Raw genomic sequence first — 143746 nt, 5'->3', positions numbered from 1 at the left:
AAGGTAGCCTGTATCTCTGATTGCAGTGCCCCATTGCTCAGACCTCCCTTTGTCTTTTAGGATGTTGGGATATGGTGCCTCTTCCACTGGGTCCACCCGGGCACTCTGAGGAAGACACCCAGAGGGACAGGCTGAACACACCCCCCGGGAGTGTTTTACAACAGAGTCCCCTCCAATTTCAAGGCACGTGATGGTTTTTATGTTTCTGTCAATATAATAGCATGACATTGATTGTGTGTGCTGCCCTGTGATGCTTGTGGGTGTCTCACATTTTGAGAAAGGTCTTTTTAACGCTGTATCAAGACAGAATTAACTTTTGGGGGCCCTGTTTGTTCTAAATATTAAAGAGGGAGCTGAGGGGAGTAGAGGTCCCATTCCAGGAGCTTCAGCTGGGTGGCTGTGTTAGAGGGAAAGTGCCCAGGCTATGAGTGCACCTACTCTAAGTGAGATTTAAGGAGAGACAGGCAGAACTCTCAGCACTGCTGTTGACCACAGTGATGCCAGGATGTAAGGGGAGGAGGGAAAGTAATTTGTGCCAACGACTGCTCATCACCTCTGGAAAATAAGACCAAAAATTCAAGGGTAGTTCCAAGAAAAACGCTCTCCCCCAAATATACTGTTGACATGAAAACATTACCTGTAAGACATAAAAAGCATTTTAAACTTATTTCTCAATATTCTAGATAGAAATTGGATTTGTTCACTGTGTTTTGTATATTTTACATCTTGGTCCATGGCAGCTGCTGCTCTAGCCCAAAGCCTGTAAGTTGGCTGCAGCAGCTCATGTTCTCTTTTGACTGTCGGGGGACTCGTCACTTGTTATTTAAAGCCTTAATTCTTAACAACACTCTTTTTCCAAAAAGTTATCAAGAGCTTGGCAGGGTCCCTTATTGCTTTCTGCGAGGGAGGGCGAGTGGGAGTTCAGAGCCTTGCTTTGGGTCAGAAGAGAGCCCCAGATGCTGATGCATAACATATGGCAGGGCAGGCTCTGTCCTGACTTCAGCGTGCTACATCCTGTGCTAATGTCATGCTGAGCAGCGCCAGGAGACGCCGAAAGGGAAGGGAGAGCCCTGGCTGCTGGTGCTCCTGTGCCTGCACGCACTGGCTGCCCACGTTCATTGATAAAATCTGCGATCTTTGGTCCTTGTTGAGCGATCTGTTAAAGTAATTGGGGGCGTGTGCATTTCCAGGCTGGTTTGTTTATTGGAAAAGGAGTAAAGACAACGAGAGCCTGAAGATCCCAGGGAGTATCTCACTGTCGATAATGCCAGGTAAGCACATGAGTTGTACTGCATCTTGGCTTCTGCATTGCATTTAGCAGATCATTAATGCCTCATTATGGCTGGAGCATCTGAAAAAAACACAAACTTTCTCTGATGTGCAGAGGCAACTATTCCATAGCTATGCACGGGATTGTTTGTGTTATTGCTGGCCAAAAAGGACACCCATGCACTTGGGGTTGTGAGGACTAAGCAGTGAAGCATGTGGAAGGGGATCCAGATCCCATTAGTGCATTAGTGGGTTTGTAAACTCTAATATTTATCACTAATTGCTCAGAAGAACTTACATCTGAAAGGTGATGTAAGGGGCTGCTGAGATCGGTCTGGGATTAATGAGGAAAATAAGTAGCCTCAAAAGTTTTTGTCATCTGCTTTGAAATGTCTGAGCTTCCTTTTGCAGAGTGTCAGCAGGTAAATTAAGGCCATTTTCTGCCTCGCTGCAGTCCTATGGGTCTATGTGAGGAAGCTGAGAGAAATCAGCTGCTGCTCCTGGTCAAGCCTTGGCTTCTTCTCTCCTCCATCACACCCTATCAATATGATGTTCCCATAAGTCTGAAAGGAGAGAATTGTGACATTTCCCTGCCAGGGTCACCCCCTCGGGCACCAAGGAGACACATGCCTTCGTACCTCAGCTGGAAGAAGTAGGAGGTGGGGGTAGACTCAGAAAGAGTAATGGTCATTTTTTTCCCAAACATAGCACAAATCTACCATTAACAGCCACTGTGGCAAGAAATAGCCTGTGAGCAATTTAGATGCATCCAGTTCCCAGGGAGAATATTTTTGCTTTTGACAGCTCCTCTTTCAGCAACCACAGATGCATATGGGGGTTTGGTCTGTATATGCAAGGAGAGCAGCTCCAATTACTCTGTTAGCTTTGCTGAATGAGATTCCTGAAAGTGTCTAATTGATTTTCCAGCATCAACAGAGGGATTCTCAATGGGCCCTGTAGGGACATCTACAAAAGGATCTGAATGACTTGGGAAAAATGTTTTCTATGCCTCTAAATCACATTGAATCAAATTAAGGAGTAGCTGTGGGCTCACTGGTGTCTAGTGAGAAATCACCTGCTCAGAATTCAGAGAAATCACCTGGGCCAGAATTTCATCCTTATGAATGTTTCCTGTTCTCTGCTTTACACCAGAGCTCAAAAGTGAAATCAGGCTAATATCCTGACTCTGATTCAGGGCATATCACCTCTTTAGACCTACTATGCCAATAAATGGAAGACAAAAAAGATCTACTGGGCATTACTGCCTCTGTCTGAAGTTGATTCCTGCATCCCCTGTGCTGCATTAACTAAGATTCTTTCTTCAGGTTTTGCGCACATCAAGATGCTGATCCTGAAAAGACATGAGTTCCTGCCATGATTGATGGTCTTATTGCTCTTAAAAATAATGACCACAGGGCCTGGGCCAGGGATGGTGACATTATTTTCTGCAGCTCAGGGTAGGTTACTGTTATATCATTCCCCCCACAACAGGCATAAATAGGTCTGTAGGCCAAATTCACTGCAGACATTCCTCATCATTTACACCATTGTGTTTCCTTTGTCCCAGGTTTTCAGACAATGGAATTGGACTCACTCTGGCAAGGTAATCTCTTAAAATGGGTCTTCTTTCCATTTTCCCCCCATTGTAACATGCTCAAGAATGGAAACTGAGACACTCCCCTGCTAATACAGGAGAAAAGCTTACATTTCCTCTCTCGACCACATCAAGGCTTCCCTGGGCAGCCATAAATACAAGAGGCAATTCAGCCTTTCATTCTCTTTGCCTCAGCACGCCTGGGGAATTAATCATAATTGCTGAATATTTCCTGCTGAACAGGAGGTCCTGGACAGGAGGTCCTGATGCTCAAGCATAAAGCTACCTTGTCACTAACTTCCTTGTTTCTAAACATACTTTAGAGCAGGCTCTTATAGAGGTGCACGCACCTTTTCCCAAATTAAGGACACAAATTCTACTGTGTCTCTGGTGTAATTAAAAGTGTTAATTAATTGGGGTGCCATGCTGCATATTTACGTGGTGCTTCTTTGCTTGCAGTGATGGGACTTTCCCGACAGACAACGGCTCCAGCCTGGAGGTTACATGTTCCATTTTTGTTGGAGAAAGCAGCAACTTTGGCTCCCAGGGAGGCCAAAACAGCTACTGGGGAAAAGGGGCAAATGGAGAACACGGAACACTGCCCAGAAACAAGTGAGTTATTCTCCTGCCATTTCTTCTTGGAGTTAGCTTAAGGTAGAAGAAAAGCCCCAGGAATTAATGTGGCTACCAATGAGTAATTTATACCAGGTGCTTAAATTATTGTTCAGGCCAGAAATAATAAGCATCCAAGTAAACTTACTCTTCAGGCCAACAGCTTGAGAGCATTCTTGACTGAATGTGTTTGATTTAGTTTTCTCCTTGGCTTATTAGTCAGTGGAGAATGGATTAGAGAATCTGACTTATGCCAAATGGCTCTTGTGTGGTGCTTCAGTGGTGCAGCATCAAGGTGTTTGTGTTTAAATCTCCTAGGACATTCCCTGTCCATGGATTCCAGATTTATGATGGGTCTGTCAGGATGGCAAGATGCACTTTCAAGAAGTTCACCCTGACTGTTGACAGATACTCAAGTGCCATCAGGTTTTTCATTATAAACTCCTGGCAAATCAGCCCTCAGAACAAAGTGTCACAGATCCTGATGGAGAAAAGTGTAAGTGAGAGAAGCAGAAATGTTTGCTGTTAGATGTGATAGGTTTTGAAGTTTTTAGCAGTGGTGAGAGATCTACCCTAGAGCAGGATTTCCAAGCAGAGGTGTGTGTTACATTGGGGCATGCCATCAACTAATTCTGAAACCCTCTTCTTCTTAGTAATGAAGGTTATTTATAAGCAAGTAAAATTTGATATCTTCTGCCTGGGCAGACATACACAAAGAAATCTGCATTGGAGAAGGGTTTCACCTTGTAATCAGAACATCCAGAACACAGGTCTTAGGTGGTGCAACATTGCCAGTTGCTGAGGACCTGGTAAGGAGCTGGCCTCAGAGGTTGAGAGGGTCACACAGGAGATACCAGGAGCCACTAAGCTGAAAAACAATTCCACAGAAATAGCAAATGCACTGAGAAGCAAAGCCATGACCCAGTTTCTGAGATCAGCTGTGAAATTCCTGTTCACAACAGGGACTTCCCTTGAGCTGTGACAACAGAATGGGGCTCTGTATCTCTGCCTTGGCACAAGCTGAAGGATGCTGAGCAATTCCAGTCCTTGCCTTGGATTCCTGTAGGGATCATGACCCTGGACACTTGGCTTTGGAAATGATGGATTGCACCTGGCTCTCTCCAGGAATCATGACTTCTCCTTAGCTTTTTTCAAACAAGGTCCATAGTTGTTAGGATGTCCATGAACTGTAGTAACTTTGGCTTGAGGTTTGGCTTTACCTTGAGGAAAATTTCCATTGCTCTGAGATTGACCAGTATCACTCCCTCTGGCAAGCAGAGAGTTTATCTGTCCCCTCTCTGGTACACTTTAGACCAACAAGCAGGGGGTATTTAATGAAAGGATGATGTTGATTGCAGTCACTTGACTTTTCCTCTAAGTAAAAAACATGTTCTCTGTGCATTTCCATGAGAAGATCTTAATTGCCTTGGATGCTTTATGGACCTTTGGAACAAGAATAAGGTGTAATTTTCTGTTCCTTCTTCATGTGTTCCCTTGGTGAAATGGTTATAAGATGGTCATGAGGAACATTAACAAGAAAATCAACATGGAACAAGGGAGGGGATCTTAGAGAAAAAAATGTTTGATCAGTGAAGTGGAAGAGAGTGGAAAATTTCCTCCAGTAATGGCTGTAGGACTGTCCACCAGAATGGTTTCAGACAGGTGATATTTATGCACATTGGCAAAGCGTTGGTTATGCCTTGAATGGCTGAAAATGCAACTCTATAATACAGTCACAACATCTGAGGCCAATGAGCCTGCTAAATGTGCAGCATTGTCTGTTTGAGAGACAGTTTAGTACTGCAACACCTTTTAGGATCTAGGGTTTTCAAAGTAAAAATGATCAGAAGAGTTCCTAAATAGTTGTGCAAACAAATTAAACCAGTGCAGTGTAACCCTATTAACAAAAAAACCCAAAACAAAACAAACAAACAAACAAAAAACCTAAAAACAAAAAACAAAACAAACCCTAATGACATGATCTCAATAATTGTTTATTATTTGTATATTTCCAAGAAAAGATCAACTTCTGAAACTGCTCCTTTGCCAGCTTAAAAACCATGTATTTTTGTAAGCATCTGCATCCCAGCAATTTTCACTTTGATTCTATTTTATCTGGATTGAACCCAGATGTGCTACATCTGATTTTATACTTGTAGGATCACAGACAGTTTATTTTTTTGTTGTTGTTGTTCATTGCTATATGGGGTAATATATCTTTGCCTAGTTAAGATAGAGCCTGTCAACCATTTTAATTAATTTTCCATCTCCAGACTTAGTTTTATTAGCCATCTTATTAGTTTTTAAAGGATGGCTAAGTACTAATTCCCTAAAGTACAACCATTTTGCTGTTGTTCTTTAAGAAGAAATTAAACATTACTGCAAGTTGTACAGTGATGACAAAACTATTAGTCATGCTGAAGGATAATTGTATAATTAATCAGACTAATCAGCAGATTGGTTAGACAATAAAATAATAGAGCCAGTCAGATCTTGTTTAATTCCAACATAAAAATAACAGTGAAGCAGAACAGAAGACCTAAACATTGCACTCCACACAAAGCATTCTAGTTGTCTATCCATTGACAAAGCTGAATCTCACATATTATCTATGCATTATCCATTGCAATATTATTGCTGGGCTGGCTTGTTTGTTTTGAGAAGAGTGTTTTAAAAGGTTATTTCAAAGCAGTGGAAGCAGCAGTTGGCTGTAACCCAGCTGAGGGATGACTGATGGCTGTGGTCTCCAGTATCTCTGTCTGTCAGTAGGACCTGGAGAGCTCAAGGAAGATGCCCAGCCCAGAACAAGCCACATCCACACACTGGTGCATCACTGCTTCAGAAGACCTGACATATCTCTTTTTAGTCACAAAACAGCCACCCATTCACCCCTCTGTCCCTCTGAGGCACAGAGTGAGGTGAGGAGCAGCAGCAAGGCCACCTTCAACAGGTGCAGGACTCCCAGATTGTCCCAGCTCACATCCCTGCTAAAAGTCCCTCTGGTCATTTTGTCCCTGCAGCCAGGAGTTTAGGGTGGATTCCATCCTATCCCACTCCTACCTGTGCCAACCCTACCACACCTCAGGAATTGCTTCTGCCAAAGAAATCCCTGTGGTCTGTGTTGGGTGGGTTTGTGGTCCCCAGGAGAGCTCCCAGGGGCCAGTACTGACCCCTGGCTATGGACTAGCAACTGCCATGGGATTGCAGTCCAGCCTAACTAAAACATGGGCTAGGCTGGACTTCCTAATGTTGACTTTGCTATGTTTAGCCTGTGCTGTTTTAGTGCTGGGCTTCTGTGTCAAAGCACACACTTGCAAACAGCTCATGGTGGGGAAAAGAAAAGCAGACAGTTAGTTGAAGTCTGTTATTTCCTGCAATAGAGAGCAGAAAAAAACTAGTCCCAACCCTAAAGAGACTCCTGACCAAAGGGAACTTGGCAGAGAGAGGGTTTGCATCACTCCAGCAGAGGAAAAGCCATGGGGACAGAGACCTTGGGTGGTAAACGAGATGAAAATGGTTTTATTAAAATGATAGCAGTGAGATGTCTTTTGTTGGCAGCTTGTGCAAACACTTGAACGTTACAAGAAATTGCTAATTATTACAATGATTTCCAGCACCTTATTATTTTTTAATATAGAAAGTGCAGTCGTCAGGGTTCCCTGCAGGTGTGTTAGGTGTGCTGCCTTTGGACAGGTTGAGTTAGCACATTCTTAAGAGATTACAAACAGAGCACTGTCAGGCTTCAGACAGGTAACCCAAGTATCCTTTATACCATGTCACTCAGAGGTAGCCACACCTAGTGAGAATTAGGTGTCTGAATAGCGTGGTATCCAGACATGATCTGCCTCTGCGCCTTCTTCTAGTTTGTTCCCAGCTCCATGTGAACAAACCTGAGGAGCAGAGCCTTTGTTCCTGTGTGCTCACTTAGGAAAAATTATACACTGCCATAGCTGTAATTGCAAACTCAGTTGCACTCCTCTCCCACAGTGTACCAAAGTAAGGTAACCTTGAGGCTTATGCAAAAAGTGACACTGCTCATTAAAATTTCCACTCTAATTCTGACTTTCAGACTTTTTAGAGGAGAATGTTAGAGATAAGAATAAAATTAGCACCTAAACTGTCTGCTGCTGGGTGGAAATACTGAGAGTGTTGATCAAATGCAAGATCTACTGGCTGTGCCTTCGTTTGGCTTGAAGTGCAGTTGACTTTGTTCTCCTCCCCAATGAAGTGTCTGTTTTCATATGCAACTCCAGAAGTGCCATCACAAAGTATTTGTAATAGAGTTTTGAGCTGCTGCACAGTGTTTACATTTTTAAATATCTCATCTTTTTAAATTAAAATGAGAGTTAAAAAAAAAAAAAGAAAATAACAAGAAGTTTTGCGATCCTCCTAGGCCAAGTAGCCTTTTGGGGAAAAACTTCCTGTGGTGCAGCAAAAAAAGATTTTTAAAGCCTCAGAAATGCACCTTAAATTTTCAAGTGTTTGAGCCTCCTTTAAAGGAGACTGCCTCAAGTATTTATGAGATTCATACTTAGACAAGAAGGTGGCAGAAAAGGATTCTAGGCTTTGATTTCATTTTAAAGGAATAAAGACTTTTATTCTGCAAGTAGTTGTTGCTGCAGGGTTTGGGTTTTTTTTAAGGCAATGGACTTCCCATCCAACTCAGAGTCACAATAAACCTCCTATTCTCCTAAGCCCTTCTGTTTATTATTGTTAAAATAAAGCCTTTAAAGCCCTTAAAAAACTTTCAGCCTAATCCTGCTGACCCCAATTCTTACTCATGTGCACAGTCCAATTAAAATTAGTTGGGTTAAATGGAACAAATGACAGTCCTTTGGGTGGGCATGATCCCCTTGTTATTTATGCTGTCTGCTTTTATGTGCATTGCTGCCAGATTCATCCAGAGTGCTTGACCTGGAGTAATTATTTTCTTGATTACTTCGGAGCTTAATCTTCACACCCTGTAATAATTTCATCTGCAGACATTAAAATATTCCATGCTTTTTTTTGCTGAACATCTGCAGTTTCCTTGTTTTGATGTATTTTCATATCAGGACAGATATTTTTACTTAGCTACTGAAAAATCTTGAGAGCAGAGCTATGCACAATGAGGATAATGTTGCTTCCTGTTATTTCTCTTTCCTAAAAAAAAAAAAAAAAACCAAAAAACAAAACCATGGGCTATATTAGAATGTGCATGAGAGCCAATTCTGAGAATTTAAAACTTTTATAAGTTTTATGGGAGTTTAGGAAGAACAATTAGAAAAAAAAATGGCACTGACAGAACCACTTAAAAGGGACATTGAAAAGATATGAGAAAATTCCATAAATAGCTAGGTTTTTTTTCTTTATTAACAGCTGTGATATTCCTCAGTAAATTTCATAATCATCCAGTATTTTCCTACACTTTCAGTAATCCTCTTCTTTTGCCACTGTTCAGTTTATTGCTGTGTGATTTCAAGCAACACATGGTGGTGTGGGTGCACTTCAAAGAACCAAAAGTCAAATTTTTGTGGAAATATCTCCTGGGATTAAGAAATAAGAGGCAGAACCAGCACGGCTGCCATATTTTCTAAACAGAAGAGGCAAAACAAAACTCTGCTCACACAATGGAGCTTCCTAGTTCCAGCTCTATCACTGTCAAAACACTGCAAAGCCAAGTCCTTACTTTGAGCTAAGCAGTGATTTTTCACCTTATTTTCTCCTCTAGGTTGGACTGAAAGTGGTTTTTTTGGCAGACCAGGCCAGTGGTTTGGAAACCACGACAATGAAAATGTCCATCTTCCATGGTGTGGATGGTTGGCTGACAGGGTATCCAGACACCTTCAGAGGCAGAGCAGACAAGTCCCTGCTGCCTCATCCCAGCTCCCTCAGTGTCCCCTGCTGGAATGGGCTGATCTGTCCTGGGAAACTCACAGGTAACGGGGCAGCCCAGCCAGCACCAGATATTCTGGTGAGGGGAGAGGCAGTGGAGCTGCTCAGCACTACTCACACAAAGGGTGAACAATAAATTTGGTATGATTTTGCTGCATGTTGAAATCCAGCTGGAGGAAAGTTTGGTGTTTTCTTTTCCAGGCATTTGTCCACACTATCATGGGGCTCTAGTGGATTGTTCTGGTGAATCAGGTTTCAGTAATGGAAGAGGTTACTTCTGTGGTACATCCTAGTTGTGTTCAGGGTGGTGAAATGGGTGGTTGAGATGCAAACTCACACCTGTTTCTTATTTCCCATGCAAAAATCACAGGCTGAGAGATGGCCTTAAACTTTGCCAGCAGTGAATGCCACAGTCAAACATAGAGTATGCATGTCTCCTTAAGCTAAAAGAGTTGGATGCATTTGCTTTAGTTGCACAGCAGAGAGCAGGAGTTGCTATTTAAGTATCTAAACTCTGGAATTAAAAACCCTGGTGTGTTTTGGCTGGGCAGAAACAGGATTGGGCTCCTATGAAACAGTCCCTTTGAAATAGGGTTTTGTCCTTGGCACTTAGTTTGGCTCTGTGTCGCTAGAGAAATAATCGTCCTTGCTCTGGCAACCTAACAGTTAAATTCAGAGTTGCAAACAAGTAGGCATTTATATTTTTATTTCTATTAATATCCTCCTGGTTATGGCACTCTACATGGTGAGACAGTTTTTCCACCATAGAAAATTTCCTTGGCTAGGTTTAGGCAAGCATAAACATTTACTTGTCTGGGATCCATTACTTACCAGCATTTTTCAACTAATAAGCATCCAGCAGGATGAGTAAAGGTCATATTAAATGCTTCACTTTATGGGTTTTGGGGAGGGAAATATATGTATGTGCAGGGTAGAAGAAATTGCTCTCGTGCCGTAGGGTTTGATTAATTTGAAGAGGATAACTGTTAGAATATTTCAGCCTCACTCTGACTCTCAGCACCCTTTCTAACTGGTGCCTTGTTTGTTTGCTAAATTCCGAGTGTCATACTTCAGAGCAAAAGCCCAAAAGAGTGAATCCAATTATGGAGAAAGATGGTTTGCTTTGATCTTAACAACTTTATTACAAAATCTGTTTTTCTGTTCCTTTTCATGTAGCTCTGGTAGACAAGAACTTGTATTCTCCCCTAGTGCAAGCAGGTGAAAATATCCTTTGAGCTGAAGGAAATAGTGACTCCTGTGTTACTGCTGAATGGAGCCCAAGATAGTCAGTCTAGGGATGGGCTACTTGGCATGGAAAACTGAGATCCAAGTCCTTCAACTAACATTGCAGGCAAATCCTTTCTGAGCTAAGTGCCTAGAGTACAGTTAATTCCTTTCTGCTTGGTTTCTTTCATTCCCATTTCATGCTCCTCTTCTCCTGGATGTAATTTGCCCAAGAAAGGAAACGCCTGGGGAAAAACAATTCCTCTGGCAGTGTTTCTAGATCAAAAAATCTTGGGGATGGGCTTTCCTGAGGGTGTTTTAATCTGGCAGCTCAGGCTGACATTCCCACCCTCTGTGGTTGGTTTGTGGTCCTTCCTCCTCAGTGACTCCAAGGAGCATCAAATCCCATTCCCACTGTGGTGTCCGAGGGCTTCCTTCAGCAAGGAGCACTCAGTAATGCCTCATGGTTTGGGGACCACCTTAAAATCATGAAATCCACTAAGCAAGAACTACCAGGTCTTTTAGTCCTCCCTTTTTGATTCTGGAGTTGTTGTTGTCCAAATGGGACCAGCTCCTTTGCTCTTTAATGACAGCTGAAATTCTCATGTTGTAATGTAAATAAAGCAAGGCTTATTTAAAGGAGGAACACTAAATAGAGGGAAAGTCACAGGGAAAACACAAGAGCTGTCAGCACCACATCTTCTGACAGTCTCTGAGTCACTCAGACTTCACCATCGGGGCACCAAGGTCCTTGGTGTCCCATCAACCTGATTTTCAGCTGTTGCAAAGGCCAATAAAGAAGGAAAAATGTAGGGAGAGGCTTCATAGTTCTCTCCATATAGGTGTGTGAGATTTCCAGTGGCACAGAACTGGAGACTCCTTGACACCTTCAGTACTTGTTACAATGTAAATGAGATTCCTAAACCTTTTCTGATTTATATATAAATTGTAAGACAAATGCCTTGGTTCAACTAGGCAGTTGAAGCTGTGCATTTACTGTTTGCCTGCAGATTTCACAGCAGCACATCAGGGGAGGCTGTGAAACTTCTCTTGGTATTAGTCTTTATTAAAATAAGCAGAGTTTTTGGCAGTATGTGCTGTTTTCTTTTATAAGCTTAAAAAGGTGTTAGACAGTCATAAGAGACTGCCACAAAGCCAAATTAGTGTCAGTTTTGAATTAAAAAAATGGATGCCTTGCAATTCTAAAATACTCTAGGAAATGCTGTTGATTTTACACCTGTTCACTTAGTCACTCCTTCACTGCCTTTGGCTGAAATAGGAATTATTCCATTTTTGTTAACTCTGTTCTTGCAGTGAATGTTTGCACTTGTGCTGATCCTTCATCTCTGGGTTTCACATCTTCAGCTGCGTCTGTGGCCTCGGTGCCTCTGTGGCTGGCTTTGGTTCTGATGCTCTTAAATGTAAAGCAAGCAAGAGATGCAGGAGGTAGCGAGCAGTGGTTTTCCAGCCACAGGAAACTGTACAGCCTAAGGATATCTGTGGTGCTTGAGGATTATCAGCACCTCACACACTGGGAAGAAGGAAAAGCCTGCGAGATGTTTTTCAGTTCATGGTTCATGTATTTGGATAAAGATATTTGGATATTTCAGTTCATGTATTTGGATGCACATCAGTTCAAAATCAAAGTAGTTTTCCTGATGCCAGTGACATCCCAGCATGTCTTAGAGAAAGAAAGCTGCACTTTTTTCTTTCTGCAAGAATTTTAAAGCCTTCACTTGGAGATTTCATTGAGAAAATGTTTTCCCCTAAGATATTAACATTTTTTTGAACAGTCAGTCAATCAGAAAGGGAGAAGGTATGTTTTGATCTTCTCATTTTTAAGGTTTTTTTGCACCAACAGGACAGCTGACAGCATGACAGGACAAAAGCAAGAGTAACAGAACAAGAAAGCAAGAAAACCTTTCTCAGAAATCAAGATTGTAATTTCCAATACTTGGCATGTTGCTTATCTTCATACTCGCTCTCCAGTTGAATAGCAGATCCCTCTGAATTGTAAAGACCTTATCTTCTCAGTTTCACAATCTACTTGGGAAAATTGCCACATAAGCATGGGGGAATCTGACACATCTCTTCAGCATGAAGTGTCAAGCAGCTAAAATGATAACTATGTCCATTAAACCACCCAAGCAATTAGAAGCCTCACGTTTTATAATGTTTTAACCAGTAGGAGAACTCCTACCACATTAATCTGTCACCACTTCTCTTATTTTAAAGTCTCTCTGTGACCCATTTTCTTTTAAAGATTTTGGTAGAAGCAACCAAAAATTAGGGAGGTGGTTCTAAGGAAGATGGATTTCTCATTCTAGAAAGTGGATGAATTTTTCATTCCTGTTGACTTAGTGATGTTCCACAGTCTCTTCACATAGAATCTGGATTTCTTCATCAGGGTTGTAACCTCCTTTAGTAAGAAACATTTCAAAGATCTGCCAGATATACTGTTGTATTTCTATGGGACTGAAAATCACACTCTTGCAGTTTTGCTGTTCTGGAGAGCATTCACTCAGTGGCCACTGTCACTGCAGGAGACCAAATGACACTCCAGAAGTAACTTACAAGTAAATTTACAACGTTTCTATAATGCATGTGTGGCATTTTTCCTTGTTCTAGTTATCATCATTTCATTCTCCAAACAGTCGTGATCATTATTCTTAATGTCAGACCTGTAACTTGCTACCTACACACCATTTAGGAGGAAAATGCTACCAACAAATCTCTGACCTCCTTTCCTCATCACCTTATTGAAGCATTCTGGAAACTATTCCAGCACTTCTTTGGGTTCATTCATAATAGCAAGCAGCTTAAGCCATGCAAAGCTCTCTCACTCCCTTTTTTTTTTTTTTTTTTTTTTAATCTTTACACAAATAGCTTAAAGCACATAGGAATCTTTTGTTCTTGGGAACCTGTAATCTAGGAATCTTTGGGACTCATTGAATGCATCTCCTTCCTTTCTTGGCCTTTCATTGGTGCATTTAATTTTGTAGTAAGTGCAACACAAGTGTTCATTCCAACTGGCTTTCATTAGAAAATGCTGTTTGGATTGAGAACAATTAATACACTGATGGGATTTCAGGTCTGAATGTACCTGATGGATCCCCTGCTCTGACCTCAGCACTACCCCATCCTGATGGGGCCAAGTGAGATTGAAATGAGGGTTATTGTGTTGTGCGTTATTGGCTTTCCAACCGTGGTTTGAATGTGAATGAAAAATAGGTTTTTCTTCTTGGTTTCATACATGAAAAAGGCTTTTTTTATCAGACTGTAAAATAATTCAGTCTTTCTTGATCCATCAAGAATGAGCAAATTGGTGACTGCCCAGAGATGTTGTTTGGAGTGAATTACTTGATCAATAGTTTCAGCCATCAGGAAAAATTGGTGTTAATGTCATTCTGGGATCCACTTTAATCTTCCAGTATCTACAGATACCACTCAGAATAGCTTCTCATCATTGAAGTCTAATGGTGTGAAAGGCAGAGTGGACTGAATATCTGAGAAACTTTCACAACCACTTTTGGACTGCTCCTTTTGCATGAGACCCAAATGTTTAATTTAAGCATTCAGCATGAGGCTGCTGGATCCAGGGTGAGACGAAGGGTAGGCAAATGTGGTCCATCACCATTGGAGATCCTTAGGAGCTCAAAATCAACACCAGGAGCAGGATCAACTGCAAGATCCCTTTGAGCATGAAACTGGAACTAGGGCTGAACTCACTCGAATCCCTAACGAAAATAAGCCCACATACAAACCAATGAGAGAGAGCTGGTTTTGCAGAGCTTTCAGTTTCTGTAGACAAGAGGAGGATAAGCAGATCTGGAGATGTGAGTGCCCTGCATTAGCAGGCAGATATCCTAATAGATGGAGTTTTAACCTCTGTGCTAGTCTTGGCTGCACTCGTATCCTCACGAAATTAAAATCTGATAAGAAACTACTGCTTCCATTCAGATCTACATCAAAGACACAAATTGAGTTTAAAAATAATTTTGATGGATGGATGCTCATGTGGAAGCTTAGATATTTGTGAGCTACCAGGGATTTCTATGTTGGATGTTTCAAGTTCTTGATGCACAGAGTGTTATTCTACACTGTAAGAGAGTGAAGGCAGCAGGATTATAGATGTCCTCATTTGTCCTTTGTGCATCTGAAACCCTCAGGGAACATGACAAGCTGCCTGAAACAGCCCTGCATGCAGAGACAGATTTGTATGACTAGCTGTGCATCCTCCTTTTGCACTGGAATTTCACATGGTGGAAAGCAGGGCAGTGTCATACATTCAGCCTTAAAACTAATGTTTGCCACACGAATTTGCCTTTGAGTGATGGCAGGGCAGAAAAAGCACAGAGCTGGAGTGTGGTTTTGTAATTGGTCTGTAGAGCTATAGGTAAGAGGCATCTCTTGGTCCCTGCAAGAAGAGCTTTGCTGAAGCCTTGGACTTTGGTATTTAGTCTATAAGGTCATATAGTCAGGACATCAAGTTTTAGCCCCCAGAATTTCAGCCTAGTCTGCTACTTGAGAGCAAAGATGTGGATTCTATTAGATAACTGGGCCTAGTCCAAAGGCCATTGAAATAACTTCAGTTTTCTGTATTTTCAATGGAATAAGCCTGTTTTTAAAGTGCAGTTATTTGAATTAATAAAAAAAGAGTTACTTTGTGATGCTTCCTTGATTACCCTTCTCCCTAAAGACTTTGAATAGTGAACATTTTTATGGCACTGTACGTCTCATATCTCACTTCATGGTGTCCCCATGGATGGCTGCAGATGCTATTTCTGGTTTACCTTTTTATTTGAACTGGAAACATTTCAGTGACTTTCCAAATGTTCTGAACTCTTCATTGGCAGAAACCGTTTACAGGCAATGATGATCAAATGCACATGTTACGGCTGCGCCTGGCTGGTTTAATGGATATGTTTGTCATTTTCCTTTCACCCTCAGCTTTACATCCAGGCCAGATGCCCCAAGAACCTGACCTTGCCCACTGCCAAAGCAGCATTCCCTTCTCATCCCGAGGCATGAGCGGGCGAGCCGTGTGCCAGCAGTGCCAGCCTGTTGTCATGCTCCAGCAGGATTAAATCCTCCAGTGGAATGGCAGAGCACCTGGAAACGTCATCCTGGGCCCCAGCAACTTCAACAGGTACTGCCCTATGCTGCTGGAAAACATTCTTCTTTTCCAAAGGTCTCGAGCTTTATAATTTTCCCAAAATATTCATGATAGGTATCAGCAATTTCTGAGAGTGTGGAAGCAAGGTTTTAAAGCTTGACACTAACTGATGCAAAGACATGCTTCTGCTTTCACTCTATTCCAGCTTTTTTGATGTGCAGAGAGGTTTCTCTTTCCAGAAAGTTTTGAAATAGAATCCAAATAAGTCCTGGCCTGCTGTCCCTGAAATCCCTCCAGAAGAGCTCTGGCTCTGGTTCATTTATTTGTACTAGTCACTGCTCACATAATTTATCTCCCATACATATAAAGTGCAGAAATGCATCAGAATGTGCACAAAACTTTGCATCTTCTGTAATCCAAACAGCACTGGAATTATTGTGTCATTCTAACTAAGGGTTTAAAATGTTAGGTCTCAGCACAGCAAGATTGCAGGCTGTATTTATTTCCATGTTTTCTTAGCCCTGTATAAAGACAGGGCATATCCATTTCAGATGCTGCTTTTTCCTTTGCAATCTTCTTCATTTTGCTTGATTTCATTATGGTTTTTTGTGCTGTTCTTACTTGAGTGAAATTACTTGTGCTTTTCACTGGTTCCACTGTTAGGAGAGAGTCCTGCAATCCAGTCAGCTCTGCAGGGGTGGGCATTGCCATGGTGCACAGAGGAGATGCTGCAAGGGATGAGAACCACAAGAAAGCTTGGCCATCACCTTAGCTTCTGCACTTTGTCTGAGTCCTCAGTGATTGTTAAAAACACACTGTGGTAAAAAACCAGAGGTTTGCAAGTGAAACCTGACCTGATTACACACAATAGAGGCTCAGGTTGCCAAAGCAGGTTTGAGATAGTTGGCATGAAAGAAGGCAAAGTCACTGGGAACCTGAAGCAGCATGTTCTGCTGGTAAACTTGGAGGGCTCCCAAGTCCCTCCAGTATTACCCAAACCCCACACCCATCCGCTGCTCCTCTGGCAGGGTGCCCCTGCTGTGGCTTTGGGTAGGATAGTTTTGGCCAACGCTTGAGCTCTATTGAGTTCCCCTGAACTTTGGAGCTGAAAAAAATTTAAAGATCTTGTCCTTTGATGCCATTACGAAGGCCCATGGGAATGCACCTGAGAAGGGCAGAGTTTCCTCTTTATACATGCCCATTCCATAGTGACACACACCTGGGCCTCTTGATATAAACATGCAGTAGCTGTAGGGCTGTCACTGAGTTGCTGCATGATCAGTGTCGGGGCACTCCTGTCACAGGGGAACTATCAGAATGAAATCACTTTTTTCTGTATTAATACATCTTTGTGCACTTTAAGGAAGAGGAAAACCTACTAGTTGCTCATGGACAACCTGAGTTTTCCAATTATTATCTGTCTTAAATGGTGAGCTCTCTCCTTGCTATTGCAGAGCTAAATCTTCTGCCAAGTCACTGGTGGCCAGCTCACACTTGCCAAAGCTTTGGCCCACAATCTTCAAGCATGAATTTAAATTTGAAGGCAGCACCAGGGCTTTGGTAAAGTTGAGCTTTAACTTTAGCTCTTGTTCAAGCATCCATTTAACTACATTTTACTATTGGAAACCACAATGTGGTTGTGGTTCCTTTTGTCTTGTATGAAACCAGTTATCTGAACTGGGAAAAGGTTTGTAGAGTTTTCTGATCCAGAAATTGTTGGCAAGGTAGCTGTTTTGAAGAATCATAAGCAAGAAATAAACTGTAACAAAGGAAAACCACAATTCTACTTCATTTCATTTAGAGCATCTTGCTAAGAAATGATTGGGAATGAATTGTGTGGCTGCTCTGTCTACACCTCAAGTATGCTGGATGCTCGCTGGTGTGAGACTTAAGGCTGATGCAATAGTGAAATCTCCAGACTGCATGGAAAAACATGGAGAAATGAGATTCCCATGGAAGGATGAAAGAATTAAGGAGAAAAAGTGATTTTAGGAGTCTGAAGGAAGATATGTGCCTGCCTAAGCAATTTCAAATATGACCTCTACTAGGCATTGTATTCCAATGATTTCTGGAATGAAAGAAATCTCAGATTGTGGAGCCCAGAGTAACCACAGATAGAAAACCAGACTTTTACCTGTCTCAAGTGGCTTTATGTTTTATCTGTTCTTTTAAAATTCAAAATACTGCATAATCTCCAAAAAATGTTCTCTTAATATAGTAGCATCTGTGCCAAACATGAGATGCAAATGAAATCACATTTGGATGAACTTTAACAGCAATCTTCTAGGGTTAATAATCTCAGAAAACAGTTAAAGTGTTTGCAGTCCTGTCACTGTAAGCTGATGGATGGCTGTATCCGGGATGCTGCCTTTGCAGGCTGCCCTCACGCTTCCAGAGTGCCCTGCACGAGGCTGGCTAAAGGAAGGTCAGAGGGGAAATAAAGAATTTGACAGGGAGATGTGGACCAGGATTTGGATAGCATTAATGTTGGATACCTGCTTGATTAACACTTTCCCTGCCTCTGAGGCATGGTAGAAAGACCCAGTAGATCTTGTGCCAGTCCAGACATCTGTTAGAAGGCTGGAACGCCCAGATTCCTGGGGTGGGCAGGAGCTGGTTGGGATGAATTCACATGACTCAGCTGAAATTGGCAGCGCTGTGAGCTGTGAATCTTGTCCAGTGAGCTCAGAGTCACCGCTCGGGTGGGTTTGCTCAAGGAGGACACCAGTTACAGCACAGCCAGCAGATCTTTATCTTTCTGATGTGTCCTTCCTTCCTTCCTTCCTTCCTTCCTTCCTTCCTTCCTTCCTTCCTTCCTTCCTTCCTTCCTTCCTTCCTTCCTTCCTTCCTTCCTTCCTTCCTTCCTTCCTTCCTTCCTTCCTTCCTTCCTTCCTTCCTTCCTTCCTTCCTTCCTTCCTTCCTTCCTTCCTTCCTTCCTTCCTTCCTTCCTTCCTTCCTTCCTTCCTTCCTTCCTTCCTTCCTTCCTTCCTTCCTTCCTTCCTTCCTTCCTTCCTTCCTTCCTTCCTTCCTTCCTTCCTTCCTTCCTTCCTTCCTTCCTTCCTTCCTTCCTTCCTTCCTTCCTTCCTTCCTTCCTTCCTTCCTTCCTTCCTTCCTTCCTTCCTTCCTTCCTTCCTTCCTTCCTTCCTTCCTTCCTTCCTTCCTTCCTTCCTTCCTTCCTGCCTTCCTTCCTGCCTTCCTGCCTTCCTTCCTTCCTGCCTTCCTGCCTTCCTGCCTTCCTGCCTTCCTGCCTTCCTTCCTCCCTCCCTCCCTCCTTTCCCTCCCTCCTTTCCCTCCTCCCTTCCCTTCCACAGTACTTTTGCCTTCCTCCCACTGATTCAAACCAAGTTTACAGTAATCATTCCATTTCTTTGCTTCCATCAAACTAGAATTCCATGTCTCCACATGCTGCCATGTGCTCCAGCGTCGCTCCCAGGGAGAGATGGACTGGTTTGTGTCTGTCGGGGGATCTGTGTCTCTCACTGACTGATGGGCAAACATAAAGCCGTGGTGGAGAGCTGCAGGTTGTGTTTTCAGGCTGCTGGGGAACATTGCAGGCTCAGCAGAAATGCCTGATTAAGCTACAGATAAGAGTTGTCTGTCTCATGCCTGGGAGTTTCCGTGTGAGGATGAGCAGGAGGATGGGTATTGACACTTCTGGAAAGGGGTAGTGCAGGGCAAGTAACTCTGAATGTTTTGGCAGGTGAACAGGAGAGCACAGGCTGGAATTTTAATGCCTAGCAATGAAGTGTGCTCCAGAATCAGTCCAGATCTGGTGAGGGTTTCTTTCAGGGCAGAAAAAGTGTATGCAAAACCTTTATGTACCCTCTGATCCCTTCTTCATGGTTTTTGTCTTTTTACTGGAGTGGTTTCCATGACTTCACCCTCTCCAAGCTGTTTGTATTTTTCCTTTTCTTTTGTTTGTTTGGTTGATTTTTTTTTTTAATTTTTGGGGGGTTGTGTTAACTGTGAGGTTTTTGAGGTTGTTTTTTTTTTGGGGGGGGGGGGGGTGTTGGTATTTTTTCCTGCTTCACAGAAGTTTGGGAATTGTCTGTAAGATTTATTAAGGGCTTTCCTCGAAACTATTGTCCTGAAGCACAAGGGTTCATAGAGAACATCAGGCTTGTTACAAGATGGAGGAGAGGCTGGTAAGTCTGGAGGAGAGGATGGAAAATATTATTTGGTTGCAAGTAAGTGCCTTCTTTTGGGTGCTGGAGAGCAGTACAAAGATTGGCATTTCATACAGTAATCAAAGTCAGAAATTTAATCCTTCAATTTAATGACCCAGGCATTGTCCTGTGCAAATTTTCTAAGCAAAGGCAAATACTATTATCAAAGGCACAGGGCTGTTCAGTAAGTCAGCCAGGCTTCTTTGTGCTATCAGCACATCTAAAGATAAGAATTATATCTCCTCAAAGCAAATATCTGAAGTATAGTGTAATAAGTCATGTTGTTGAAGCAGCCTGAAAGCAGTGGCAGTTAGATGAAGCATTCCTTGCTTTTCATGAGAACAGGGAAATACTTTTACACGTGGTCTGCTAAGGCTCAGAGAGAAGGGTTTTCCTTGTTAGGGTTCTCTGCCGTGGTTTGACAGGGAGAATTCAGGGAAATGTGCCTGCAGGTGTACAGTGAGGTATACAGTGTTCTTTGGTGCCTTGATGAAGCAGTTGGATCCTTATGAGAGTTTCATTAAAAAAAAAAAAAAAAGGGAGTGGAGGGCCAAATTTCTTGTCAACAGCAAACAAAAGGGCAGATGCCCATGTGAGTGCTCAGGCGTGTGCTCAGCCTTTCTCCTGCTGTGGCGTTTGTGCAGGGATGGGCACGGGTTCACTGCTCAACTCCTCTCTTTCACGGGCTGAAGACCTGTGCAGAGGCTTGTTATCATGCTCACTAGTGGGCAGTCTTAATTATCTGAAAATTCAAGAGCCCAGAATGAGCTTCTATCTCATCTTTTCTTTAAAAATCCTGGACCTTTTAGATCTTGGGTGACACAAAGCCTCCAGGAGGCTGCAACCCATCCAGAGATGGAGATTTCAGTGCAGGGAAACTTACACAGCCCAAATCTGCACTCAGACTCTGGGGGACTCATTATATTTATATTTGCCAAGGCTGTAGGTAGATCTTTTCCTATGGTTATTATTCAATGCCAGTCTGATTCATACTTTCAGCTACTTGTCATTTTTGCGATTTGATTCCTTAGCGGTGATAAGGTCTGGAGAAAAACAAAGATAACAAGACAAGGCTAGAATGTGCTTGTTGCAGTCTTGCCTAGTTTAGAGATATTTCCTAAATGGTTTCATTTTCAGATTAGCTTTTCCTCTTGCTTCCCAGATTGATAAATGCTCAGGCAGGCATAATTAGTATTTCAAAGTGGAGCTCACAGTTTAAAGCTGTGAATGCTTTCTTGTTCTAGTACGTGCACGAGTTCTGACCCCTCCATCCCCTAGATCTGGATACAATACAAGGAACACCACCACCACTTCCAATAACAACAAAGTAAAGTGCTACTTGGGTTTCATAACCTGCCCCTCCTGATAGCATCTGTGATTCAGAGTTAATCATCCACACAACACAGAAGTCAGCAGATCTATTTGAATTCCCTCCTGTCTATTTAAATCCCTTAAACTACCCACAGATCAACCCATGGATGAAAGCCACAAGATTTATATACATTTGTTTTTATAATTGGAAAGAAGCTGGAGCACTTGCCAGAGCACCATGTTGCAGATTGCATCCTCAGTGCAACTGGGTGAAGCCTGTGCTGGCACTGCTGTGCCTGAGCCATCCTAAAGCCCTGAAGTTTTCCCTCCTCGCCTGCTCCCTTGCTGGTCTCTGTCCTCTGCAGCTGGGATTAACAAGGTGACTCTGAGGAGACACATCCTTCCTGAGATGATCACATTACAGCAGGAATTAGAGCAATCTGAGCACCAGACAGTCCCAGGTGGCTGTGGCAAACCAGGCTCCTTGTCACTTTGCAGCCTGGCATATGAAACCTGAGGGGTTTTCTTTTGCCTGCTTTCACCCTTCTCCTGGCCCAGGGAGTGGGGCTTGGGGGTCTTGAGGGAGCATCTCCTGACCTGATGTGCATCTAAGGCACAGAACAGGAAAATACAAAATACACACTAGTCTGTGATAGAGAATTTGGGAAGACATTAAAAAGATAGGAACTGAACTGGCATGTGATTCCTCCATGAAACATGTAGGGTGGGAAAAGAGATGATAAAATGATGTACTGTGTTTAAATGCAGGAAGTTCTTATTTTTGCTTGAATACGTTTGTCTGCAAGCCAAATGCTGTCTGAGTCAGACCTTGGTTTCATGAGGATCAGCAGATCTGTACTTCAGGGCAGGATCCCTCCTGTAATTTGTTGAGCTTCACAAAACCAAAAATCATTCTTTTTGCCTAAGGAGATGTGGATAAAAAAAATATAATTTATATTAAGATATGGTCTATGCTTTTGAATTTTTAATGGCATTTCCTAAATAGCAGTATTTAGGAAAGGCATTTAAATCCCAACACACCTGACTCTAGTTAGCTAAACACACACCTGACTTTGTTACAATCCCTGCAAAAAGCAGTTCTCCAGAAGAGGCTATCCTCAGTAACAAGGCCCTGAGAACATTGGCTGGATGTTCACCCAATAGCCACATTTGTCATTGTGGGGATTGGGTGTGTTTACTGGGCTTGAGCTGAAGGCAGAAAACTTTAAAAAAAGCTAAAATCTAAGAAAAGAGGAGTGAGTGACAGCTGCAGGGAGCTGGTGGGGAATGGGGGTTCAAGGAAAACAGCTTGAGCTGGGAGAAAGGGGCAGAGACATGGCCAGATCCCTCGCAGCCCTTTCTCTGCTCCTCTCAGCACCAGGGGGATGTGTGGGCATTTTTCACTCCTCTTTCCTTGCCAGTGCTGCTGACTGAAGATGAGGTGACCTGTCCTGAAAGCAGGTTTTGTGCCAGAGGAGATGCAGCCAAGTGCTGGGCAAGTTGTTGGGAGAATTTTTTTGGGGAGAAAAACCAGCTGTATCCTGACTGAGAGCAAGAAGCACTGACCTCCTGTGGTTTACTCTTGGGATGGGTTGGAGGCTAAACAGGGGCTGTGCGTTTTTTATGGTCCTTTGAAGTTTAAACTTCAGTCTGTAAGAGACAAACTTACCAAAGCAGCATGTGGGGATTTCTGCTTGGTTCCCATATTATGAACAAGAACGTTTTAAATTCCCAGTTCTCTCACTCCCTTTGAAAGTTCAGCTCACGTAGATGTTGACCAAAATGTCAGAGGGGTTGTTTTTAAATAGGAGTAAATAACAGTTGGGGGAGACTGACTCACTGGATGGAACTCTCTTGTTATTTCAAGCACAAGGAAAAAAATATGTAATTTTCAGTTGTACTCTATGGCATTCCCTCGTTAGTTTACCCCAGATTTTCATCAGTGAGGTCAGGATTTGGACTGTGCCCTTCCATGTTCATCTGCTATGTGACACACCATGCCAATAAACATGGTAGGGCTGTTTTCTAGAAAAACATTCATCAGCTTAGAGGTTCCCTTTACTAAAATCCAGCCAGGACTGACATCCAGGATAACCAGAAACCCCAGCACTACATGATACCCATTTGCCCAGGACTCATACTGCACCTGACATAGCCAATACTGTGTGTTGCTCACAATATTGAACAAGTGTTATTCATCCTCTCCCAGGCAGTCAGAGCCCCAGACATGCACTTTTTGTGTCTTTATTCCAGCCAAATTTCATCTCCAAGTTACGTGACTCGCTTTACATCCCACCACTCAGGGAAGTCTCCCCTCCTTTGCCTGCTTGATCACATTTCTCTGAGTGTCTTTGCTTCTGAGAGTTCAGGGTTGAACTGGAGGAGTGTTCTGAGGCTTGTAAATGAGGTATGGATGTGTGTACGTGCAGATCTCTATCTGCCACATGCTCAAGAACAGGAAACCTCTTGCCTGCTTTTTTGCCTTTCTCTTGTCCTTTTTATGCTTTTGCCTATCCCGGGAAGCCTGCTCATTGCCAAAACTTTTTTAACACTTTGTCTGATGTTTTTGCTTTACCTGAATGAGCCAGAACTGCAAATGCCAATATCTAGGTGAAAAAACCCCAAAAATTTCTTGGGTTTGTTTCATCCAACCATTTCCAAAAGAAAACAAGCAGGATAAACACAATGGTAAAAATGCATGAAGTGCACTGTGGGGATTGTTGAATGACAGTAACAGAGGGGAAGAAATGTTAGGTTTTATACAGTCTGGTGTCAGCAGATCCTCAAAAATTTTCAAAGTAATGTTTGAAACAGCTGGGACCCACTAAACATTCACTTTTTGTGAGTGTATAGTAAGCTTTCCTCCTTCAAAGACCAAATTTTTTGGTAAAAACATAAAAAAAATGTTGACCTGATTAGGAACACGAATGAAAAAAAGAAAGAATGATCCTTATCCATAAAATGAAATGAACCTTTTCACTAGAAAAGGTTGTGAACACAATTACTTAGTTTTGGGGTGCAAATACCTTAAATAGCTTAAGTTAGTTTTCTACACATATTAGTATGACTTTTATTTGAACTGGAAAGTTAGACTTTCTACCTAAAAATATTTTCATTTGTTTTTCTTGCAAGAAACTCCTAAGAATGAAAGTAAAAGACACAAAAGTGGTCCTGTGTATTGCTCCACTGGCATTTTACTTATCAAGTCTGACTTCTATCCCTTGTGCTGGTTTTTAAGCAAAAGCATCTAAAGCTACATATATTCCCCCATCCTTCAGGTAGGGCTCTAAAATCACTTTGAATTTATAGTTTGGGATCTCCCATGAATTCAGTATTTTCATTTCTTGCCAGGGCTGAGGAAGATACACACGCATCCGTTTTACTTTGAACTCCATGCCCCGGACAACCCATGCCTGATTACAGCTCCTCTCCTGAGGCTGCATCTCTCCCTCAGTTCTGGCAGTGGCTGGAGCACAGGGGTCTCACCCAGCTGCAGGGCAGAGCTGCAGGAACCCTCCCACAGCCATGCTGACATTTCTTCCTTTGCTTCTCCTGGAGGAGCTGCAGCCTAGCTCAGCCACACACACAGGTATTTTTCAGGGTTTGCAGTGGGTTTTGTACAAGCTGAAGAAACAGAACTGAAGTGCAGAACTAAACAGGAAACTGTTAAATACCACTAATTTAAAGAGAAAATAACCCCCTTAATCTTTCCAATATTTACATAGAGGATAAGTTCTAATACCTTTGCTTCTCACAACTCTTCCCAAGCCCTTTGTTGTGGGAAGGTAGTTATTTCCATCTCTTCCTCCACAACCTCCAAAGTAGGTGCTTTTCATTTGATCTTTTCAATCCTGGTGTAATTGATTTCATTGCTTCAATTCAGCCTGCTCACATGCACCCTAGACTGTAGCACTCCTATTCCCAAATGACCTGGCAACTCAAGATGGTCACAGCTGTGGTTTTTTCTTTTTTTTTTTTTTTTTTAATTCTTTCACCATCTAGTTTCCTTTTCTAATGCCTTCCTCATTCCTCAGGGAGGTGGCAGTCAGCGTCGTACAGCACCAAAGCTGGTTCCCAGCATCTGGGGGAGTGACAAGCTCTTTTTGTGATGGTGACTTCAGGGGATATGAAATGTGCTAATGCAATGCAAATCACCCTTATGAAACAGCCAAATGTCTTGGGACTCCATCCTAAAAATATTCCATGAATATGGCTCTGGTGCATTTCTTTCATTTCCTCTAGTCAGAGGCCAGATCATCTGAAAATATATCCGTTTTTGAGCTGTGCAGTGTTATGACACAGCTGGAGCTGGTTAAAATCTAGAGGGCAGTATCTGGCTTAAGCTGATGGGTCTTTCTGTGGCTTTGATTTATTATTTTAGAACAGCCTGTCCCCTCTTCCATCCTGCAGATAGCTTTGTTTTGTTTTGATGAAAAAAAACCAGAAAAAGTCCAAAATAGCTTTCCTTTATTGCTGTCTGTGTGTAAAGCAAAGGTCCAGGCATGCAGACCCCCTGATTTCACCACAATGAACTGGTTTCCCCTCATTTATTGCTCTGCAGGCAGGGATGGGTGGTGGGTCACTTCAGGGAATCCTTTGGAAAAATTTTGACTTCCTGAGCTTTGTAGAATGCAGAGAGGCAAATGATGAAGGTGGCGCTTCCTTTCTCTAAGCCAAATTTATATTTTCCATTTTTACCAGGAATTCAGGTAATTCAAAGAATACACTTAAATCCTGGAAGGTTTTGGTGACACAAGGAAAGCAAACCATGGTTCAGGCATCTTGGTGTTACATGCTGAGCCACTTAAGAGGGGAGAAAGGAGAAAAAACCCCAAAAAGCTAATTATCTTGGTGTTTAGTTTTTATTTTCAAGTGCAAACTTCATGTGGCTTTCTGCATTGCACAGCACAAGTGCCTCTCACAGACAGGAATGGGTGTTGGGGTCTTTTGTGGGAGATCCTTTCTATCAATATAAGAACTGTACTGTATCTGCAGCTTTGGGTCTGAGGCTTGTACCAAAGGTTTCTAATTTGGAGCCCTTTTTTCTCTGAAAGAGGGTGGCAATGGGAATCACAGGATGAAGGAAAGACATAGGGGCAATTCTTTTGTAAATGTGTTAGCCGAAATTTGGGGAAACAGGAGTTAAAAGATGATTTAATTTTATCCTTAGTTATTCTAAACTGACATTGAAGAAACAGCCAGGGAGAAAATGGAAACCATAATAATAAACCTTGCTGTAAAGTGGAGGAAGCAGGTCTCTTTAGACTGTGGCTCTGGTTCAAGTTGGAGATTACTTTCTAATTCCTGAATCTGTGCCCCCGGTGAAATGTCTGCTGGATGCTGGTTCCCTCTCCTGCAGCAGCCTCAGGAGACACGAGTGGGTATGTGACTGGTTGTACCTCAGCCTTACGGGGCAAGGAAGAGAAAATCCCTGGTTTTAAGCCATCCTGGCACCTGACTCAAAGTTCTCAGAGGTCAGCCGGGGTCCCTGGATCAGACCTCTGTAATAAGCAGCCGTTGTTTCCAGACAAAGCAAAAAAAAAAATCTGATTTTCTTTGGCTTTGAGAATTTGTTGTGTTTTTTTTAGAGCAGAAAGAGAACCTCAAAGGACATTTCTTTGTTTTCCCCTGAAGTCTGTACTCTTGGCTGCAGACCATCTCTCTTGTACTCAAGCCCTTGAGTGCATTTTTCCCTTTGCCCCTGCCTGCCCTTTTTGCCAACAGAGGAGACTGGCTGCGTGTCACCCTCTGCTATCCCAGGGAAGCTGTTTTCCAGGTGGTGGCAGGTGTCCTAGCAAGGGACAGGGACAGTGCCCAGCGTCCAGCACATGGAACTGGTGAGCTGTTGGATCTGTTGGATCTTCTACCCAACAGAGCCCTGGGGTGGGCCCTGCTGTGCCCTGGGTGGGCAGCAAGCCCTTGGGGTTTTTTCTTACCCCAGCACCTCCTTTCTCTTTCTCATAGTTAAAATTCAGGTCTGCCTGGCTTGCTCTCTTCCCTGATGTCAGGCCAGAAAGGTTTTCCAGGCTGGGGTAGGTCTGTGTCTGTACCTGAGCTGAGGTTTGCAGTGCTGCTCAGAAAAGGGCTGACTTCTAGGCTGGACTGGGCTCCTTGTGCATCCCTGCTGCTTAGATTGCTGCAGGTGTGGGCACAGTGTAAATATTTGTTTAAACCCATTGTACCCCAAAGGGCCATGAGAAAGACCCCTCTCGTGACCAACACTGAGACAGTTTGTGAAGCTTCAACCTCTTCATATGCCCACAAAAAGAGATGTCTGAAATAATCCCATTCTAAAAATCAGATTTTGTGAAAAAAGGTGAGCACTGAAATACATCTTTATTTTGGAGACATGAAGACTCCTAAAACTTTTGCGCTGTCTTTGTGAGACTTGAGGACACCTTTGGTTAAAAAAACATATTACGAAACTGTGTTTCTCAGTCAGCTAAAATAGTTAGGCAGGAAAAAAGTGTTTTGTGGTTTAACCATGGGTCCCATGATGCTTCACCTGACTAAGTAGCTACTTCAGGAATCAATCCACGAATGCCAGATTTGAAAAGAAGATGGGATATATTTATTCATTCAACCATAACACATGAGCAACTGAATCCCGGAATGCCTTCCCTGCTAACCAGGCTCCTTGATGATGGCCAGGTCTCTCTCATCACAGGAATTGTGAAACACCAATTTGGTAATTAATCCTCCTTTTTTTTTTAAAAAAAAAAAAAAAAGGTTGCCCAAAATCTGTAAACATGTTGTTTACTACTAAATAGCAGGAAAAAATGGTCACACGTGGGGGTCTGTGGGGGAAGAGCCATGAGCTGCCAGCAGCCATCTGGACCTGGCACATGCAGACTGATGGGTCTAACCTGACTGAATTCTGGCAGTATCAGCATTTTGGTTGTCTCTTTAGTTCAGCAGTTTTTTTTTTAGCCTTTCAGAGTCCAGAAGTTATGGGATTGGCTTTTTTCTTTTCCTGTTGTTGTTTTTTAGACTATTTCATAATGAGTGGGATGTTTCCCCTTCTTTTTTTAACCCCACATGCTGGATCCTTGGAAAGGAACCAAGCTTACTCATTCTCTCTTCCAGACAAATAGAAACAAATATTTAGTTTTAAAAGAGATAGAAGGAAGAATCCCTGTAAGGCTCATGTATCTTTTTGATCCTGGAGCTGAACTGAGCTGTTTATATAATTTCCTCAGCCTGAATTGCAGAATGGACAGGATTGAACACATACTTGGAACAGTTAGAAATAAAAATGAACTCCAAAGGCCAGAAGCCCTGGCTGCCTTAGAGCTTCTGTCATGCATGCTTTGGACTGAGCTCTGCAGAGAAATGAGCTGATGCTGGTAACTCCAAGCAAAGCTGTGTCCCTCTGCACAGAAGCCTAAGCACAGCTGCTGCTCCTTCTCTATGGGATGTCACCAAGCCTGGGGGCAGCAGGGCTGCTGGGGCCAGAGTGGGGTGTGCCCCACGTGCTGCTTGCCCCCCACATGGGCTGCAGGTGCTGCAGGTCTCATCACACCAGGAGGAGAGGGGAGCTGCACCTGTAATCTTGCAGGATTTGGCAATGGGTGTGCCATGTGGAACTGTTAGAGCTGGTTTGTGATGCTGGGAAATGCGAGGGGTACTGCAATTTAGTGAGTGCAGCTCCAGCCTGTACCCAGTTTATCCTCTAAGCACACGAGGCCCTGATCCCTCTGCTTGCTCCCGTTTGTAGGCACTTGTTTGTTCACCTGTGAGCCTGTGGAGCTTGGAGAGGACACAGCTCCAGCAAAGGCTGTGAATGGATTTTAATCATGGCACACCCCTGGAGCTGTGGCCCCAGCCCCTTCCCAGAGGGGCCAGTGGCTGCCCAGCACCCCGTGTGCATGTCCCAGCACCCATGTCCATGTCTCAGCACCCATGTCCATGTCCCAGCACCCATGTCCATGTCCCAGCACCCCGTGTGCATGTCCCAGCACCCATGTCCATGTCCCAGCACCCATGTCCATGTCCCAGCACCCCGTGTGCATGTCCCAGCACCCATGTCCATGTCCCAGCACCCATGTCCATGTCCCAGCACCCTGTGTCCATGTCCCAGCACCCATGTCCTCGTCCCAGCACTCTGTGTGCATGTTTCAGCACCCATGTCCTCATCCCAGCACCCTGTGTCCCACTGCTGGGCATGTGGGGCTCTGCAGGACTGACCCTGATGGATGCAACAGCCTCTTGTGTCACACAGTGTCCATGCAGTCATGTAAGGAGGAGCTGTAGGGGATTCCCACACGTGGATCTGCCCAGCATCACGTAACCTGTTAGAGAGAAGGGTTTTGCTCTGATTTTCTGCAGCCTTTTGTGCTGTGCTTCAAATATTGCCTGAAAGATAATGCTCAGCTAGAAGCACGTGGGTGCACATACATGGCACCTCTCCCCCTCATTTCTTTCTTTTAAACCAGAACAAAAGGACTATTGGGAGAGCTTATTTTAGATGAGCTTTGAATTCCAAAGACATTGCTGCTGTGTTTCAAACCAGGAAGTAATTCTGCTTAACAGGAATAACTGAAAAACTAGAGCCAGCTTTTCCGCTCGTTTTCTGTAAATTCACCCCACTCTAAATCCTGCAGAACTGTCTCAGGCTCGTACAGATCTGCACTTGATTTTACAGCCAGGCAAAATATGTGAAATCCATGCTCAACTTAGTACAAGCCAGAGTGTTTATTAGAGGATCCCTCAAGCTGCATTGCAACAATCTTTTTATAAATACAGATAATGAACACTTAAATGTGAATCAGGATCACAATTTGAGTAAAGGATTCTTACTTCTGGGATCATGTATATCTGGGCATTGATACCCAGTGTCATCTTGCTGATGAAAACCAGTTAGCAAGCCAATTTTTAAGGTTGTCTCTGGTGTAATTGCAGGTTGCTATCACCAGCACACCCTCAGTTGAGTACATAGGGATCCAGATCTGGTCTCTTGGCAGGGCAGACATACAAAATCACTTTACATCTGCATTCATCAAAGTGTTTTGTCTTTTACTGCATTTGAAATAGCAGTTAAATAGGGAAAACTTTATCTCCAAGGAAAGTTACTGCAAAATCTTGCTGAGCCTTGGCAGAAGGAAATGGAAGTTCCCTCGGAAGGGGCAAGTACATTGTTCTCCCTTACAATTAACTCAATTAAAGTCACTGGGAGTTCGTATTCTATTCAGATGAGGATTTGAGCTCTTAGGGGGAAGAAAAGGCCTTTTATCACCTCGGAAGAAGAATTAACACCACTGCTCTAATGTAGAGGAAGGAGAGGAAAGAGCAAACTAGAAGCCATTGTTTACAAAGGATGTGGGGAAAAAAACAAGTTTGTTTTTCTGATTTTCTCTGCTGGCATTGCAATAAAAGATAAAAATAACTATATTTCACTACTAAAGAGGTTTGAAACTGTCAGATTGTCCCTGCACATGCCTTATATATCTGTCTAGACAGAGAAGAGTGACTGAAATAATTCTTGCAAGGACACTGCCAAGGCTTACATGCCTGCGTGCTACTGAATTAAAATTAATGCTAACAAATGCCAAGCAAAGCTGGTACAGCATCCTTAAGGAATATGAGCAGCCAAAAATTCTTGCTAGTCAAAAATTTATTCAAAGCCATTAGCAAGCAGGTGTTATGGAGGCAGCATCCCCGTGGTGAAGCACAGACACCTGTGTGTGCAGCACTTGTGGGACAGGTGTGGAATCCTCAAAGCTTCTTTGTCTTTTCTAAGGCTTTAATGCAAAGTGTTGTTTTTCTAAGGAAGTTTTAATTTCAACACATGTAGCTGAGGTAAAGGCTGGTATAGGCAAATGGTAAAGGTTAGTGCCTAAAGGGGGATTCTTACCCTAAATCTTGAAAGGCACAGAAAATTTGGAAAATGAAGAAGCACGTTTTGTTCTTGTTTTGCTGAATGAAATGCAAAAGTCAGAGATGTTTTAAATTTCTGATCCAAGCTTCCCCAAAGGCTGAGTGAGCTGGCTGTAGTGTGCCCTGTCCCACAGGGCTGCGTGCTGGCTCCTCAAGGGCTCTGCAGTGGGCAGATGGGACAGGACAGGACAGGACACACATCACAGCTGCCCCTTGCAGTGGCTCACACATAGGTCTGTTTGCTGGGGTGGTTGCTCTCTGCTGTGCTTGCATCCAGACTTTCACACACTTCCCACATTTAGGATGGTCAGACAGCCAGGACAGGCAGAAGATTTTGTCTGTGTTTGTTCTTTCTCACTCCCCTTTGCCTGCCCATGGCCTGGACATTCATGTTTCCCTTACCCTTGACCCCATATTGCATTCAGCATCCTCTGACATCGTGCAGAAGTCACTTTTTAACACTTGGCTCCCACATTTAGTCTGGCTTTATATTCCCTGGAGACATACATGTTTCAGATTGATGGGATGTGAACTTCCTGGTGCCTGCAGGCTTTGGAAAACTGTGTACATTGCAGTCTTGTGTATCCTGGGTTCAGTGCTTTGACAGCCTGACCTTGCTATGCTGTTGCTCTCCTTGGTGGAGGTTTTGTTCTCTCAGCATGGGCTGTCCCCAAGATGTTGGGAGGATACACCAGTGCCAGGCTGCTCAGAGAGCTTTTGGCTTTCTAAAAGTAAACACCATGGCCCATCTTGAGATGTGTAACCTGGGGAAGGAGTTCTTGCTGTAGGAAAGGAGAAGTGCAAGAGCTATTTCTGTTATAACTTCTTTGAGGCACTGGGACAGGCCTTCCAAGAAGGAATAGTTTGGTTTGGATATTTACATTTTCAGGGAAAAACAACAACAAAAAAAAAGCACATGCAATTTCTATTCCCCTGTCTGCTGTCTCAGCACCTCTCCCTTGCTCCATGGGCAAATCTGCTTTGCCCAGTGACAGTAATTTTCCCCACATGAAAGGAAACTGTATTAAGGCTGAACTAAGCATTTTGCTCTCAGGATTCTTGGCTTCCTATATGTGTCTTACTAATCCACAGAAGATGCTGATGACCTCATTGCTCATGGTTTTGTACCCCTTTGAGAAGGGGTTTTGCTTCCTCCTTCCACTGACCAACAATCAATGATGTCACTTCATCTGTACCAATGATGCATTTAAAATTATAGGTATTTTTAAAATGTAGATATTTTCCTTGCTTGTAACTCCCTTATGGAGGAGCAGGATCATAGTCTAAGCCTCCTCAGCCTGCCACCATTAACCTACCTCTGCTTTTTTCATTGCAGGTAAATGGCACAGTGCTCCTGTTCACCAGCACTGGGATATTCTTCGTGCTGCAGGATGCATGTTCAGGAGCAGTCGTGGGTAGGCAGCACTTTGACACAGTTACCAGTGAAAACCCTGCCTGTGCAGTAACTGAATATGTTCAAACATCCATAAAAGAGAGGTAAGAAAACTGCTGAGATTCCACTTTGTGTAGCAACCTGTGGCTGATAGACAAAGAAAGGAAAATTATGTCATTTCATAACCAAACCTGGGCTCTGAAGAAATCTGACACAAATTAAAATGTACAAATCCCAAGCATCAGCCAGATAAGAGGAGCGGAATTTCTCTCCCAGGATTGTACGGATTAGAGCAGACAGAAACAGGTTTTCTAGAATACTGGCAATTTCTTCTAAATAAGCCAGTCATTTTCCAGCATGGAGGAGATAAGGTTCTTGCAATGACACTTGCAATCCTATGCACCCATCCCCATGCCCAGCCACGTCATGGCAGCCAGTGATTCAGTTTTCCATTTTGGAAACAAGTCCATTTCTGTTTATTCTTACTGATTGTTTTTGCCTCTTGTGACAGATGAAAACCATAGGTGTGCCAGATTTTCCAGTGGGACTTTTCTTGGGTGAGCCAATGACTAGTCCTGCCTGCCTGCTGGCTCTCCTGCCTTGCGTGGGTCCTGGCAATGGTCTGGACTATCTCTGTTTGTGTCTGTCCCACATTCCTTGTGGTTTTATGTGTTGCCACATAAACATGGAACAACAGAGATGGATAGATATATTCTTGGCTGCTGGTAGAAGCAGGTCAAGTAACCAGACAACAGACTTTCAGTCCAAGGCATTTCTGAGCAGTTCATGACCAAAGATTTGAACACTCCTGAGTTATTACATCTGCATTTCTGCACATGAGTGTGTACATGTATCAGATGTGCATGAAGAGACAAATATCCATGCAATGTCTGTACATTCAGATTGTTTTCCTGGTAAGATTTTGCAATGAGGCATTCAGCTCACAATGTGACCACTTGTGCCTGCAACTCACTGCAGGTACAACTCACTGGGGGCTGAAAGGACATCTGTGAGGACCAGAGGCAGATTGAAGATTGATTGAGAATCAGAGCCAGGATGTAGATGGTTTCAGAGTCTCAGCACTCCCATAAGGTAGGGATGCACTCACAGGCATTTGGGCTTGTTTTGATTCCATGTGAAGCACAGGTTTAATCTCTGACCATTTAAATGGAGTTTAAACTTGGGAGAGCTTACATGGGATTGAAATTAAGGGGGTTTAGGTGTTCTTAAAGTCAAGCATGCTCCTACATACTTTTCTGTATTGGAGCTTAAAAGATCTTGAAGATCCTTAATGAAGGATCATGCAGTAATTACTTTTCTTCTTTTCAGATCACTTGTCCTTGTGTGCTCTAGAAATATCACAGACATGCTGGGCATGTGTGAAATGTTAGTTTTTGTCAGGTCAGGTTCATCAAAGCCTATTATCTACATTTTTCTTATCAGGTAAATGTATTTATTCTATCATGTTTCTTTGGCTTTTTATTGCTTTTCATGTTTCCTTGGCTTTTAATTAGTTGGAAAGCACAGAAGAATTACTGGTGTGTATCCCATCCAAACATGTCCATGCAGTTATACAGTACTTATCAATATGGCCACAAAATGCCAATGTAACCCAGTGAAAACCTCTTGGCTTAGGGATGGTGAGAAGTTGCTGCAAATTTTCCATCCTAAAGGGAGCTTGGTTTTCTAAAAAAAAAGAAAAAGAAAAAGAAAAAGATTCCATCTCAAAAGTTCCACTGCTTTGTGAGGAAGAACAATCATAACCTGAAAAGTTGATGAAAAAGAAAACAGTCTGCAGTAAAATAAGAGCTGTGTAGTGTTTTGGATAGAAGGATGGTGAAATCAACAGTTTGGGAGAGTCCTTATTATAATTTTACCTTGCATTGCTGCAAGAAATCCACTGGTATCATCGGTCCAGAGAATCCATGCTGGATTTCCTACTGGAAAACTGGAGGCTATTGAGTCCAGGTTTGGATGAATAATGTGAGTGATAAGGAAATCAAGAAAACAGCCACCTAACTTGATGCAGATTTCAGGTCCTCATGCAGAGATCAGATGGAAAATTGACTGTATTTCCACCTTCTTATTTTTTGGGATGGAGAAGGAGAGCGGGTTGCAGGAGGCTAGGGACCTTTTTCCCACTGCTTTATTGAAATTCATATAAATTTCTGGTTGAAATTTCAAAGTTCATTGCTACGGCCGTTCCAGAGGAGGCAAGAGTCTTTACAGCACAGGCAGCGATTTCATTTCAGTGCATGTTTGATTCCTGAGAAGCTGCCTCTTCTTTCATCCTTTCAAAAGCAAAAGATCGAGGTTTTCTTTTCTGTTTTTGTCCTGAAACTTTATTGTTTCATTCTTTCATCAAAGCCCTGAATACTTTTGAAAGGAATTTTTTGATTAAAAAGGAATCTTTTTTTTTTTTGTTTGTTTGTTTTGCCAAACATTGTTCCCTGAACCACCTGTGCCATCCTCTTGGCTGTTTTGGGAGCTTGGTTCAGCCTCCTGCCCCGACTGCTCCAGGGGCACAAAAAGCAGCAGGCACGGTCAGCACCATCCTGGGGACACTCTGGCTGGGGGCTTGTCCTGGCCCTGCCACGCTGGTGGGATGCTGGTGGCTGGCAGTGGGACTGAGCTGCTGCTGGCTGATCACAAGCTGCCCCTGTTTTGCCTTTCCTAAGGGCAAGGGTGTTCACCCGTGTGCCTGCCCTGATTTCCAGTCTGGGTAATCATGTTCTGCTCCATGAGCTTCCTCCTGCTGGTTCAGGTATTTGGACTATTTGACTTCACAGCTCCAGGACTGCTCCGTGCTGGGGGGGCTGCATTTCAGGGCAGGCTGGAGCATTTCTCCCAAGCACACATTGCTTCTGCCAAGGATAATGCAAAAAACACCCCAATCCTCTTGACCCCCGTGGGATCAGGATTTAGGGTCTTGTTTCCTGGTTTTTCAAAACCTTATTTAAATTAGAAGTGTTTACAGGAATAGTCTCGACCCAGCCAGCTGCAAATAGCCTTGGGAGTCTTTGCAATGAAAAGCATAATATAAACACAAGACATTATTATTAAAATGGAAGGATACATAATGCCTTTGTACTTTGGGACAGCAGAGGACCAGAGCAGAGTTGACATGAGGCATAGTTAAGGCATAACAGGATGAAACAGATGTAAACTAATAAAAGAAGGATTCAAAGTGTTTAACCATTTTCAGGTAGTTAAATAAGTAGAAGTACCAGTTTTATTTAAAAATAAAGAGTAAAACAATATTCCTGCTAACTGACATCTGGGTACCTGGCTTAGCTTGTTGAAATACCAGCAGATCCATGAGGCAGCAAGTTTACAGTTTCAGTGAGGCTCATTCCCACTTCCATTCCCCTTTCTCTCTCCTCTGTTCTGTAGTTTTAATTCAAGAAATAAAAGAAGAGCTAAGAAATGTCCATGATGTGTGGAGGGATCCCAAGCTGTGCTGCTGGTAAGTGAACTGCCACACCCAGAGGGTCACTTCTCTCCTTGTGTCTGTTTTTCAGGGAGTTTTGCCAGGCTTGGTTATAAAGGACAAGCCAAACCATCCTGGATCAAAGTATTTCATCATGCTGGTTATCAGAAAGCTGTTTCTATTCAGCATTATGTTCCCTTGAAGATGAAAAAATATCAGTGTCCTGATAATACTGTTGAGCCACTAAAATTTGCTTTTTCTCAGACCTGCTTGGAGCACATCCCTGCAAAGGCTGGGGTGCCCTGGAGCACTGCTGGGGAGCACCAGCCAGGCAGAGCCCAGCACCACCCCCACCAAAACTTGCTGTTCTTACTAGATTGTACCAAACTGATAGTGTTTGCTTGTATATTGTATAACCAATAAATATATTCTCACCTTACCCTCTGTGGTAGAGCTTTATTTTTCCATCAGTGCCTTACAGAGAAGAACAGGAGCAGTCTGTGGGCTGCCTTTCCCCGGGGAAGTGTTTCAACATATCTGTGATCTGGTATCAAAAGGTAAGTTTTAAAGGCAAGAGCTGCTCTGTGTTAATTGTGGGACTATAAATAAAATTTGGCATGGAAATTTAGCAATTCCAGGGAGACATGAACTTAAGGGAGAATTCCCTACCTTTGCTTCATTCCTACTTTTACCCATTAATATCTGCTTTTTAAAACAGGTGTCCATCTGCTGTGGCATCTTAGGTGAACTTAGCAACCTCTGCTTGGTCAGTGTGCAGTGATCTCGTGACAATGTCTTCTACTCAAACTGAGCACAGAGCACAACGAGGAGTTATAAATGTGTTTCTGTCTGAAGCTAATGACTAGTCAAATGATGTTTATCTAACTGATGTGAACACTTAATTAAGGACCTAGAGGAATAAAACCCAGGATGAAGTATGGGCTGCTTAGGTTAAAGTCTTGTGTTCCTTTCAGGCAATGCTCATATTGACCTTCGACTCTCATTGAGGACTGAAATATTGTCAGTATTAGTGGCAAATTCTCTTTGCTTTCTGTTTATGCTGCAGCTGTTGAAATAAACACAAATATAGAGATTTATATGCAAAGTGAGAAAAAACTGATAGCCTCACTGACTGCAGCTAAGCACAAAGTGACCCTGAAATGATGAAAGAGTCACTTGGGTTTGAACATAATGTTTCTTGGTGGCAACAGTGAAGGCACAGGTGATTTCAGACCATCCCTGTCATTGAATAACATGGGCTGTTCAAACGGGTAGGTGAAGGTTGTGTAACTGATGTCCTGTTGTTTCTTTGGAATTCTCAGAAATGGCCAAACAAGTTGCTACAAGGAAAGGTTAGTGTTTTGTTGGCCAGACTTTAGCTCCCTGGTGAGTGAGTTGCTCTGGCATCCACGCGCCGGCCAGCTGACTTGTGCCTCTGAGTGGGGACTGAATGCCTTGGATGGGACACTTGCCTCCATCACTCCCATTCTGCCCCTGGTCCTTGTATGTGGGCTGAGATGACACCCAGAAGGTTTACAGGCAGAAAAGGAAACTGTGGCTCCATCCCCACACCAGGTGGGAGAGGTGAGAGTTGGGTTTGGCTGGAGAAGAGGTCCTGGCTTGCCTGAAAGTGTGAAGAAATCAGTGATGCTGCCCAGTAAAGGTAAGATAAATCATGATGCATGGGACATCATGGGGATGAGAATGGTACAATAGCCTGAGCAGCTGGAAATGACCCTCTAGGGAGATCCCTGAAGTCCTTTGGAACTCCTAATTGTTATGATTTCTGATGCTGTACAGGGGGAAAAAGCAAGATGTTTTTGGCTCATAAGCATAAGCCCAGCACTGGAACAAGTACTTACAGAGCAAACTTTTAGCTTCTTGGAGATTTATTTGATAATCTGTGACATGTCCAGACCCTGAATCCCAATAAAAATTTGCAGAGCTCTAACCCCAGGCTGAGACTAAACAATTGGCAAAGGAAGAGCTGGTGAAGGAAGGAGAGGAATGTGCCTAAACCTCTGAAAAATCTCTATTCCTGCTCCCAGAAGGAGAGCAAATGGCAAATGTCCTGGAGAGGAAGGCGTGGAGTCGTGGCGAGCCAGATGCAAACAGTGAAGTACCACAAAAGCAAAAAGAAAAATATTTACATCCTGATGCAGTTATTTGGGTAGTTAAAAGCAGCAGTTTGAAGAGGATTCAGGATGCTGTGATCCTCTTCAGCCACAGCACTCACTTTCCTTACCTTGGGAGGGAAAAGAGCCCTCTAAGCAGGGACGCTCTGCAGAGGGTACCGCTCCTCCAGGGACATTCAAGGGGATGTTTCCAAAGGCTGCTGCTAACTTGGCACGCACCAGGAGCCTGTGGGAATGAAGCTGTGGGGTAAGTGCTGCATGGGTGTTGTGTTTGAAGGCAGCTGCCCTGTTCCTCCTGGGATTTCCTGAGGATATCCACCCGTGTGCTGGAGCCCTCAGGGACTGTGTGTGTCCTCGTGGACTCGCAGCTGATCCAGGCGTGCCCAGCACATCCCGTGCATTCCGGGTGTGTGGCCATTCTGCTCATCCCCAGAGCATTTCTGCCGTGGCTCTGGCATCCCTGGAAGCACGAGCTTGGCTGGCAGCAGGCAGGGCAGAGTCAGTGCACCCTGAGCCTCAGCAAACGGGGCTCAGCTTCCCACTACTTTGGTGCTTTGAAAACTTCATGTGGTGGAGGAGGGTTTAATTCAGTGAAATGCTGAGCACTTCGAAAGCATGTGAAACTGGGAGTCAGCCTCGGATGGGTGGAGTGATGGGAATTGCAAATGATTTTGTTTAAACAGAGCCAAAAATTGCTTCCTTTCCTCTTCAAAGTCTATAAGCCTCTGAAAAAAAAAAAGTAAATTCTTAAAAAAGCATTGCTTTAAAACCCCCATTTCCCCCCTTTTATTTCTGTCTCAAAATAGTTTGCCAATATTACAACAAATTAGCAATCTCCTTCGTTTTCTTTAATTTATTAATTGTAAAAATTTCCTCTAACTCCTGCTTCTCATTCAGAATCTATTTTTATGGACATCAGGAACCAAGGAATTTGCAGCGATGTTTATACAGAATATGTGAGCAGAACCTTCTTGTGGGGAAAGTTATTAGATAAATTTATAAGAAACCAAGGCTCACTGGGAAAACAGTCAGAATGTTGCTTTTGACTCCAGTATTGATTCATTGAGAATTAAAGTCTGTTCCTGAGTTTAATCCTCCTCCTCTTGCTAGTAAAAACGAGCAGCTGATGTGTGGGTGGCAAGCACAAGAAGAAGATGTGGAGCAGAGGCAGCTATGCTGCTGCCATGCTCTGGGACTGAGCAGCATTTCCATTAGCAAGCCCCAGAAATTCGTGTGTTTATTTTCTGAAGGTTTTAGCTGTGCCTGTGGCTGGGTGTGTGAAAATCCCCTCTGTATGTCACTGTAGCAAGGGCTGGCATGTTCTCAGGTCAGAAAAGCAAACGTGCACCTCAAATCCATCTTCCCAGCTGGGGCTAAAATGCAAAATTCCATGAGCAGGGCGAGGGGACCTGCTGCCATGCAGTGTCAGCAAGAAGGGAGCAGAGGCGTTAATTAAACAGCTCCTCCCTCTCTCAGGATCAGCTTCCAAATCGATGTTGGCCTCCCTGCATATGCATGAGGAAAGATGCAGCAAGGCTTCAGACCAGAAACTGCTGCAACCTCAGTTCCAGCAGTGGCTGTGAGAGGGTCTGGGCTTGGTGCACCACAGCCCCCTGACCCACTGACCCCTCAGGGTCTTTGAGAGCATCTTCCTTGCAGAGAGGGCCCGTGGGGCACTTTAGTGTCTGCTGAGAGTTCACTCCCCATCAGGCTAAAGGGCTCCTTTTCCCTGTGAGCTTTCCCTGTTCTCTGGGGATGGTGCTGGATCCCTGCTTTGCCCCAGTGCAGGTTGGTGGTCTCTTTCACTGGGCAGTAGCAGCAACAGAAGCCACATGGTTTGCTGCCCCTATTTGACATCTTTTTCAGGAGAGATTAGGTAGCTGCTGCTTTTTTCCTGTTCTTGCCTCATTTTTAATGGTTTATGAATGATCCCATTATGCCATACTTGACATACTGAAAGGAGCTGTCTCCAGCAGATGCTGAAGGTGCATCATCCAAAGAGTGTCACAAGCCAATCTTAAAATGCACTTTTAAACACCCAGTAGTGGGAGTAACTTTAAAAAAATTTGTTGCCAGGTTTGGGTGGCTGGTCCAGAGTTGTGCAAGGGGGCGAGTCACGGTGTGTGTTTCTGAATGACCGGTGGTGCCTCCCCAGAAAGCTCCACTCTGACCCTTCAGATTCAGGGTGTCTGTGTGACCCCATCACGATACCTGTGAGGATCCAGCTTCTTCAGAGCATTTCTTCACTGTTTTGTTCTCAAAATTGTCCTCAGTGCGTTGCCTCCAGCATTAAACCCATGGGAAGGGCGGTGGAGAGGGATTCCTCTCTGCAGTGTGCTTTCTAGTACAGCATCGCTGCTGACACCTGCGGTAGCAGCCAGCTGAGGACTAATGGCTTCCTGCATCTACTTTTAGCATTGTCTGCTGCTATTGTTCACTTTTTGGAAAGGTTCAGCAGCTGGGAATCATTTCAGAGAGTCTGCCTTGCCAGATCCAAGGATATGAGTCCCACTTGCCATTGCCAGGCAGCTTTTAATGGCTAGATATAAAAGCTTTTCTCACCCAAGAGAGAAGTCCCAGATGGTATTTCAGAAAGGCTGGAGATGTGAGGCTTAGGCAGCCACTTGCACAGCCCTTGTGCTCTGAGAGCCCGAGTCTGCAGGGAGATTTGTTGACACTGGTGGTTACATCAGAGCTGGAGTCAGTGCGAGGCGCCTGTTCAAGGATGTGTGGCTGTATCCCCTGGGCTCCCAGTGCTGAGCCAGGGAAGTGCTGCCTGGCAGGAGATAACTGCTCCTGAGCCTGCTGCAGCACCACAGGGACCAGGAGACTCACTACCTTCCTCCTCTTATACTGAACAATCAAACCAGACATGCCACTGCTTGCACCCAGTATTTGGGGAAGATGCTGAATTGAGAGGTTTAGAAGGAAAATTCCGGAGATTATCCCCCGAGCAGCATTTTTCCAGCCCGGTGTTAGTCAGAGCTGAATCAGAGGAGTCAGATCCTCTTGGCCCTCTTGGCTCCCAGCCTTTCCAACCCAAGTGCCAGTTAATACTAACACTGCAATGAACTCGGGCTCGGTGTGAGACGAATCAAACACCCTACCTCAGTCACAAAATAAGCAGGATATTCTTTGGACTGGGGCAGATCAGACACAGTGAAAACATTGGAGCTCTGGCACACAGCTGATGCCTCTGAAAATGACATGTCTTCTCAGTGTCTGATTGCTTGTTTGGAGCTCTGCTGATGAAGATGGATGCAATCAGGGAAACAGTCCCTGGTGAGCAACAGGAGATATAAAATCAGAAGCCATTTTGCACAAACTGATGGTAAGTACCATGCAGTTCCTGGCTCTAGAGAAAGCAAAGGCTGATAAATTTCTTGATGTAGTTTCCTACCAGTTTGCTACAGGTCTGTGTCAGGGGTAAGGTTTCAAAAAAGTTCCTTTGAGATTTTAATGGGCTAGAACAAAAACATTTCTTTGCTACCTACACAGCAATAAGAGAGTAAATGCATGCCACTGTCAAAAAACCAGTCCCTTCTTTTTATTCCTGTGAACTCTTTTATCATCTGAGTATATTTTATGACCAAAACCTCATTGGTTGGAATCTGGCTTTATGGAGCACTAACACACAGTGGTGTCCAGACTCTGAGCAATGCTATTTATCTGCAATGACCATCCTGTGGTATTACCTCTTGTTTAGTTCTCCCTGGATCGTTACAGCACAGCCTAATGACTGTGTCTGCAGATCAGGCTGTGTAATAATCACTAATAATTCCTGGCATTTTAATGGTGACTGCTGTACTCTGGGTGTACCTCTAATAACATTTCTTTGAAAGAGCTCTGGCTTATCCAAAGTTGCTGGTTAATGCTGTTAAAATGTCAGACACGTGCAGCCTGGTTCTGGCACAAATTCCATGGCGACAGCGCTGCTCTCTGATAATGTATATCATTCAAAGTTATGGCATTGCTAAGTGCATTCCTCTCTTCCACTGCTCTGTAACAGCATTTCAGCACCTGACAGACTCCACCAAGCCCTGAGTCTATGCTGTTTCCAGAGCTCAGGGCTGTCAAATACACTACACCAAAGCAAACAAACATTTCCCTGGCAAAATATTTCCTGTAAAATCTGGTCCTAGTGCTATTTTTACTGCAATCATTGGATTACATGTGTTTTGAACCTATCATTATACTTTGAGCTGTGGCACCTTTACGAACAGTACAGATGTGCTTTACATATACACTACAAAATTTGCTCCAGAATAAATCCTGGCTTTTTCCATTCCTTTTGTTGTTGTTTTTGTTGTTGTTTAACAAGTGACATGAAAAATAACATTTGTTTTTGCCCTAAAGAAATTGGGGTACCCTGGAATTGTTTTTCAGGGTTTTTTTTTTTTGTGTTGAACTAAACTGTGTGAGGCATACATTTATCCAGTTTCATTGGTGGGATGTGACATGACAGCTACAAATAAATGTCTTTGATATTCCCCAGACACTGGCTTATATGATAAAACCTAAAGACTCCAAGGACTACATGTGAATTCTGAACAGTGCTTTATGAATACAGAAGTGGGTGTCCTTGCCTCCCTGTGAATACACATGTCAATAAATTGTCATGAGCCTGGGGCAGAGCTGCAGAATCAATCACTGGAGACCAGAGAGAATCACATTAATTCTAACTTTGACTTTCATGACACTGCTTGTTTGTTTTTGCTGGGGGTTGGCTACAGAAGAAACAAAAACAACATTAGGTAGACTGGTTTCAAAAGCAGCCTTTGGTTTTGCAAGAAAATTCTGAGCTGGCACACTAAATAGACAATATTTTCTTAGATCTGAAATCTAAGAAACTGCATGCTTCAGGTTGGAAGTGTGAGTATGGTTTATCTGGGGGTTACACAAAACACCATTGCTAAAAATGTCTGGGTATTTCGGGGGGAGAGAGGTGCCACTGAAAGGTTACTCCGTGGAAATCTGTCACTCTGCAAACGCCTCCTCTGTTGTGTTTCATTACTTTCTAGCACATGTGAATATGCAGCCCTAGAGAGCCCTGACACTGGATGTGTTTATGCCACATTCCTAAGGCGTTTTTGGTTACAGCTGGTGGCTGCTTTCTGAGTGTCTATTTGGATTCCCGAGTGGGTTTATCCTAAACCAAACAAAGGGTGAGGAGCTGCCCATGGCTCCTTGCTCTGTTCAGGCTGGTCCTGAATCAGTGCAAAGGTGTTTTCAGCCATGAGCTGAACGGGAGTGGATGTGGTCTGGCATAAAGCTGGATTTAACCTCTTTTTTTTTTTTTTTTTTTTTTTGTACAGTGAATGAGCTGAGGAAAAAAAAAAGTGACATTTTCTTGATATTCTTTTTTCACAGCTACCCATACAGAGAATTGAAAGTCCTGAAAAATGGCTCTACCTACCTGCAAGTATCTGGCTGGAAGTTTGGGTTTTTTTCTGTTTGTAGTCTCTTCAGTAAGCACAGGTAAGTTTTCTTGCCATGGGGAAAAAGGGTATAGTTTGTAATGCTATTTTTAATAGGTTTAAATTGACCAGCTTTTCACTCTTTGTATAAAAAAAACGTCAAGGAAAGAGTGAAAAAACTCAACAGAAAAGCAGTTTCCTGGTGTGCCAATATACTCAGTTAAGGGCAGCTGGAGTGGCAAAGTCTGAAATTTCTGAGCAGGTGAAAGTACCCTCAGCAATGCCTCAGACTCTGCCACACATTCTTAAACCAAACGCAAATCCAACAAACTGCCACAAAGAAATAGCAAAAGAAACCTCAGGTCCTAATAGCTGTGGCTGAGGGAGGTGAAGGCAAGCATGTCCCTGCATTCCTCAAGCCCAGATGTGGAGAGCAAAAAGCTCTGGCCTGGGACATCCCTGTCCCTTGGGTTTTGTCTCTTCCAAGCTGTTTTTTCACTAAGCAGTTTAGGGAAGGGGGAAAGGGGAGCTTGATTTACATATTCTATATACAGCTAATTTGGAGGTTTGTATTTGTTTGGAACAAAGAGACCATATGTCTTGCCCCAAACATTGCAGCTGCATGAAGCAACCTCTCATTGTCATACTCAGGCCCTTTTGGTCAAGAAGCAAACATTCAGTTAATTCCTTGTGCTGGGTAGAATTTGCACTTTTATTTAAAAAATGACAATGAAAGCAGTAATCAAGATGTCAAGGTAACTGGACCAGCTGGCAGGAGATGCTCAGCCTGATGGTGTCTTTGGCCCAGCAGATGCTGGTGATGTGCAAAGTTCCTGGTACAAATTGATTAATGAAATTGGGAATTTGGGTCCTCTGCTTCTGGTTTGTTGTTTGTCATCCCAAAAACCAGCCTAAATTCCTCTTCATTTCCCCTTGGGCTTCCCCGTGTGCCTCTCTGTTTCAAAATACTGAATTTGGGGCACAAGTCATCTTTCGAGACTGCAGGAAGCTCCTTGCATAGTAGCATATTCAAGTAAATGGAAAAATGAACAAGATTTTTATCCTTTACATTTGACTTGATTAATTAATTTGAATTGATTCTCTTGGTTTTATATCACTTCTCATCATGAGCAAATTTTTTCTATATCCTTATTCTCAGAGAAAGAACATCTTTTTTTTTTTTGAAAAAATAGTTGTCAGTGTGTATTTGAATATCTATTTACAAGGCAAGCCCCATTCCCTGTCTGAAATATTTACCTTTTCTAACTTTTATTAATTCTGTGTGGCTTCTGGTAGGAACCCAGAAACACCTCTTCATTTTTCACAATTACTGTAAATCAGAGGGAGTGCTTCTGGCATTATTAATACAATTCCAGCTTCCAGCTGGCACAGTGGTATCCAAATCAGGTCCTGGATGTTTATCTGTGTCTGACTTGCTGCCTGGTAGATTATTGGCCCTTTTTGATTTACTTCATGTATATGGGAAAATTTTTCAGAGAGACAGGTCTATGCAGCCCACAGGAAACATCCCTCACTCACCTTGAAAATTGATATTTATTGGGGCTCTGGAGATTTTAAAGCCATGGCTGGTCCAATTCTATTGTTTTCTTAAGATATGAAGCTGGTGGAGGAATGTGAGGGGAAACTGAATGCAGATGGACAGATTTTGTTTCTGTTGCAGTGGAATTACAGATGTCCTTCAAGTTCCACAGTGGCAGCACAAAACGACTGCCTGTCGACTGCACTGGTGGCAGGAAATGTTTCCTTGCTTGGATTCACATCCTTGTCCTTTCCATTACCTGGAGGCATTAGTACCTGTGGGGCAAAACCCACCCAACTTTACTGTACCAATTTCCAGAGACATAACCCTGCTGAGGTCAAGGTTTATCCCATGCCCATCATCATTGATTTGTTGGTCCTGTACTTTTCTCCATGGTGTTTTTGTTTTAAGGGATAAAAATTGGAAAGCTGGTGAGAACTCACAGCCCTTTCTGAAGGCAAAGGGCTCATTGTTCAAACTTCCACTGACCTCAGCTTCCTAGGATTAGAAAGGGCTCTACCCTCAGAAAATATGCATCACACGTGAGACTCTCACTTGCAGTTTTCTTGATTACTGTAAGACATGAGGCTCACATATCAACTGAGGTTGTACCAGGGAAATATTTTATCTGAAATAAATAGTTGCAACATGAGACTCTTGCATGTGGCATGAGAGCTGTTCAGACTAACACGTCATGGCAGCCTATCATCAAATTTGTGTGTGGAGACTGCAGATGTGTGATCCCAAAGTGAATGAATCCTTATTGCTTCTGCCTGGAAAAGCTCACAAACCCAGACACACTTGTGAGGTTCCTGTTGCTCTCTGTTACTGGTAATTGCTTGGTGCTTGGTGTTTCCATGTCAGTTTGATCTCTTTTTCTTACTATCTCCAGTGAAAATATATAATGCAAACATATTTTAACATCTTTATATTAAACAAAGCAGGTATTTTGGGGGCATTTTTAAAGGTCGTAGTTGTTTTACCCCTTTATCAACACCTTCCCTGGGCTTTGTGTCTAGATGGTATGAACAGAGCTAAATGTCACAGCAGGAAGGGCTCAGTAAAAGTCCTTTTTCAGCAGTTTGCTTCCCCTGCAAGGCTCCTTTGCATTGGGTTTTTCCATTCTTCCAGAAAACAGAAAACCATACAGCTTAAGCTGTTGTTTGTTTTCTTTTGGTCGTGACCCACATGTACCCTGCTGCACCGAGGTATTGCTGTGTTCCAGGGAGTCAGCCAAGAGACTGATGCTGAATGACACTGTAAAGATGCCCAGGTGCAGAGCTTCCTGTCCCACTCCAAACAAACACTGATTGTTCTCACTCTCCAACTCTGCCCAGCAGAAGCAGCTGTCACATGTCCTGACAGAGAGCCTGAGTTAGAAATCTGGAACCCAGGTCACAACGAAGAAAACCGCGTTGAAATCCGCCACGGCAGGAAGCTGCTTCTCTCTTCTTCTGCGACTGTCCACTCTATCCACATCACTGATGGAGGTAAAACGTGCTGCTGGCAAGGCTGGCTGCACTCTGCTCTCCACTGGGACTGTTTAAATCACTGTGGATTGTGCTGGGAGACTTCTTGCTTCTTGCCTGAGAAGTGGGTGGCGACTGGGCAAACACAGCTTTTCCTCATTACAAGGCTGGGTCGCAGCTGAGGTGCTGAGATTCTTTAGCCATTGTACCCAGCCTATTTTCTATCCTGTCTGGAGAAATTACACAAGTAGCTCAGTGTAATGATCAGTTCTACTTCTGCAATTTGCTTTAAAACCATTTTTTTTTATCAAACCACTGGCCTGATAGCATCATACTGCAGTAGTTGTGTTATCAGGGCCTCAGGACATGTCCCTCTTTGTCTCCAAGGACAGATCCATAGTGTTGCTGGCATGAATATCTTTTATTCATCTTAACCCTACATTTCTGTCTCAGTTTTGAATGGGTCCTCTTCCATGCAAATCTTATTTGCACTCTTCAAGAACTGGACTGAATAAAAATCAATGTTTTCAGGATTTGTATTGAGAGCTGTTTTGGGGTGTATGAGGAGAATTTTTCAAAAATTGGGATGACAGCTCAGCATTGGGTTTAGCACAATGATAGCACAACCTCACATCAGCTGCTGGGTGATAAAGTAAATGTCATTACCTTCTCTGCTTAGGCAAACTGGTCATCAAAGATGATGTGCAGCCCATCATTCTGCGTACAAGACATATACTCATTGAAAATGATGGAGAGCTACACATTGGCAGTGAGCTGTGCCCTTACCAAGGCAATGTGGTTATCATCTTATATGGGCGGTACGTATGCACGATAAAATACTCCCTTAGAACCTTCTGGCATCTCTCTTCCACGTCAGGGAATGAAAATGTTCCTTAAAATTACATGTTCTCAGGTATACTTATCATCAGTGCTCTGTGGAAAGTTCAGTAACTTTTTAAACAATTTAAATGGCCCCCAAAAATTGATGCTGGTTTGAGTTTTTTCTCTTCTGTTGGGATATAAAAACTGCCTGCATGCTAGAGAATCAGCATGTACCTTCCCACAACTCAAACTGATTTTCCGGAATAGGCTTAAAACCTGAGGAGTTATTTTTGTCTGAAAGTTCTCCTCTCTAAACCTCCTTTCTTTCTGTATGGGAGTTGTGAGCTGAAGGATAATACATTTGTCTTGCAGATTGGTATAGGATCTCTTAAAATTTCAAGTATGCTAAATTCATATTTAACAACCACTGGACCACTTATCTCCTGGTTAGGGTCTTGCCTGCCTCCAGAATTCAAAAACACAGATGTGCCATTCAGTCTGAGCTCCAGGCCTCCTCTGGCCTGGATATGATGAATATAGCATGTATAACCTATGTTCCAGATTGCTTTTGGTCTTTGGTAGCTGCTACTATTTTAAAAAATAATTTATTTTCTGTACAATGTGGGCAGCTCCTGATGCTTGGAGTACCTGAAAGAAATGCACAGCAAACCATGAGACTTCTCTCCTTGAGTCTCAGCAGCACAAGGAGAGAGGTTCCTTGACTCAGATACAAACCCAAACCTGGTCCTTTTCCTCCCTTCCTGCTTCAGAGCGGATGACGGCAGCCAGCCAAATCCTTACTTTGGACAGAAGTACCTTGGAGTCAGCAAAGGTGGCACTCTTGAGATCCATGGAAAGAAAAAGCTGTCCTGGACTTTCTTAAACAAGACTCTTCATCCTGGTGGCATGGAAGAAGGTGGATATTACTTCGAAAGGAGCTGGGGCCACCGGGGTGTCATTGTCCATGTTATTGACCCAAAGACAGGGGCAGTTGTCCATTCTGATCGGTGAGTGACCTTCTGACTGCCTAGATGTGAGGGTCTTGGGGAACAGGCTGGGGACAGCATCTCAGCAAGCTCAAACACACACATTTCAGCATCTTGTTCGAATGGGTGCAATTGCATGTCTGTACAATTCCTCCTAGACCAGCAAGCTCCAAAACCACAGAGTGAGCAGTGTTATACCTTGCAGTTTGTCAACTAGAGTTCAATCAATTTGGCTTAACAGAACCCCCTAACACACCCTGCTAGACAAGTGCTTTTGCAGCAGGGTAATATTACAGTGAACAGCACAAAAGACTACTACTTTCTTAATAGTTCTTGCTTTTCAGTACGTAAAGATGATTGCAGTAAGTGATGATTGCTGCAGTAAATGTTTACAGGTGTTTTTGATCATTTCAGGTTTGATACCTACAGAGCAAAAGAGGAAAGTGTCCGCCTGGCTCAGTATTTGGGCAGAGTTGCAAATGGCATGATCCTGTCAGTCGCAGTGAATGATGAAGGATCCAGAAACTTGGATGACTTGGCCAGGAAAGCAATGACCAAACTGGGCAGCAAGCATTTCCTCCACCTTGGGTTTAGGTATGTGCCAGTCCTGCCAGTTCTCCTAGCACAGAGGCTTTATTATGTTCCTGAGATGTCCAAATAGTTCCACTCTTTCAAAGTCACAAAGTTCTTTCACATGGGAAAAAAAAAATAAAAAAAGAGGCAAACTTCTCAATGTGCAGTTTTAGCAGTTAATTAGATAGTTTCAGATGCACTCAGAGTCTATATTGGGTATTTTTATTAGGAGATTGAGGAATAGCATATGATTCACATTAAAAAAGATGGTTTTCCAAGATATTGTTCCCACAGGTTGCTTATTCCAATTTATTTTCAAGCCATCCCCCAAAGATTTAAGAAGCATATTTATACACACACAGAGGATTAGATGGGCTGAGCATTAAGGAAGGTACAATAATTGCTGTGTAGCCCTGGATACATACATACAGACACACATACAGCACATTCCTCAGCTTGTCCAATACAGGTCTGGGGACTTGTGCAGCACAGAAATTCAGCAAACATGGATTTATGGTGTGGACTGTAAATACTTCTGTGGCCAAAACAGTGTCTGTGTTGGCACACAGACTGTTGAGAATACTTGCTATTTACCCAACTGTAGCCATTATATTTTTTGTGTTTATCTGAATTTATGTAGGCTTTTTTTTATGAGGCATTAAGAGGGTGTCTGCAGAACACACACACACACACACACACACAGAATCTGCCTTGTAGGGAGATGTGTTTCAATACAGTAGTTTGTGGAAAGAGACATCTGTCAGCTGGGCACACACAGATGGAGCAAGATCTGGGGTGGTTGATGAAGAGGTTGTGTCAAAAGTTACAGGGGCTCCTGGGCACCAGACAACACATTTCAAAGAATCAACAAGGAGGGCACAAATGGTCTCCAAAACCAGGCTGTCTTCATCAGTGCAATTCTTGATCTCAAATTTAAATCCTATACTAGAGCCCAGTAGCCTGCAGGGTGTTTTTTCAAATGCTGGAATTAGGGAAACAGAATGTGATTTTTGAACATTATACTTTTTTTCCCCAATGATGCTACAGGAAGCAATTGATGGTTTTTTGCATATGTTTATAAAAGTAAATTGCACTTGATTTTTTTGGGCTGCAGTGGTGTTTCAATGTGAGCTTCTCATCAGTTTGCCATCAATGTTTAGAATGGAAATACTGCAGAAATTCATCCATGGAAGCGTGACTTTCAGTGTTGCTATTATTTGTGGTCAAAAGGCTAATTCTTGCCATGCTGTTATCTGAAATGCCACAAAATTGCATTCCATGAATTATAGAGACATGTGGATAAATAATGAGGTAGTAATTGGTGAACGCTGTCTTCCACCAGGATGCTGGTGTGTGGAAAAATATCTGGTGTATTATTTAAAATAACATATTTTTAGGAGTGTTCTCAGAATTTAAGTTCATCAATTCTCAAAACCCACATTGTCTGGGTGGCAGCTGGGGCCAGACTTAGAAAGGCAGTTGGATGGCACAGTGGAACACAGGCAGCTTTAGGTGTATCCAAGCTTTTCCTCTAAAGCAAATTGAACTTCCACTTCAGTGTAACAAGATTTAGATATAGTGGTTTACATTTCAGATACATCTATAACTATGAATAAGGATGTATGCACTTGACAGGTGCTTTTGGAATTTTTTTTTTTAGTATCTCAGAAAAAAATGTTCAGAATGAGAAAATGACACACATGTGTACACATTTTGCCCTCTGTGGCCATGGCAGGCTCTGACTGAGGAGAGCAGATGGATTTTTCTGTCACCACTCACTGCCCAGCACTGGGGTTTGCTGGCTGGTCCTGCTGAATCCTGGCTGTCAAATCTTCTCAGCTCCTGACGATGGCTGGGGCTGGCCATGGGCATCCCTGAGAGAATAAGAGTGTAATTCAGTCGTAGATTGTGTTGGTTTCTGGTGGGGGTGTTGGTGGGGGTTAATGGGCAAATTCCTGTCCATCTCCACTTGCTCAGTATTCAACCAGATTGTAAAGTTGTGCAACTCCCCCTTGCTGTAGCAGAGCTGATGCACAATGCTGATTTATTCAGAAATGTTTCTGTGCTCCTGGAATCTCTTTTAATTGCCTATTTGCTGAGTCCAGAACATTAGGAATGAAGGGAAAATCTTGCATTCCTCTCCTATTGTTTTCCTTCTGAAATGTGTGTTTATTCTTTCATTGTGAACCATTTTTTCCCCTTTTACTAATAAATGAAGAGAAAGCCTTTTTGCACTTGATGACACAGTTATTCTCTTTGGAATTCCACACAAATATCTCCTGCTTGGCTCTGGACTTCCTGGTGGCTTAATTTCATATAGCCCAAACAGATTGCATGTGTCCTTATGTGTCAGGCTTGAACAACTTTAAAACTATTTTTAGTGGTAAAATAACTGGGAGAAACAAGTATTTTAACATATGAAATTGGGCCAAACCTTGAGTTACAGAAGTGAATAACTCCTTATTATTTAAAATTTTTTGAGATTGTTTTTAAGGCATCATAATTTTTTGTCATTTGTTTTGAATTTGGTTTACCAAAATAATAATAATAATAATAATAATAATAATAATAATAATAATAATAATAATAATAATAACAAAACCAGAAAAAAAATCTATCTTGACTGCTGAGTGATAAAGTGTCCTTCCTGCTCCCATCCCCCTTCTCTGCCTGGCTGGAGATCACAGCCCGTCAGTGCCTTCGGCACTTGGCACGCAGGCAAATTTTCCAGCAGGAGCATCTGGCTCGCTGGCAGGCTCCCGAGGCAGTGGTGCTGGCAGCTCCCACCGAGCCTGGCCAGGGCTGGGGCTGAGGACACGCTGCTGGGACCGTGTCCCCTGGAGCAGCCGTGTCCACCGGGGCCATGGCACAGCATGGGCTGCACCAGCGCTCACCCTGAGCCTGCCCCTGCTGCCCCCAGAGCAGCAAATCCCAGCAAACCCCAGCTCGTGGCACACTCGTGATTTGGGTGTGTTTTAGTGGCTCTCTGTATGTCTGTATGTGTTTTATTCCAGAGTTCCAAACCAGAGTGGTTTGGAACTTGCTCCAATGTAAGGTGACCTGCAAGACTCTTGATGCAATTAAAATGAGCAGATATTTATAACTATAGAGACATGACCTAATCCATGGGAGTTTTTGGTAATTCAGGACAGTCTCCCTACCACCTAAAAGTGTATTTTTTATTCTCTTACTCATTAAGAGCAGATATGCTTGAACTACTTCTACTTTGAAGATATAAAACCCCTCCTGACCCCTACTAATTGGGTTCACCCCCAAGGTTGGGAGGCACTTCAGTCCCTGTCTCCATTGCTTTCTCATCCATGTGGTCATCCTCCAAGGTGGCTGACAGCTATTGAACCTACTTGATCAATAACCATCAGATGGCAATGAACTGAATTTTGACATGGGATCAGATTTGAATAGACAATTCAAGGCCGTAAACCTTCATCCTTGTTCAATGTTCAAAGAAGGAAACTAGATATGCAGAGACTATCTAAGAATTTTTACTGTCATTTGCCAGCCAGTCTGTCTATTAGAAATTCTCATGGGTCATTCCAAAGACAATTGTCATATACAAGGTTTCAGCACGAGCTAAATTTATTTAAGCAGAAGTGGCTTCTTTTCATATTCTCCAGTGTATGCACATGTACACACACACAGAGGATTTATTTTCATGCTTCCCAAGGAGTTGCCAGTGTCTCTTGGGTCTGTCATACACAAGATTCTTCAAACATTCATTTAAAAAACAAACACACTTGTTATAGGCATGCTTTAAGTGGGGATTTGTCTTCAAATTTGCTTCTCTTCTGATATATTTACTGAAGAAATATAGTGTGTTAAGATAATATTAATTTTAACTACACTGCCTGTGACACTAATGAGACTGTTTTGGATGTGGTGCCTCTGAGAAATTTAGGAACATGAGGCTATAAGAAATATGTATCTCATACTTGACATTACTTGATCATTTCTCACTTTCATTTTCCAGACATCCATGGAGTTTTATTACCATTAAAGGAAATCCCTCCTCTTCTGTCGAAGACCACATTGAATATCAAGGTATTTAATGCACAAAATGCTGTCTTGATGTGATTTCTGGAAGTTACTGGAGTTATAGCTAAGATTAATTTGGTCAGTGGTGTTTTTACTTCCCACTGCATTACATTGCATTACATACAAGCTGGTTTGACACATTTAATTGAATGCTCTCCTTATATATTGCTTCTTCCCACTAATGCATCTGAAGCAGCTGAGTGAGGGATAGTTTAGGCTATCCAAACCTTTAGATAAAAGGTGAGATCTTGCACCAGTGTAAATCCATGAAACTTCACTGAGCTCAGACACTGCCTCTCTTAAGACACAAATCTGTGGAACAGACCCAGTTCACACCAGCTGAAAATTCATTCAGTGTATCCTGAATTAGTAGCCTCAAGTCCTTCTGTGAAACCATTTTCTTGCAAGCTGAACTCTGTTGAGTCTCTGTCTTCTCATGACATGAATAACACAGCTTGCTACAAAATTAAATAAAAATAGCAATATATGACAAGTAATTGTGGGCTTTATACTTTCTTGATTTTTGAAAGTTTTTCTTCCTCATTATCCATGCAAAAATGTCTGAAGCCTCATTGCAAGATTAGTAAATTTTTCTGGAAGTTGTGCAGGGCTATTTTTGAATAATATAGTCAAAGTATGCAAATACACACAGACAATTATTTTCATTTCTTACTCTTATCAACTGCATGCAATGATTTTTCCAATTGTTTTCAATGATTTTACCAATGTTTTGGCTTTTTTAACAGGTCACAAAGGGTCAGCTGTGGCCAAAGTATTCAAACTATTCAAAGCTGAGAATGGAGAACATTTTAACGTCTCTTCAACGAGCGAGTGGGTTCAAGGTGAGGGGTCTGTGGGCTATTTCACTCAGTGCTAGACAGCTGACAAATAGAGTGAATCATCCTCTTTCCTGCAATCCTTTTCCATTTGGGAAGAGTGGACTTGCTAGCTGCTATTTATGTCGTCTCTAAACCAATTAATGAACACTCAGAGATTCTTTCCCCAGTTGTCTGTAGGACCCTCTGAATAACTGGGATCCTTTTTCCTTTTCTGCACTGGGTATGAAATTCCATCTCCTATGGTCTCAGAGATCACACACAGCCTCTTCTTTTCACTGCACAGTCATCATGTCCGTGTCTCAGACAACACACAGTAGCTGGTGCAACTTGATCTGAAGATCAGAGAAGGCAGCTAAGGCAGACACAGATCCAAAATCTGTATCTATGAATAATGCTTGCAGTGCACACGCCAATTATGAAGCTTTTAATAACTCTGCTCTCCCTTGGCTGGTTGCACTTCACAGCATCATTAAAAGTGGCTGACAGACTGGCAGGAAGAGGCATGAATCAGATCATCAGTGGAGAAACTTGTGAATGATACCCGAGATCATATTATGCATCGTGCATTTTCGCTGCGCTCATTAAGCTTGACTTTCAAATGACTATACTTGTTTGCACTTGTCTCCAGATGTAGAATGGACAGAGTGGTTTGAGAAGCCTGACAAAGCGAGATCTAAGGACATGGAGAAGCTGTCTGACTTCAAAGCTGCTCATCCTGACAAAATCTGCAGGCAGCCCATTGACATCCAGGTAGGCTTACCACTTGCTTTAGAGGAGCAAGTCTTCTTTGGACTGACACTGAACCCCCAAAATAATTGTGCTTATCAGTAATTTTTGTTTCTAAATAAAATACACCAATTATTTTACCACTCTAATACATAACCAACAAGATCTTGTACAGTCTCATATTGTTCTGGGGCAAATTTGATAGAATTGAACTCCTTTCAGTAAATTCTGGCTCCTGGCATGAAAAGGTGTACAGATGGGTCATGGACAGCACAGATGCTATCATGAAATATGTGGTTCCCTGCTGGAAGATTAAAAGGAGCAAGCACGTGAAAATTTCAAACGTTTTAAATGGTCCTGGAATAGACCCTACCTACACAAAATGTAATAAGATAGGGCAACTACCAGCTGTAGCAGGATGTCAAAAACATTGATGAGCTTTCAGTCATTTCTTGGAATCAATTGCTTTACCTGTGGAAAGAAATTTGAATTCTGTTTGGAACTACGCATTATAATTATGCCATCAGGCCAGCATGCTGAGGAGCACTCAGATACCTTTTCTGACACTGCAAAAAACCTCTTTAAGGACAAAAAAACCCAGCAAAAAATGAGGGTATTTCTTTTGTATATGTTCACCATATACTTTTTATGTCTACCTGGTAAAAATACTATAGCAGAAGCATTGCCTAGAAAAAGACAATACAATCCTTCACATCTGTGTGAGGCTGAGCCTAAGGTTTCTGTGTGCTCTGAGCCAGTGGAGTTGTTCTTATTCACAAGAATGTGGCTATTGAAGTAAATGGGAATGCTGACTGTATGAGTGAGAGTTTCCAGGGCTAGATGTTATAAAGAATCTCTCTTGAATAGAAAGGAAAAAACTGCCCTATAATTTTCTTCCAGGTCTTACCAAATTCGCATGCATTTCTGCTTCCATATACGTCTATTAGAAGTGACAAACTAGTTCAGAACAGGGGTCAGATGTTTCTTACAATACATCCCCTTCTAGAATGTGTGTTAAAACAGAAAGAAGAAAGACATTCTTCTGCTCTAGAAACAAACCTTTTTTTCCTTTTCTGTGAAATGAGTTACTTTTTTTTTTCCCCATGTATATTAAAAGTGAGACATTTTTCAGTTTATCCTGCAGGTCTTAGGGCAAATCCTTAGGTAGTGTAATCTGGTGCTGCTCATTGCTTTTATAAAGCTACACTGATTTATAGCAGCTGGCCTGCCCCAGCTCTGGAACATGGGAGAAAATTGAAGATATGATGATAATAACAGCAGAACAGCAAAGCCAGAGGCACATTCCTCCAGCTGACAGTGCTAATCCCACACACGGCAGCAGGGTGGATTCATCAATAAGGAAAGCCTGCATGAGTGAGAGAATCAGGATCAGACCCTTCATTGAAAGATGGCTTTTCTCCTGGTGCCTTGCCAAAATGCACGTGGTATTTGGATTGCCCGATGCAATGCACCACATTTTTGTGAAAGGGTCGAGAGAAATGCAAGCTCTAGAGACAGAATGTGAAATTTGACACGAGCCTGAGACGTTGCCCCAGCAGGAACACCAGAGAGGTTACATATCTCACTGCTTCTTGGCATGATACAGCCTTTTTTCTCAAGGCAGCTCTACAGGCTGGTACTTGCCTGTGAGAAAAGGCCACTTTCTCCTTGTTTCTTTTGGAACAGGCAGCAGTGTTGCAGTACACTTGGGAGTTTTTTGACAGACTGATCCATGCAATGAAGAAATAAAACCCCTAGCCCCTTTCTTCTGCAAGGTTCAGACAGAGCCTAGCCACAAGCAATGGAATGAGTGCAGTGCACAGACTTGAAGCCATGAGTTCATCTGGGTGCAAGCATCTGTGTTCAACGTTTCCATCTGCCCTCAAACCAATGGCAAGAGAAAATCTAGGGCACCGAGGCAGCTGTTTGTGAAGCTCACAGACTCCTCCCAAAACAGCCCATGGTCTCAGCACAGACACAGGAAAAGGCGTGCACCTAAGCAGTGGCTGTGTGTGTGCCACAGCTGGAAATGCTGGCTGGAGAGCACAGTCACAGGGGTTTGCTAGGCAGTGGTTGTGCCATCACCCAAAACAAAGCAAGGCCCCTTCTTATGGCTCAGATGTTTGGGTGAAATCCCTTCACCTCACAGCAACACCTAAGTTGTATTTCCATCCTCGTTCCAGGCAATGACGCTTGATGGAGCGGATTTAAGCACTGAGGTTTTCTACAAGAGCGGCCACGATTACCAATTTCTGTGCCACGGCAAGGACCAGACAGGCGAGGGCTGCCGCAGCTACAGAGTGAGGTTCCTGTGTGGCAAATCTGGTATGTGCCCCATCAGTGAAAGCCAGAACAGAGAACAGCAGAAATCCTGTCCTCTCATGACTGGCTCCTTCTTGGTGTCAGATCAACTTCTGTAATTTTTCCAAGCTTAAGTTTTGGGCTGGGCTATGGACACAAACTCAGATAGAACGGCTGAAGATTTATCTCGGGAAAAATTCCTGAGCACTAGCAGAAGCAGCAGGGTGGTTTTTCAAATACCCAGCAAGGCTGTGAGAAATATTTGGCAAGTTCTTTCCTGTAAATTCCTTGTCTTTTGCAAAAACATTTTGGGATGACGTAGGATTAGTCAATCAGAACGTGTGAAGACAACAGGGTTTGAAACTGTCATTTTGTAGTTAATAATTCCAACACCGTTGTCCTTACCCTGGCCATTAGACAGGTCATTAGGATTTTTGGTGCTGGCAGGAAAAGAAGGGTGGCAGGCTGGTGTTTTGCTGGAAAAAACCATCATTAGGTTAAAGACCCCATGTAAACAACAGCACCCAACGCCCACAAGAGCTGCTGCTAAGTGGGTGTGGTGAGAATGAGCCACTAAGAGCTACATTTAAATTTATCCTGGGGTTAGTGGAAAATCCACCTGCCTGCAACTAAAGAAAAATACTTTCCTGTTTTCTTGCTTGCCAAGCCAAAGCCAGTTAAAAACATGTTTTTTTTCTTTTTAACATGAGAAAATAATAATTTTTGGTGGCACTCCAAGGGGGGGGGGGGGGGGTGACAAAAGAAGGAGCAAGCTTTTTCTGATAAGATTGACTGAATTCCCCACCCTTGCATTTTGGGTTTTCAGTGAAACCAAAGCTCACGGTAACCGTTGACACCAACGTGAACAGCACGATCCTGAATCTGGTGGATGATGTGAGCTCATGGAGACCTGGGGACAGGCTGGTGGTGGCGAGCACTGACTACTCCATGTACCAGGCAGAAGAGTTCCAAGTGCTGCCCTGCAGAACCTGCAGACCCACCCAGGTCAAGGTAGCAGGTGAGGTGCTTCATCTTATCACTCTGGCGTTGCAGTTCACAAATTCTGTCATTTGCACTGAGATGACTCCAAGAAGGACTGGAAAATGTTGAAGACACCTGAATTTGATGTCTGGTTGTTAGATGCTTTTGGGATACATAACTTTCATGCTTGAAAACAATCTAACTTGATTTTGGTTCCTTTCTGCCTTCTCTTTTCATAGCTGGCTCCATTTTTGTTCCCAAGCACACTATTGAGTGGATGAATTTACTTAAGAGGAACAGATACAGGTTATGCATTTGAGATCTGCAATAGCTGCATTTGAAATCCCACTTCCTAGAAAGCAGATGAGCACAGCTGATGGGAAGAGTGAGCTAGGGCAGGGGCAGACTGTGAGACACTGTAAGGCTATTAAGTAATTTCCAGCTGGCTGCTTTCCTAAGTTTTATTTAACAAGAACTGTAATCTTACATTTTAGAAATACTGTTTTGTACTACTGAAGCTACTGTTTCCCATTTACTGTGTCTCCAGAGAGTATTGCTTAGAGGTGATGTATTAACCAAACATTTCTGGCAGCCAGTGAGTTGCCCTGAGCCTCTGCACTGGGGAGATGGAGTTGCAGGGTGCTGCCAGAGCCAGCTTGAGAAGGAGGAGTGGGAGCCTTTGTAGAGCCCCAGCATTTTTCTCTTGTAGGTGACCAGCTCAAATGCAAACCAAATTGCTTTTGATTAATAGATTTTGTAGTCCAATGATTGTAGAATGGCCTCTGGAAATGGAATCCAATTAAGAATCATAACCATGATGAAGCACAGACTATTATCAGCATGAGCATAAAACTGAAATCCAGAGAGGGAGATTTAATCTTCACTTGAGTCTGTGAAGTTGTCTTTCCCTTCTAGAACCTTGTTTTGGCACACTGATAAGTAGAGCATGGAAATAGCACATGAACTGCCCCTTATCTGAATAGATGAGGATTATTTTGCTTCTGTAATTTACAAAGGCAAACATTATTTTACAGTGTAAAAGTCTGTAGTAGATGAGGCTGTCTTTCAGAGGCAGCATCTGCCAGGTGGTAAATCATGCATGTCATTTTATCTTTGCTTGCACACTGGCTGTTGCTCTAGGCAGAGGTCTTGTCTGCATTTACAGTAAGACCTTTCTGAGAAACCAAGAGGGCACTTGGAACATCCAATGCACCAGGGAGTTCACTTGCTTCTCTGAAATGAACCACTTCAACATTATCTCTGATGCAACTTCTTCTGGAAGGTACCAATACACTTCCTTTGGCAGCTGCCTCCCTGCAGAGCTTTGGCCATTCATTGTTGGAGATGTGCATTAGGCCAAGAAAAATGTTATTCACAGTCTGGATGTATCATAGTCTTATGACTTCAAATGTCTAGTGCTTTCAAAGAAGATGCATTTCCAAGCTGAATATTTTTCTTGAGCAACTTTTGAGCTGTTGGATTCAGACTGGTATGATACAAGTCACATCATGAAGATGGTCTTGGAAGATCGCCAGTAAAAATAAAGATGGTGTAGGAGTCTTGGGCTTCCCATAATCTGATGGATGTGTGGAATTCATGTATTTACATTCATCTTCTGCAACAGTGACAGCTAGGTTAGTTTAAGGAAACAAATAGTGGGTTAAAAACAAAAAAAGTTCATGTGAATTTCAAGTAAAGAAGCAGTGGAAACACTTGTTAAAGCAATTGTGCTCTTGGGCTCCAATTTCTCTTCAGGAGAATTAGGACATTCCTTTTATTACCACAAATGACATGAATACCAGGGCCAAAGTCTCTTCTCTCTTATATCCAGGCAACTCTATTGACGTCAATGGGATTTCACTGATTTATAAATCAAGACAAAATTTAGTCCAATTATAAAAATCACTTCCAACTTTCTTGTAACAAAAACACATTCGCACTAGAAAAAAAAAATAATCTGCCTGAATCTAAGTTCAGTCTAGATGAAATAAAACCTGGCAAGGCTGAAATGTCCCCTGCCTTTAGGGGCCAGGAGGTCCCTGAGCTGCCCTGTGCCTGGCCATGGTGTAACTTCATCCACTGCCCTGTGCCATGACATGTAATTAGCCAGAATAAGGATCACTAATGGCCCCTGGTCTTAGCACAGGTGAGCAGCCCTGGCACAGCCTGGCCTGGTGTGCCTGGGCCAGGCTCATAATTGGGTGTAGAAGAACATTAATCATAAATGCCTTTTGCTATGAAGTTAGGGAAGATTGCTTTGCTCCTTCTGAGAAAAGCCTTCCACACATATATTTATATAGAGGATCTCAGAGGGATGCCATTTGTAATAAGTGAAAAGGCTTAATTTTCCTAAGAGGTTTAGTTTAGCATCTGAGAAATCCAAAAGTTTGCCCTTTGAAAGACAAATGATAAAACCATTCCTACCCATGATGATTTATTTCCCTTTTAATCTTTATTTTTTTTTCCTTTCTATTTATTTTTAAAATGAAACCTAAATGTCAGATCTGAACTGCTTAAGAGTCTCTTTGTTATAAAAAAGGCAGAAAACCTCTGCTTTGTGGACAGCCAGTTTGGTGTGGCAGCCACTTGGCATACCAAGGTTTAGTATAATTTATGCTCTCATAATTTAATAGTATTTTAATAGACATGGTTTAGCATATTGTGCCAAAAAAGTCAAACTCATTAGTTAGCTCATGTCCTATTTATATTTGATACTTCCTGCTGAAACTCATACTTTCTTTGCTGGCTAGAAATGAATTGATTAGAGCTTTTCAAAAGAACTTAAGGGAGTTAATACTCAACTGCCATCAGGTTCTTGGAGGATTTAGTTATTTAACTGTGGACATCTGCAAATCTCAGTGCAGAAAGTGAAGGAGGGCACACAGGCTCTGGTCTTTTGCACTTTTTACTGGAATAACTGCCCTAATGTACAAACTGTGGCTCCCATGGGTAAGTGTGGTTTGCATGAGGACCCAGATCTGCAGGTCCTGCTCCCAGTCAAATGGTGTCTCACTTAAATGGAACTTTCCCTTCCACTTGCTTTCTTTGTTAACTTTTTTTTTTTTTTTTTGCTTGTAATTTTTTGTGCCTAGATTATTTTCACTGTGGGAACAGATTAAAACTGTTTGATCTTCCAACTTCACAAGGTTTGGGGAGGAACAACAGTGCAGGGCAAAGGGAGGGAGGAGGGAGGGAGGAAGGAAGGAAGGGTTGTGTTGTTATGATAGAACTGGATAGTAAGAAAGATCAAGTATTTTGTCTAGTTTCTCTGGGAAACAAGTCTTATCTTCATCTTGGTTGCTCTGTATGAAGTTTCTACTAATGCTGATAAGTTTCACCATGGAACAGAAATGATGAAGTGCTCTTTTGTGCTCCTATATGCTCTTGATAAAGGATGAAAAAACGATTCATGCCTGGCATAATTACTCCAATTATCCCACATACTGGTGAACCTATGAATTCAAGCATACATCTCTTAAATCCTGCTTATTGGGTTGCAAATATTAGAGAGATAAGGTGTTTACTGTGATCTTGTTTATGCAGAGAACTTTGAATTAAAAGTATAAATAGGCAGTTGTCTCACAAATTCACAGCCTGTGTCAGCATTCATCTGGTGCTGTAAGGATGGGAGAATTTACTCCACTATCAAAATTCAGATATTTTTAGAGATTTAGAGTGTTCTGTTTAGAAGTTGGCATCATTTTGGATGGAACTTGCCAAAGGATCTTTTTTTAAGGCAACCATGGTGCTTAAGGGCAGGGCAGGTCTTTTCTACCAGCCTTTCAGAGCTCCTTCTACCTTGGGGCATTGCCTGGGAGCTGAGCTGGCAGAATCTCATTCAGGTTTACACAGAAGTTCATGAGGGTAGAGTTTATACCAGATTGCTGGATGTCTATTTGCTGAAAACTTAATTTTCCATGTGAAAGTTATGAATTGGAGGAATATTTGTTGATTAGGACATCAGGTTGCACCGTGTGACTCAAGGAGCCAGCCAGCTCACCCAAACCATGCTGAGTTACAGGACTGTGGTTTAGGGATGCAAAAGCAAACCCCAGCAAGATAATTCAGAACAATGAGCATTTGAAATATGCCAGTGTGAACATTTGTTTGTTATTAAATATAAGCAATAGGGGCATTGCCATCAGTGATGACAAGTGCTTGGCAAAAATGGCAAATCTGTCAGATCTGGGCTGGCATCTGCAGTGAGTTGAACTGACTTTAAAGATGCCATGAAGGATTCACTGTCATTGGATCATGTGGGTTGGACAAACTGTGTTTAGCAATTCCCTTAAAAGCTCGATTAGGAAACATCAAAAGACCATGAGATACTGGGTCTTATCCCTAGAGAGCTCAAAGGAGAAGAAAAGACACTTTAGAGAAAAAAAAATACTCCAGGAGAATCTCAGCTTTTCTTTATCGTCACCAAATCCAGACCTTCAAGTGCTGGATTCACTTCTCAAAGGGAGATTTATCAGTTTGGGCCATTTAGAGCCAAGGGATTTATTAATGCATGAGTGCACCTGGGAGGGTTTTCTGAGAGATCTAACTCACCAGATCTGAGCACTCTTCCACATTTGCAGCAGTTGAAATAGTTTCAAAATCCCACCCTTTCCAGGTTTGATAAGGCCCAAGACCCAGGTTTTATGGCTGGGTTCACATGTGGCAGGTTTTCCTTTGTACTGTTTGGAGAAACTCTGCTTTGAATTGCTTTGTTGACAGAAGCATGCCCTTGATGAGTAGATCATCTATGTTTATTTTAATCTATATTTCCTTTTAATAATTACCTTGTCCTTACCAACAACTGACTTCAATAGTCACTGCCTTGAGTAATAAGCACAGAAATATATAATGAATAAGCTCGTATTTTGCTGAATCAAGACTTCCACCAGGCAAGCCCACATATTAAGGAAGTTTCCCCTTTAAGTTTATGTTGTGCTGACTGGAGGCACTGCTATGACACATGCAGCACCAAAGCCAGGGAGCTTTTGCTACAAGTCTGTTGCGGGGAGATGTGATCCGTGTCACTGCAAGGCTGCGTTTGGTTTAGATTACAATATGGCTCAAGGCTGACAGGGCAGTCTCCATCCATGAGGGATGCAGCAAACCCTCACCCAAAGGAGGAGAAGGTGAATCAGTGGCCTCAGGGCTTGTTAGTAAATCACAGCAGTGATTTGATGCTGAAGCAGCAAACATTCCTCCCACTTTCAAAGCAGAGGGTTGCCTTTTTAGTATCAAACCACTTCAGTGCCCATTTGCAAACCCCTGGCTGGGGTTTGCCCATGGTCAGTGCTCACGGTCTCAGATATCCTGGCTGGTCTCTGGGGAGGTTCCATGTGCCAGCTGTGAGCAGCAGCCAAACTTCAAACTTGTAGCTCTGCAGAGTGAGACGCTGCCATCCTTGTGGGAACTCCCTGAACGCACCACAAAGCAGATTCTTCTGTGGGTTTTTTTCCTGCCCACCACCAAACATGCCCCAGGCAGCTCCCTGGCAGTGCCACGTGTCTGTAAATGCCCCTCACAGTGCTCCAGGTCCCATGGGAAGTGCCCGATGCTGTAGTGCTGGTTACCAGCAGTCATTTACAGCACACAAGGGCTCCCATGCCAGCCTCTGTCTCCCAAAAGCTTCTTTCAGCCCTCTTGCTGCAGGGAGCTTGAATTTCTGTCTGCCTTGAGAAGTGGTTTGTTTTTCAAAACTCTATTAAAGGAGCTATTATTCAAAATCCGCTTTTACTTTGGAAGGGGATTGCTTTCCGTCTCTCCTTTTATCTCCAAACATGTCAAATCAGCAAAAGCATAGAGTGAAAAACATGCACCCAAGAAGTTATATTTAGAAACTGGTTAGTCCGTATTTAACATTCCTGTCAGTGCTTACCCTGTTTTGCATGTCTGGACTGGTGTTAAATTAAATTAAATACATGCAAGCATGACATTTATTATTCTAGAGCTCAGCACAGGAATAACAAAACTGCCTATCTAATTTCACCGCCACAAATCCTGGAGATGTGGCTTCAAATAGTATGTTCTTATGATTATCTAAAATCCTTCCTGCATTTCAGTAAATCAAGGAGAGGTCAGCTCTGGGGAAAACTGAAAAATAACAGCTTAAAAAAGGCTCCATAAGGAGAAGCTGTGCTTCTTTGCAGACTGACCCAGGGCTCCAGCATGGGGTATCCTCATGTGGAGGGTACTCACTGCAGTGGCTTTTTTTCATGTACATGAATAAAGGAAGCAAAGCTGCTGTTTTTTGGATGGGTTGAGTCTGGTTTTGGCCACACACCTGATGAGGCTCACTGGCTGCAGGGCAACAACAGGGGCGTGGGGAAGTCCGGGACTTTCTAGGGAGGGGATTGAAAAAGTGAGTGAGGTGCAAATCGTGTCCCTTGCAGCCCTTCATTTCTGAGATGAGCATGCAGCTCTTTGGCCATCACCACTCCTCCTGTTAACAGAGAGTGTTTTTCACGAGATCAGATGATTTTGAAGGCAGAGGTGCACAGGCAGAAGGCACATGTTGTGGTGTGAACCCTGTCCCACAGCGCAGCAGTGGGAGAGCAGGGCAGAGCACTCACCCTTCCCAAGCCCCTGTACTGCCATCAAACTGCTTCCAGCTTCAGGAGAAGAGGGAGTGAACGGTGTTTGCTTATCTTTTTTATACACTCATAGCATCATGTTTTGGTTAAAAATAATATTGTTTCAGTGTTCAAAATCCTCCCCTTGACCTGGCACTTCTGCTTAAGCATAAAGTGCTTTGCAGCAATAGCCAGGCTTCAGCCATTTGTTTCTAATTAAGGATTTGAACGATTCAATGGAAATTAAATACATGCAAGTGTAGCATTCCTTAGAGTTCAGTGTTTACTTAAAGAGTTTATTACTTATTTTTACTGGAATGATACAGAATGGAGTCAGTAAGATGAACATTTTCCCAACTGACTTTTCTCTGCAAAAACCTGTGGAAGGAAGGAGGTAGTAGGAATATGTTTGAATGAAATTACAACAAAGAGATACTTTGCTTTCTAGACATCCCCACTGTCTGGACTTCCTCCCTTTTCTGGTCAGGCCAGGGAAAGTTTTCTGTGCTTTTAATCCCTCCTTGGAGGAGGGTGTGTGTGGAAGATGTTATGAGGAACTTGGCTTGGCAAAGAGAGGTGTGGCATGGGGTAGATGGAAGATCCCACTGACTCTGCACAAGGGCAGGAGGAAGCCTTGGGAGCAAGTTGGAGATATGAGGGTAGATCTAAAATGGAGAGGTTTGGGAGGCCAGGAAGTGAGAGGTTTTACAGCCCACAAACTTGGTGAGGGGCTGTGATTGTCCCAAGCCACAATTCCTATGAGGCTTTCCCCACTCTGCTCCTTATTGCATCAACAGCCATGGTGTTAGCAGGATCTGGCTGATGCTTGCCCGAGAGTAGTGCTGTGGGGTCTGAGCAGCACCCTGTGTCTTACTATGGGAAATGCTGTGCTAACCTTGGTGATTTAGACTTTTCAGTAGCTGCATCATCAGGGTTTTTTTGCATTGGGTGTTCATACACAGCCACTTGCAATCCAAAGTACGCGGTTCCTTTTCAAGGTATGAAATGTGTTTTGTCTAACAGACAAAACTCCCTGGTTTAACTCCCTGGATAAATGAAGCAACCTACGACTAAAAATCCCACTTCCTCCATTGCAAATATCTCACCAAGACCTTGGGCATCACCTGTGCTCCAGCCTTCCCTCCTTTGAGGTGTCAGCCAGCAGTTTGTGCTGACTCGGTTGCTTTCATTAGCACGCCAGCCTCACCACAGGAAGCCCACAGGAAGCCAGTAGCATTGGCAGAGTAACCCTGAAACTGGATCTGGTTCCTTTAGGGAAAGCCACATACCTGCACATCGGCGAGGTCGTCGACGGCGTCGACATGCGGGCGGAAGTGGGGCTGCTGAGCCGCAACGTCGTGGTGATGGGCGAGATGGAGCAGCAGTGCTACGAGTACAGCAGCAAGTTGTGCTCCTTCTTTGATTTCGACACCTTTGGGGGGCACATCAAGGTGAGGCTGGAGACCTTTGCTTGTTCTTTCCTCCTTCCAGCCACACCTTCACATAGCAAGGAAGCCAAGATGCAGGAAGGGAAAAATTCCTCATCAGCCATTGAGCAAACAGCCTCTCCCCACAGTACAGCAGATCCACGCAGCTGCTGCCTGTCCTTTGGCTTTGGAGTGCACGTCATGCCCCTGCAGACATTGAGGCTGGTGATCAATGCACCTGAGATAAAGTTTCCACATCCCAACCCCAGTTTTCCCTAGATTTTGGCGGTGCTTAGCCCAGGAAGTTCGTTTTGAACCCAGCTGGCTGAAACCCATGGAAAATGATAAATATATATTGCTTTCCTTCTACAATAAAGTTAAATGTGTCTACGGCAGCAGTGGGGAAATCAAAGAGCAGCTCTGGTCTCCTTAGCCACCCTTTCTCTCTCACCCTGCACATTCCCCTCCACACAGCAAATCCTTCAGCAGATACAATGCAGCCCTTTCTATGCCTGTGTTCCCTCTCCTTGCCCTCAACAGACTTTTGTGTTTCTTGACTTGTTCTTTTGTTCTCCAGATTGGTCTTGATTTTAAGGCTACCCACATTGAAGGTCTGGAACTGAAATACATGGGCCAGCAGACAATGGGGCATTACCCAATTCATTTCCATATGGCTGGAGATGTGGATGAGAAAGGAGGCTACAACCCTCCAACGTATGTGAAGGACACCTCCATCCACAACACCTTCTCCCGCTGCGTCACAGTCCATGGATCCAATGGTTTACTGGTAAGAAGTTCCAGTGTCTGCCTTAGAGATGAAGACAGCAGGAAAAAAACTTCTTCATTGCATGAATACACCTTAATTGTTGCAGAATGATGTGTTGTATTGTTAAAGCCAATGCCTGACTCTTCCCACGCTGGATATACAAGGAGTATCTCAACCTGCCAGTGTGGCACTGGGGGCTGTGTGTGACTCAAAGTGGCAGAGCATTTTTCTGGGTACTGCAGTGTCTGCAGACCAGCCCATCCCTAATGACTGGTTGGATCTTTCTGTAGACACAGAATTTGCTATTTAAAGAGGATAATCAGAAGCTTTAAGTGTGCCTCATCTTTCCTGTAATAAAGGTTTGGGCTTGCAATGCCAGTCATAACATTAAGCACTCACAGAGTTGTGATTTGCTACTCCATAGCAAGAAATCCTTTAGGATAAATCTCTAGAATGACTGATGGTTACCAGACAAGTTACAGCACACCAGAGATGTCAAGAACATGTTAAGATTCTCCCCAGATCTAGGGGTGCCTTTGTTTTTGGGGTAAGGATGCTGGACCTGTTGTTTGTGAACAGAAAAGGACTTGTAGGTGATGTGATGGTTAGAGGCTGTCTTGGGCATAGTGATCACAAAATTATAGCAGTTTTCTATTCATGGAGAAGTAAGGAGGGGGGGTAACCAGAACAGCTGCCCTGGATTTCCAGAGGGCAGAGTTTGGCCTGTTTGGGAACCTGGTTGACAAAGTCCCTTGAAAAACAAATCCTGAAGGGCAGAAGAGTCCAGGGGGACTGGATGATTTTCAAGAAGCAAATCTTAAAGGTGCAGGATTTCTCTAGGCAGAGGACTCCCACCCATTCAGTGAAATGGCAGTATATTCCAAAAGAAAAAAGTATGTCTGAGCCCCTGAAGAGAAGAATTTGTACTGTCAAGAGCACTGCTGCTAAATATAACAGAATTTTAAGTGGAAACATAATTGGCAGTTGTAACCTGGATGGTCACTGTGCATTAGGAGTTCATACCTCTAGAAGTGCCAACGTTGGAAGGGAGAGTCCCAGGCATAATTAAAATGCACAGAAGTTGAACAAAGGGCACTTAAATTGCAGTTCCAGAAGTAGAACAGCTTTTATCTGCTATTTATGAATCTGAGGTTTTGGGTTTGACTTCTGTCCTTCTAAGTTTATAACATGATCTTGAAAACCTACCAAATGAACATGGCTTCTGAAATAAAGAGACATTTTACTGTATAAATTATATAAGTCGTTCAGGGTCATGTGGCATTTGCCCAATCTGAAGCTGCCAATAGAGGGGCTCAGTACACAATTGGTGTGCAGAGTGGCAGGGCAGCATTGCAGGTTTCATTTGTCACACTGTGATGGACTGTCACCAGTGGCACCATCAACACATCCTCTGGCTGCACAGAGGCTGCACAGCTGCTGAAGAGCTGCAGCTGCTTCTGGATCATATGTGAGATCTTCATTCCCTGTTGCCAAACCAAATACCCAGAGCCTGGCATTTTTCTTATCAGTCAGATGGATGGGTTCATGTAGATAATTTGGAAATAGTTTTGTCTCTTGTGCTTTCTCAGGGCAACAACTGTGCCATAGAGGATTCGTGGCATAGGAATCCATGTGCTCAAGTTTTTCCAGCTGAGGTGGCAAAGAGAAATTTGGACAGGCTGACATAGCTGATGAAAGTGACTTGATTCTCTTACTATTATTGAAAACCGCAATTACCTAAATGATCATACTTTGCCTCCATGACAAGGCACCCAAAAGAAATCTTGTCATTTAGGACATTATTTAGTCAATATAATCCCTCTTGGTTTTAGTTTATCAAAATGTGTGAATATGAAACTCTACCTATACTTGTTTTGTTTTTTTTAACCTCATCATTATTGCTGATGGCTGAAAAGAAAGCCCCAGTGAACTAAAGCAATCTGATCAAGCTTGCTCAGTTGCATCACACAAAACATACTCCAAATGTTGCATCACTTGGGTGGCTCTGATACACATCTGCAGTCAGCAGCTCCACGCCTTGATTCATCAGGTGATCCTACCACAATCTCCTCATCTGCTTTCTGACTCTTAATATCCTTCCTTTCCTCTTCCTGCTCCCCAAATATATTCAAAGACACCCACATGGGTTTCTGATGACTACAGTAGTTATTATATGCATTTCCCAGTTGCCTGTTGTCTTTTTACTTGGGCAGCACCAGCTGTTTCTACATGCAAGAACCCCATTCATGCAGACAGAGATGAGCTCTGTCTTTCCCCAGGTAACATTAATTCCCTCTGAGATCAGGTAGATCCAAAGTGTACTTTGCTGAGAGAAAATTTGCCTTAATGATGTGCACAAACCAAACTTTGGAAATAGCCATAAAAATTCTAGCTGGACTATTAAACCTCAGCACAGCAGAGCACTTAATGATGTCCTTAACATTAAGCTGTTGATTTCAGAGCTGCTTCTTGCATGAGTGTTGTAGAGTACCTGTGCAAATGTAATAAATGGGAGAGGGGCATCAGTTGTTTTTTACTGTGATTAAGCAGGCAGGTAATTTACATACAGGCTCTCCTGCTTGCTTTGCTGTCACTTTTCTCGTGTCACTTCAAGGATACTCACAGGTTCTGAAACGTCTAGGAGAAAAGAGTATCCAGTTATTTCTGATGACAGGTGTTTTTCTGTGGGTCTGCACAGTCTGATAGAAGTAGCTGTCTCAACATTAGCTCACCTCATTGATGGGTTATTCTGCACTTGCATGTAAATTCATATTAGCTGAGAGGCACAGAGGGCCCTTCAGGAAACAAATCTGTAGAAATTAGTTTCTCACCATAATTATTGTTTTAAAATGCAATAGTTGCCCAATGTTTTCTGCAATACATTGGCCAAATCACCACCCAGTTACACCACTGCAATCCCAGGGATGGAACTTTGCTCTGATTCCCACTCTCCATTGGATCCCTGTGTGCAAGCTAAAGTAGAAGCAGCCACTGGGGAAGAAAATTAAATGGGGGTCAATAAAGTCTGGTAGGATCCAGGGGAGGCCTGTACTTCATGGAATAAGAGTTTGTGCTATCCAGCAGCTTCAGTGGTATCTGCTTTTACTAATCCAGCTATACTTCACAACAATTGTTTTGCCAGGAAGGGAATTATCTGGCTCTAAATTGCTCTAAAGACTTTGGACTATTAGCAAGGTTGTAATCAAAGAAAAAATTAAATGCATTAGAAGAGTGATTTTGGAACCAGCATCTCATTTTCTATGCAAGCATTTCAGCAGTGGGCTTGTGCATGAAAACAGGCACAGGAGCAAGTCAGAATCCTCTGAGAGATGGCTTGTGGGGAAAGAGAAGGTGACAAATGCCTAAGGGACCAGATTCCTGGCTGGTAACTCCCTCTTGTTCTGTGGGCTTTCAGGGATGAATTAGGAGAACAACAGGGGTTTGCTGGCTCTGAGCCTCTCTGCAGTGCACGGCCCTGTCTCGCCCTGCTCCTGTTCTCTCTCACTGCCCTGGGAGATGTGATCCCCTGGGATGGCACTCCCCTGCTTTGCCCCAGCTGAGTCTGGTCACTGCAGGTTTCCATGTCCTTGTCCTGGTGCAATATTTTGCCAGCTGAAGTGGCAAACATTTCTCTAGGGAAACTGCTTCCATCATCCAAATGTCCCAACACCATTGCTTATGTGTCTTTTTGGTGTTACTGTCCTGTGAGAGAAAGCTAATGGGATTTGGTGTCAGTTTCTGTGGAATTCTGACATCTCTGTGGTTAAGAGATTTCTTCTACATGTTAGAAACCCTCTTCTGAATGTTGCTCACTCTCTTGAAGTGTTCTGTCCTGTAAACCTTTATCATAACAAGGCTGGGATAGTTCATTCTTCTGAGGGGGTACCATTTAGTATATACATTTTACATCTAAATAAAGAAGGCTAAACCTTGCAAAATCTATCATTTTATTAGACATGGGAAGTTAGCAATGAATTTCAGTGAGGTAGCTTAATGGAATGTACCATTTTGCAGGTCATTTTAGCAGTGTTTAATTTACTGCAATGATTTGTGCTCAGAGATTTGAGTATTTACACTGGAGCATGGATGCTACATAATAGATGTCTGTGTGGTTGTAAGGCAGTAATAGATTTCGCAAGCAAAGTGTTTGTTCTCATGTGAAAACATATTTGTAATAATTTCAACATTAATACTGGGATTTTATATGAAATTGGTGCTCCTTGCCTCAGGAATGAGGCGTGAAGGTGACAAAGACATCTCAAGCCTGTTTACAAAAGCAATTCAAGCACTTGCCTGCCCATGCACTTGGTCTCTAAGTGACACCATGATGAACAGGTCTTCTATCCAGGTTAATACTGTCCTTTGTCCCCTGACAGTTACTGCTTCATCAGAAGCATTTAGAGAAACCCTCCTGTGGCAGGTTAACCTTTGCTAGGGAGGTTTCCTGAATCCAAGGTGATTGATGAGTGGTGGCTGATGGGAAGAGCAAGGAAAGAGCCCAGGACATCTAGACCTTCCCCTGGTCAAAGGAGACCTGAAATTAATTTTCTATATCCCAGATATACCCACTGACAACTGACTTGCTGGACACACTTGCAGCATATCCAAGGGCTGTTGCTTCCCATCTTGTCCCATCCTTAGGCTTCAAACTCACAATCCTGCTCTCAGATCTTCCAGTGGTGTGAGGGGTATTGTTCTGTCCGACCAACGGTGTCCCGATGTTACCAACATCCAAACCAAAACCAGAACAGCACTGATCAACACCAGCTGATTTGTCTCAGGGTCAAGCAAAGCTTCTGTCAACAACTTGAAGAGAAAGATCAGGTTAAACCTAAAACAAGCCAGCCTGTCTGGAAAACAAATTTCTGCCTCTCTGATAGCCTGGAAAAATATTTTTTCATCTCAGCTGCATTTTTGAGTTGCATTTTATGTAGCTGCTCATGTAACTCCACATGAAGATGAATGAGCCCAGATGTGATTTGAATGTCTAATTCCTCTCCTCATCCCCCACCCTGTGTTTTTTCCAGCCTCATGCTAAGTCAGTCTCTGATTTTTCAGGCAAACAAAAGAATGGAATGAGCATTTCCTAGGTGATGACAAATTCTAATTAAGTGTTAGAGTTATTGCTTTGACTATAAGCCCTTAAGGGATGAGAGGAATCTTGCTTTTGGTTTTGGTTATAGATCCCGAGTTCAAAAGGGAACTGAGGCTCCTCTGTGCCATCTAATTGTGTTCTAATTGTACAGTGGCTGAAGCGTAAAACCTTAACGCTGACCTTTGTTTTGTACACGCAGGTGAAGGACGTGGTGGGTTATGATGCTCTGGGCCATTGTTTTTTTACGGAGGATGGACCAGAAGAGCGTAACACGTTTGACCACTGCCTTGGGCTGCTGGTGAAACCCAGCACTCTGCTCCCCTCCGACCGCGACAGCAGGATGTGCAAGCTGATCACAGAGGGAGCTTACCCGGGCTACATCCCTAAGCCCAGGCAGGACTGTAGGTGAGTGGGAGCCTTCCTCTTCTCTTCCTTCTTCTTGCAGGACTTAGCCATAACAGACAGCATTCTGTGTATGTGATTATGTAGATATCTGTAGGGGTCTGAGCTGTTCGCCCCAAATTTGGGAGAGGAGTTTCCTTGGGGTCTTTATCCTTGTGCTATTCAGATGCCTACAGGCCGAGGGTGTACTTTAAACTTTTTCTATAAAGTCCATTGAGAGAGTTCCCACTTAAAATATTGGAAATCTTTCTTTGAAAGTGTGTGCCCCTGCCTTGTGCTTTGTGAGGTCTTGAATCTGATGGCTCAGCAAAAAGTTGCTTAGTTCAAAATGGGCCATGTTCTGACATTCGTGCTCATCTCAAAAGGCAGCTGATTTTGAAAAGATTTCAGTATCACCCATTTTGTCCTCAGAACAAGCTGAGGTTTTGTTCAAACAAAGGTGTTTTTAACTTTTTTGTTTGGCAAAGAAGAGAGAAGAATTCATGCAATGCTCTTTTTCACATCTGTGTTTGTTTATAAAATACAACTAACGTCCCTATTCTTAAAATAAGGGTTAATTAGCCAATGTGCTCATTTTCCACTGATAATTTGTTTAATAGTCATAGGGACATATTTTGTGTGTAATTTTGAAGACTGTTGCATGAATGAGTGCTTTCTAATGGAAAAGTGTTACGGTACTTTGATCTGCCCTGTCTTCCTTTATAAAAGAATTCAAGATCTGGTCAGAAAAAACAGCTCAGCTTGTTTTGCACTGGGCTCATCCAGCCTGGAAGTGCACAAGTACACCAACACTAATCCCAGTGCAGAGACAGGGGATGAGCACCAGCTGTGGCTCCATCAGCCTGGGAGAGGCAGGCAGGGAGCTGCTGCTAGGAATTAAAACAACAGGATTGTGCCAAATGACACCGTAACCTGCCCAATCCATGTGCCTCTGAAGAACTGGATTAGGCTGAAAGACAGGTCACTGTGGAAATACACTGTCCTTGCCCTTGCCTACACAGCAGGAGGTGGGCTATAAATAATCCAAATTTGTTTATTTCTAGGCCAGTTCCATGCCCAAAATAGAAAAATTTTGCTGTTTTCATGATAAAGTCAGACAAACGGAAATGCATCAGCAAAATCAGTTAGCCTAAAGCCCCTGATGGCAAGATTAAAATAGACATAAGGGTTCCACAAGTTTATATCCTGAAGAAGGGCAAATCTCACACAGCAAATTTTGGGGCCAGTCTGCTGGCTGTAAGTGCTGGATGTTTCCTGTGCCTGTTGGTTAACAAATTCTGTATCTAACAGGATGGACAGTGATGGATGGGTTGATCTGTCCTCCTTGATGGGAATCTTTCAATTAAGAGCCTTTTTATGTGCACTAAACAAATGGAATGCTTTTGTCCCAAAAGAAATGTGCAGGAGGGTGGGAGCAAATAAAGTTAATCAATGACAGCAGCTCTTGGAACAGGCAGATATGGGGGTGCACTTGGAAAGCCCTTAGTAGGCAATTCATTGGGTTCCTTGATTAAACAAGTCTCTAATGAACCCAAGGGCTTATGTGGGGGCAAAGTTCTTTTCTGTGACTTGTGCAACAACATATTTACCTTATCATAAAACATGATTGACATCTGACAGCTTCATAGCAGGCTTGGAATTGCAGTTGAAATTCCTCATTTAATATGTGGTGTTTTAAAAGATAAGGCCATGTTCTCTGACAAACCACAGAGGACACAAGGTATGAGAAGAGAAAGAAAAAAACACATTCCTCTTGCCCCTGGGCAGGACCCCTTATCTGGGGAGGTATCAGCCCTGCCTGCACTGGGGGAGTTTATGGGTGACTCTGGTGTGTGCTCAAAGTGTCATTTTTATGTTATTCTTTGTTTTCCTGACCTGCAGTGCTGTATCCACCTTCTGGATAGCCAACCCACACAACAACCTTATAAACTGTGCAGCTGCTGGATCTGAAGTGAGTGCACAAGTTTCTTATTTGGTAACAGCTCAGACCAGTGACAGCCCTGCAAGGCTGAGGAAGGCTCTCACTGGAATAAAACCTATTTTTAAAGCTGCTTGATTGAGACACACATTAATGTGGCTGGTGCCACCAATAAAAAGAATGGTTTTACTTTTGCTCCAAACTTCTTGTCACTTGCTGTTTCTAGAGCTGGATTTAACAAAATTTCACAGTGTGCAGCCTGAATAAATTAAATAAATGTGACTGTGGAGTCACAGAGAAGCCTTTGGCAACGATATTGTTGATTGCAGTACAGTAATGGTGCTCTGAAATTTCAGTCAGCCCTAATGCTAATTCCACAGGCATTTTTGGTCACATCAGGAGCCCTTATTGTCCTGAGAAGACATAAAAACAAGAAAACCAAGCCTAAAACAGAGAAATGTGTTTTTTCTAAAGCTTTCAAATCTTGAGTACCTATAATAGGACTCCATGATAAATTTTTAGGTAGCTGAATAAAAATGATTTGATTTTTAAGTTTGGAAAGTCTCAGTATTGATGCCAAAACTTAACCTAAGGCACCCTGAAAATCAGAAGGGTGAATGTCAATGTGCATGTGCATTAAACTCTTTGCTGCAGAGTGTTATACGGGTCAGTGGCTGTGATTTGTCCTGGAATCTTCTGTCGTGTGTCTTGTGGCTTTGCTGAGCTCTCCTGGGGCTAGTGCAAACCAGCAAAGTCTCACTTTTCTCTCACTTTTCTCTCTCAGGAAACAGGCTTTTGGTTTGTCCTGCACCACGTGCCCACAGGCCCCTCGGCTGGCATGTATTCCCCCGGCTACTCCGAGCACATGCCGATGGGGAAATTCTCCAACAACCGCGCGCATTCCAACTACCGGGTGAGTCTGCACGCAACGGGAACGGGAACGCTGCCCTCGGAACAAACACCATCCCTCCCTCCACTCCCCGGGCCTGCAAGCTATTAGTGCCTGTGCCTCTGTTTCCCTCGGAGCCCTGCACGCTTGTTCGTGTCTCAGACAAGGCGGCTCGCGGGAGCGCTCGGAGCCAGCCGGCACCTGCTCCGCTCGGCGCTTGGGCATCCAGAGCGGCTCTCCTCTCTGCTGCTTCCCTGCCTCTGTGCTCCTGAAATACTGCCTCCAGGAGCATCTGCTGGCAGCTTGTCTAATTGTACACCTCAGCTGCCAATGCTGGCAATTACCTGAACAGCTTCTAGAGGGATAAACACGGCCGCCCTGTCTAATCGCCGCCTCTGCTTGTTTACTCCCCAGCGTGCCACGCTGTGGGGCTGTGTCTTACTGAGGGCTTTAGACTGAAGCAGAAGGTTTAGGTGTATGGGAATACATGCAATTATGAGAAAAGTGCAGCTTTGGAAATTTGCAGCCGTTTTGGGGGGTATATTCAAGTCTGGATAGTCCTGGCAGCCCTCTGTTTCACCTGCAATTAACAGAAGATGTTCTTAGCATCATGTGGCTTAGAACAATTGGAGGAAAAGTCTGGAGATGGAAAGAGCTGTAAAATTTATAAATATACTGTGATAATTGCATTTCTGTTTTCCTTTAGGCTGGAATGATCATCGATAATGGTGTTAAAACCACCCCAGCCTCTGCCAAGGACAAAAGACCTATCCTGACACTGATTTCTGGGAGGTAAAGTGTTTTGCATAGATTGATTTGGAAAAGACTTCTCTAAAACACTGACTGAAAGCTATGAAATTGCCCCAGGGAAGCTCACAAGAATCACTGCAATGTCTTTTGGGTGGCTCTTTTTGAGGAAAGGTCTTCACTTAGATACACCTTGCCATTTCTGACTTCATCTCTCCATTCTCCTTTATAAGGGACCCTCAACACCCACACCCTTCTGGTCTCATCCTCGTTCTTTAGCTCTGAGCTGAGCTGGCGTGGATGTTAAATCTGCTGTAGGGTCTTCCATTGAGTTTCGAATTTTTTAGATAAGGAGGAAAATTCACTCCCTGATCAAAAGTCCCTCTAGGCAGAAGTTGCTGCAAGAGTTTCTTAGGAATAAGAAATTTGAGTATTTCTTGGGAATGCTATTGATTTTGTTCATTCTTTTAGAACCTGCTTGAACAGGAAGTGTTTATGTCATGGAGCTCATGCTTTGATTTCAGATTTCAGTCTAGTTCCAAGTCTGACACTGCAGTAACAATCACAATTAAATACACAGAGTGATCCGTCATTTCTGCTGCTGTACACAGCCTCTCTGTGGTGTAATGGAGTAATTTAGAAATAATGGAAACCTCTCTATAGACTGTATCATATTAGCAGGCCTACTGTGCTCTGGTGGCTTCTGAGAACCCACTCCTTCCCCAGAGCTGGCCCCAGAGGAGGCTGATGAAAGGGCTGCACTTGCACCCTTGTATCTCATTGTAACTCAGAGGTTGAGTCTGGCTCTTAGTTACCAACCCCCAGACATGTGAAAGGACTTAAATACTCTCAAATTTCATAGTTTCTTTCCTAACAGACCAATTGCCTCCAGTTGCACCCTAACCTACATTCCCCCACAACTGCATTTCTTGACAGAAGAAACCATGTAAGGAAGAGAAACCTGCTGAAAGCCTCTGCTCAGCAGGGGAGAATGACAACTCTATCTCCTTCTCATCTCTGGGGTGTGGGTTACCCAGACTACTGCAGTCATGCACTGGGCAAGCATTACAGGGGTGGGATCCATCTTCCTTCCCATGAGAGCCCAGCCAGGAGCTCAGATATCAGTTATCCACATCACCCCGGCGCCCTGGCTAGCAGCTGATGCTAAAAGATGTTCAAAAGTGAATGTTATTTACATTATTTAAATGCTTAGTTAATTGAAGCGATTAATCCAATGGTAAAAGTAGCTGCTAAAAAAATAACTTAAGAGCAGCCTGCTCTTGGGAGCCTGATGCTTCTTTTCCATGCAGCTGAACACGTGCCTTGGGGAACTGCCTGCTGCCACAGGCGCAGTTAGTGGTTAGAAAAGGCAATTTCTCCCTTGCCATACAAGGGCAGAAATGGCCCTTGGAAGCCAAACAATTCATAATGCACTCATGCTTGTGCTCAGGGATTATCCAGCAGCATAAACTGCAGCTCAGATTATTTATTCCATTTTCCACCTTTCATGTGTCAAGATGGAACTGAATAAATGACTAAAGTTTGGCTGGCTGGAGCAAACCGTGAACTAGGCTGGACTGTGACAGACTTGGAGAGATTATTCTGCATTCAGTAACAGCATTAAATGTCCAAGTCAAATTCTGGACCTTGTAGTGCTCCTCCAGTTATCATGGATGTGAATGAAATTGGAATCCATCTCAAAATATCTGTACTTAACAATGCCTGGGGAATTCACAAGAGCTGATACTAAATCCGTCTCTGAAAGTAAATTCACAGTGATGAAGCTGCCAAAGCAATATTCATTTATTGGAACCCTATCAGCCTGATGCTCAGTTTTAGATTGATATGATGGCTTATTAAGCAAAGCAAAGTGCTATTGAATATCTGTTCGCAATTTGACAGCTTGGCCTCGCTATCCATGGTGAGGAATTAATTTTAATCTCTGAACCATCCGTTGCTGGCACTGAGTTGGATACTCATCTGTCAGGTTTTCTAAGCTGTGTAGTGTGATGGAAGATGCTCCTCCAAGAGCAGAAAGAAGCATGGTGCCTCAGGACGGGGTACATGACAGCCAAGCTCAGCATCACCTTGCTCAGATCCTGTGGCCCAAGCTGTCAGGGAGCAGCTGAGGGCACACATTGCTGCAGTTTCTGCTTCTGTCTGCTTATTTTTCACCAAATCAGGCCAATATTTCATCATACTGAGAACTTCAGGGTTACTAAATCTTGTACGTGTGTCCTGTATATAGTGGGAGTAGTGAAGGACATACTCTCAGCCCCTCTCCAAGATTTTTAAATTCCTTTCCACAGCAAGAAAAATTTGGCAGTGGTACTCATGGCCACAGTATAGCCAGAGTTAGGAGATAAGAATGCTCAAAAGGGAAAACAAAAGGATATTTATCTAAATAACAGGAACATGCTAAAGGATAGCAGTAAGGGATTAAAAAAAAATATCTGGAACTTTTGGGAGCAATAATAAACTTTCCATGCCTTCAACAATACATCAGCAATACAATACCAGAAAGGTGAAAGGAAACTTGGAGCAGGTCTTTACAACTGCCTTGCCTGGACCTTCCTTCCTTTGGCAGCTGGCTCTGGCTGTCCCAGCTTGAGCAGACAGGCTACGTGGATGGACCGTGGTCCCAGAGCTGTTCCTGAGTTACCACAAAGCAGATGTTCAGCAGGGCCATGCAGGCAGCAAGGGCACCTTCCCTCGCCAACCTGTCCTCTCTCCTTCTGCTTGCAGGTACAGCCCACACAAGGATGCTGATCCTTTGAAGCCCAGGGAACCTGCAATAATTGAGGGCTTTATTGCCTACAAGAATCAGGATCACGGGGCCTGGCTGCGAGGTGGAGATGTATGGCTGGACAACTGCCAGTGAGTTTTGCCTTATTTCAACTCTCAGAGTTCAGCCTGGTGTTTATGGCAAGCATAGCTGTGGTTCAGACTATTTATATCGCTTTGCACCTTTCATATGGCCAAGACTGAAATGAAGATGAAATGTTAAGCCACCACAGGCATTATTTTACACAAACAAAACCTGCTTTGTCTGAGCTGAGAACCCCTCAGGTTATTTCTCTGTGTGATGCTGACCAGCATCTATACATCGTCACAATACACACACACAGACACACAGATGCAAATAACTAAAAATAAAACTTTTTTTTTTTTTAATATGAAAAATGAGGTGCTTTGAAAAGAAAACAGTGAAATGCACCACTTTTCCTGGCTCAGCCTGGTCACAGATCAGTTTTATGTGGTTCAGTGTAATGCTGAATAAGCAGGTACTGATGAAGCAGACATAAAACTATGCATCACAGCAGCAAGGGAGAGAGTCTGGGCAAGTGTGTGTTGTGCTCTTTGAAGGCCATTTCCTGCCCTGGCCAGAGCTGATATTTGTTTTGCACTTGAAAACAGATGATCTGCTGCAGTTTCTGTTTCTGAGCCAGGCTCCTGATATCAATCCTAGTGAAGAGAAGAAAAAGAAAAATATCCATCCTTTAGGAGGGATATTGTGATAACCCTGGAGGGAATGGCTGCCACGCTGATATCTGGTGTGCAATTCCCAGCCAGAGCTGCCTTACCTTTGAGTGACCCAAACCTCTTAAAGCAACCAGTGGGATAAGCTGGCAGTAGTGACCTGGTGAGAATGAGGCTGTAGCAGAATACTCAGAAATGTCATATTGAGCAACACAGTTTGTGTTTCTTATGACCCACAGGAATCCATCCTGCTCCAAGGCCAGCAACTGTTGTCCTCACAGATCCCACTCAGGTCACTGGGACATTTGCATTGCTCATGGAGCAAAGGCAGGGTTCTAAAACACCAAATGCTTTATGAGTTTCCAGCAGCAAATCTCTGGGAGTGTGTGAATTGGAGGAAGCAGCCATCAAACTGTAATTGTCTTTATAGCCAGAGCCATTTCCATTTCTATGGCTAGAATCTAATTTATGTATCCCATTAACAGGGCCAGCGTTAATGCGGCCTGCAGGGAAGCAAGGAGGCGATAGGGTGGGAAGGGCTGCCACCTACAGACAGCAGCACAGTGAGGGGATCTGCTCCCAAACCACTGCCAGGATCAGAGGCAGACGTGGGAGGTGGTGCCGGTGTGAAGACACCACCAAGACTGGCTCGAACTATCAATTCATTGTAGCATTTCTCTAAGCAGCAGTCAAGGACCAACATCTATGATTTATCTTATCCTGAAATTTCAGCAAAATAGAAAGATATTCTAATTTTTTTATTATTATTTTTTTAATAAGGAAGCTCTGATCTCTGTATTCCTGTTGAGGAAAGCGAAGCCAAGCTGCTCTTTTTTTATCACCTTGCAAAACTCTTTTATGGAAGCAGTTTGTGAAACATGAAGACAGTGTGTAAGGCAAAGCACCATTAAATAATAAAAGCTGGTTGGAATGAGAGATTAGCATGATTCTTTTATTTACCAGAGAAAAGTGTGTGATCATTAGACAAAGGGATAAAGCTTTATCAGGCAAGTAAACTATGGCTAGAAATCACCATCTTAACCCCAGCTGGAGCAGTCAGGTGTGTGTCTGCTGCTTCATATGATCTGCAAATTCTGCAAGATGTGCCAAAAGAGATCTTCTAAAACTGGAATGGGAACAAGTCTGGAAAAACCCGAGTTCCCCTGAGCAGTGTACAGTAATTAATCCCTGCTGTCCTCCACGAGTTGGCTTGTTATAGTTTGACGTGACAAACCAAAGCAACCCCAAATCTCTTCTGAAGCATCTCTCTCCTCTTGGCAGGTTTGCTGACAATGGCATTGGGCTGACCTTGGCGAGGTGAGTGTGGCAGGGCTGTGTGGCAGCCTGGGCACGGGGCTGGGGCTGGGTGTGAGCAGCCCTTTCACCTCCAGCCCTTTCTTCTCAGCGGAGGGACCTTTCCTCACGACGATGGCTCCAAGCAGGAAATCAAGAACAGCCTGTTTGTTGGTGAGAGTGGGAACCTGGGCACCGAGACTATGGACAATGAGATCTGGGGGCCTGGAGGTCTGGATCACCGGGGAAGGACCCTGCCCATCGGCCCGTAAGTTCAGCTCAGCACATCAAAGCACTCACGGTTCCCACTCCCAGCACAAATCCAGCCCAGTGTGGTTTCCTCTGCGCTGTTCAGTTTAATAACCATTACACAGAAAGGATTTAATTTCATGTTTCCTAATCCCAGAGTCCTCACTGTGCAGCTGCTGCTGGCAGGTACATCCTTGCAGGCTGCCAAGACAGATCAAGCTCCTCTTTCCTTCCCCCTCCCCTTTGCAAGGGGATTTGAGAGGACAGCAAGAGTCCTCCGTGCTAGCAGGGCACGTCTGTACATGTGATCAGCAGTGCTGAGCAATGAGCTGAGCTCCATCAGCTGCTAGGAAGGCTCATAGAAGCCTTCCTAGGCTTGCATGTGGCCATGGGTGTGCTCAGTGCTGCTGTTACTGTTGCTCCTGCAAAGGACTTTAATGCCTTTGTTAAGCAGTTTTGAAATGGCCAGTGAACTTCATGTATGGCCTCCTAGACTGAAGTCCTACAGACTGGTTTGCAAGTGCAATGCTTTTGCTTCCTAAAAACACAGTTACCCTAACAGAAGCCCCACAGTGAGCAAATAGCTCAGCTGATGCTTTTCTGCCATATTGCAGACCTCAATTTTGCTGTCAGCAGTGATGCTGGAGACTTAATATAAATTATACCAATAATGAAAACCCATTCTGCTATGACTCTCCTAATATCCTTTACATAGATAGATAGATAGATAGATAGATAGATGATAGATAGATGATAGATAGATAGATAGATAGATAGATAGATAGATAGAGATGCAGATATAGATGTGGACATATCTCATCTTGGGTGTGGTATGCAGAAACTCAGAACAAATGCACTGGAGCAGGCAGGAATTCTCTAAGGGATCATACAAGGAAGGGATCAAATTTATTTATCATAAGTGAAATTTGAAATGTCTTCTCTTAGCCTCTTAAAGACCTTAAGCATCTTGTTCATTTAATTGGTACGAAAATGGTGTCTTCTTTACCTTGCAGCTGATATCAGAAAAGGCTGATAAAGATTAATTAATCTGCCCTGTCAACTCTTCTTAGCTCTATAGATTGTAGGACCTTCCCTTGTTTTCAAAAACTATTTTTTTATTGCAGTTGATCTGCAATGCTTCTCTCCAAATCCCTTTGAAAGATGTGGTGGGACTTCTTTTAGCCCTGCCATTACTCAGCCCAAGGAGTCTGCGCAGCTCTGCTGAGTTTCAGGTTTCACTGCTGCAGAACTCATTTCTGATGGCAAACATGAATTTATTCATCCTTAGGTCAGTCCTTTGGCATTGCTGTTACTTCCTTCCCTGGAGAAGTACAGGCTAAATAAAGATGATCAGTTCAACACGAGAGAACTTGAGCTGAACTTGCAAGGATAAGAGGACTTTACAGAGCTGAAAAGAGGGGAAATCCCTTATCTTCCAAAGCAGGAACTTAGGAGTCATCCTATGGCCTGCAAGAAATGAAAGCAGCCACGAAACAAGCGCTGTGGGACCGTGCGTGTCTAGAATACATCTCCTCCTGATGCTAACGTGCCATGACCAAGTCTCTCTGTCTCCCCCCGAATGTATTTTAGGGATTTTCCCATCCGAGGGATTCAGTTCTATGACGGGCCCATCAACGTCCAGAACTGCACGTTCCGCAAGTTCGCGGCGCTGGACGGGCGGCACACGAGTGCCCTCGCCTTCCGCCTCAACAACGCCTGGCAGAGCTGCCCCAACAACAACGTCACCGCCATCCGCTTCGAAGATGTGCCCGTGAGTCACCCTTCCCAGACAGCCCTCCGTGCCTTGGAAACGGGGGTGTGGGCAAAAAAGGAGAGAATCTTGCGGATTGTCTTTGCCAGAAGTCTAGCAATGAAAAGAAAGAGGAAATGTGATGGGGGCAATAACAAGAAGATCCAATTGTTTGCAGCAAAACAGATGTAGGGATCGGTTAAAAAAAAAAAAAATAGCAGCATTGAAGTGAAAATAATTTCCATTTCTGTACGACTCAGAAACTGAAGAATCAGCCCCCTTTATTTTCAACAGTGGTATAATATTAAAGCAACAGAAGGAAGTCTGTTCTGAAAGCCCTGCCTGACCTAGAAGCAGAAAATACTGATTTTGGGGAACAGCCAGTGAAACTGAGCTGATGCAGGATAATTCTGTAGCCCTGCACACCAGGGTAATTCCAGACTCCAGTTCTGCAGACATAAGTGAGAGCAGAGTCCAGCCAAAAGGGGTTTGCCAAATTTTGAATTACAGTATGAACCTCTGGGTGCTGGTCTGAACCCGTCCTGGGGCCTGTTCTTTTGAGTTATTTTTGTATTTGCCTGCACAAATACGTGCTAACTGTTTCACTGAGGTTCACCTTTAGCAGCTGTTAAATCCAGCTGCCAAATATTACAAACAAATAAATAAATAAAGTGGTTGAGCTGAAATGATTTGTTTTGCCTAATTTTCAATAAATTAGCAGGCTTGCTCACAGGTCAGGAAAAGTGCTGACCAGTGCCAAGTATGATGGGAAAGGCAAAATTCCCCTAAAAGTGTTGGTTGGTCACTCTCACATTGCACAAGGCAGGCTGGTGACATGACATTTATTTATGCTGGATAAAAATATCAGTCAGAAGTTGCCTGAGCAGCCATTTCCCAGGGCTGACTGTTTCCCACATTGGTATGACTTCATGTGGCTTTGAAACTGTGTTAGCAAACAATGAGTGAAGCGGCTCTCGTTAAATTGCCCCGTCTCCTGAACCTTCCTCCAGAATTTTCAAACAAATCTTCCCACTGATGAGGCTGAAATTGTGGGGTTTTTTTAACCTTTCCCCCATGGTCAGCAGGGAAATGTGTGTCTGCTCTGCCGGACAAGTCAAACACACCTTTTAAGTCAGAAAATGGGTAATTTGAGCCACTGTAGTGACCAAGGGCATCCTTTTCTTGTACTCTAAGTGATGAGTTCCTTTTTGGAGATGTAAATTTGTTCCACTGTTTTGTTTAGATTACTTCAAGAGTCTTCTTTGGAGAACCTGGCCCGTGGTTCAATGATCTGGATATGGATGGTGACAAAACATCAGTTTTTCATGATGTGGATGGTTCTGTGTCAGAATATCCAGGCTCATATCTGATCAAAGAAGATAACTGGTTGATCAAGCACCCTGACTGCATTGATGTACCCGACTGGAGAGGCTCCATCTGCAGCGGGCACTTTGCACAGGTAAGGCTGCTCACCTTGCAGTATCATTATCACTTTGATTTGTTTCAAATTTCTTGGCACTTTAAAGCTTGACCTGTAGAAATGGTCTTTCTTCAGAGTGCTCAGTGTTTATTTATCAGCATGTCTGCACAGGTGGCTTTGAACATGAGGAATACTGTGGTGTATTTTCTGAAACCTTGGCCTTGGCTGCTGACAACTCCAACTTCTGCCTGAAGCCTCCTGGGAGCTCCATGGGCACTCACAGATTAATATTCATAAATCCATGGGCTGTCAGCTAGTTATTTTTCCCTGATTTATGGAGGGAAGTGTTGCCCACAGTGTTATGGGAAATGTGCTGATGAGTTGAAATTAGACTTCATCTTCCATGGTCTTTCATCCTGTGTGTGACCACCAAACCATTCTTCCCACCACAGGAGCCCTGAGTGCTGCTGCCATGAGAGTCCTCACTTTCCTCTGCTGAGAGGGCCTGGTTTTGTCTTGTGTGTTGCAACAGTTGGGGTTATTAGTGTATAGTGCCACTACAGCCAATTTCTAACCACTGACCTGGGTTTCTGGCTTCTGAAATCCAGACAGAAGGATCCTTCATCAGCACAAGTCAGATGTCTGAGGTAGATACTGTCCTGCTGCTGCAGGATGCTGTGGAATAATTCAGCCCTGCTGCAGCCTCTAGCACGTGCACTTGAACTGAGTGGATGAGGAAATGAGCCTTTTTTTTTTTCCTGAAAACAGTTTGCTTCATTGAAATAGAAATCTAAGAAATTGAACATAAGTGCACAGCCCACAGGTTCCTGCCCAGAACACAGGACTTGCTCCAGCTCACACCTATTGAGTATCTGAACCTTTCAATGTAGTTCATTAAACCCTTGGTAATCTTTTTTTTTTTTTTTTTTTTTTTTTTTTTTTTTTTTTTTTCCCATCTAGATATACATCCAAGCCTACAAGCCAGCCAACCTGAAAATGAAAATAATAAAAAATGACTACCACAATCACCCACTCTACTTGGAAGGGGCTTTGAGCAAAAGCACTCATTACCAGCAGTATCAGCCAGTTATAACTCTGAGGAAAGGCTACACCATCCACTGGGACAAGACAGCCCCTGAAGAGCTGGCCATATGGCTCATCAACTTCAACAAGTGAGTGAACTGAATCCCAGCATTCCAGTACAGTCATGTAACTGCACATTTTTAATGGGTGAGGTCATCACCTCATGAGCTCTTCCAGAATGAACATGCCTGTTACAGGAAGTCCATTGAGTTCATCTTTTCATGAGCCATCTCAGGTTCTTGTTTCCTCCCCCAGGAAGCTCTCTAAGATAACACAGTTCATTTTTGGAAGTTCAGAGCTAATTCATTCCTGGTGCATGGAAGTCACAGGTGTAGAAGTCAGGAGCAGATCTGCCCTACTTTGCTTAACTAACCCATGGTTGTTATGTCTAATTTATGTTGCATTAATCTGATCTAAACCATGAAAATTTTAACTGGACAGGAAAAAAACTTATTGTAAATTATTTAGTTTGGCTTCTAGCATGCCCAGGAAAATAATAGTTATAACTTGTTACAATGTGGGTCTTTGCTATTTTTAGGAATGACTGGATCCAAGTAGGGTTTTGCTATCCTAAGGGGACAACATTTTCCATTCTCTCAGACATCCACAACCGTCTCTTGAAGAAAACATACAAAACTGGAACCTTCTACAGAACCTCCCAAATGGAGAAACTGGAGCACAGATACCCTACCAAAGGGTACTACTACTGGGATGAGGACACTGGGTAAGGTAGCAGGCCTTGCTGGTTTGGACATTGCTTTGGGAATGCTGCTGGAGCTGTGAGCCGTTTGCCTAATGCCACTAGCGGGGATTGCAACCAAACCAGAAAGGTTTTCTGAGAATGTGACCAGTATTTAATTTTCCTGGGATTCCCTGGCCTGCCAGTCATCCACAGCCTCTGCTGCACTGCCAATTACACTGGGAAATGCTTGTCCAAGTGAATACAAATTAGAAAAGGAAAAAAAAGACAAAAGAAAAGCAAAGTGCCGACCACGAAACTTAACTGAAGACATGCACAGCCTTTATTGTTTTGAGCAACAGCTATTTATAAACCATGGCAGGGATGCACAGGAACTAAGTGCAAAGCCTGTTATTTTAAAGGATTAAAATAATGGGAAAGAAAAGAAAGACAGACCTAAAATACAAAGCCTGTATTTTCTACATATAGGTATCACTATAGAATAGAGGTCAGAAGGTGTTCAGGTGCTATCTGATTTCTCTGTTTTACTTTCCATGAGCTCCCTAAACCATTTCTGAGATGAGTTCTCCCTTTGATTTGCATGTGGGATGTTGGACACTATAAAACACGGTGCCAAGGGCTGCAGTGAAAATTATTGCAAAGCATAGGAAGGAATCCACCAAAACAGTATGTTTTTGCACAAAAAGTTTGAAGGATGCTGTTTGGTTTTGTTTTTCCTGCCTGCAGGCTGCTGTTTCTGAAACTCAAAGCCCAAAATGAGAAGGAGAGGTTTGCTTTCTGCTCTGTAAAGGGCTGTGAGCGAATAAGAATCAAAGCTGTGATCCCAAAGACAGCTGGTGTCAGCGACTGTGAAGCCACAGCCTACCCCAAGTACATTGAGACACCAATAGTGGAAGTGCCAATGCCAAAGAAACTCTCCAGTGCACAACTGGTAAAGCAGCTGATTTCTTATCACAGAATCATTGCTCATGTAAATCTGGCACATATTGTGCCCACAGATGTAGAAAAACTTTGTGCCAGGGTTAGTATACACTGTGCCTGATTTTCTGAAATGGTTCAGGCAGGTGAAATAATGTGAAACAGATTCTTGCAATGTGTGGAGAGCCATTGCAAGCTGCATACTTGTTCTTTTGGGACTCTGATGTGACATGCTGTTCCTGAAAGCACAGGGTGAAAACTGATGAGCTGGAAGACAGGTTGGACCACTGAATGGGATTCTGGAGCCTCCAGCTCCTCCAGGCTGTGAGAACAGCAGTGACAGACAGGGGACTGAATAGTAGAGCTGAATTATTCTTGTTTATATAATGTATAACACAATCTCCAGTATCCTGTCTGGTTCTGGGGGAGGAAGTGGGGTATTTATCTGTTATTTGGGTTTTTTCACTCATCGTCCTTGAGACAGGAATACATAGCAAAGCCTTGGAGAATTATGTGTCAGTTGTGCAAAGTAGGAATCACTCTGCCATTCAGTGAAACAGCCTAACTGGTGACAGGATGAGCAGAGAGGTTACCATTGTGCCCAATTCCATTAGCAAATTTAATTTGGCAAGTCAGTGCTTATTATGTATCTTCCTTGTTGATTGAATTTCAGGGTTTGAGATGTTTTCATTGGAAATGCAGCATTCATGTAATGGACATTCTCACTAGAAAATCTGTTTTTTTCATTTTGCAAGCAGAAGACCAAGGACCACCTAATTGAAGTGAAAATAGAAACTTACAAGAAACAGTACTTCCACCTGAAGGATGACTTTGCATACATTGAGGTGAGTAAATCCTCTCAAATAACTTAATGGGGTGCAATTCCACACCGCTTGCTTTATCTTCATGGAAAACTTGCTTATAAAGTTACCATAGAGAATTAAATTTGAGTCATTTCTGCTTTGTATGTGGGAAAAAAAAAAAAAAAAAAAGGCTGTATCTTCTCCTGATAGGCAGGATAGCAGGACCTCAGAGACCTGGAATTCTGCCCTTTGAAGCAAACAGCAGTCCTGTGACTCAAGACTATCAGTGCTTCTTACAGGTGGTTATTTGCAATTGTGTTCCTATGAGAGATGAAGAATGTTTTTCTCCCTGCCCAGGTTGATGGTGTCAGGTTTTTCCTCACTGAAGAGGGTATCCAACTGGTTGTGATTGATGGACACCATGGAAAAGTTGTTGATAGAGTAACATTCAAAAACTCTATTCTACAAGGAATCCCGGCACAGATAGAGAATTATGTCAACAACATCAAAGATCAGTGAGTAAATAATCTGCACACAGCTTGTGTTTTGTTACTGCATGTATGTTTTCTCAAATTGCAGAAAATTCCACTAAAAAATACATTCCTTTGCACATTCCCCTGCCCAGACCAAAAGGCTGGATTATTTTTTATTTTAAGTATTGGCAGCCAGGAATGCAGAGTTTTGGAAATAAGTATAAGTAGCCAAAAGACATTCCTGCATCTTGGAGGACAGTGGCTTCTTCTGCTGGAAGGAGAATTGGAGCCACATCAGAAATCCCATTAAGCAAAGGGGATGTTCCCACATTAGCTTGTGGAGTGCTCATGGGAAGTGAATATATTTAATTGTTATTAAATCTGTTTGGATTTGAAATCTGATGTGTAACATTTAAAACAAATATGAGGGCTTTGTTGACAAATCATCTGAAATAGCTGTGGGCAGATCAACAGGATATTGTTCTCGCATTTACTCTAGAGACTTGGGGGAAGCTTGAGCAGAGTGCCATGCACGTGCAGGCAGATGTGTTTCTATTGTCTTAAATAATTCTAGAGGTTTCAAAAATCACATCACATACTTACTTCAGGGAAGCATGGTAATTTCTCACTTTTCTTTCATATAAAAAAATTAGTAGTCTTTTCAGAGAGGCCATCATCCTGCTTTTACAAAAATATCAATCCTGGCTAAATCCAGTTCCTGATCAGGAATAGTAGTAATAACATTAACACACTTTTTAAAGAGAAGCACACTGAAAGGAACAAAAAAGTCAGGCCAACAAAAATCTCAGAGAAGTGAATTTATTCAGGTTTAATCTGCTAATGAAAGAACAAGAAATTACTTGAGAATTGCTAAGGGCATCCCAGGGAGAAGATGACTCTGAGCAAAGCAGGATGGAACTGCAGGTTGGAAACATTTAAGTCATCCTAGAAAGCCATGTTGAAAAATTAAAAAAATATGGTTTTTGTCTGCTTTCTAATGGGTTTTGCATGACTGGAAAAATAATCTATGACCAAACTGTTGGAAAGCATTGAAAAGCATTAAAGCTGAAGCTACTGTAGTTCGTGGGTGTGTGAACACACAGGCAGGAGTTACCAGTGCTCAGGACAAACAAGCAAGGAATGTGTTCTGATTCTTCACCCATTTACACACCTCTTTATTTCCTTCAGCTCCATAGTGCTGCTGACATCTAAAGGAAGATTCATTTCAAGAGGACCATGGACTAAAGTACTGGAGAAACTTGGAGCAGGAGAGGGTTTTAGGTTAAAAGGTAACCAGTTTTTAAAACCTCATTTCTAATCTCCCATTATTCCAGTAAAGGGACCATTTTTCTGCTTCTAAACTTTGCCTCACTCATTTTTATCAGCATGTGCTCAAACACCCTGGAACCAGTAATTTATTTATTCAGAAAGGTTGTATCCACTGCAGCTTTGGGTAACATGCTCCATTTAAAACTGTAAATAGAAAAAACATGCTGGCAGTTTTTCTTAGAGGTAAATAATTCAGGGGATTTGATTTTGCAGATTAAATTTAGATGAAAAGACATTTTAATATTAGAAATATTGAGCCTTTTCACCCACTAAATGCCCCAAACCGGGATTTTTTACTTGTCTGAACTTGTTTTTAGCTGGTTTTCTCTTGAAACATTCTGACTTAATGGCACAAAGCATATTGATTTCAGAGCATCACATATTGCGTTACGATACAGCTCCATGTGCACATTGCTGCAATCAGCTCTATGAGCTTTTGGCATGATTCCATCTGTGTGTGTGTGTTACACACATGGCTCCTGTGCACCTGCATCCCTCCAGCCACGGGATGTAGCCGTGCACACAGGTGGGTTTCTGGTGCAGTCCTGGCACACTCCAAATATATTTGCTCTGATTTGCAGAAAAAGTGGCTTTTGTCGGCTTCAAAGGCAGCTTCCGCCCCGTCTGGGTAAAGCTGGTCACTAACGAGGACTCAGCTAAAATCTACCAAGCACTGCCAATTCCTGTGGTGAAGAAAATGAAGTTGTGAGGACACCCTGCTGCGCCTGCTGGCCGCCAGCACTGCCCCGTGGGATGGACGGATGGATGGATGGACGGACAGATGGATGGATGGATGGACTACTGACCGCTCTGCGCAGGCCTCGCCTGCCTGCGCCACCAGTGTAGCATTTTGTTGTTGTTGTTGCTGTTCAAAAAGAAGTCTCACTGTAAGCAGCTCGAGTGGCCACACGTGAGAGCAGAGCCCTCCTCTGTGAGCAGCGTGTCTGGGCCGCCAGCCCGCGCTGGCTCAGGCGCTGAGGCCGCCCCTGGCGGGACTGAGCAAGGCCTGAGCTGTTTCTCCAGGCGCTGCTTTTGTCAGCGCTCCTGGGACAGACTGATGTTAGTGCTGCCTCCTGAAGGGGAGTTCTTGGTCTGAAGACCATCAAGGACTGTTGCTTCCACCATCCTCGAAGCTGACTTTTCCTTTTCCATAGTGCAACTAGCTGCTCACGTAGATGTGGAATGCCAGTTCAAAGACTGCTTGACAGTCTGGTGTAGAAAGAGTGGATTTGAGTGATTACCTGGATGTTGGGAAGTGTAACTGGACAGTAAGCATTTCCCCTAAAGCTTCTGTGAGGTTTGATCAAGCTCTTTGGGGATGTGTGTTGTACATGCAGCCCACGGCACATAGTTGGGGAAGAAATGACAGACGGAGTGGACAAAACATGCCAGCAGAGACTGATGGAACCACCTATTCCTGCTTCCTCAGAAAACTGTGTTTTTCCTATGGATCAAGGAGTTTTAATAGTGGCTGTGCAAATAGGAAATTTTCCTTCAACAAGCAGCTGCAGGCTAGAAGGAGAGCAATGTCAATTAGCACATGTATTTTCTCAGCCTTTCCCATTCAGCCTTTCCCTCTGTATAACAACCTGCAGGATCAGTTTCTGGTTGCCAGCTAATGCCATCCCAATTCAAGGCTTCCAATTTTTGACTAGGAATACTGGGACTTACCTTATTCAGCATCAAATAGGGTGAGCTGCCCTTGCCTTTCCCAGGACATCAGAGGGAATAGGATGAGACAGCTCTGCTGTGTGTTGCTTTCTGATCCTGTCTTCAGGCTTAAGATATTATGTCTTGGTCCTCCTGTAAGAGTTACATGAGACCTGGATGAGGTCTTTCCAGGTAGCTGAAGAATTAAAGTGAGAATCCCAATGCACTAGTTGGATGTCTTGTACCTCCTTTCCCCCTGCTTCAGACAAAGACCTGGGTGATGACGGCAGATCAGAGTGAATCAGGACTTTACAGGGGCATCTCTTGAGGCTGGGATGTTAACATTATCTTGTAAAACACTGAAAGCACTTCTAGTGTTCAGTGATATTTCTGTCAGTTGCTCCAAAATACCACACAGGCGTTTCTGGAGGCTGTGGCTGTTCTAAGAAATCTAAGGGCAGGGGGGAAGTGTGAAAGACATCATGACAAGCTTTTAAAGAATGTCAGTCTTGCCAGTAAGACTTGGGTTTATTTCCCCACTTTATCTCTGCCTGTCCCCACTGCCACATAAATTATTTCAATTGCTGATGGCTACTTTGTTTATGTAATTAAGTTTTTTTTTTTTTCCCAACAGTATCAAAAATGTTACCTTGAAGTTAGACTGAAAAGCAAGGATCTTGTTTGTCATTCCAAAGGCTGTGCAGATACTGGTTTAGATCAGTTGCTCTGAATGTCAAAGCAAGCATGAACAAAATTTAGATATACTGTAGGTTACATTCCACTCAAGCCTCTCCTGGGTTTTGAAACTGGAAATGTTCTTTTCAGACTTACTAAAAACTTGTTTTGAATTCACTGAATGTCATGTGTATTGTACTTAACAAAAAAATTAAAAAAAAAAAAATAGTCAAGCCTTCCCTCCCAGCTTCCCAACAAGAGTCTGGTAATGAATGCTCCTTAGGCATTTGTGCCATTTGCAGAGTGAATGGGCAACATTTGTAAAAGGCAAATAAGATGGGTTGTTTATTCCCCAAAATTGTTATGATAGTTTGGAGATTTTGCAAATTATTCCATGAAAGAGTCAGTCTCACTGGTGTTTCAACCATGATCATCCAAAAGGTTTATCTGATGTCCTATGATGGCCAAAACAGTGCCAGATGCATGAAGTCAAGGGAAGAGACTAACAGGAATTTCCCTGGGTGTGTCACTTTGGGTTGTTTAAACCTCTTCCCTGCCCTGAGCCAGTGCTGTTGATTGCAGCAGTTTTGGTGGAACACATTTGCTTCCAGGAGATGGACCAAAGCAGGAGTATTTCCTTCATGAGCACTTAGCAGATGGTGGGCAGGAAGGCCAGGCTTGGGATGTGCCTGGAGTGGGATTTGGCTTTGTACAAGCCTCAGTGCCAGGGTTGCCCTCTGCAGTGCTCCACTGGCCACAGCCATTTCCCCTCTCCTGCTCCCTCTAAGTGTGCAAACACCCAGGAGCATCCCACCAGGTGGGTCTGTCCTCTAGACTGCTTTGTTCAGCTTCTAGGAGCATGTTGCCTTTGTGCTGAAGTGTAGCTTCTGATTTTACTGTTTTGGGAATTCTCAGGGTGAAAGCATAAGATTTGGCTCTAGGAAAAAATGTTTTTCTTTTCCTTTCCTAAAAGATCTCACCTTATTAAGAGAGAAAATTTAAGCAGCTTGTCCTGTGATGCTGAGCCTGGCACGTGGGGCCTGTTTCGGAGCTGGGGAGGGTCTCCTGCTGTGAATACCTGCAGGGAATCACTGCAGGCTGCCAGCCCGAGGGACAGCAGAGCTTTGTGACCGTGTGCAGGGAAATGCCCAGGGCTCCTGCTGACCTGCACGGCCTGGAGCCATCCGTGTGTCCTCCGGAGGCACAATGGAGCCTGCTGCCATGGCCAGTCAGCAAGAGCTCAGCGCCAAGTGATTCCTGTTCAGTCTCTGACTGTTCTAGAAACTGCACACCCTGACCAGGGAATTCCCGGCTCTCGTCCTCTGCCCACCCTGTACAGCCCCTGTACAGCTGCAGTGACCCTCTCTGTAAGGTTTTATTAGTGCAGATGTTTCCATGTTTGCCTACACAGTTGCCATTGGTGGAGTGGGGTTTTTTTGGTTGCATTTTGTTTGTTTGTCTCTTTGTTTGTTCGGATGTTTGGGTTTTATTGCCTCTGTTCAATTGCTTGTTTTACCTGTCGCCGAAACAGCTGGTCCTTTTTCGGAGTTAGATGTTTGTACATTTTCTTAGAGACGTTCCAATGAAAAAAAAAGATATATTTTCTATTAATTTATTACAGTGGCACTAAGACAACTCAATTGCAGACATATGAAGCATTTTTACTGGAGTTGAGCATTGTCCAGTTCGTTAAGGAGGTTGGCAATGTGTCTTTTCTGATAATCTGCTTTGCACTTGAAAGCTCTCTATGTCCACAGACCATGGTGGTGCATTGACTGTCGGGTTTATGATGACAAGAGCTCTTGGGATATTGTTTCCAAAAGATTGTGGCTTACAACTGAAATAACACGTAGTTGTTTGGAGTACACAATGTTTATCAGAATAAATATTCAGTGCAAATTTCTTATTTTATTTTTGTCTCCCTACTTTTTTTCAAAAGACAAACGCAAAGGGCCAAGCAGCCCCTGTCTGAATTTGTTGGCCAGTCCACACAGACCAGAGCACCTTTCACTGCCTGGTCACAGCTGCAGGATCTGAGAGATGGGATGGGAAGGAGATGGGAATGGGAAGGGGGATATTGCAGCCATGGGAAAGGCCTGTATTTAGGGCAGGTGGGGCACTATGGGGTGACAGGCCAGAAAAATGGAAATGCACCCAACTCGAGGGGCTCAAAGGGAGATGTGAAGAGGGTTCTCCCCACCTCAACTCCTGCCAGCATGCAGGCAGACATCACTGCTCTGTGTCTGTGTGCGTGTGTATCTGTGTATCTGGGACTAGGGATGGCTGAGTGGATCTGTTACCTAACACTGAAAAGCATAAAAATATAACATAATTCAGTATGTGTCATAAAATATAACTTTTTTAATATTTAGATTATATATTATCAAGATAATATAAATTATTAAAAGAGTATTATAGACTAGAAGAGAATTGAATAGTTTCTCTTGGAAAAGACCTCTAAGGTCACTGAGTCCAACAGTCATAAGCAAGCATTTCAAAGTCCACTGTCCAGAAATGCCACATTATATTATATTATAATTTTTATATGTATGACATGATAATAATATCATATCATATCATATCATATCATATCATATCATATCATATCATATCATATATCATCATAATATATAATAATATATAATACATTATAATATAATATAAATAATATAATTTATAATATATTATATAATGAATTATTATATTATATTATATTATATTATATTATATTATATTATATTATATTATATTATATTATATTATATTATATTATATTATATTATATTATATTATATTATATTATATTATATTATATTATATTATATTATATTATATTATTATATTAATTTTTAGCCGGAGCAGGCCGTTGGCTGTCCGCGCGCGCCCTCTCGTGGCCGCGGCCGGGCTCGGCTCCCGCGCTGCCCGTGCCGGCCGAGCCGCGATGTTCCTGCGAGTCTCTGCCGGGCATCGAGGGCCCAGCGGAGCTGTCGCAGCTCCTGCTGCCCGCCGCGAGGTGTGGGGATGCTCCCTCCGCTGCTTCACAGAGCTCTGATTCTCCCCAGCCCCGTGGAGCACAGGAGTCTCTGTTTGTGCGTGTCCCCAAACTGAGCGCTTTTCCCGCAGCCCTTGCGGCCTTTGGGAGCAGCCGGCCCAGCACCTCCGCCGGACGCTGAAGCCGCTGTGGTGAGCCCCGGCTTTCGCAGCCTGGAAGGGCGATCCCGCAGCCGTCTCAGGGGCTGCTCTGCCACCCCTCTTCTGACCTAAGGATTGTGTACAAGCCACCCTTCCTTCTTCACAGAACACCTTCCGGAGCTCCTGCCTGAGGTGCTCCCTCAGCCGCGGAGCTGAGCCCAGCCCGTACACTCACTGAATAACCGGAACGACAAAAGCCAGCGAGAGCTCCAGCACTCTGCAAACGGATCTATTTGCAGTTTCAGAGTGCAAGGCTCAGCTGGAATGTCTCAGCACTATCAGGACATGGTAAGGGGCCTGTGATAAGGGAACAGTGACGGGATTCAACAGGAAATTGCTCAGGAGGAATCCCCCTACAAATAATTCTCTCTCTTTCTCTTCAGAGGGTGTAATGTGAGATCACAATGAAATTACCAGCCCCACTATAAGCCCATCTCCTCTCCTACTGTGTTAGTGTAGGATGAGTAGTACAGGATAATGTTTCTTAAAGCACAGATACCTCACCTGAAAACAAAAGGCCTGCCAGTTGATAGCAACACCTAAGGAAATGAATGCAGCTCATTTATTTCTGCTTTCCTGTAGAAAGCTCCAGTATTCAAGTGCCACAGCTCTGTCTCTTGGACTGCTCTGATTACAAATCTAAAGTTGATTTTCTCATCCCAGAAAGTGAGACTGTCCTGGTTTATCAGTACTGCCAGAAATAGCAACATGGCTGAAATAATTTCAGGCCTTAGTTGGGTTATCTGAGCACTGAGCAATATGGCTTAAATGGTGATGTTATGTGGGAACAGAGGCTGAGAGGAGTGGTGATAAAAAGGAAAGTGCTCTTGCCCTCATTAGGTTACACAGCTCATTAGTTCACAACAAACTACCTGCTACCCACATGAAATGCAAGACAGTTGTTTCAAGATCTTGTGCTCAACTGCTGTCTAAAATGCCAAAGCATTTGCATGTCTGTGCTTTGGCAACTGCATCCTATTATAAGTGCAATTATCTAAAGTCCGCACAGTGATTAACATGCTGGGCAGCACCTGAAAGACAGCAGCTGACTATCAAGGGTTGGCAAGGCACAGGGTATGCCTGTGGATGCAACTGGCAGGATGAATAATAAAATACTCTTATATAAAAGTCTCACGTAATTTCAAATATATAGTCTTTTGGATATTTCTGAAATATCATTTTAGATGAGGGGATGAAAACTGACTAATTTCTAATTTTTTTTTTTTTTTTTTTTTTTTGCAAAAAGAAGTTGAATGAAATGGAAGGACAAGTTTAAAAAAATCCCAAATATACAAGATGGCCTGCAGGCATGAATCTCAGAAATAATAGCAATGGTCACATAAATACACCTATTAAACCTTTTTGCTTATTTTTATATTGACTCAGCAAGTGCTCAGCCATGATCTTGCTTTCAGTACACCCTTGCTCTACATTTATTCTTGTATAATTCAGTCTTCCTCACTACAGAGAAAACTTTATATAAGTTACAGCAAGATCCAGGTCACTTCATGGTGCTGTTCAATCCTTGCACCTTGCAAGCAAATTCCAGGGCCTTGCTGTTCACCTCTTTCCAATGCACACAGAGCCCTGATAACATGTTACTCTGCCACCATTAAGGCAGCCGAGCTGATTTAAATATTCATGATTTAATGAGTGCTCAGTGCTCTGGTCAGTGCCTCCCACAGAACTGGTGGGCAGGGTGCCAACAGCAAAGTCCAGCCTCTGTTCAGACACAATTGATAATTACCTTTAAAAGCAGCAGATGTTACAGGCAGTAAAGATGGGCCCACAGGTTTTTTTTTGAGGTACCAATAAATTATCTAAGGAAAAACAGTGGGTTATAAACTCCATGAATTAGAGCATTGCAGTCGCTGTTCTGTGAAAAACAAGGGTGTCTTCTGCCCCACTGCAACAGAGACACAATTCTGGAGTAAGAAAGAATAAAGGTTCTGTTTCTGAGAAGTTGTAGCCTTTGTCCAATAAGATGGGGAAAAGACTGAAGCTCCTTTAACTGTCCCATTATCCCCTCCCAAAATACCTATGTAATAATATTAATAATAATAACATATAACACCAATTTAAAAATAATTATTACCATTATTGCTGTTAATAATGGTTAATAGATCTGGTTTTGGTATCACAGAGACACAATTGATATAATGCCACTGATAACCCAGCCAGTATCAACACTGGTCTGTTAAGTAGCATCACACCAAAAAGGAAAAAAGCATTTCCCATCTGTCCCTGGCTAAAGCCTGGCACTGTGCAATGCCTGATTGTTGTGTGTTACAGCAGCTTTTTAAATGCTAATCAAAAACTGCTCTGCACAGAGCTCTCCTGCTCTGGAGCCAGTGTCCAACCCCCTCCACCACCTGACTACTGCAGGAGAAAAAATACCATCACAAAAAAATCCAAGTGGAGTGATTTTCCTCCTCCTTTTCCTTCCCGGCAATATGATGCTACCCGAATTCAGTGGGATTTGTCTGTTAAAAGGGCACAGTATAAAAGATAAAAAATAGTTATATTCAAAAATAGTTCATTTTATCCCAGAGTAAGAATTATGAAATAGCAGGGTATCAATGGACCTAGTAGGATGGCAGTCTTAATAATGAAAAACATGACAGTACCAACGAATTAGGCATTTTAAAACCAGAGGCATCCCCTCTATTCAGGCACAGGCTCTTTGAATTTCTGTAAGTATCTGATGCAATTAAAACAAAAAACCTCTGGAAAAAGCAGTGTTACTCCCTGATTAAGAAAGGAAATGAGCCACAGATGAAAGAATGGAAATAATTTATAAGCCTTACCAGAAACCCGTTGAGAACAGTAGCCAAATATCAGATAAAAGTAAGTTGTTCCATATCTTTACAAAATGGTGTTGTACGATTTCCTTTTTGGGATAAAATTGCAAGAGTCCAGGAACAGTGACAGAAAAATAGATTCTCTTGGAAGTCAAGGCTGACCTGACTGTTCAGAGAAATGCTTTGACCACTCTAAGTTAACATCAGAAAACCTGTTGTAGTTTGTGTCAGAACAGCTTAAAGAAAAACCCCGAATCAACAAAACTCAAGAGTATTTTTTCCAATATTTTATTACATAAAAAGTTGATTGTCCATTGGAAATTTTTCACAAAGTGCAACCACATCCTGTGTAGCATCACTGACAAACTGTTTTTTCTGAGTAGGACAGCTGGGTTAAAAATTTAACAGTAGCTCAGAAGAGTTAGTTATAGCACTAGAACAGAGAAGCCACTATGCTGGGAGGAGAAAGGCAGCAGATGTTTCGCTGTCATGGAAATAGATGATTTTCCATGTACCTCTGTATAGAACTGAAAAAAAAAAAAGGAAATAAGAAGAGCTATAATTACTACCCTACTGGTTGAAATTAGTTTTAAAGGAGGTATCTCAATGTCCTGTATGTGGAACCAAAAAATCTGTTATTGAAAGCCTAATAAGCCTCCAAAGGAGACTCCATCTTTCTTCTGAGGTACTCATAGAACATTCCTGGTCTTACATAACTTTTTGAGGCTATATATATATATATATTCATGTGTGTGATAGGGTTTGGGCTTCTTAAATCATCACCAAACATTTAGCCATATAACACTGTCCCAGGACAAGTGTAACTGTCTCAAAGACTTTACCAGTTTTAAAAGGCAATTCAGGTTATTCGTGAGTAATGAACTGTCATAGCTAAGATTGGCTGGGGTAAAGTAGCTCCTGCCAGACTGCCATATTACACTTACTGGTATATTTCAGTATTTGTTTAGTGTAAAGCATGAAAAAGGGAGAAGAAAAATGGAAGCGTAAAATAAACTTATTTTGTGAAGGCAGCATTTTGTGTTTTATATCAAAAAGCAACTGTCAAGTCATCAAATTAAAAACCTAAAAAAAAAAACAAACCAAAAAAACCCCCCAAACACTTTGAAATTTGATTAAGCTATGTGGCACAAGACTCACCTGCATTAGGCATGGGCAACTGACCCAGAAACAACCAACCAACCAACCAACAAAAAAAAGTCAATTGGCCAGTTCAGTTTCAACAAAGCTCCTTTTAACAACAAAGACCCAATCTACTGTAAATGTAGATTTATGAATGACTGAAGTATCTAGACTCAAAAAGCTGGCTATAGCTATAGTGTAGTAATTGTTTCTCCAACAGTCTCAAACCCAACCTGATCAAAAAGGAAATAACATTAGGAGGAATACAAAATTGCACTTCCATGTCTTTCTGATCAAAATCTGAATTGTCACCTCTCTACCATACCTTTGAAAAGAAAAAACTCATTAATATTTCATTTTTATAGTTTCATCTGACCTCTGTGGTTCCCTTGAGAAGCAATATTGTTTACAAAAGCTGGTGCTAACCCAGAATATGTGACCAAATGATAAATTAGTTATGCACAAAAATTGGACTGCACATCTCAACTATCCAAGTATCTACTGAGACTCTTCTCAACTCCGCTGCACATCTGCATTAGTAGTAGAATATAAAAATAGTTAATCCTGGAGAAACAAATTTTAATTTTCCATTCAAACAGGTACAGGCCTGTTTAATGAAGTGTAGCTGCAAAGGTTTCTTTACTCTAAATTCACACAAATATAATTAAAATTAAATACAATTAATCAACTGGAACCTTCATCAACATCATTTAGTCCTGACATACAGAAACCAAAGATGAGTTAGTCTGCCTCTTGAACACATAATCAAATGCAGATCTATTTAAAAGGTTTTACTACTCTTCAAAACAGTAAGTTTGGTGACATCTTTTATTTTAGAACAAGGACTCAGTTACAGTTTCATACTTTTGATACCGAAGTATTCCACAAAATCAACCATTATGGTTCAATTAGGACCTTTTATCCAAAACACTTGGATTTTAGCACCTTAAAGAAAAAGTAACACCACACCAGTATTGAATGAAGACAGTTGATACTGTGCTCATCTTCTGCAAAATGATGTGGACCAGACTACTCGGTGCCTTTTGTCCCTAACTGGTAGTAAGGCAGAAGGGAAACAATTCTAAGCAAAGCATTTGACTCAATACAATCTGAGTAATAATAAAACCTCCCCAATTATACAAAGTATTGGCTCCCCTATGTCCAACTTCATAGTATTCGAATCAAATGGTAATTTACAATCAGCCAAGTCAGTCAGGAATCTGTACCGAGGAAAAAACCCACCAAAATCTAACCTCATCAGCATCAGTAAGTGATATGTCTAACTCAAAGTTTAACTCTGTGCTGTAACTAGTGCTTTTTCAAATATTTAAGCAAACCATTAAATCAGTAAACCAAATTAACTTCAGAGTTAAAAGCTTTTTCTTCCAGCTCACTGCCTGAGTAATGGGGCACAAGGAACAGGTGCTTCCACAGGCACAGTCCTTTAGCAGCAGGAGCAACCTGAATGCCCTGGATTTGTCTTCAGTTTTCACCCTGACACTGCTCGTGCAGGTGCTCCAATTCCATTCACTTCTGAAGGGCACAGAGTGTCCCTCCTGTACAGATCTGGCGTGCATGAGCAGAGCTCCTACCTAGTGTCCATCACACTCCTAAGCACAGATTTCCTGGGACACAACGGGTTGAGTTTATTTTAAAGAAACAGGCAGTCTAACCAAACATGTCCTAAACTCCGTAATTTCAGGCATCTTTGGCCACTATTCTTTGCTACTTTGGGCAGTTTTGTGCCAACTATGTCTATCAAACCATCTTCCAAGAGAAACTTTTCACACTGCACTTGCCTCTCAGCAGCTGTGAATCCATGATTTGCACACCTAAGATGGACACAGCTACTACAGATGAACATCAGTGTATTCTGAGACCATAATTCTTCTTTTCCACTTAAATTAATTTTGTGATGTTAGACACACAGATTTGTATGCTAGTTTTAAACAACAACAAAAGCATAAAAAATTACAAACTAAAGCAGTCAATTGATGCCATGAAGCATTACCTTTCCTGTAACTAAACAAATGGCCAACAGCAATGAGTAAACTTGTGAATTTCAACATAAATTTAAGCTTCAGTAGTCTCTGCTTCCTTCCTCCCCAAAACCCAGGACTCATCAGCAGGTTCCCTTCAAGGAGCAGCAGAGCAGGATTCAGTCTGGGTACCGTGGCTGTCATAGCTCCTCTCTCTGGTTGGTTGCTCGGTTGTCCTCTTTGACGCCGTTGGATTTCTTCTCTGTGTCTTTTTTCTTCTTTGCCTTTTCAGGTTTTGTTTTGTTTTTCACTTTCTCATTTCCATCTGCCCCTTTGCCAGGATAAACCTGACCTTCCAAAGTAACATCTGCACACCTTTCCTGATTTATCAGGAAGTCTTTGATCTCCCAGGCATAGCCACCATCCCGCAGCATGAAGATAGCCCGATTGGAGCCAACAATAAACCTAGAGGAAAAATCCATATTTTTTTCAGTTAACTCTGTGCTTTTCAAACACTCCAGCATTTGCTCAGAGAATCTCTATGACTGAGACACATGTTTAAGAGCAAGAAGCTGGTCTAGATGTTGCCTGGGGGTGGGGACAAGAGAACAATCTTCTATGACATTTAAGAATAAAACGTATTAAGTATATTAGTAAGTAATCAAGGAAGTAAGAATAAGGAAACACATTTAGAACTAATTTGGCACTATGTAAAATCCACTACTGAGCATTAAATTTGCTTTATACACTTATTGCAACCCTTCTCAGCCTCAATAAAGAGCACAACATTCTTCTGTTTCAAAATTATGCTCTCTCAGAGAGAAAAGGAGTCACACTTTTTAACAGGGGAACAAAAAGCCTTTTGTGGTGACAAATCTTCAGAGTGTGAGGTTTTCCATCAAGCACACAGAAGCAAACTACTGCAGCTAGAACTGATAAACAGCTGAACCGTAGTGAGATAAAAAGAATCAGGGCTATACACACACAGTGCACAAGCATTGAAGAGGTTTCTGCACCACACCACACCACAAGTTTTGTCACAACTGACAAAGAAGCAGAAATAGTAATGGATGATGGAGAACAGCAAAAGATGAACAGTTGAAAAGGTTTTCAGGAAGAAAGGGCAAGAACTTTATCCTTGTGCACAACAGCTCACCTTTGCACGTCGTAGTTTGCGTTGAAGAGACTGCCCTGCCACAAGCTGGTGATCTCTTCTGTCTCCTTTTCTGTTGGGTTTCCTGACACTGTGACAAACATCATCAAAGTCTTCCCCTTCTTTGTCAGCTTCAGGATGCTTTCAGGCTTGCCTGGATCTATTTTTGAGAAATCTATTGGTGCTGGAGGCCTCTTGTGTTCAGGGAGATCTCCCTCTTCAATGTCATCATCTTTCTGTTTTGAAAACGACAAGAAAGCTTTAAACTCAACTGTTCCACAAATATATTTTGAGTACTTTTTTTTTTTTTTTTAATTTCTCTTTGTTTAGAGAATAACTGTGCTTTGATAAAATATCTTTTAGCTGAATGATGGAGATTGTGAAACCAAAAGGAATAGTGACTGTTGTTTCAAGATACTTCACCAAGAGTGCTCTTTCCATTTATAACCCTCCCCTGAAAATGATGCACATTTTCATACTGACAGGTGGAATCTCATTTTATCACATACTATGAAATATTTCAGCCTTAAGGCTAATTCAATACAATTCCACCTATGAAACACATAAAATGGTATTTTTTTTTCCATCACAGTTTCACAAATACTTATTATGCATGCAAGATGAAATGGGAAAGTTGCAATAAAAAGCCTCATACACCCATATATGAAAAAACATTCATCTGATACTGCCTTCAGAGGTCAAAACTCACTTCTGGGAATCATGGGATTGCTTGAGAATTTAAGTTCCCTTACTTTGTGTCTTGAAACAATTAAACCCACAAGAATTCAGACCTTTTGTGTGCTTATGCCACAGGAAGACTTTGATTAAAGGTTTCATGACTTTTCTAATGCACAGATGCAGCTCACAGCCTCACAACATCACCCAGAGTAAATCACTCCCACAAAAAAGACAAAAATTAACCTCTTGATGCCTCTGCTGAGGCTGACAACCATTTAAATATTTGGAAATCAAACTGCTGCCCCTTAAAACAGCTCACAACTATGAGCTGAATATGGTGACAATTTACATTAAGTCAGAACTTGATTTCTGTAACAGTAAACTTTAAAGTTTATGGACTACAGAACAGAAGCTGTAGAAGCCTTAGATTTTATCCTTTCTTTCCTTATTATGTCTCTTTCAATTTGCAAGTCTGAAATGCACTTTCAAGTAGTTCACACGCCTTGAAATTTCTCAAATGAGTGAACTGGGAGGAAAGGAGAGCCCAAGAAAGTCCCTGCCACCACTAAGTAGGAAACTTATCTTACAGGAGGCCAGAGAATGGTCAAATTGGTAAAGTACAGTAAAAATACAAAATCTCATGTGATTGACTAAAAAACATTCTCCACAATTAAAAGAAGCTTAAGTCTGGTTTGACTAGAGCAAAGCCAGCTTCAGTTTTGAAAGAAAAAGGCAGAAAGAAACATTTCCAAATACTCTGTATGAAATACAGAAACTGACTTGGGATTTAGTGACAACATAAGCTATGTATTACCTATTTTTTTCCTAACTATTCAAGTAAATGCTCCTGAAGTTGTATTCTTTCACTGTGAATGGGAGTATTATCAGAAGATGCCAAAAGCTCCCCTAGATGGCATTTATTTTATTTCCTGTACAAAATGTCATGCAGCTGTGCTTAAAGCTATCTAAAAGGAAAAAAGTGAAGGAAAAGTGTAAGCTTTTGCTTTGAAAAGTCTAGCAGACTGTCCTGGTTTGTGGCAGATTTGGGAGGAAACTTCCAAAGGGGTCCCTCTAGAAAGCAGATTCAAGTGGCCCCTCTCTCTACTGGTTTGGGAAAAGATTTCCTTGGAGAAAAGTGCAAAAAAACCTGTTTATTTAAGATGCAAAGTACTCACAAGCATAAAAAATGAATAATATTAAACAATAAAACCTCTTGCTGTTCTGAAGAGATGGCAAGTTCAGAAGGTCCCTTTTGTGGGGTGTAGCTCAGCTCACCCAGTCTCTTACCAGTCCCTCCTGCACTGGAAAGCCGTGTCCCAGGCCCTGGTGGGCCACAGGCTTGAGCTCCTGTGTTTTCCTGGCTTTTTGGTCCACAGCAGGGCCAATCAGTTTGAATAAAAAGAAAAGCCACAGTCCAAGGAACTTCTCTGCCTCAGCTAAAAACTAACTAAAAGCAAAGGAGAGCTCTCTCCTGCTGTCTATGAGAAGGAAGGCTAAAGCTCCTATCTCTATGTTTTTGACTACAGCCGCCTCAGACATTCCACCGCTTCTCCTTCTCCTCCCCCTTCACTCTCAGACCTAGTTTTAAGGGTGCAAAACTTATTTCTGGGCTAAACAGACAAATGGGGATACAACTCAGCATCATAAAGTCACCCCAGGACACAAACTCACTCACTTAAACAGTAACATGAGGTCCCAGAGGAAAAGCATTACATAGACACAGGAAAAACTGCATATTCCTTCACTTGCTCCTCCCCTCAGCTCCCATTTTCAGAAATTTCTCATGAACACCTGCATTTTGATTTTTAAAAACAATAGTAACATATGCCACTTAATTGCTTTGCCTATTCAATGATCAGAGTCAAGCCTAAGAAACCCTGAGCTTGTTACAGTAATGAACTATTTAAAGCACTTACACTTCAATAACTAAGAGACCTCCAGCCCAGATTCTCAGTTCTGCGTCCAGCTCCCCAGGACTCCAAGCTTCAGGAGAGTCCCTTTCCATGAGGAAAATCCCTCAGTGGCTTCCTCCAAGCTCTAGTTGTGCAGCTGAGCTGCTGAAGCACCTCTGTCTCTTTGCCCTGTTGCCCATCCCTGTTTTCCACCAGATCACCCTCCTGGATCACCAGGCAGTCATGCACATGGTGCAAGGGGCAGCACGAGACCCTGGGCAGAGAGGTGGCTGCTCTGCTGGGAAAGCTGCTGGAGCCACACACTCAGGCTTGTGACCAAACCCAAGCATGTCATAACCACCATCCTCCAATGGGTTTAGACTAACTGCCAGGGAAATAAAAAATCTTTGGAGTAATTACATTCAGTTGAAAGTAATGACATTTGATTCTGTACAGATCTATACCCTCTGCCCCTCATTCCCAAGCATAGTTCCTGCTCTTACCCGAATTCAGTGGCCCCTTTGTTTCTCATCCCACTCCACCAAGTGCACTCATGCCCTTTCTTCTCCTCCACCCCCCTCAAGCCTTTCATGTTCCCTATGTGTCCTGACTCCCACCAAGCAAAATGTCCTGCAGCTGACCATCCCAGGAGACCAAACAGCCCCTAACTGTTGAGCCCTGCCTCGGTCCCTGCTCTGCTCTGTGTGCCTCTCCCCAGGGACACCCCCAGCCCCAGCAGTGACTCCCCAGCTGCTCTGCCACATCTGCATTTGTGCAGCACACCGTGACCTGGATCAGGGACCTGCTCCAGCTGAAAAGGAAAAACCCTCCAGAGCCTCCTGACCTGCCCACTAGGGCTGGAGCAGAATATACAGTCAAGAGTTACAACAGCATTAACCTGAGTCTCCCTTTCAACCATCTCATTAAAAAGAGATGCTCACCTTTTAAGGTTTTTTTTTCCTACAAGGCCAAATTTGGTTCAAGCTGGGCAATATTAAGCCTTGAGTTTTGGAAGCTGGGCCTGCTGGGTCCTTGGATGACACCACTAACAGAGAAGTGAACTTTGAGCCTTTTATTAATTTTATTTAAAATTTTAACTCAATTTTCTAAGAACCTCCCTTCCTAAAGGGACATGTGGAGTAACGATCCATAACCTGCCAACCAGGACCAAAGTAGGCACCCATACTTCCAGTTATTTTATCTATAATTCACATATAAAACACACTTCTCCACCTTGACTTACAGCTGCAACTGGTGTTACATAAAACACAAATTTTCTCTCTATGATTTCTTTCAAAAATTTCTTTCTTGCAAAATATTCCAGGGAAAAAGCTCACAGGAAAGAATAAATGACAGTGAAGAGTGCTCTAGCATTTATCAGAAGATGACGGAACATAACATAGTGAAAAGAACCTAACAGTGGCATGACAACCACATGGAAAAGAGAGTGATGGGAAACCGCCAAGGAAAGTTATAAGGCAGCAGGCTGATAAGGATGAAGGTGCTGAGAGAGAGCTGGAAATAGAAGTTGTTACAATGAGGAAAGACAGGAAAGAAACACCAAACCAAAACAACGTATCTACCATGTAAATGTGAAATTAATATTCCTTCTGGTATCCACCCCTCGGTCACATAATGTGTATCGCTCAGTACTTCGAAAAAACCAGACTTTTCAGCCAGACGAGGCTGGCAGGCACCGAGCACCGGGTGAGTGCTGGGGCTCTGGGAAGGCGGGACAGGGCCAGCCGGGCAGGGCAGACTGAGGGCCGCTCGCCCCGACTTTGAAACCCCCACACAATGACCCGGAGCCTCGGAGGAAGGAACACGGCACCGGCCACCCTCCACCAGGCTCGGGGCTCCCTCCCGCCCGGTCCCGACCAGGCCCGGGGACTCCCCCCTGCCCGGGACCGGGCGGAGCGGCCGCTGCCCCGCAGAGCTGCCCCGGCTCGGCCCGGCCCGGCCCCGCCGCCCCCCGGCAGCCGCAGCGTTCCCTCCGCGTGGTGCGGGCCTCCCGCACCTCCCATTGCTCCAGCAGCCGAGCCATGTCCGCGTCGTTGTAGTCCCGAATGTCCTTCTTCTTGGGCGGCCCTTCCCGCCGCTTCCCCTCGGAGCCGCCGGTCGCGGCCGCCGCGCTCACACACAGCGCCAGGGCCAGCAGCGCCCAGCCCGCGGCCGCCGCCATCTTCTGCCGCCCTCGGGAAGGCGGCCCCGGCCGCCTCATGGGCGGGAGCAGCGCCAGGGCCGGGAGGAGGAGCTGGAAGGGCCGCGGGGCGGGATGGATCGGGCCGGGAGAAGGAGGTGGAAGGGAGCGGGGCGGGACGGGCCGGGAGGAGGAGCTGGACGGGCGGATCGGGCCGGGCTGGGCGCGGCCCGGGCCGGGTCCCCGGAGCGGCCGGGGCTGACGGGCACTGCCGGCTCCCCCCGCCGCCTCCCCGGGTGCCGCTGTCCCCGCACCAAGCCCCGCTCCGGGCAGTGCAGCCCCCGGTGCGGTCCTGCAGGGCCCGGGCAGGGGGTGAACGCTGGGCATTGAGAGGATAAAACGAGTAAATAAATGATGGGCCCAGCGCCTGGCATCTAAACTATGTGGTTGCTTCGTGTTGTTTTTAAAAAACAGTATGAAAAGTATCTGGGTTTGCTGATCTGTGTGATGGGAACTAGGCCCATTGCACGAGTCTTCTGATTTTGACTACTGTCTTAGCAATATTAGGTTTCTAAAGGAAAACTATTAAAATTAATGCTGTTTGATACTAAAATACAACTCCAGAACATCTGACCACCACAAATAATAATAATAAAAAAAAGAGATAATGGGTTTTTCTTTGTACAGGCTGTTTTTCCATTATCTAAACCAAATTACATGCATGGATGTCTGCACAGCCTTATTTCACGCCAATCTTCATTTTTTCCTCATGGTAGCATTTTAATTACAAATAGCACAATCTTCTCTTCTACCTTTCACCTTGGATTCCAGCAAGTATAAACTCGGGAATTCAAGGAAGCATCACTGTTATTGCTACTGGTAGATATTAAATGCAGTCAGGCTGATTAGTGAACAGAGTGCTTTTCCACTTCAGCATTGAAGGCAGACCAGGTTCAGAGCAGAGGAACTAATTCTGTTGAGAGAACTCTTGAACCCCAATTCTGTTACCGTATCATAGAATGCTGTAATCATAGAATGGTTTGGGTTGGAAGGGACTTTAAAGGTCATTAGTTTCAATCCCAGATGATCTAGTTCTGGCCCCATACTGAACCAGGAATCCACTGCCTTTATGGGCAAGGTGTGCAAATAGAAATCAAAAGCAGTCAGGAGGCAGGGGTGTGGGTTTGGGGAGGCTCTCCAAAGCCTGGGCTGACTCTTGAAGCGAGCAGACACTGCAGGGCCACGCAGCTGGTGAGCACCAGGGAGACACGGCACCTGAAGGAGCAGCTTGCCAAGCACACTTACCGTGAGAAACAGCAGAGGAGGATGTGGGATCCAAGATTTCAGCACCCCCATACACAACCAGCCTGGGCTGCAGCCTCCAAGCGTTTTATAACATTTCAGACAAGCTGCCAGTGCCTGAGGAACAGGAAGCAGCCCAGAGCTATTCGTGGAGCTTGTTAAATGTACATAACTGAAACAGGGTTTAGACAAGTACTTCTCACAGAGCTGTCCAATACCAGAGCCACTAATGAGCACATTTGTTCAGTGATCTCTCATTAAATATAATGAACATCAGGTATACTATATCAGATTGCCATGATTAATGAGGTTTTACTAAAATAGGTTTCTGCTAACTTTTGTTATTATTGGATCATGCATACATTCACTGGAAAAAAAAATAAAGATTCTATCTTAGAATGCTGGACTTGCAGTGTAAAGTACGTTCATTTAATTTCTACTAGGAAATATTTTCTTCAATTCTGTTTTTTCTTGTTAGAACAAACCAAGCCAACTTACTTTCTTTAATGTCTGACACTACGTTCAGATATGGATCTCAAAAGTAACTTGATTCCCTTTGGTAGGTGAACAAGTTGTTCAGTATACCCAGGACTGCACCAACAACAATATACATTTCCTTATTGTGCCAATAAAAGCTTTAATTTGAAAAGGAGGTCATTTTCATGCTTGGCTCTGACTTTGCAACTACCTCTCTGTTCAGGCAAAATTCTGTGTCTGGGAAGACTCGTTCAAGTCTGCTGCTTGTGGGGTCAGCTGCAGGACAAGCACCTGTTCAGCCCCTGTTCTCTGCTCTTCCTCTTCCCCATGCAAGAAACAAACGCAATGCAGCACATACCACCGACAGGAGCAAATTAAATTGCATTCTCTTTTTATTGAAGCACATTGTGTTTTGTTCAGAGCATCTACTGAATCGTGCCAATACACTTTTTATAGCTTAAGTGTTTTCACATTTCTTAACAGCTTTTATAGTCCTAGCAGCTAACACTATTAGGATTGCAATACAGAATGTATCAGATAATACAGCTACTTTCGTTGTAGATTGCAAGAGTAAGGTGGCAAATGCTTTACCTTGTAGCTGAAAGTCCCATCTAGTCGTGCCAGGGAAGGTCTCAAGTGGTGACTGTCATTTTTGCTTCTGCAGCACTCAAGTTTTATTATAAAAGTTTTGATTATAAAATTATTTCTTATCAGAAAGGCAAATCTATCTTCCCTTGTAAATTGTTTTCATTATTGAGCAGGCCTGGGTTAAGCTGTAATATGGGAGGATTCAGGATGTTCTAAATTTCTATTAATGAAGTTTGAGATTCTCTCTTTTTTTCCCATTTTTGGAACTGTATTTGTGCAAAATGTATTTTCCACACCATTCTTTCTTATGAGTTGGGAGAAGAATGTGAATTTTTAACTGCCAAAAGCTCTCTCAAGTCTTAGCTGGTGGTGGAGTTTTATATGCAACTTTCTATTTTAAAGCGGATTCCTGTTTGTCATATTTTACTTTTCTTTGCACATATAGTACAGTAGAATCTTAAAGTTTGTTCCTTGACAATCCTTGGAATTAAACCTTAGAAAGAACAGAGTAATTTGACTTCATTAAGGAAATGGCAGTGCCTGCCTTCTTGGAAGGGCATACAGACAATTAAGACATAAACATGCAGAAAGGAGAATGAACATGCCAGGGCTGCCTGCTATCAACATTTGCTGTGTCTGGAAGAATAAATTCATTTCAAGAAGACTACTGACACAAAAAGATGTTTAATAGAAGCCCACATGAATTAAGTGTTGTGCAAGGCAGCCTTGTAGTGGTAATTCTGGATATCAAAAATGATTGAGATCTGACTCTTATACAACCTCACAGGCTTTTGCACCTACTGGCTTAGGGCAGGACCAGGGCAATATTGTCTTAACCAACATAGAAGACTTGCTGAGTAAGAGACCCAGAAAACTTAAGGCAAGTTTTGAGATGTCCCAGCATTCAGCATATTCTTCCCTGTTTGAAAACGCTATCATGCATTTTACACAATGTCAGGATATTATGAGTTACTTGCAGTAAAACATTCAAAATTATTGTTTTCATAGGTCAAATTATCTCAAGTACCTTAAATGTTCCCCTGCAGAGAGAATCTAATGCCTGAGCTCTCATGCACAGACAGTGCATGTGTTACTCCAACCCTCTGAATTTACTCACAGGCAGAAATAAACTTGAAGAATCAGACCTGAACATGTTATCTTTAAAAACAAGAAAATGTCTAAGAAAAAAAGCAGCACAGCAAGCAGAATATGCTGTCATCTAGAGCATGAACATTTGAATGATTCAGAATAATTTCAGTCCTCAATTCAATTTCATGCATAAGACAAGCACACTTACTTGCAATCTATTAAGAGAACACAAATTTTTGTTCCACAGCTAGTCAGATCTTGAATTCCTGGATCCAATTTGAAAAACTAAGTCTTTGATTCAAAATTTTCCCAGATCAGGGATTAACTATGGTGATTCAGATATGAAATTCTAATTCAGGTACTAACCTTGAAATTCAGATTCTGACTTGAGTTTTGAACATAAAATAAATCTTTACCCTGAATTTGTGTTATCCTGTGCACATGCATTTTATAAATTAAAATTCATTGATGAGACGGAGATGTTTGACAAATGACACCACAGCTTTGTGTCATTACCTACCTGCTCAGGGCTGGGGAGGGGGTATGGTGCCTGACTCTCTAGTCAACTGCATTAGAGCTATACAGTGTGATCCTTAAATTCAGACACAGAATGTTCCTCTTAGTACTCATCTTATTGCAAGATTTGCTACAAATCTGTGCTGGTTAAAGCTATGTACTGGTTACACAATTTAAAGTTACCCTATTAAAAAAAAGAATTACATTAAATCAATGTCAAAGAAGATTTACACAGATCCCACAGGAATTCCATTTATAGCTTAATTTTCACAACCTAAATGAAATTAATTTTGTAGTCCCAATTTCATTTTAGGTTTACAGGTCAGTTTTGGCACCTACATCTAATGTAAGTAATACATTGCATGAACTTCAGATGAATTAGAGGTGCTAGGCTTAAATTGTTAATGATCAGCAGCCCTGCTCACAGAACACAGAGGCACAGTGTAGGATCAGCGACTCCTGTGAAAACATCTATTAAATTTCTCTCACGATACATTGAAAGAGGGCAGGGAGGGGAGAAACCCAAACCCTTCTGTGTAGTATTACAGCTGCAGGACAGAACATACAACCAGAAGTGCAATTCAGGAAGGGTGGGCCCTTGCACATTTTGCTCAAAATACCATGTTCTCCTTTGATCTCAAAAAAACCCAGACGTAAGAGTCTAAGGGAGGGTCTTGGATTCCTGTTTATGCTGGACCACTCTAACCAATAGCATTTGCCATTCTTCCATTGAGTGCTCCTGAGTTTTAAGGCTACAAACCTGCCTCTGGCCCTTCTCACCTGCTGCAGAGAGGGAGAATGGACACAAGGAGCTACACGGCACCTCTTGGGCAGCCTCGAGACACACGAGGTGCAGGAGGGATGTGTGTGTGTGTGTACATGGCAGGCAAGAACAAGAAGCAAAAAGCCATTATTGGCTGTATCATGTGAAATATGGCACAGCTGTCCATTCAGTTGAAGAGGAGTTTTGTAGCTGCATTTTCCTTTTCATAAAAATGTGTCTCTTTCCCATGCTGATGTATTAAATATCCATGGTAACACCGGGGGACAACCAATTGATTATATACAGCAAGTGGTGACAACAGTGCAATAAATAATGAATAAAAGGACAACAAAAGAAAAACCTCTTTTGCTGTATTACCTTTCAGTTGAGAAACAGGAACTGACCAGGATCCCACTACTGGGATATTACATTAATGTTGTCTACATAATAAATTTGTTCTTACCTTTGATACTGTGTTTTTGACTATGCCATATTAAAAAAAAGAACAAACACAAACCACCACATCAGGACACCAAGGTTAATTTTAAATTTGTATGTGAATTTTAAACCTGTATGTGAAAGACCACCCACTGTCTTAAAACCTATTTATTTATGGACAAAAGAAACAAAACTTGTGACTGTGTTTGCACTTTGCTGTCTCAAGTGCCTAGTTAACTGTTCCTCCAGATCTGTGTTTTTGGCTACAAGCAGACCAGTTCTCAGGTTGCATCCCAGTGCAGTGACCATGGCTACCTCTGTGGACCTGAGACAGACCCAGACCTCACAGTTTTAAGTCTCTCATGAAGTAATGGCTGTAAGTACTGACCACAAAACACTTACTCAGCACCAAAGCATTTAAGACAACACAGATCTTAAGAACAATAAGCTGGTCTTTCTTGGAAACTTGCCTTTCCTTCTGTGTACTTACACTGCTGCAGAGAGGAAGGCCCATCTTCATCCATCCTCTTCTGCAAAGTCTGCCTTGCTGTTGAAATATTTCTTCCATCAGTCTCTGCCAACTTTATCCTCCTATGATTTTTAGTTTACAGCCTGATCCAGCTGCATCCCTCAGAACTGGAGCTATCATTCCTCTAATTACCACCTCATGGGTTTAGTCACATACAGCTGACACAGGGGAACCACTGAATTGCCTTTTATTCCTTCATCAGCTAGCTCCCTATTAGGTTAGATCAATACATCTATACAGGAAAGTAATATAAAGAAGTACAACCCAACCATACAGTAACTTCCTCTCACCCACCTGGCCACATACAGTGCTCATGAAATTATTAAACTCGGTATTCTTCAGCTATTACTCAACAGTGGCTACACTGGCAAAAATCAATTCCTCCTTCACAATAAAATATTTCACTAAGCAATAAAAGGGCCAAGTTCTTTCAGATATTCAGGAAAGAAGACTTCAGCCTCCAGTTTCTGTTGTACTAAGCACAATGCAAAATAAAGATCAATGTGACAAAAGAAGAGCTCATACAAGTAAGCCAATCTTCTGTACACTACTAAGCCACATTAAAAAGCCTTTTAATCCCTTGTATCTGACAATGCCTGCTGGTTTGAACCCCAGACAGTTAATTCATTCAGACTCTGTCAGTGAAATCTTTTTAAAGCCAAGCATGGCCACCTGAATTTCACATCGTCCGAGTTTTTATACCAATTCAGTGAGCTGCCCAAGTCCTGTGGATCACCTCAGCAGCCATGAAGTAAGTGGGTGTGAACACATTCTCCTTGAAAGAGATGTGCAGAAGACTTACGAAGGCAACACCCACCCCAAACATCACTGGGTACAAGTCTCCTCCTCAATCCCAGAGATGTGATTGGTACTGGAACTTCAAAGCACGTACCTTGCTCAGGTTACCAGCCCAAGAGAATCCACCTCCAAGGCTGCCTTTTAGAATGAGACTGCATGTTCATGGGAAACACAGACTAGGAGGGAATTCAGCTAGGCCAGGAGTACCTAGGCAGCAACCCTACCGTCTCTAGGATGGATCTAACAGGGACCTGCTCCAGGAAAAACCACTTGCATGGTAAAAATGACTAATGAAGGTGGTATTTTCTACATTATTTTTTCAAGAAGCAAAAGCCAAGTCACTCTTCCCCAAACATTTAATATGCAGAAAAGCTAAACACCCAGGGCTACTATGGGAAGAGAATGGCATTTGGCAAGACTTTCTTGGACACTGTCCACATGCAACACCTACTACAGGACAAAAATTACCAGCTTTCCCCCTACCAAGGCAGATGAGGACTGGATCAGTCTTGTGGATGGGTTGTAAGAGCTAGAAAAATATTTACTTTATATTGTAGCATTTACTAAGAACTTTGGTCAGGAACTGCCATGGTTAAGGCCCAGCTGGGTTTCTGTGGAGGGAGACTGGTGGAGGAGGCACTGCAGGACCTGTCCAAAACAGGGATCTCTCCCCTTTGTCCTTGGGGAATAGCACAAATCACATAGAGCATCATGGCAGGCAGCAGCATCTAAAAATGGAGAAGATTATTAGGTCATGTAACACTTCTTCCAGCCAGGGATGAGACCTATGTTTTCTAAAATGAAATCTTTCAAACCCTAATTAAATGTAGTCAATCCTCATTAAAGATAAACTAGGTTAATATTTATGAGAGACATTCCTTGTGCTGCATACTATCTCACCTCATTTAAGGACGTATCTGGAAATACCCTGAAATACAGTTCAGCCGGCTTCTTCTGCCCATTGATTTTTATTTTTCAGAGTACTCTGAAATCATTCCTATTTATACTTTTGAAAACAAGTTGCTGGCAGTAAGCCAAAATTGTTTAGGCCCAAATCATGACCTTCCTTGAAACTGCAATAATCTGACTCAAGTAAACAGAATTTCCCTCACACTGTTTTTGTGAGGAGGGATGGGTGGAGAACTGCCCTATTTTTGACACACCCATAGACCAGTATCTACCCCTTTCCTCAAGCCTGGCTTTATGGCAAGGGCTTCCCCTGCCCCCAGATATGTACATCCTGTTAACCCCTGCTTTCACCTCTGTGTTCATCCTGCTCACATCCTGCTCCACAAGGAGAAGGCCAAAGGATCTTCTGGCTAATGGCTAAGAATATGTGCACATAAAGTTGTCTGAAGCTCTTTAAATGTATGGAATCCATTTGGTAGGCTCTATTTGTGCCAGGATATCATTGGATCTGACCTGCAACTGCAAGTGAGGAATCTGGTCCAATTTCCATTTATTTCAAGGTCACTTATACCCGTGAAGCAGTAGGAATGTAGCAGGATGTAAACTGTGGATTGGGACAAATGCACTTCTGGAGTTCTGTAACCTGCTAAGTGCATTGGAAATGCCTAGAATTAGGCAGCTGACTTAAAAAGAGAATTCTGATTGAAAGGAGCAAAATAATGCTATTATTTAGCTGCAGCTTAAGCTACAGCAAAATACGTAACAAATATAAGATGTGGTTTCAACAAGGGCTTTGATTAATCAGAATTATATTCATGCAGGTACTGTGCAACAGGACAGAATCTGATGTGTGCCTCAGGTTTACTGAGCGTAACATCTTGCTTCGACAAGAATCATCTCAAAAAGTTCTTGGTGTGCTGCAGAATGGAAACAGATCAGAGGAATCTTTGTAGAGCTTTCAGTACACAGCAGGGTCAGTAGGTTTACATTTTCCCTGCTAAAGTCTAATAAACAGTAACCAGTGTTCAAAAACAGCGACAGAAACGGGAGACCAACAGACCAAATTCGTCTTCATTGGTTTAAAATCTGGGTCAAGGCCTGTGCTGAGAGCACTATTTCTGTGTAAAGAAAGCCGCAGCAATCCCCCATCCCGCGTTTTCAGCACTCCCGAGGGCCAGCCCGGGCCGGGTACCCGGAGCAGCCGGAGCCCCGCGGGATGAGGAGCGGCGGGCCCGCGCTCCGAGCCGCGCTCACTCGGGCTCTGGCACTCGGTGCCGGCTGGCACAGGAACGGGTTCTGCCACCCGGAGCGGGACAGCCCGGCACGGGCGCTGCCCTGCGGGCCGGGAGCTCCGAGCGGAACGCCGCACTCACCTGGCGGGCTGCCGGGGCAGGGGCCGGCCGGGGAGCGGCAGCCGGGCCGCCTCTGCCCCGGCGCTGGGGCGGCGGCGGCTCCTCGCTCGCCGGTATCCGACTGCTCCATGCGCCGCCGCGCACCCGGGCCGCGCTCTCCCGGCGGCCGCTGTCCGGCTGCCTCTCGCCTTCCTCCCAGCGGCCTCTCCCTCCGGCATCCCCCGCTGTCTGTTTATTCGCGGAGCCCCTCCAGAGCCCCTCCGGAGCGGCGGGGACGGGGCAGCGGCGGCGGCGGGCGGTGCCGGCGCTGCTGCCCCCTCCGCCTGGGAGGAGCGAGCGGCGGCGGGCGCGGAGCGGCGGCGGGGGGAGGGCAGGATTTAAACGAAGGGCGGTGACACCGCACAAAAGATTTCGATAGGCTCAAGTGAGGTTACAGCAAAGGCAGCGGGGCGGGGGAGCTCCCCCGGAGCCGTGCAGCGTCTGGCTGGCAGCGCCGTCGCAGCCGCCGCTTCCCAGTAGTTTGTCTGAAAGCCTGAGAAAGGGAATTTAAACGAAGATTTCCTACCCCTCTTTTTTTTTTTTCCTCTTTTTCCGTTTTTTTTTTTTTTTTTTTTCCCTGGGAGTTGGCCGCTCAGCCAGGGAAGATGGCAGGAGGAGCGCAAGGCCGGGCGGGTCGCAGCATCCGAGGCTGCAGCCCGCGGCCACCACCCTTGTTTGCGGGAAGAGCCTAAGTTGGTGCGGCGGCGGCCACCGCGGGAGCCGGCGAGGAGGGCCCGGGGCGCAGGGGATGGACGGCGGCGGCGGGGAGCGAGCGCGCAGCGGCCGCGTGAATGATCGCGGCAGGAAGGAGTGAGGCAGCGGCAAAGGAAGGGGAACGGATCCGCCCGCCCGCTCCAGCACCCGGATCCGGTGCAGCTCTATTTTTTTTTTTTTTTTTTTTTTTTTACCCCCTCCTTTCTTTCTTCTTTTTTTTTTTCCTTCCCCCGGCGGTCCCCCGCGTCCCGGCTCCCCGCCGTGCCCCTCTCCCCTCCCGGGCCGGCTCCCCGCGGGTGCGCGGCGGGGCGGGCGGGCCACACCCTCCGCGGCGCTTCCTGCGAGCCGGGGCCGCGGCGGGCGCCGGGGGCGGCACATGGTGCGCAGCCGCCGCCCCTCCGGCCCCTGCGAGCTGCGCCCGGCGGGCGCTCCCCGACCGGAGGCGCCGGGGGCGCGGTAGCAACTCGGAGGGCTGCGCCCCTGCCACAACTCCGCGCGGCGGCGGAGCGTCCCTGAGGTACTGCGTCTGGTAAAGGGAACTTCGCGCAGGATCCCGCAGCCGGGGAGCCGGACGAGACGGTGGAAGGAAGGCGAGCCAGCGTGCGAGAAGGAAAGGAAAAAAAAAAAATTACGTATTTTTAGCTAAAGGATGCCAGACCGGGGCCCGGGGGCGCCCGGCGAGCGCCGCCCCGCCGCGGGAGCGCCGTAGGAGCGGAGGCTGGCGCCGGAGCGGGGCGGGCGCCCCGGCCGAGCTCGCTCCCCGAGCGGCGGCAGCCCCGGCGCCCAGAGCCTTTTCTTGCCTCCCGGCGATTAATGGAATGATGTTGCGGAAAAGGCAGAGCGATCCTGCCGGGCTCAGTCGGGACTGCTCGGGCGGCGGCGGAGGCGGCAGCAGCGGGGTAGCGAGCGGCATGCGAGTGCCCCCCCGGCGCTATGGCTAGCGGTGGCTCCGGCAAGTCCAGCAGCGAGGTCTCCGGCGGCGGCATCCCCAGCAGCAGCTCCCTGCAGAGGAAGAAGCTCATCTCTATCTGCGACCACTGCAAGATCAAGATGCAACTGGTGGCCGATCTGCTTCTGCTGTCGAGCGAGACCAGGCCGGTGAACACCGAGAGTCTGTCTGTCTTCGGTGAGTCCTTTGAGAAGTGCAGGGACACGATCATTGCCAGGACCAAAGGACTCTCCATCCTGACCCATGACGTCCAGAGCCAGCTCAACATGGGACGCTTCGGGGAGGTGGGAGAAAGCCTGATGGAGATGGGGGAGCTGGTGGTCTCCCTGACCGAGTGCTCTGCCCACGCTGCCTACCTGGCTGCAGTGGAGACTCCAGGGGCCCAGCCTGCCATGCCTGGCTTGGTGGATCGCTACAAGGTGACCCGGTGTAGGCACGAGGTGGAGCACGGCTGTGGGGTCTTGAAGACCACCCCTTTGGCAGATATGAGCCCTCAGCTCCTGCTGGAGGTTTCTCAGAACATGTCCAAGAACTTGAAATTCCTGACAGACGCCTGCGTGCTGGCCAGTGAGAAATCCAAGGATAAATTTGCTAAGGAGCAGTTCAAACTCAGTGTCAAATGTATGAGCACCAGCGCCTCTGCCCTCTTGGCCTGTGTCAAGGAGGTCAAGACCTCGCCCAGCGAGCTGACCAGGAACCGGTGCGTCTTGTTCAGTGGACCTTTGGTGCAGTCTGTCTATGCTCTGGTGGGCTTTGCCACTGAGCCCCAGTTTTTGGGTAAAGCTGCCACCATTAATCCAGAGGGCAAAGCTGTGCAAACTGCCATCCTAGGAGGAGCCATGAGTGTGGTATCTGCTTGTGTGCTCCTGACCCAATGCCTCAGGGATATAGCCCAACACCCCGAAAGTAGCACCAAAATGAGCGATTACAGGGAACGGTTGAGGAACTCAGCTTGCGCCGTCTCGGATGGTTGCAACCTGCTATCTCAGGCACTAAGAGAAAGATCTTCACCCAGGACTTTACCGCCAGTGAACTCCAATTCTGTGAATTAACCCCCACATCTTCTGTTTAGATCCCAGTCATTGCTAAAGGAAAATAATATCCCACCTCCTCACCCCTTTTTTGTATACCAAAGAATTTGCTTGGATGAGCCCAATCCTTTGATTTCATGTGGTGAAGAAGCAGAACATATTCAAAATATATGTACTAATAAAGGTAGCCAGTTTTGGCTTCTTTTTATTTTACTTTAAAGTTAAGCAAGTATCTGCAGATAAATTTTCCTTTATTCAACAAGGTCTTCACACAAGTGGTAAAACTGTTTCAAAGTTTTTTTATATTTGGGGAGGTGGGGGTATCTTAGAAAAAGGAGAAAAAAAAGAGCTTTAATCGCGCTGGGTGCGGTTTTTAAAGTTTGTCTTGTCTTGTCTTCCGAAATTTCCCTTCTAAATTTTGCTGTTCGGTTGTGCAGGAAAAAGGTTACCTCAGTTCTTACTCATTTAAAAAAATGAAAAAACCCAACAACACATAGATGATGGATGTAGCTACTATTTTGTTTGTTTCTGTTTTGTATGACTTTTTTTATTTTGCATCAAGTGTTAGGTTAGAAGTGCATTTGGTGTGTAGGAGTGGAAGGACTGGAGGTTGTGATTATGTTTTCCATGTGTTGATTTCCAAACTGGGGGAAAAGCTACTGTGAGTGTTTAAACAAACAAACAAAATTACACTATAACAAAAGTGATTTTTAATTTTTTTCCAATGTCAGTTTTTATCTTGCATGTACTGGAGTATTTATTTCATCTATTAAAATGTTATGTTTCTCAGATGCTTTTCTGTGAATCTTTTAATACTTGAATAATTGAACAACTAGGCCTGTTTGTATTGTATGTCATTTCCCCCAGGGAATGGGTGGTACAAATGTAACTGTAAGTTCTAGACAGCAGCATACAGGCTTCAATTCAGTTCTTTTATTTTCATAAATACTGTCCCTCTCCCAGTACTACCCCTAGCACACAGAGCTACTCCAGTTGTATCTGTGGGCAGCTGGGCAGTGCTGCATGCACTGGGACTGTGCACTGGGACTGCTCTGCAGAGCGCTGCTGATTGCTGCAGCAGGGCACAGCCTGGCTTTGTTTGTCTGTATCAGCATTCGGTGTTACCTTTTGAGAAGGTTTTGTGTTTTAATTCTTGCAGGTGTTGTGGGCCATCTGTCTGTTAAATCTATGAGTTTCAGTATGATTTCTTAGAAAACTTCGCTGGTTTGCCTGGCGTGTGCCATATGTCTTCTTGGGATTGTGAAGGTTTGTTGGAGTGGTGCTTTAATTCCTCAGAGGTTTGTGTTAGAGCTCCTCAGAGGAGATTTGTATCACAGCAGTTTGAGTTTGATGTTCTAGATTACAGGAGACCATGGGTAACTTTGAGGTGCTGACCTCCAGTTGAATTCCTTGGGAGGTGTGAGTGGAGCTTAGTGCATACTGCAGTAGTTCACAGAGCTGCAATGCTGAATGTTGTCAGCCTGGCCCTGTGAGATCTGTTGCCTTCTATATGTTCTGGTAAATAGAAGAGCAAGTCTTCTGGAAAGGAGGTTTTCTTTCTCTGTCCTGCTCCATCACATAATTGTGTGGTTTTTTTATAGGTCTGCAGATCAAACCATGTTGAAATCTATTGGAGGAGGCACCTTAAAAATGTTCTTACTATGGCTTAAACCTTAACAAATACTGTCCTGTTTATTCCATTGAAGAAGGAAACCTTTGGGCTTTGGGTATGGACTGGACCTGGAGTAGTGAAAGGTCTTTGTTTACAGCTTTATTGCTTCTCTTGCATATGATGCTTTTACTTAAGTGGAGTGAAACATTACTGGGTGGTGGACATCTGTTGGAGGAGATACAAGCTATATCCACATCTTCAGGGTTAGAGAGAAATAATTCCTTAAGTACAGTGGACCACTGTGTTAGGTTTTGCTTATATTTAAATGGAAGTTTTCTGACTTCAGGGAATTGTATGAACAATTCTTTGCCATAATCAGCCGGGCTGCACTCCTGCAGGGTGTGATGTTCTTGCCATGCGGTGCGTGCTGCAGAGGCACGGGTGCCCACAGCTATGTTCTGAAGTATAGAAGTCCTCTAACTGTTCTTTAATAAATAAATCTGTACACAGAGTGTTCTAACTTTGAGATGCCTCCACAGGTATTTCCTAAGAGGCTCTCAGGTGTGCACACACAAACGTTTTCCATTTGTATGGCAGGAGCAGCTGTAGGAGTCCGGAGGGACTCGCGGGAGGCCAAGGCCATCTCCAGGGATGTGCTGTGGCTCTGTGCTGGGTGCAGTATCTGCTCAGCTGTCCTTTGTATCTCCCTCCCTCGCGGTGTCTCCGTGGGAGCTGAGGCACCTCCCAAGTGACTGTTCCTCCTTTTCTTTTCCGCCGAGGCTCTGGGGGAAGGAGGCAAAGGGGCGTTCAGGATGTTCTATCTCCTGCCGCAGACAGGAGGTGAGGAACCCGCCCAGCCCTTCCTTTGCACAGCTCCTGATGGGGCAGGATTCGTGCGGGACGTGCAGGGATGGTGCTGGGGAGCTGCAGGCCACAGGTACAGCGAGCATCCTTTGGCTCCAGGTCTTTTCAGGTGCTGTGACCTCCACTGGTGAGGCTTTCCTCCTGCCAGATACGAACCAGAGAGTTCTGAAGGGCAGCTCTGCAGCATGTCTGACAAAAAAAAGTAATGTCCCACTGGCTCTTTTGATGTTTCTACTTACTAGTTTTTGGTGCTGCTGAACTAATTAGATCCTTTCTGATTCATTTATACATTATTGAGGTTATATGGATCACAGCACAGCCTCCTTATTACCTCTGCATATGAAAGCCACTGTATTATTAACGATGGTAATGCTGATTTTTGTTGTGGTAAGATCTTGTTTGAAGTGGTTTAGTGCAATTTTTGTTTTAACAAGGTTACTATAGATTCTTCCTCCCCTATCTTAATATTTTTAAGTGAGGTACATGCATACGTGTATATAAATAAGTACGTATCTTCTTTTTTTATTATTGAAAGAAACCAGACTGCCTTAGTTGCATTTGAGCTGTGTGAGTTCAGGAAGAATTCAGTTTTATAAATAAAGTGGGAAATGTAGCCAGGCCATGATTTTTTAACAGGCTGATAAAAAAAAATACATATACACAAATAGTAAATTCAACAAAGTAACTTCCTGTAACATTTTAAAACAATAGTAATTTTAACAGTTCAAAATATTCAATCGTTTCTTTTGAGAGTACAGCTCGCACAAAGGGAGGCACACACTGCACCCTGGCCTCAGATCAACACTGTATCTGTCAAAATCTGTGCTACTCGTGTAATTAGCACAGCAAAGTTGAAAGAAAAAGAGTTTTGATGCCAACAAGCATAACTTGCACATTGTGGCATTTTTCTGACCTGAAAACAGCAGAGTCCCACTACTGAGTGTGAATATGTGTATCTATTTTAAATGCTGTGATGCCACATTTATAAAGACTTAATGTATATTGTGATAATTTATTTGGAATTTATTCCTATAGAATATTAATTCTGACACAAGACATTAGTTCAGTAGGTATATTCATATTGTTTGCTTACTTTGTGCTCTCTGGGCCAGAAAAAATACAAAATGGACGAGTTTTCAGGGTGCACTTGCAGGGCCCATTGAGGTCAGTGATTATCACTTGGCACTGTACTTATGCCCCCGTTCCCAAATATTCCACAGCATTTAAGTTAGCAGGTACTGTGACTATTGCATCATGGGCTTACACAAGCATGAGATGTTTTCTGATACGGAGTCTTGAGGAGAAAACAAGTTTTAGGGTGCTTATATCACATATGTCATAGACTACTCTAATAGTGCATTTAATAAAATGGTTAACTTATTTCTAAAGACATTATGCAATGCACATTTGTAGCCAAAAACAACACTATCCCCACCACAAGAGAAGTAAGCTTGTTTTTTAAATGCAATAATTTTTTAACAGGGAAGAAGCTGCCACCTTTGTATTGTCTGTAAATTTGATACTATCTTGTGGTTGCTGCTTCAGCATAGGGAAGGTCATTATTGATGTAATAATACAGCAGCTGAATTTGAGTTTGAGACCAGAGCAATGTGTTTTCTGATTCTAAAAAAAGTAAGTTCTGTAAGGCAACCAGTAAACCAGCAGCAAAATGGTATTGGAAAGCAAGTACACTATTTAAGGGAACTTGCAAATGTAAAGCCATGTTATTTTTCAAAACTAAGAAAGAAAAAAAAAAAAAAGACCCTGGGTCAGATAATTCCCTTCACTTTTTACCACAGGAAATGATCAAAGTAGCAGAAAATCTGCTCTTTTTGGCCAAACTTCTGTCAGAGACAGAAGGGGTCCAGCCAACACATGGTGTATGCAGTCTTGCAGTAACAGGGGATGTGGCTGATGGGAAAGGAGGTGGGACCAGAGAAAATCTGTAGGGCAATACCTCTTATTAAACCCACAGGAATTTTCCTATTCTAGATAAAACAGTGGCTGATCCAATAAAGCAAATCTCAGACAGCACAGCCTTTCTTTCGGGGCCGTCAGAAGGCTGGGAGCGAGGACGTGGGGCTGGGAGTGTTTGGGATGCTCTGTGCTCAGCAGCTGTGTTGCTGTAGGGAACCAGAGGTCTCTGGGGTGGCCCTAAGAGATGTAAGAAGTACAGGCACAACGTGTACCTGCCAGAACAGTTTGGTGGGAAACGAAGGGGTTGGGTTTTATCTTTTTTTGCTTTCTTCCCTATCGGGCTCTCTCCAGACTTCACAAGCAGAAGCAGATGGTAGGGGCCAGTACATTTTACTTCTTTGTTCTTACTGCCTGTAAAAGGTGCCAGATGGGCAATGATAAAGATAGAAATTCTCTTCCTGTAGCCCAGGGATAGCGGAAAACGCAGAGCTTCAAGGCTGCCCTATCCTCACAGGATCACCATAACATGTTTTTTTGGGCCCACTGTTTCACTCTTTGATTTTTTGCCAAGAAACTGACAGAAAATCCCAATGGCAACCTGACAGGGGCATTGAGGACCAGTTAAATATTTCCCATATGACACCAAACCACCACCAGGTTTGGATCATTCACAAATCATCCAAAAAGTGGATGGGCTAGGTATGAAGTGCAAGGCCAGATCCTACATATGAACAACTCAGAAAATGAAATACTGTATACTCTGAGGTGTTTACTTACTTTGGAATTAGAATTATCATATTTTCTATATGTAAGACTAGTTCAAAAGTGTATTTAATTTACATAATTAGCAGCAGTACTTAGAACCATCTTCTTAATGAAGACAGACATCTATGGACATGAAGGGCCTTTTCCATGACTTTAATTAAATACTGCTGTTTTCCAAACTATGTTCAAATGTTAAGGGTTGTTGTTTGTGTGGCAAAGTAAGGAATTACATATTGATTTTCATTAATCTGAATATTTTCCTAGAGCTGGTTTTATTGTGCTTGAGTCCTTTGAACCTAAGAGGGTTTTTTATTTTGTTTTTTTAAAACCATGCAGAGTATGATGCTATATTCCAACAAGTCAAAAGCAGCATTTCAAGATTAATGCAGAGATTCCTGGGGTCTTTTGTCAGCTTGCCAGGCTCTTGTTCCTGTTCTAACGTAATTCTTTATAATTTCCTTTTATGTTAATAAAGACTTCTTGTGGCTGTAAAAGTTGAAGTTGTCTCACTCCATAGACAGCCTGGTTCTTATGTAGATACTATTTAGATTATTTAGAAATCCTGCTGGTTGCCAGATGGGGCTCTTCTGGTTTTTATGTTAAATACTTGGAAAGCTAAATAGCTTGATTTTCCTCTCCTCCCTCCCTCAATAAAATAAATACTTGAAAAGTGATTACTAACAACTTGCTTAAATTCAATTTTAAAATCAAATTATTTTCAGCTGAAGTGACTGCAAGTACGAGATGGCTCAGAGTAGTTGGGTTTTGGTCTGACTTACCTACCAAAATCTTAAACCAGCAGTTTTTCTCCAGTTTTGTTTGGGCAGCAGGAACCTGAACTTTAGTCCGGGGATAGAGAACACAGCCCTGAAGCCAGCTGGGCACTGGCACTGATGAACTTCTGTTTCCCACTGAATGCACACCAGGTGTTCCCCAGGTCACGCAGAAGGTGCTTGTCAATGTCCCACTAACCATAATTCTCTTGTTGTCAACTTAAAAAATGTCAAGAGAGCAATTCTGGCCCTCAGGGTTATGGTTTTAAGTACAGAGTAAGAAATTGCCTTTTCCTAGTCAATTTTTTTTTCAGTATGTATTGATTCTGTCTGGTTCACATTACATGTAGGAAGTCTCTCAATTGGCTGTTCAGGTGCACTTTGGCCCCTGTTTGCATTCTGACCATGCACACAATGGAAAAAAGTGAGAAAAGTCATCTTGATCTATATGTGCAGAGTGACAAATTATAGGCCCTGCAGCACTTCTGAATTGGTGTGCAGTTAATGCTCTGGTCTTATTTAAATGCCTCAAATTTAGTCAATGCTTAAAAATTTACTTTCTGTTTAAAAATTTACTATGAAATCTGTTCTGGCTATATTAGATTCATAGTTCAAAAACTTTATCCTCTTTCATCATCTTAAAGTAGTCATTGGTCTAAAACTTCAATCTCTGGGTCTGGCTTAAAAAAAAACAAAAAGAAACTGAGCCCTGTATTTCAGTTTTAGTATTTTTGAAAGCTTTAAAGCTAATGAGTTGACCTATTTTTAAATTACAGAGCATGGAAAAACAATGGTGTATTCTTTTTCATGCTGAAGTGAGCTATTGTTTCTCTGCTCATAATTAAAAACTCACTTTTTAGAAATTCAGATAGGTCCTAGGCATTGCAAGAAAGTCTGTAAGTGAAACTGCCTGCATGAAATTTCCCTAATACTGAGCTTAGAAATGGATTCATTCAGGATCTGTAATCTTGTCTTGTCTTGTGACTGGCATTAGAGGGGTTTGTCCCAGCAGCCTGTAAATGGAGCTGGTAACATGTGAGTGGGCTGAAGAGCAGTTGTTGAAGTGAGTACTACATGCTCCAGAGACACCAGCACTATCTCTGAAACTGCAGATCGGTGCTGCTGCCTGGGCACTGCAGGTTGTGATGCTCTCAAGAAATTACAGTGAAATATAGGACCGAAAAAAGCTATGAGCAAGAGAGGATCAAAGGGAGGACACAACTGAGAAAAAAAAAAAAAAAAGAAAATATTTGGTCAGAACTATTGGAGTATTTAGGGGCTTAACTCCCACTGATTTGCAGTGGGAGGTGTATGTCTGGATGTTTTGTGGGCCTGGTCATTTCTGATGAGCTTTCAATACCTGTGGGTTTAAAATTAATTTAGCATGTTGGGTAGACTCTTACTGAAACTCTAGGAAGCTAGGGAATTTGCAGTTGAAGTACCAGCATGGGCCATAATTGTGTTCTGCCATCCTGACCCTTCTGCATGGGTTAGAAGCTCTTGCTATCCTTGCAGGCGCCCTGCAAGGCAACAGCCCAGAGGCCCAGTTCTACCTCATGTGTCTTTATGGCTGCCAGATGCCAGCATTGTGCATCTTACTTTCACACCAGAATCACAGATTTCATCTCTGTCCCTCCACCCTCTGCTCCTGGTGCAACACCGAGGCGTGGAAAAGAGATCTCTTTGTGCACATTATCCCTGTAGAGGCCACGTGTATGAGGATAGATCCTGGTACCCAAGGGCCAGATGGCTTTAGAAACATACCTGTTCTCTCTGGGTGCAAATTCCAACCACCTCCATGCCACGTTCATCCTTTCAACATGTCTTGAAGAGTTGCCCCAGATCTGTGTTCCCTGGATCTGCATTTCACACATCTTGTCAGAGCTCTAATGCCCCTCAGAAGGAAGGGTAATCTGCTTTAGGTATTTATGAGGTGATTTGAGTTGGGGGGGAGGCAGGGGAGCTGGATAGTAGGTTAATGGCCAGATTAAACTTATAGCCCTTAAGGTGTCCTTTTGGGCTTTTGTATGTCATTTTCTGCTTCTATTTTACCTAATTCTGCTGTTAGCTAACCTTGTGTATTGAGTTGATTTGAGTTCAGCAAGACAGGGGAGACATCTGAATTTACACTGCTCTGTAATATCTATTTATTGAAGAATCTCCTATAACTTTCTGATATTGGACCCTGAGGCTTCTTTTCTTATCTTGCCATGAGTGTTTTGTTTATGAAAATTACCTTAGGTTTCTCTCCAGCTGAAGAAAATAACTCCAAAGGAAACCCTATTTGGTGTATTTATCCAATTCCTTACCTATCTTCCTTTTATGGACAGTTTCAAGATAATTAGATGAAAATTACTTTCTTTGAGAAAGTAATTTTACTCATAAATATCAAAGTCATAGCCTGAAACTTGTGAGCATTTTCTTTTGTATGTGATTAAACCCACATCTGTTCGTGGAGTAGAAGAGAGGAAGAGCCATGCTTTTCTGTCTTGGTATGTAAGACAACAAAAGACCAAATGTTCTTCTTTGGTTCACTTTCATGACTGTGCTGTAGTACACAGAAATGTCTGGCTGCATCAGCAGTGCTGGTTTGGACACTGAGTGTCCTTTGATTACAGGCCCAGCACTTTGCACACACTTGTATTGGGGGAAAAAGAAAAATATGGTAAAGGACTGTGTTAGTACATTATATTGTTCTGTATTAGGTTTGGTTTTGTTTAAAACAAGAAAGCTCAAATCAGAATTATGTGCCAATTCTTTATAAGATCCCACTCATTTGGCAAAGGAATTGCATTAATTACCTCTTGTTTTCTGTACTGTGTCATTACAGAAGAGAGAGCACATGCTGCACTTGTGAATGAAATAATTCACTCACATCTTTGAAGCCTTTGCTGTATTTTTCCCTTTTCCTTTGAAAATAATGGTGGTTTGTAGAAGACTTTCCCTGGATGATAAATATACTTAGCAAATGCACAGTAGTGATCAGGAAGAAACTTGAGTAAAACAGACTTCTAAAATCTAGTAAACCTATCTGATAGAAACATTATTAAAAAAGAGTCAAAGTACTTTTTAAAAGCTTTTCCCAAAGGTGTATTACCTTAGCCATAGTTTTTCCTGCATTGTTGTTACAGTCGTTTACTGTTACTGTGGACATCTCTTCCCCGTGAGATGATTTTAGAAGATGGACAGGTTTCAGTTATGGAAGATGCAGTTGCTCACTGGGTTTGGATCCTTTTAAAGACTGTGATCTCTGACATCTTGCAGGTTCTTCCATGTGAGACTGCATTTTACTGAAGTGATCTGGACTTTCCATTAATTACTGATGTCCAAGGACAATCACTCCTGTCAAGAGAACAGAGCATAAAGAATGTAGGAAAATGCTGTAAGATGGACACTTCTCTTTCAATAACTCTGAACTAGCCCTTCTACCTCAGGACTATTAATTCCAAAATTTAAAGAATTTCAGCTGCCAAAAAAATTTATAACCTACATGATTCACGAAAGCCTTCCTTCATATTTTGTTCTTTTCAAAGTCTACTTATCAAAAATAACAGGTTAAATGTTGGGGGGTTTATGCCAAAAATAGCAGGTTCTTTCTATCAATGGGGAAAAAGCAAATGCTTTAGTTTACAGAAGTGGGCTGCAAAACAGTATTTCTTTTACTCATTCAGATGCTCTGTAACTAAGTTATTCTACTTCTCACATCGTTCTAAAATAGATTTTTACTGTTGATTTGCATTGACATCCTACGGTTTTATTTTAGAAAAGTGCTCAACTTATGTGCTTCAGTCATAGCGACTATATACATTTGTCCTCAGAACCAAAAAATCCTGGTTAGTGACAGAGTGAAATGATGTTAAATTTATTTCTAAGGGAAAAAGCTAGGACTGTGTCGAAGCCAGATTAATGATAATTTCAACCTAGTAATTTTAAATGCTGCTGTATCTGTAGTAGTGTTTGAGGACTCCTGTAAACCTAAAGCATATTATTCTAAAACTGCTTAATTCCACCACTCCAGAAAGTACAGAATTCTCAGACCATTTTTTTGGGAGGGGAATTATAGCCCTTTAGAATGTGCTTAGCAAAATGTTCCTAGTGAGGTCTAGTTTGCAGAGTGAGTTCTACCTGCCAATATGGAACTGGGATGTACAGGTTTAACATGTTCTGAGAGAGGTTGTTGTAGTTTTAGTGAAGAACTGCACTACCCGAGGTTTGGGTATTTTGACTTTTCAAAGAAACACAAATGTTTTTATTATTTACAAGCAACCTTTTAAATTAATTTTTTGAGATGAAAGCCCTAGAAGTGTTTTACTACATGTCTTACCCCTCTGTAGTTCTTGTCAAATAGTTCCATTGCTTATCTATTTATTTAATTATTTTTTAAATACACAGCACAGTACCCTGTGCAAATATGAAGCGTTGATGTTGGCAGCAAATCAGCTTCTGTTTTCAGTGAGGACAGAGTTTATATCATTATTCTCTTCACTGGATAAATCCTTTGTGTCTAACATCTCCAGCTAGACAGCAGATCTACCAAATTACTACTAAATACCCATTAAATAATAAGTAATTATTAAATTGCTAACAATCTGCATCAGAACTAGCAGCTAGTTGAGGGACTATATAAGCAGGGGCCTATATGGAAATATAGGTAAATATTACCTATATGGTAATTAGGTAAATGCTTGTCATCATTGTGCCCTGCCAGTGATTTTGGGTGTCTGCATGTTAGGACTGGGAAAGAAGGTGGAAACTTGTTTGGTCAAACAGTACAGCTCATTTCTCAGGGAATAAAAAAGCCCTTGCAGAATTGGCTTGGATGAGCTGATAAATAGGGAGCTGTAGCTTGCTGATAACTGAAGGATTTGTAGAGCACATGGAGTCACAGAACTTTTAAGGGCAGTTGGGCCAAGTCTGCTCACAGAGAACCTTTCTTCTTCATCAGAACAAAAGCTCTGTTGTCTATCCCAGGCTGTCGTGTATCTTCATCTTTGAGGACTGTGCCTTCTGTAGAAGCACAGATAAAAAAAAATGCACCTGTTTCCCATGAGATATGTCCCAATTGTCATCACTTTTTTGTGGCTGCCATGGCACTGTGTAATACTGTCCAGTGATGCTTTTTTTCCCCCTTGCTTTTTACAATGTCACTCATGTATTCCTTAGTGCACATCATCAGACTAGAAGCCATAATTCATCTCTGTTTCTATTTCTTCTCTAACGCTTCCAAAGATCTCTTGTACTGACTTATAAAAACAGCTGGAGCTGCAACATCACTCCATTTTAAGCTCTGAATTGTGTTAGCCATTACACTGGTTCCACACGCTGCTTGGGTGGAGACATCAGTTAAAATTCCCAACACGGCCAGCAATTCCAGCTTTGTGTAAGTGGTGGTGACTTTCTAATTTTTAACTACATTACACTAAAAAAGAAGATTTTTCCCAGAGCAATTTACCAAGAAGGGAAAAATGGAAATACTGTTTGAGGATGACCTTACACCCCGGTGATCTGGGGGTGATGTTGGCTGACGTCTGTTATTGCTCAGCTTTCCTGCAGTAGTCGAGTGCTTTGTCACTGCTACTGAACAGAAAACTCCTGAGCTCACGGAACAGTTTGTGAGGGGTTTGGGAAATGGCAGAAGGAATTACGAATGCAACTGCAGAACAAAGTATTCCTCAAGTTTACCTGAAACAAACGTGGCTCCTTTCTGAGCAGATTAGAATGCGCTGGTTCTAACAATTTCTTCTATGTGAAGTGCTATTCCTGACCCCACGATCCTGAGAAAGAGAAAAGGAGAGATAAAAAAAGAAGGCAATTACTTTGCAGCACTCCAGCATGGGAGCAGAAAAAGTGTTGTTTTGATTGTCTCCAAAAGAGAGGCAGTGCTGTAATTCTGTTTCGTTTTCGTCCACAGAACTTGGAAAGATTTTTCCTAGAAATGTGTAATGGGACTGTCAGAAAACAGACCCCTCCCCTTCCCAGTAGTTTCCTGCTGAAGTCATTTAAGGCCTCTCACAGCTTTCATCTGTGTAGGCACTGAGAGCTCATGGGCCAAGATTTTTATTTTTTTCTCAAAGGGAATAATAGCAAAACTGAAGCACTTTTTGAAGAGTCATTAGGAACAAAAGTTGGAAGTTTCTCTGCATGTGAAGCTGGCTCTCCACTTAATCAGTTTCTCATTTCCGTTCTGTTTCCGCCAGCCCCAGTGAAGTGGCTGTAGGTGTTTTTCTTGTTTTAGGTACTGCTAAAAGCATGTATGAGAGCTGCCCAAAGGGGCGGAGGGGGAAGTTGTTCCTTACTTCACTTCTGGGACTGTCTGTTCAGGGCTTTACACAGGAGGTGACTTGGAAAGCCTTGTGAATTCCATTTACTGTGCCCTCAGACCTGATGATGATCGCAGTAGGCTGAGCACACAAAACCTGCTCTGCAGGCAACAGCCCTTGTGCAGTAGCTATTTAGGAAAAAAAAAAAATCCCTTTGTGGAACTGGCAGATAGCCTGCATTTGCAAAGATGGGAATTTTTGTTGGTTATATATACAGTGTTTAACACAATGATCAAGGCAATGTGCTCTTAGAAGAAACCATTACTACTCTGAATAAATGGATGCTACTCAGCATGCATTTTCTGGTTGGACTGAATTCAAGCCTCCCATTCTGAAATGGATAGCTTTTTTGGATCACATTCACTTGTCTCTCAGACAAATCTGTAGTGTGGATTTGTTCCTTAGATGAATGATACACATTTCATCCGGTTTCTTTCAAGCTGAACTCTGCCTGGCACAAGAATGATAAATGTTTTTTTCTTTTTCCTTATGTTTAGAAGACCATGTTGTATTGTGAAAGATGAACTTCATTCCCAAGAGAGATGAACTGCATTCAGAGGTGGATTTACTGGTACATGTTTGTAATGCTACAGCAGTGCCATAGGCACCTCATCAGACATACACTGGGGTAGTCTTGAGCCTTAGTCATCCTGCAGGCATCAGCACTTCTGTAAAGCTTTAATTGGAAGTTATGTGTCTTTAAAGCCTAGAGGAGTCTTCTCTCTAGGGAGTGAATTCCCCTATCTTGTTTTATTATTAGTCTTTGGGGGTAATACAGTATACAAGTATAATATACAAGTATTTCAGCCTTGGAGCATGAAGAGCTTCCTAATGTTAACTGGCTATTATAAATTACACATGCACTGAAGAGAAGAAAATGCTAGTATTAAGTAGGCCACCAGCATGCTGTTAATGCAATCCACTGCATTCATATGACATTTAAAGTGTGAATTTGCATTTGCTATGAAACTGTGCATACCTAATGTGTAATTTTTGGGGCTTTCCTTGATCCAGTGGATAAAGAAGCTCTGTGAGTTGAGTACAGCCTAAAGAACAAATTTACTGGTTTGAATTAAAGTCTTGATCAGGTCCCAGGATCATATTTAGGACTGCTGAACACAGTCAGTACACTTGGAGAAAAACTGAAGTTCGCTCCCAGCATCTGACCCTTATCCTGCAGTGCTAGCAAGCCCTGAGCATTACCTGTCCTGGTCACCTCCCCACATCCCATCTGTCCTTGTGATGAGACCGTAAGTTTGAGGCCAGCCAGACAACATGTTCTGTGGCCTTTTTGATAAGGGCTGATGAGGCCTGAAGTGAGAAAATGGCACTTTTAGATATTCTGAATTCAGGTTGCCTTCAAGGACACCTGGAAAGGAGAAATTAGGTTGTGCCTCAAGACCGGTTTCTAGGAGTGGCCTTCTCAGGTACAATTTAAGCAAATCTGCTTAATTTGCTATGGTTCTATTTGTGCTGAAAGCTTATCCAGCCTTTCCCAAGGCTTTAGATCTTTACCTGCTTGCTAAGGTATTCTTGTTTGTCTGTCTTATTACTGGAATCATTCTTGTTGCTTTATTACAGTGTTGGCAAAAGCTCTTGTCATACTGAAAACAAGATTTGAACTGAATCCAAAGACTGTGGAGTTGGTGCAGCTGTATGATGGGCAGGAACTGGCACATGCTTTCTAAGATTTGAAACTATTAACCATATATTCAAGGAAATTGCATTTGAAATGTCCTTATTTCGGGTGGTAACTGATAATTTTAAACAAGTGCAGCTTTTGATTTTTATTATAACTTCTTTTGCAAGAGCCTGAGACTAGCCAACCCGAGCCAACTAGCCAGCTCATTTGTGAGTTAGCAATGGTAATTAGAGATGCTTGGTCTACTTTACTGTGATAGGTACATACACTGGTAAAGATTGATAATAGGAAAGTTGTCACTCAGAAGCCATTCTGCCAAAATGTCTGTCTGCTGTTTGGCCCCTTGTGTAACGAATGGCACCAGTCACCACAAGTCACTGGGGGTGACCTAATGACCAGTCACCACTAGTCACCACCTAGTCTTAGGGCAGCAGCATTTTTATACAGAATTCCTTTCTGTGAAAGCCCTTCTAAGAACCAGCAGAACAGCTGGCTCAGTAACTGAGGCGTACAATGCACAGGGGTGACAAAAAACTGTACAAAGCAATGTAAGCCTTCCTTGTAACGAACTGAACAATCAGAGTTGCTGGCAGAAAGTGCTGAGTGTCAGTGGCTGCCTAGGTTAGGAGAGGATTGGGTGTGTTCAGTGAGGGGGATAGTGTTTGTTTAGGTTTTTCCTCCTGGGACTACTTTAGTATTTCAAGCACGTTTGGGAACTTTCTTTTCCCCCAGTGGTCTGAGATGTGAACTGGACAGTGTGTACGGATCTGAGAGAATAAGACTTAGCAGTGCTTCAGAAAAAGCAGTTGCATATCCTATAATGACAGCTTTGTTTCTGTGTGCCTGTATAGACTCAGTTTTTGTTTGCTGACTTTTCTTTCAGCGTAAAATACACAAGAAGATGCCTGTCGGGGCTGAAAAACCCTGAAGATAGACAAACTGTAGAGTAAAATGGAGTTGAATCCAGCCTTGTCTGGGGAGTTCCTATGTGTGCTGTTATCACAGGGAGCAGCTGGGGTCTGCTACTGACACCATTATGAAAGTCACATTACTTTCCACCTGACGGTATGCTTAGTGTGTATGCCCTGTCCAGCAAAATGGAGAGCTGATGCTTGTTTCCTTTTTACTCAGTGTCTGAGGGATGGTCATTTAGAGCAGCATTTCCCTGAGTCACTTTGTCACAAGCCTATTCAAAAGGCATTTGCTGTATGTAAACTGCTCTAAGATGAGGAGTAGACACAAAGGGACATACTTGTACAAGTTACTATTCAGAGATCTTGAAACATAAAAACACATAGCTTTGAAGGAAAAGGCCAAGACCCTGATAATAACTGGCCAGGGTAATGGAAATTGTTAAAATAATGATTGAGAGCAGCCACAACCATTTCCAAAATCATTACATTCATCAAGCTGAAAAATGAGCCTGGTGGTAGCAGTACATCCAAATGGCCAAGGACTCCAAGGAATATTGGTAATCCATCCATTTGCCTGGTTGGAATCTTGTTCACGCACCAGCTCAGGGGGACACTCCAGAGGGGCTCCCCGAGGCAGTCATTCACTATAGGCACTGAGCCTATAGGTTCAGGCACTGAGCTGCAGGGGACTTGGGCTCCCCAGCAGTCTGACAGTCGCTGAGGAAGCCGCAGGTGCAGGGGAGCTCCGTATGCAGACCTGGGGTGGTGATGCTGACTTGGCTTGTCCAACCCTGCATTCCAGTGCCTGTGTGTGCTGCCAGTGTGGCTGGGTGTGTGCCAGCAATTAGGGACCCCGGGACATTTCTGGAAAGTGATGTACAGGCTTGTGCAGCTCTCCTTGCAACACAACTTTCCCCAGCAGAGTATGATGGCTGTAACATGGGAGGGAGCTTTGTTCTATGCATGCTAAGCACCCTTATCTCTCAAGTGGCCTAACTAATATAATTAGATTAAACTAAGAGGAATTGGGCCTAATCTTGGGCCTAATATCGTCTCTGCCTTAGATTCTGCACTCCTTTTCAGACCCAGAGAAATTACTTTTAAGTCCAAAAGCCTTCCTGTTCTTTCCAATTATATTAACTGGCCTAAAAAAAGATTCTTTTGTTTATGTTCTTTTTCTACAAACTCCGTTTCACTCTTGCTACAATACAGTTGTTAGTTCTATCCTGTAATGATTGGCATGTATGTAAATTGGAATAAAAGGCTCTGATCTGAACTGTTAACTAAGTTAAAAAAAAAAAAAAGCAAAGCTATGTATTAGTGTTAGAAACCTGTCATTAATGAGGCAGTGTTTTTTAATACAATTAAAAGTCAAATATTATGGTTACCATAATATTAAGTAATTCTCCCCACAATTCACCTGTCCTTTTAATTAGGACAAAACTTTCTCCATAAAGCATCTACTTTATTCTTAGACAAAACTGTCGCTATTTAATGCCTAGCTCTTTTTAAAAACTACTAGCAAGGTAGAGCAAACAGACAGTGGCATTACAACAAAACCCACTCTTTGGTTTTTTTTTGTTTTTAACCTTTTCTATGATACTTATGTTATGATTTCTTTTTTACACTGACCAACATCCTCATACACAACTGCAAAGACTTGATGTGGTAACAGTGAGCACTAGAATAATTGAAACTATCCTAAATGTTCCCATGCAATACATCAGCACTATGAAGTGAGGTGTGTGTCACCTGCGTTAGCAAAGTAAAGGTGCCAGGGACAGGGACAACCTCTCTCTTCTCCTATTGAAGTAAACATTTAAAAGACAAAAAAACCTCCTCTCCAGTATGGAACTGAAATGTGTTACAGAGTGATTCACATCAAATAAATAAATGCTTTGCAGTTGCAATCATTCCCTATTGAGTTGAAGTGGTATTATGCTGTTTTAATCTCATCAGTTCCAGAAAGCACGCACAAATGAAACAAAGTGATTTTAACACTGTAGGAGGGGGAATAGCAGCTTGTGCAGAGCATCCAGCCAAAGGAAGAGGAATAATTTTACAATGACTGACCTCAATTCTATCCCAGTTTACAAATTCCACTACAATTAATTTCATTATTAATTTCTCCACTTCCTGAAAAATTAACCCTGCATGGCAATTCATCATTCTTTAAGCTATCCGGAGTTTCCACACTTTTTGCCACAGAATTTAAAACACTTATAACCCTTTCCTAGTTTCATCTGATTGCCACTCCTACTCACCTTCACAGGGAAACTCAACTTCTGCTGCCATCTGCAACAACAATCAACTCTAGAGGGTATCAATGAACATAGGCAGCAACCTTTTGAAATGGTCCTTTTGGGCTGAAATGCACACACAGGAACACTCCCTGCCTAATGCTGAAACACAACCACCTCTTTGGTGAGCAGCATAAGCAATATGACAGCTTGTAGCAACACTAAATAATCATCTACTTAGCCTAGAGCAAAAATTGAAGCAGTGGGAATGTATAACATTTGAATCAGCATTTGCTGGGGAAACATTTCTCTTGTGACACAGAAACCTCATTGACTGCAAACATCCAGAAATTTCATAGTGCAATACCTAAAGCTGGTAAATTCAGCAAAAATTACTTCAGTAGTCTTGTATCTTGTTGATAGTACCTGTGCACTTTTGGAAAGATTTCTTCTTACAAACACCAGACTTCTTTGGGAAAATTTTTCATTTGTACAACAGGAAGCTCCAGTCCTGCAAAATGATAATATTCTGATGAGATTACAGCCAGAGACGGTGCAATCAATAGTCATGACACTGATTTGTCATGTACAGCTAAATGTTCTGCTTGAATGAATCCCTCCCTCTCTAGACTCAGCTCTGTACTGCAAACACTTGGTTTGAGGACTGAATTTGTTCTTTCCTTTAGTACTTCAATATTCCCAGAGAGCTGAGGTCTGATGCTCCTCTTCACATGGAATAGTATCTAATTTCCCAAGGTGTCCATTGATTTGAACAGGATCATTTGGTATTAGACATACCATGGAGATGTTACAGATAGCATTTCTGAGGTTTGTCTATGCTGAAAAACAGTTCTGCCAAAGACTTTGTTCATTAAAAGAGCAGTGAAAAGCAAAATCTGGTGACACCTGAGTGCATTTAAATTAGTATGCTTAATAAGTATACTTAAACAACAGCAAAAAATATGTAGGTGATTTTCTTATGCTATTGGTAATAACACAAAGGTGTATTTCTAGCTTCATTTAAAGTTCAGTTTTTGACTGGTTTTGGAATGTCCTTAATACAGAAAAACAAACAAAAAAAATCTCTATTATCCCAGTGGTGCCCATTATGGATGCAGACTTGTCAAATTGCCACTACACTGCAGAAAGGTACACAAATCAAAAGCCTTCATATGCTGGAAATTTTAATAATTTGGCAGGCAGAATATACAATTCATATACTTAAGAATAGAGAGTAGGCACCAAAAGAATGGAAATCCTGTTGGTTTGAGGGCTTGTTATTACAAGAACATTGTCTTGAAACATTATTCATAGATACTTCTAGGTTATCTGAATTCAGTCCTACCACCATAGCTGCCTTCTTCTTGGAAAAAAAAAATCCTAAGCCATTGCAATTAACTAAAATTTTTATTGTTCATTTTAAAACTGCACAGAACTAATTGCAATTGTAAAATTTCAGATCAAACTGTTTAATTCTATAACAACAACAACAACAAAAAATATAATTAGCAGTGTTGAAAAGTCTAACCAGATCCATTTTGATAGTAGCCAACTGCTCACTAGTAAATATGCTCCACCTCTCTACTAGGAAGCAGCAGATGAATTCTTGCAATTCTCTTTGTAACTCTGATCCAAGTCCTTCTGAAGCCAGTGGAATGATTTATATTAAAACAGCTTATTAGAGCTGCATTTTACGTGTTTATCTCACTGAGATGAGTGCTTATTTCATCTTGATATTTCAGAGCTTCCAAACTCAACTCTACAGTTTGTCAAGAGCTGGTTTGTCTCTTGAAACTGACATAGTATATTAAAAAGAGCACTATTGGATAGCAACAGACATTTGTTACTGGTCCATGGCAAGATACCAAATGGTATCAATGCTAAGAATATAATTTCAATAAATTTTGAGAGAAAAAGTCATACTGACTGCACAAAATGTCCTTAGGTGACACCCATAATGAAGAAGTCACTTTTGATAGGCAGTTCTTGCTCTTGCAGGTGTACTCTCATAAGGCTGGGAAAGTCTTTATTTTTGGGGGTTTCCATGGTAATGTTGGCAGTCCTAAATGGAAACAAAAATATTTAAAAGGAGATGTTAAAAAACAGCATTATTCCAATGTGACTGAAGTTTGCATTTTTCTAAGAGTAGGAAGCGAAATGTTGTATATGGGTTTAAAAATGCTATATAAATTAAATCCCAAAACAAATTCAGACACATTTTTACAAACTCTTTTGGGTTTGGCATCATGAAAGACTGTTTAGAGGCAGCCTTTTAAGAATCTGCAAAAACAAAGTAATTATTTTCATGTTTTTTCTGAACCAGGCAGCCATTTTCTACAACCTGAATTTCCATACAATCAAAATAATCTCTGCAAGGGTGCAAATGCTTGCTCCAAAAGTACATAACACAAAAGTCCAAGCAGATTTCATTGATTTTTAGAAATGCCCTTTAGGCACTTTGAATGCTTGAAGTGAAACTTGGGCTGCCACCTTAAAAAGAAGCCTGCAACACTGGAGAGATTTTTAGATTTACTTTTGCTGCTGCCAGTGAAGCCTTGTGAGTGCTCCCTGCCATGCCCTCCATCCTCCAGCCCCTGGGAGGTTGCAGGAGGGAGGCTCTGGAGCTGTGACCAGTTTGGCACTGTCCCCTCCAGAGAAGAGCTGGAGTGATGATGTTCCAGGAGGAGGGCTCTGGAGCTGTGACCAGTTCTGCAGTGTCCCCTCCAGAGGACAGCCAACAGCACACCTGGGAGGGCAGTCCTGGCACGGCCTCAGCAAGGCTGTGGAGGTGGCACAGATCCCCAAAGACCTCGGAAGGGACCAGGGAAGCCTCCTCCTCTCTGCTGTCACAGCAGGCTGGGAAGGGACATGTCGTGTGAGCCTTTGCCTGTTCCCTTTGCCTGGAAGGCTCACACTCAGCTGGCCCAGCACTCAGGCAGTGCAGGGACCTGCTGGCACTGCTATTTATACACCCTGCTTGAAAAAGAACACTTGGAAGTGCCTCTGTTATAAGGTCTTACTTGTAAAAAAAACCCCAAGCAATTCTGCATCTGTGAAACTTTCCAAAAATTGCTTTCCTCAGTGTAGAAGCCGGATATATATTTGTTGAATTAGGCTCTTGATTAAGTAGGACACAAAGGGCTTTCTCCCCCTGCAATACTTCCTGCCCAACAACAGAGCTACCCCTGCTAACCCTGTGAACATTTCATGGGGGACATTTTTTTTTTTTTGGTGTTATTAATATTTAATTCCACTGTAGAAATCAGCATCTGAGCCCTTTTCTTCCCCCTCCCCCCTCTCCCATTTTAATTTCAGGGTTTTTTTTAGGCCAAATTTCTTCCCACTTACTTGGTCTGGTCTTTTCATTAAAATAAGTTCTTCCAATTACCCCCAATCATTTGCCCTTCCTGTCCATTCTTGGTTATGCCAAAACTGTTAGTTCACAACAGGAAACCAATAGCTTGTGCTATCAGGAGACATTTCCTTCACAGCACAAAATGTCTGAATAATAATTTCAAGAAAGGCTTCACCCATTTCCTGTGAGTGGAGGGAAGTTTGCCTATCCCAGTCCCTCAGAGCTCTTTGTTTCCATCCTTTCATGATGTAATGCTTTCTACATAGGGAGGATGGATCATTTTCCCTTACCAGCACTGAATTCAATGTCCTGTGCAAAGTTTTGATACAGCTCTTCAGCAATAAAACATGTAACATTTACAAATAATAAAAAGTAAAGCTCTAGTTTATAGTTGTGGAGTCTCTCTCAAAAAACAAACTCAAATTTCAGTGTCTGGAAAATAGCTATAATGAAAACACAGAGGCTAAATACAGTCTGGTTTATAAAATGTGTTACTTGCAGGCTATTTATCACTACAACTCTGAGTATCCTCCCAGCAGGTAGGAGAGCCCACCTGGGATCATTTACAGAAATAATCCAGATGGATAAACTTAATCATCAATTAAGCCCTGCTTAGTTTCATCCCTGTATAGCAAAACATGCATTGACCAAATAGTGAAGAGTGATGGACTTTTTAAAGTGATATGATACATCAAAGCTTATTATAAGGGCAATGCTAAGTTGCAAAAAGGGGAATACCGAGCAATACATATTAGCTCTTCAGTGCTGAAATATTTAGGATGCATATTTTTAGACAACAACTGTGTCAAGCTATTCTTTAACTAAAAATGTAGGCATAGAAAAATCCTATATGGGAGCTACTTTTTCCCATTGAGCCCTACTGTGGTGCTTCTAAACTTATTTTTGTTAAATTATGCAAACTGGAATTAGAATATATATTTTATTCAATTTTCTACTTTTTTTTTTAAACAAGCTTTATAAGGTCTTGCAATTATGATTTTTTGTTACATCATATGATTTTTTTTCAACTGTTGGGGGAAGCAAGAAAGCTTAAAAGGAAAATTTGTCAAAGAGTTTGAGAACCTTAAAAATATCTCTTGTCACATTTGTTTTTATAGTGCAGTCTTAATTACAGCATTTTCTGTCACACAAAACCATAATAAATTTCCCCATTATTCTGAAGACAATAAAATTTTTATTACATTTGTGTCCTCTCTGTAATTTGAAATGTTCAAATCAACATGAAATTCTACATCTCTTATTCTAATTCACTTGTTCCCGTCATAAGACTGAGCTGAGTCAAGTTACTGTTTTCATTCCCCCCTTAGCCAGCACTGCCTGCACGTCCTGCTGCCTGTCTCCTCAGCTGGGATGCTGCAGGAGGCAGGCACCTTCCTCCTCACAGATTCTAGTCATGCTTCTGTTAGGTAAATAAACTGATTTAACACCTCTGCACAAGGAGCTGTGTTTAAGAGCAGCAGCTTTGTGTTTCAACATTTCTTGCTTGAAAGGCTGGAATGTAATTTTCTTGCTGCAGACTGGCAGAACCTTTGCATTTTGTGTTTTCCAGTCCATTTCCAAAAGTGCATTTGTCAGTTGTGTACCCCAACAGCAAATTTCACCCACCCTGACCACCTTCAGTCCTCACTTTCCTCATCAGTGACTGTAAGATGTGAGACACTGTCATTCTCTTTCTATTTGTTTCAGAGGTACTATAAAGATGAATTCTGTTTCATTTCACTTTGGGGCTGAGGAAAATGTTTCCCTCTCAATGCCTTGGACAGATCAGAAAAGTGTTTCTGAAGGAAAAAAATCTGTAAGATATAATTCAGTCCTTTATCCAATTGTTCAACCTTAAACATGAATATCTTGTCGAAAACCTCCTTTGAGGTTGATACCTCAAGACTATTGCTGCATTTTGCTCTTCTTTCTTTCTTTCCCTTCCCAATTTTGAATCCCCTTTCATCTGGCCATTTACGTATGACTAAGTTACATTTAATTGTGTACTAAAACCTCAAGTGGTTGTTCATTCAGCAGTTTGTAAGGCCAAATCTGGAAACCCTTTCTTTGTTCTGGCCATCTGCCTCCAAAGCAGAATAGCAGGTGAGCTGGGGAAAAAGCAATGCAAACACCAATGTTCAAAGACACCAGCTCCTGTAAGACTGGACATGCTGAATATGTCTGACTGTGCCTAATGGCAAGAAAAGCTAATGGCAGTGTTATTCTATTGACTATTAGAAAAATACCAATGCCAAGGTATAACCATGCTTACTTAAAACAACAAAAAATCAAGCCAATCATGAGAGGAAGCTTCCTGTCAATCCCATGTTTTAATACTACAAAAAGATCTTTTATAGCAGCTGTGGGAACACAATGTCCTTTTCAGCTTGTAAAACTACATTTGCAAAGCACTCTGAAAAAGTCTGTGGGTAATACCACAAACTGTCAAGAAGTGACATCTTTCTTCCTATTATTAACTTGTATAATACTGTATGTACTGAGTAAACGTCACTAAAAATCCTACATGAAAAGGAATTTTGCAGGGTATTTCTGTTTTGCTATAAAATAGATCACATCCATCAAAACACATGAGAAAATGAATGCTTAATCCTAATTCTCTAGTTGGTGAGCTGAGACTTGGAAAAACTAGGAAACTTGATAAAGGCTGCACAGAGAAAGAAGCAGCTCACAGTCTGTTAGCCATTACAGGGGCTGCAACTGCACATGCCAGCTTTTGGGACACATCACACAGTGCTAATGTGCAGAAGGTTCTAGAATTCTCTATAGAATACATGTCAAAATTATCAGAGCTGTCTAGTGCCCTCACTGCAGCTGCAGTGATGCTGTCTGACATGGCTGCAGGGGAAGGGAGCAGAGGTGCTTCAGAACAACCCTAGCAAACAAGGCAATGCCAGTAGCTGGGAATGATCAAATGTCCCTGCTACACTCACAGAGCTACAAAAGGAGCTAATAGCTGACATTTTAACACTGGAATTTTCAGGCAAGTAAAATCATAATTTTATCAGAATAGTGATATCAACATTGTATCATGTATAAGTCTTGGCTTAAAAGTCCTGGTAGACAACAGAGCAGTCCTGGAAATGAGATACCTTTAAAATCCATGTCTCTTAAATAGGTTAAATCCCTCTAACACCTTTCACAGCAACATTTCTTCTGCTTGGACCTTAGGCTCACATTATGTTTGAAATTTTATTTCCACTATTGAGTTGTCTTTTCCTTGTTTTTGCTCACTCATGGGGCATACTGGCCTGCCTACAAAAAGGTAATTTTAATGTTTTAAACTAGACTAATATATTTTGACTGTATCCTCTCTGACACAGAGGACTGTAATGCAGCCAGCTGTTCATTGTTACTATGTTAAATAAAGTAGAACTCCCTTGTGGCATTCCATATGCTAACAAATGATGTAATGAAATTCTGGTCATGTGAAAATTCTATCATTATACCACCCAGCATCCCCCATGAGCACTCAGAGGCAAACAGACTTGTCTGAAAAGCCCCATTAACACATCCTCCTTACAATACAGAACTGCAATTGGTTTAACCTGATGTGCTGCTTTTTTTCTGTGTGCTATGTACCTCAGTAGTACAAGTACACTTTTCTTTGTATTGGTGAAAAAGTGTATAAGACAAAGACAGAAAACTTTGTTAACATGATGTTAACTTTGTTAACTTCTGTAAACACAGGGTGTGAGGAGCTGATTGCAAGAAATGTGATCTACAAGTGGCAGGTGGGCAAAGATAGAGAAGGAGGGAGTGAAAGCCATGCAGGGAGAGAAGGAAGGTGAATCCTCTAAGAGACCTTGGTGAAGTCAATTTAAGAAGTTTGTTCTTCCTCCCTTCCTCCCTCCCTGCCTTGATAAATGTTGTACCATTTCAGTGATCCAGTTTTTAACACAAGCCCACACACAGTTGTAGGATCACAGCTAAAGAAATGCTGAGTGGGAGTAAGACCAAATGCCAACTGTTAAAGTTTTACATCAACACTGAAACCAGCTTTCGTAGAGCTGTGCCTGAAAGTGTGAAAAAAGAAGTAAGGATAAGAATGAAGGAAAAGAAATAGATGAACTTTACCTTGGAAAATGTGGCTACAATTTAGAAATAGAAACCTTGATAGAAATTTTAACCTTGATTTAGGTGATTCTGGGTCATCTCTGTGACTTACTCACATGAACCAGGGTGGCAAGAGGTACAGCTCAAATGGGCTGGAGGCAGCTGAGGAAGCAGGAAAGGAGACAAAAGCAAGCACAATGTTTTTACCAGGGGAATTTTCAGACAAGAGAAACCAAATAACAGCAAACTAAATTTAAACTTTTAGAAGTTGCAGGTGAGCGATCAGTTCTTCAAAGTAAAATCAATATGTGGGGTACCCTCCAGCCAGTCACATGCTGCACAGGAGACTTGGTTGTGGAACTGAGTCCCTTAAATCAGCCAATCAGCTATGGAAATTGGGCACTGCAATACAGCTCTGAATTCCCTGGAGATGTACAAAGCAACAGCCCTGTGAATTCCATACTTCTGTTATATTTGAAACATGTATCTCTTGCCCTCTTCAGAGCCCATACAACCCACTTTTGGTGGGCAGCAGATGCTGTCTGGAAAGCAGTGAAGTGCAGAGGGGAAGTTCTGGGCTAGCAGGGGAGCTGGGGAGAAAAGGACTGAGAACAGCCATTCTCATTAAGCACTGGGGCTTCCAGGGCAATCCTGCACGATGCTGGGCTTTTTGATCATCAGAACAGGATCTCTAGAGCAAGAACAGGAGCATTGCATCATACCTGACTGTTGGATGGCAGTCTCTTTCATCAGAAATGAAGATATTGGGAGATCCACAACTCTTCCCGTTGCACGACCATAATTGAGCACTGCTAGCAAGAGTGAGGGCTGATTTCTCTGGTGGGAAGGATGTGAGTTTGTCAGTTTGTCAAAATGAAAGACAAAAATGAGCTGAAGCATTTGCAGAGACTAAAAAGTTTGAAATTAGAAGAAATCCTGAGCATGTATGAAGACAGCAAAGCTTTGTGCCCCACAAGGTAGAACTGTTTGAGAGTTACCTCCATTCTCCTGCAGCAGGCAGTGGGGCTGTACAGCCCTGAGCGAGGCCACACAGAAGCAGCAGCACATGACAATTAGTCTTATGCAAAGCCCCACTGGCACAGCTGTACTGGTTCAGGCTCTGGAGGAAACTTGCTTGTAGCCAAAACAGGTATCTCTACTGAGCAATGCAGACATACCCCAAGAGCCACTATAAACAGGTTAAAGCAGCCTGGATGCATCTCTGACAGCACTGGGATATGTTTCTTTCCATGATTCACCAAGGACAGACAGGAACAATAAGTCAGGAAACACCAGTCCCATGTAAGCTTGGCCTGATTAAGGTTTTCAGAGGAGGGATAAAGGCTCATCTGAGCTTGAGCCTGGCTGTGCTGCAGTTTTGTCTTGCTGTTTATCTGTTCTTTCCTAGAGAAATCAAGGCAAAAGTGTCAGCAGGATTTCACAAGCAAGGATGGGGAGGAG

At 42.9% G+C, this 143746-nt stretch overlaps 4 protein-coding genes and 1 long non-coding RNA gene across 5 annotated transcripts in view; 4 read left to right on the top strand and 1 right to left on the bottom strand.

The window, feature by feature from the left end:
• LOC128813515 (cell surface hyaluronidase-like) overlaps positions 1-9485 on the top strand; it is a 17953-nt gene extending 8468 nt beyond the window's left edge. Inside the window, 9 exon segments of the mRNA XM_053988710.1 lie at positions 61-152; positions 154-183; positions 1191-1231; positions 1233-1271; positions 2595-2726; positions 2837-2872; positions 3323-3475; positions 3794-3971; positions 9186-9485. Coding sequence (XP_053844685.1) covers positions 61-152; positions 154-183; positions 1191-1231; positions 1233-1271; positions 2595-2726; positions 2837-2872; positions 3323-3475; positions 3794-3971; positions 9186-9485 — 1001 coding nt within the window.
• Positions 9486-43402: 33917 nt separating this feature from the next.
• Positions 43403-93251, top strand: CEMIP (cell migration inducing hyaluronidase 1). Its single transcript, XM_053987863.1, has 28 exons — positions 43403-43478; positions 46295-46447; positions 47106-47244; positions 48019-48255; positions 48649-48828; positions 52796-52866; positions 53607-53702; positions 54328-54449; positions 56609-56750; positions 57553-57744; positions 65549-65724; positions 66278-66487; positions 71761-71966; positions 73845-73914; positions 74666-74794; positions 75477-75562; positions 78263-78394; positions 80279-80314; positions 80403-80558; positions 82130-82310; positions 83533-83748; positions 84670-84881; positions 85331-85516; positions 86219-86423; positions 87169-87255; positions 87571-87728; positions 88875-88975; positions 89597-93251. Exons 1-28 carry the CDS (start codon positions 43403-43405, stop codon positions 89722-89724), a joined length of 4083 nt encoding a protein of 1360 aa, XP_053843838.1. The 3' UTR covers positions 89725-93251.
• Positions 93252-97605: 4354 nt separating this feature from the next.
• Positions 97606-106467, bottom strand: MESD (mesoderm development LRP chaperone). The gene is given in 5 exon segments (XM_053987865.1): positions 97606-97860; positions 100485-100679; positions 100682-100917; positions 101609-101841; positions 106193-106467. Coding segments are annotated over 5 exon segments (945 nt in total). The 5' UTR covers positions 106397-106467; the 3' UTR covers positions 97606-97783.
• On the top strand, positions 106397-106757 carry LOC128813113 (uncharacterized). The gene is made up of 2 exons (XR_008438913.1): positions 106397-106473; positions 106512-106757. It is a non-coding gene; the product is annotated as an uncharacterized LOC128813113 (long non-coding RNA).
• Positions 106758-115501: 8744 nt separating this feature from the next.
• On the top strand, positions 115502-118598 carry TLNRD1 (talin rod domain containing 1). Its single transcript, XM_053987864.1, has one exon. It carries the CDS (start codon positions 116763-116765, stop codon positions 117828-117830), a length of 1068 nt encoding a protein of 355 aa, XP_053843839.1. The 5' UTR covers positions 115502-116762; the 3' UTR covers positions 117831-118598.
• The last annotated feature ends 25148 nt before the right edge of the window (positions 118599-143746 follow it).

Source organism: Vidua macroura, chromosome 12 (assembly GCF_024509145.1).
Source record: "Vidua macroura isolate BioBank_ID:100142 chromosome 12, ASM2450914v1, whole genome shotgun sequence".
Lineage (NCBI taxonomy): Eukaryota > Metazoa > Chordata > Aves > Passeriformes > Viduidae > Vidua > Vidua macroura.
The sequence above is the reverse complement of the archived record's forward strand: the minus strand, read 5'-3'. Positions and strand labels throughout refer to the sequence as shown.

Bases quoted from the DNA above. Each gene is read 5' to 3' on its own strand.
- CEMIP (XM_053987863.1), top strand. From the start codon at position 43,403: ATGGCTCTACCTACCTGCAAGTATCTGGCTGGAAGTTTGGGTTTTTTT. The intron at 52,867-53,606 runs GTATTTAATGCA...CTTTTTTAACAG, and splicing joins AGACCACATTGAATATCAAG to GTCACAAAGGGTCAGCTGTG. The intron at 80,559-82,129 runs GTAAGTTCAGCT...AATGTATTTTAG, and splicing joins AGGACCCTGCCCATCGGCCC to GGATTTTCCCATCCGAGGGA.
- TLNRD1 (XM_053987864.1), top strand. From the start codon at position 116,763: ATGGCTAGCGGTGGCTCCGGCAAGTCCAGCAGCGAGGTCTCCGGCGGC.